We start from the raw sequence: 144,179 nt of genomic DNA on the forward strand, positions 1-144,179 counted from the left end.
AGTTTTGTCATTTATATTGAACTGGTTGTGTGTGCCATCATGTTCGCATGCATTAAAAAAGTTGATAAAAAACTGTAATGTCAAAAAATGCAAACCTGTCTCCTGTGCAACTGAGTTTCCTAATTACTGACAATCTTTGAGAATTCAAGTTTTCCAATTCTTCAGCTGGCAGCAGGGTCAAATAATCGTTACATAAAATGGTCGAAGCCGGCCCCTGAACGGCCAGATTGTTACTGCGCTGATCGACAGGCCCCGGCTCAGAGACACTGGTTCAGTTCAAAGCTGGTTCACACATCAAACAACACTTCTCCAGCGCCTCAGAACGGCCGGACCACCTTGTGCCAATCAGTTTTGCTTTTGACATGATGACATGAATGGCCCCAGTCACAGCTCTACGTCAGTACTGAGAATAATAGGTGAACCCAAGTAGGATTCATATTTGCATGCACCAAAGGAGCTGAGAAATGTGCTATTGTTGTTAATGTGTGACTCACCTCAACAGAATGCTTTACTAGGACATGCTGGTGGGTGCTTTCAACTGGATAGGAAGTGGAACACCAATAGGTCTCATTGAGATCCTGCCTCTGTGACCTCTGATATTTCCTTTGATAACATTGTATGGGCCAAGCCTCTGACACCGATTCTATTGTTTCACAGGACAACATAGACAGGAGACATAGCTGAGAAATCCCCAATGTGCAAATTCAAATAAAACCTTTGTTTTGCTGCTTAGAAAACATTTAAACTCATTTATCCCGGTGACTCCAGAGGCTAATGAACATTATTTACTCATATTTCACAGTGGTGTCACTGATGGTTTACTATATGACAATTGTTCCATTAATCGCACCTGTTTCCTCTGGGTTTGCTAGTCCACACTGAATAAGAAAACAAAGGTGTATAAAAATACATGAAACGAAGGCAGCCTATCAAGGTCACTCTGATGTCTCCAGAAGTAGTGATGTAACTGTGGGAGGTCATAGTTTATTATTACGAAGATACGTTTTGTGTAAAGCAGCTGAAACAATATTGCTGTATGGTGTTGACCTCTTAAGGCCACATACAAAATAATTATAGGACTACAGTTCCCACAGCGCACCAGCCAATTAATTAGAGGTGGGTGTTGGCAATTTGAAGCTGAAGACGAGTGACTGACCTCAGGACAACTTAAGTTTGCTTATGATTTTGAGTTTTGCCTCTTTGCTTTTGATTGTTGTAAAGGCCTATTTTCTTTGTTGAATGTGATTTGGAATCATCTTGATATATTTGTGATTAACAGCGTGAACCATTGAACATCAAGCCATCCGGCCAAGCAAGTCACCACAACTGTGAGTAAAGCAGGTCACACTCGAACACCACAGTTTCTCGCTGGTTGGTTTGGCTCATCTGAGCAGACATATCTGCAGGTAATGTGTGATTATACAAATCCATAGCGCCTTCAGACCACATCTCATCCGTCTGTGTTTTTAAAATGTGTATCGGACAATAATAGAAGATCAAAAGCAATTTTGATCTCAACTGCCGGTCATTGAAAAATGTAAGATCTTAATAAGAAACATTAAGCTTTACAGCTGTAAGAGCTGGAGTCTCTCAGTAAAGTATAACAACAACGTTTGGTAACTATGCTGATGTATATTTTGACAAATCCAGAATCTAAAATAATGTCTTCAAACTGCTTTTTCAGTCTGACCAACACCAACATTCGGGCCGGACGTCCGAAAATGCGGGAACCTCCAAATCTGTCTTTGTTCTTGTCATTATATCTTTTGGTCTTCATAGAAGTAGGGACGCAGCTGTGGATTGACCTTCACCACTTTAGTTAGGTGAATAGACACATTCACTCCCAATGGTCTGAAGTAGAGAGAAGCCTTATGTAGAATTAACAAAAGAAACGTGTCATGAAGCCCACGCTCCACCCTGCCAGCACGATTCTTAAGTTAAAAACCAACGTGCATTCAACCTGAGCCTGTGTGTGCTTTTACAGTACACAGGGAATCAAACCTGCGTCTCTGAGGAGCCATAGGATGTGTTTGTTGGTCATAAAGGCAACAGGTGTTTTTCTGGCATTGTCTCACACACACACACACACACACACGCACACGTGCGCACACACGCACACACACACCCACTGATTACTGACTGTAATCCTGGAAAAAACATGTTTCCCTCTATAAGTATTGGACACATTCTTACTTACTAGTGGTACTTGAGGAGTGTTGACATTTCATGTCCTTCTCTTGTGTAAGTCTTCCACATTGATATCAATGTGTGACATTAACCCACTGGTGGTGAAATTCTTGTTGAAACCATCATTTCAACTGAGAGCAAGACATTGCAGAAGCATTTCAAATGTACTGTTTCATCATCAGATAACCTTTGGGTCCCACACTTTAATGTGTTCATTGCCTCCATTAGCCTAACCTTAGCCAATAACCCAAAAATCATCTTTTTCCCATAGCTTTTGTCCCCAAACCATCCACACACACACACACACACACAAGCGGTATTCCCGTGTTGATCAGTCAGTGAAGGAAGTTTATGTTCAAGAGCTGATCAGGGATTTACATGTCTCCATGTTAACCAAACAAGCCCCCCCACTGACACTTGTGCCACGATAAAGCACTCTGAGAACACTGGCTGACACAACATGAGAGGTTCAGCTGTAGGTTGAAGCAGACTGAGTAAAAGACTGCTGTGACCAGGTTACAACAAGGCTGAGTGTAAACTTTGGAGCATATTTTGTTCCGTTTGTTACTGTGAAAACACAACGCTCGTTCAAACGGACCAAGCCAAAGAGAAGCAATTATTTTCATATCAGCTCAAATTCCACAGACGTCTACGACCAAAGGCATTGCATTCTAATCAGGGAACACACACAAACACTCACGCACTGACACACACACACATGGAGGGAGAGGTTGGCGCTCAGTTCGTGCAATCCTTGACCTGCTGTGTGTGGGGGGTCTGAGCTATTAGTCTTAGGATGTGTATATGTGCGCGTGGGCACAATTAATTGCCTGACCAAGAGGTCAATGTTGAGCCAGGGATTTGTTGTTGATGTAACTGAGAGCTGGAGAGACGCAGAGAGAGAGAGAGAGCAACACAAGCTAAACTCCCTACAGCAACATATGACCTACGCTAGTTTACCTTCTCTATGTGTGATATTTTTCCATCAAATGATTACTTTAAGACGCAGAAAGTCAGAATGCACTTCCATAAAGTTGGGCAACATACAATGGTTTGTATGACATCTTACAAAGACGTACTTCATTATTTTTCATGTTTCGCTACGAATGTCCAGCAACAGGAGCGATCGGTGAGCCTCCACGAGTCCCTGCAGCTTTTAGGTAACAAAACTACCGGTACTTGGTTATGTTTAGGAACAGCTCCTGGTTTGGGTTGAAATAAGTACAGAAGTGGAGTTACTTTGTAACAAATAAGTCAACGTTGACTTCTGGTGGGACATGGGACATGAACAGCGGTCAACCTCCTCCCTATGTGGACTTCATCACTCTTTATGCTACATCACCTGTCCTGGTTCATGTTTACATGGATTATATATGAATTATAATGCATTACATTTTCTGGTTATAGTTGTGAACAGCCTGAAGTGGGGATCACAGTTTCCCAAATGAAACTCTAAAAACACTGAATCCTACAATTCCCACAATGCTACCAATAGCGTGTTGCTTTGTAAGATCCTCCCTGATGACATAACCATGGTTATTTTCTCAGACCCAATGTAGCTCAGAGTACTTGACATCATAAACAAATGCATTAAATGAATGCATTAAAACAGTTTTTATTGTACAACTAACATGCAAAATGATGAAGGATATTGTTATTCTTAGTTAAATAAATGGAATGCTCAGCTGAGACTATGAACCTGAAAATAAATAGAGTGGAACGTTTGAAGTTAAAATCTTATACTTTAGTATAGAGTTCAGCATTCCACTCAGCAGGCTGATCAGCAGGAGGGAACATACATGATGAAGCAAGTCAGGAGAGAAATTGCATGTCCAAACTGCAATCCAGGAGTGATTCAGTGAGATTGCCTTAAAAGTGTGAAACACACTGTAGTGCACACACACACACACACACACACACACACACACACACACACACACACACACACACACACACACACACACACACACACACACACACACACACACCCCCCCCCCCCCCCACTGGCAAGAAGGAAAGCATGTTAGTGGAGAGATAAGCCTCCTTTGTTAGCTGGTTGAGACATCATTCATCAGAATGAGCCCAGGGAAATATGACCTAACTAGTGTGTGTGAGTGTGTGAAAGAGAGGATTGTATCTTTTTATTTTTATTTTTTACAAAGTACAACATAATTTCATAAGTATTGGACACATTACTAGTGGCACTACAGATAACGTCAGGGAAAGTCATAAGCATTTAAAGCAGGGGTCTCTCTCCCGCCAAGTCATTTTATGTGGCCCGCGAATCGGCCAGCAAAAAAAAAAAAAAAGTAAAAAAAACCAACTTTTTTTTGTTTTTTTTAAGTTCGACTAATAATAATAAAAATATCCCCATGGTCGAAATTATGAGATAGAAAGTCGAAGTTATTTGATAGAATAGAAAGTCATAACTCTGATAGAAAGTCATAATTCTGAGATAGAAAGTCAAATTTATGAGATTGAAAGTCAAAAACATTAAATTGACAGTCAAAATTCTGAAATAGAAAGTCAAATTATGAGATACTTAAACAGTTAGAAGCAGCTCTTTGACTGGTTACTGTACATTTAACATGGAAATGTATTGTGAGTACATTGAAGACTACTTTAAACTGTGAATGCAGAGAGTTATTTAACAATATGTTACGAGTAGTGACATTTACAACCGGCCCTTTGTGGGCGACCATGATGCTGATGTGGCCCGGAGTTTGAGAGCCCTGATTTAAAGGATGCTTAAATTATCTGGGCATACTTCAATTTATGCATCAGAGTTCTACACTCTAAAAAAACTGACAACCATCCCAAAACATTCAATTAACATGTTCTTGGTATATTAGAGGTACTCCAATGATTTGACTTATGAAATGTTCCCTGATGTCTCAGAGAGTCAGAGCTCCTTCTGCAGTAACATGTTCTCACTCCCAGCCCGTCAAATACCAACGCTGCCCCTCAGCACCCGTTAGCATGCAACGCACCGGGCTTTAACCTGACACCAATGTAAACCCATCCATGTCATTGGATGGTCTGAGCAACTGACCTAGAATAAAGAGAGAGAAAGTCCACAAAGGGAAGAGGTTGTGTGTGTGTGTGTGTGTGTGTGTGTGTGTGTGTGTGTGTGTGTGTATATGTGTGTGTGTAGATGGGTCAAACAAACACAAGACTTCCACTCAGGTGACCACTGTTCATGTTCCATGTAAAACCAAGTCAATGTTGATTTATATTACCTTACTTTTTTACGTGCATAGGTTACATACCATACCATATAGAGTTGTTCCAACACACAATCCCTTGCTAAAGCTGCCGAGTTGTTTTGATGCCTAAACCTACCAAGTGAACCTGACAACTTATTAAACACACTTTGGAAGCATATCTTGAAAAGAGACTGAATGGATGTAACAAGCGGAAACTATGTTGTGCGAACACAGAAGTTTGACATACACACTTCCAGTCTTTTGGAAATGCTCTCAATTGCTCTGTTGTCAACATGATTAGCAGTGTTGTGAAGCTTTGAAATGATTTAAGAAAAACTAAGAAAAGATTGCATTACAACTGCCCTGAGTTTGAGTAACTTAACAGTAGTCCACTGATTTCAATTTGTGTTTGCATATTATGGTAAATGGACTGTACTTGTATAGCACTTTTCTCGTCTGTCGAACCACTCAAAGTGCTTTAACACTACATGTCATCATTCACCCATTCATGGAAGGGGCTACCACACCTGCCCATCAGACTATCTACATTCACACAGGCCCAGCTACGGGAGCAATTTTGGGGTGGCATGACATGGACTAGCGGACTAGCCGGGAATCAAACCGCCGATCCTCTGATTGAAGGGCGACCCTGCTCTCCACTTAGCCACCGTCGCCCATTATTTGCAAAATTTTAACATGAAGCATCAAAGATAATGAAAAATAAACAACATGAAAAATGGCAAGCCATTTACATTCAGACTGTCAAAACACGACACCAATTATAACAGTTTTTCCACATTTTTCATATAGCTGACAGACACCCACACCCTCACAGCCACCCCACATGTAAGGCCGTTTCTATTTGTCTCAGTCAGAAATGATCGAATTAATTTAATAACACACACAAAATAAGTCTGTGTATCTGTAGTGTTTCTGCTGACCTGCTCAGTTTAATCTAAACCGAATATACCCCAAGGAAAAGAGTCCACAGGCTCTGGCTCTTAATCTGTGTGTGTGTGTGTGTGTGTGTGTGTGTGTGTGTGTGTGTGTGTGTGTGTGTGTGTGTGTGTGTGTGTGTGTGTGTGTGTGTGTGTGTGCGTGTGTAATACTTTGGAATGCCGGCCACGCTGAAGGATTTCATATCCCCTAAATATCTGCAGAATGGTGCCACACACACACACACACACACACACACACACACACACACACACACACACACACCTCGCTATAACAGAATCTTAAAGTAGCAAAACTAAACGAGAGAGACCCCCTGCATGGTACAACCTTCCCACCTCGTTAGTGTGTGTGTGTGTGGGTGCAGCCTTCAGCTCAAGGCCCGTTCAATAACTGTGTCGCTTCATGCCAAGTTATTTCAGCTGACCCTGCGCACACTGTGGACTGGGCTCACCTCAACACTTCTATCAGGAATATGAGTGCAGCTGACTTGGTCCACTGTCAGGAGAATGTTGACATAATATCCCTGACATTTTCAGAAAAAACAGCAAGAGACACTATGAAGTGGACTGATTAAATAAAAGGACTGACATTTATTTAAATTGAACAAAAGCCTTGTCTGACTTCTTGGAAACTGACTTCTGACTCCTAAAACATTTGTTAGCTCTCACTTTTTGTTTGTACTCCTCAGTACATGTTTAGGTCAAAGGTGCACCTTTTTGTGAAAAAATAAAAAAAAACTACAGAACTTTCCTTTAAGACACCGGACAGTAAACTCAAGCTGATAGTTGATTGAAAAACCAAGGGCACTGATATGCTTCAATAACAGCCTCCTTTATTTGCTGGTGTGATGATGGTGAGGAGCACTGTCCATCTACTGTGAAGATCACTGTCATACTCATTTAATGAGCCCTTGTGCCCCGTTTATCTCTTTTAAGGAGGTCAGGTGGATGGACAGGTCAAACACACATAGGATTTCAACTAATTGCTTTGTGTTACATTAACATAGGCAATTTGTACCAATTTGATCTTTACAAAGCTAGCTGCCTTGCTAGCTTAACAAAGCTAGATAGCTTGCAAACAATTCAGCATCCCTTGATGCTAATAATGTAATGATGCTTGTGGCAAAACGTTTAGTGGAACGTAGAACTGTCATATTCATTCCTTTTTTTAACTAGCATGATAGGAATTTAAGAGCTCAGATACTGGAGACAAATCTCGGGTATGGCTGCCCGTTTTGTATATATAATATCGAAATATGTGTGCTTGAATTGCCACCATGAACATCCACATGTCCTCGATAGCCTACACAAGAAAACTATTGTCTCTTTCAGAAAATATGAATAAAGCTCATCTTGGTTTACTGATGTCTGCTGTCATTTTTAGTGTGTCTTTACGATTGATGAGGTGCACGGTAATAACCATAGTCTGTATATAAGAAGTGGATGTAGTCATTGTGACTTCACCCATTGGTCGTTTTGAAGCCTCGAGTTCGATAATTTTGCCGTCGCCATCTTGGATTACGGCCGTCGCCATGATGTTTTTTTGAGAGACAGCGAGATCCTTCTTGTGGCACTGGCACCTCTGCGTCACTCAGCGTCAGTCTGCGTCACTCAGCGTCAGTCTGTGTCACTCAGCGTCAGTCTGTGGCACTCAGCGTCAGTCTGTGGCACTCAGCGTCACTCAGCGTCAGTCTGTGTCAGTTCAGCGGAAAGATTCAGCTGTGGCAGGCGAGCATAGTTCGGCAATCGTCAAGAAGCTGCGGAGCTGAGGGGGCGGAGCCACATTTCCTGAGACATTTCCTGAGAACACCCGTTGTTGTTACGACAGATCAGCTTCCATAAATCAGTTTTATGATTTGAGGTGAGTCACCGGAGCCCCCTGTTCTCTGTATGCATCCTTAGAGTAAGTACGTTGTACTTTTTTGTTTCTCATTCATTTTATTTAAGTATGATTTTGCTGGTTTTGCAACAAAATGAAACATAATACACTCTTTCCAAATTATTACTTTTATAGTCATTTACAACAATCGGCTAAAATAATGAAAATAAATCATCCGTTTTATAATCATTTAAAAGTATATATACAAATTAAAATTTAAATTAAAATTAAAAGACATAAAATGTCCAATCCAAAAATACATGTTTGAAAATATCTTCACTCTTCCTCTGCTTATATGTATATGTATGTCAGTAGGTGACACAAGCTGCCAGAGAGTGACGCAGGGTGACGCAGAGTGACACAAGCTGCCAGAGAGTGACGCAGAGTGACACAAGCTGCCAGAGAGTGACGCAGGGTGACGCAGAGTGACACAAGCTGCCAGAGAGTGACGCAGGGTGACGCAGAGTGACACAAGCTGCCAGAGAGTGATGCAGGGTGACGCAGAGTGATTACTTATATGTATATGTATGTCAGTAGTAGGGTTGGATATCATTTGGGTTTTTTTCCGATACCGGTGCTAAAACGATACTTTTAAAACGATACCGGTGCCTGAACGGTGCCTGAACCGATACTTATTTCTTCAAATTGAACAATATATTAACTGTTAAAGTATACTATAAATATAAATAAATACAAAACACTTGGCTTCAAACTACAGCTTCAAACTTTTTAACTATGAACAATATGTTAACTGTTAACAGTTTACAGTGTACTTAAATAAATATAAATAAATACAAAACACACACACACTTTGTACACACACTGCAGCAATTATTTTGCAGAAATATGAGCATATTTTCCCCCTCTGGCAAAATACGACACGTCTCATGACTTATTTTATTTTACCAGTTGGTGGCGGTAATGCGCCAATTCGTCGTTTGCCAACCGCAAGTACACCTCAAAGGAGGAGAAGAAGAAGCTTTCGCGTGCTTGTGTTGTTGTGCTCATGAGCGACAGCGCTACGTACCCCGTTGTAATAATACTATGAGTGAGGAGCGGAGGACCGAGTCCTGCTGCCAGGACGGAGTCATCAGAGTAGTGTAAAAAAAGTATTTCAATCGCCGCAGGCACCGAAATGAAGCACCGAAATCTGCGTTACGTTTCGGTCCGGTAGATACCGGACGTATAGGAACCGGTTCCATATGGGCACAGAGTTTCGGTGCCCAACCCTAGTCAGTAGGTGACACAAGCTGCCAGAGAGTGACGCAGGGTGACAGAGGGTGACGCAGAGTGACGCAGAGTGACACAAGCTGCCAGAGAGTGACGCAGGGTGACAGAGGGTGACGCAGAGTGACACAAGCTGCCAGAGAGTGACGCAGGGTGACAGAGGGTGACGCAGAGTGACACAAGCTGCCAGAGAGTGACGCAGGGTGACAGAGGGTGACGCAGAGTGACACAAGCTGCCAGAGAGTGACGCAGGGTGACAGAGGGTGATGCAGAGTGACGCAGAGTGACACAAGCTGCCAGAGAGTGACGCAGGGTGACAGAGGGTGACGCAGAGTGACACAAACTGCCAGAGAGTGACGCAGGGTGACAGAGGGTGACGCAGAGTGACACAAGCTGCCAGAGAGTGACGCAGGGTGACAGAGGGTGACGCAGAGTGACACAAGCTGCCAGAGAGTGACGCAGGGTGACACAAGCTGCGTCACTCCCTGGCAGCTTGTGTCACCCTGCGTCACTCTCTGGCAGCTTGTGTCACTCTGCGTCACCCTGCGTCACTCTCTGGCAGCTTGTGTCACTCTGCGTCACCCTGCGTCACTCTCTGGCAGCTTGTGTCACCTACTGACATACATATACATATAAGCAGAGGAAGAGTGAAGATATTTTCAAACATGTATTTTTGGATTGGACATTTTATGTCTTTTAATTTTTATTTAAATTTTTATTTGTATATATACTTTTAAATGATTATAAAACGGATGATTTATTTTCATTATTTTAGCCGATTGTTGTAAATGACTGTAAAAGTAATAATTTGGAAAGAGTGTATTATGTTACATTTTGTTGCAAAACCAGCAAAATCATACTTAAATAAAATGAATGAGAAACAAAAAAGTACAACGTACTTACTCTAAGGATGCATACAGAGAACAGGGGGCTCCGGTGACTCAACTCAAATCATAAAACTGATTTATGGAAGCTGATCTGTCGTAACAACAACGGGTGTTCTCAGGAAATGTCTCAGGAAATGTGGCTCCGCCCCCTCAGCTCCGCAGCTTCTTGACGATTGCCGAACTATGCTCGCCTGCCACAGCTGAATCTTTCCGCTGAACTGACACAGACTGCCACTGAGTGACGCTGAGTGCCACAGACTGACGCTGAGTGACACAGACTGACGCTGAGTGACGCAGAGGTGCCAGTGCCACAAGAAGGATCTCGGCCTTGCACGTTTTTTTTGCAACCAATGAACGGAAGTGACCATATTTGGAATGCGGAGGAGTAACGCAGAGACGCCAAATAGGCACTGGTAGAGAGAGACCTGTCTGTCATAGCATACTCTGCTTTATGGTCTGTTTGACTCTAAATGGACCATCATTTACTAAATGAACATCATGCTGTATTGAAGAAGACTTGAAACTGGAGATTGAGACCATAAACTCATGTTTACAATGTTTACTGAGGTAAAATAAATAAATAAAATAAATAAATCAAGAGAGAAGTAGAGTCATTGTCTCATAGACTTACATACAATCGGACTTCTTTTAACAATCAGAGGAGACGCCCCCTACTGGTCAGTAAATATAATGCATTGGCTTCACTTGGCAGAACCAGAGGTTGCTGCCTGGTAATAACTTAATTAACAGTCAGACACAGCTGTGCATTGAGAAAGTAGAGAAGAAGAAAATGTGGGAGTTCCTTTACAGCACGTCCTGTCCACAGCTGACACCAAAAGTGGTCAGTTGCAGGCTTTTACTTTGAAGGCAGATCGTGCGCCTTCCTGTAATTTTGCGCATTAACGGTCCTCATTGACGCGTCAGGCTGGGACCCACCGGATTGATCTGTTTCCATATGACCGGGCTTTCATTCACAGGGGGTCCCTACACATCCTGCAGTATCTCTGTGGAACAAGTACTGGACCTTGACAGAGAGACAAAGAAGAGAAAGAAAAAAGAAAAGAGAGAGAGACAGAGAGAGAGAGAGGGATAGTGAGACACAGAGAGAGAGAGAGAGAGAGAGAGAGAGAGAGAGGGGTGAGATAGAGAGAGAGAGAGAGAGAGAGAGAGAGAGAGAGAGAGGGGGGGGGTGAGATACAGAGAGAGAGAGAGAGAGTGAGAGCGAGAGAGAGAGAGACAGAGAGAGAGAGAGGGGCCAAATGAAAGAGAGTTATCAGCGGCAGAAGGAGAGGGGAGCGCAGACACAGGGGCAGGATTTTTTAAATGTCCTTTTTATGCTTCTTGGATCATAAACGCGTGAGGACTTTATAAACATGCACCTACTGGGAATATCTCTTTTACTGGCATATCTTCTCTACACTAACCTCGCCAGCGACTTCAGCCACAGCGACTACGATGATTACTACGAGCAGGAGCAGATGGACGAGCCGGTAAGTCTGAGAGCATGGAGGAGGTGGGGTGAAGTGGAGCTTGCTATCTGAACGCTCACAGCACCAACATGTGAGGGACCACCAGGGTCCATCATGTGGCTTCAGAAAGGTTCGGGACCACATAGTGTAAAATAAGTTACCTTAACGCAGGTTGTTGTTGGAGTAATGCAATATGAGGAACAGCTGATTACTGTCTGGTAGCGGCATTGAGGGACTCTTGATGGAGGTATTTCATGTTGTACAGGTCTTTCTCTTAGATTAGACTCGTGTGTCTGTGTGTGCATCTCAATGGAATGCCAGGGATCTGGTATGGAGTCCATCACAGCAAGGTGAAGTAAAAGTGAAGCTGTGGGTGAAGGAGAGCCCTTTATCCCGTTACAGAGGACTGATGAGGGATATTCTGCAGACAGTTTTCACCTTGCTGTTTAACCCACCTAACTTAACCCACCTTTACAGACTGTATTTAATTCTAAAATACAGACATTCACTGATCACTTTGTTAAACGTATTGAAGTTCAGATCACAGGGGATGTGAAGCTGTTATCAACAGAGCGTGTGCACACTGGAGGTGTGTGTCTTAAACAGGTGCCCCGTGCTTATAGAAGTGCACTAAAAAATCACTGCACTACACCTACAGACACACACCTGTGTGTCATCAGTGTGTAAACTCTGCAGCTGCTGGGAATACACCATTTGTACGCATCCACATGGTCTAGACCTGCTCCATATGAAAAGTGCCCTGATGTAACTTCTGTTATGATTTGTAGCAATACAAATACAATGTTTTACCAAAAAATATCCCTTTATCCCGAGTAAATGTGCCCATACCACTGTGCCGTGTACTTTTACCTTTGAAGAACAACCAATATGACCACAAAGGTTCACTTTATCTGTAGCCTACCTACACAATCTGCCTGTTGACCCAGATAATGCAGAATAATAACCCACATGCCCTGTGAAAGGAAATTTACATGAACCAAATGGCGCTAAATGGCTAAAACATGGCTATGCTATTTACAGGCTTTTCTGGAATGGTAATTTTCCATCTGTCAAGTCTTATAATACCAGTTGGATTGATGCACCATTGAAACTGCTTTTCTTTAATGTCATGCCAGCACAGCAGATTTACTATAGAATGAGAGAGGAAGGGAAACGGGGGGGGGGATTAGGAAAGAGTGTTTTCAAATTAGCCAGAGCAAAGAGCCAATAAAGGCAGGTGACAGGGGTCAAGTGTGTGTGTGTGTGTGTGTGTGTGTGTGTGTGTGTGTGTGTGTGTTTGCGTATGTGCTGGGGGGGGGGGATAAGTGTTGAGCAGTAACATGCAGCCATTTGATCACAGTAGACTCTTAATTGGGATGATGAGTTTTCTTTCCCTCTGCTCCTGTCCTCCACCTCTAAAGCCCTCACTGTGAGGAGTTCAAGTAACAAGGGATAGAAGCTTTGGAGATCATGCAGTGGTAGGAATGAGGCTTTCAAAAAACGTTTAATTGGCTTCCCACACTTGAATTGATGGTTTCATGCTGAAAATTAGTGGTTCAGTCGGTTTTCTTCAGCTCAGTACAGAAAAACTCTCAGCCATCTCTAGCCTTCTGCTCAGCCTTCCTTTCCGATTGATCATCCAATTAAAAGCAGGAATTGACAAGTGATGCTTGACAGCACATGATTTAGCATATTAGCCATTTTATTGCTGCTAAATATATTCTCTGTACTATTTAAGGTTAATGATCTCGAGCAGAGGTAGCCAACACGGTGGCCGCGGGCGCCTGGTCGCCCGCGAGGACCATGCGAGTCGCCCGCGAGGCATGTTCTAAAAATAGCACCAGTCACCATGAAGCTCCATCTAAAAAAATGTAGTCACTGTTCTTTTTTAAATCAAAAGCGCTTGCATTAATGTAATTAATGTAATATGATAATATTTAATATAACATTTTAAAAACTAAAATGTTTTATGGATATATGAACTCTGACCTTGTCTGAAGTCAAAGTTCAATATTGTGCGCATGTCAAATCGCCATCTCACTCTTTGCTGAGACAAGGAAGTGGGCGCAGCGACGATGGGAAGCTACGAAGCTAGATGTGGTTCTTACCCCCCAAACTAAAGAAAACATGTATTATTATTATTAAAAGGTGATCTGTGCAATTTTGTTATTCAGGACGTTTGTATCAAACAAGTAGCCCTTCGTACTGCTCAGTACCCTTAAAGTAGCTCTCGGCTTCAAAAAGGTTGGTGACCCCTGATCTAGAGCTTAATCTCCTTCATTCGTTATTGTTTATGATTTAATTGAATGGGTTGAAGACAGTTTTGAGTATTGAAACAGACAAAGTTTAAAGGGGAACAACACCAATTTTACACATCAGTCTGTTTCCAGGTGTTTGGAAGTGTGATTGCATTTACACCAAGTAGTATAAAGCAGGTGTCTTCAACGTTTTTCACGCCAAGGACCCCCAAACTGATAGAGAGATTGAGCAGGGACCCCCGACTATATATATATTGTGTAAAATTGTGTTTTATATTAAATGGGCCTAGTACCGTGTATACCTCTTTATTGTGCATTCAATCCTAAGCTACTCAAATAATACACAGGTTCATATATTCATGTTTTTATTTTAAACATGTGCAAGGTACAGTGAGTGGCCGTGCCACTGACATTTATAAACATACCTTGTCAGCTGATACCAATGCCAATATCAACATTGTCTGTCAATTGCATGATATTCAGGCATACAAGTAGGGCTGGGCGATATGGCCTAAAAAAAAAATCTCCGATTTTTTTACAAAAAATCCGATTCACGATTTAAATCGATTTTTTTCCCCCAAAATTTTTTGCAGATGACAGAAGCTGTTGAAAACAATTTTTTCTTTTATTTTGTGATGATTTTCCCAAGTAGGTTGATAAAAATAAAGTGCAAACAAAACCTGAACATTGTAGAAAGGTGCCTGTAGTATACAAAAAGTATTTGGTCACTCTTTTGTTTGCCTGAATCATTTAAATATAAAATTAAATTAAACATAACATTAAATGGCATTAAATAGTAGCCTTCCATTGTAAACAACTGTGCAAATGTAACTTTTTACAGTAAGCTTTTCTAACTGAATACACTGATACAAACACAGCATGAAATAAAATGTATATGACCCTTTAACATTCACATTTTCAAAAGTGCAACATCTGATCTAACATCAACATAACATATTTTGCACAGTAAATAAGTGCATGTAAACAAAATCAAGTGCATTCACAACATAACCAACAGTATTAAACAGTAGTGCATGTTTTTTCTAAATATTTTTTGCCAGGAAGACAAGCCTGTCTACTACCTCTGGCTTCAGGCATGCACGGTGGCATGTAACAATGCCCCCCCCACACACTGAAAAGCCTCTCAGAGGGGGCACTTGTAGCTGGCACAGAGAGGTATTTCTTTGCTAAAGTACTTAGCCTTGGAAAGTTAAGTTGGTGACGCTTCCACCAGTCAAGTGGATCGGTGTCTGGGTCAACCTGCTGGACCACAGGTCAGTTGTTGCGGAGTAGAATGACATCCCCTCCAGCTCCGCAGAGATCCTTTGGCGTGTACTATTGTACAGCCGAGGCAAGGCAACGTCAGAAAAATGTTTACGGCTTGGTAGCACGTACCTGGGGTCCAAAGCTTTGAGACGGTGAATAAACCCCGGCTTTTCCACGGTGTATATGGGCACCATATCTTTTGCGATATACATCGCGACTGCATCCGTGATGGCTTTCCACCGGGCACTCTTCTTCTCATGCGGAGTACAGTTGGTGAATGTCTCCAAAATGCTGGGTTGTTTTTGTGAGGTGGCGGCGGCAGCAGTGAAGCTGCTGGCCGCCATTGTTTTAGTTTGTAAACAATGCGCGCGCACTCTACTACGGGAAAAAGGGGTGGGGGCGATTTTCTCGATTTTCAATAAAACACATCGCCTTAAAGCACACATTCGAATTAATCGATTAAATCGATTTATCGCCCAGCCCTACATACAAGCTATTCAAATTGATGTTTTCATTTTAAACATAAATGTGGAAACTAAAATGAGCGATAGCCTATTAGTGCCACTGCCATGCATAAAGATACCTGTTATCTTGCATACAATACTGAACTATTCAAATAATGGACACATTCATGTTTAGAGAAAAACCTTCTTTTTTTTTTTAAATTGTCGAATCAACCAAAAATTTTGCGGACCCCCTGCAGTATCTCCGCGGATCCCCTCTTGAAGACCTCTAGTATAAAGCCTTTAGTGGCTCCAGAGGGAGCTGTGTGAAGTCTGATAAAGGTCTTCAAGTGATGTCACTTGAGTCAGCGTTGTTTTGGGGTTGAGGCTACAAGTTCTAAAGGTAAAGAAACATGGAGCTAATCACTGCTCCAGGCTAGAGGCTCCAGGCTACATTAGCTGTTACCACTGACTATAAGAAGTGGACGTAGTCATCGTGACGTCACCATTTGGTTTGTGGACTGACGTTTTGAAGACTTGTGTTTGGCGATTTTGCCATCGCCATCTTGGATTATGGCTGTCACCATGTTGTTGTTTTTTGCAACCTATGAACAGAAGTTACCATATTTGGAATGCCAGTGGTTAAGTTGCATTGTGGGTAATGTAGGCCACTATGGGTTGATAGTATAAATAAGCTGCAGTGAACTCTGAGAGGAGATGGGAGGAGCTCTGTGTGTGGCTGCCCTGTCATTGAAATATGTGGTCAGTTTGTAGCCAACGAGGATTTTCCTTCTTAACGAGTATGAATATTGACACATTTTACTTGTATGATACTCATGCTCGGAAACTAATAATAGTTTCTTATTATAATATCTGCGCTGGATAATCCTTTCATTCGAGTTTTCAGCTCAACTCTACTAACAGCCTTTCAAAACCTTTATATTGTGTAATGGATATTACAGCCTCTAGGGGCTGCTTTTGTCAAATGTTTATTTATTGCAAAATGAATCAGGGCTACACTGGGTGTTCATGTGCAGTTTACAATCCTCAAGAAATCACAGTAACTTGACTCCAAAAATGTCTGTATGAGTTCAGGCTTGGAAGTACCCATGTTCGTGTTGGCACTGAAGGTACTGTATGTATTATGTTACACATCAGTGCATACAATACACTACAGATCTGCATGGTTCAGCCTAGATCCTCCTTGACTCCTTTGACTTACTACACTTGGCTTGTTATGGAGGAAAAACAACCTCCCCAATGAAACTAGTTCAGTGCCATTTGTCTTCATAACGTCCTTGGTTGCTCTTTGTCTTTTACCTTTTCCTCAATGTTTTTATTGGCTTTCCATCTCTAGTTTTCCTGTTGCGCTGCGGGATCTGTTCCAGAACATTTTTTGCCTCATTGCTTTGGCGTTTCTGAGAGTAAGGCCTATCGACCTAACGATCTCGCAACAAATAGTATTTTGAAATTTCTGTTGGAAATAATAGTACTTTCTGGAAATTCCTGCCTCCAGTACCAGATTACTGGGTATTTACCACACATGGCAATACAATGAATGCCTAAAACTTTAGGCAAACACAACAAAGTACTTAAGTACTAAAGAGGACTGGCACTGGTAAGGCATCTGCAAAATCTTCACTGCCAACGTTTTTCATTTATTTTCATTGTCCACACCGGATACTACAGCAATGTTGAAGTTATGGTTCTGTTTAGGTAAATCACATGGTACAAGGTCAGACAAAGATTGTGCTTGGCAAAACATTGAAAAGTCAAAGTTGACTTGAAGCGGAAGTGTTTTTTACACTTAACCATTCACCCCAACATCCTCTGTAGGGTTCAACTACAACCTGCATTGGGATAAAATGTAGCTTGTTAATCATATCGGGACATCGTTTGTAGGAGTCAACGTGTTATATTGTTGTGTTTTAACTTGCAGTAATATATTTTTGGCCAGGTGGTGGCAGCTAACAAGCAATATGTTTATGTTCAACAGCTAGTCACTACATCCGTTTGGTCTTCTGTGGAGGACAGATAGCGGACGGTGGCATTATACAAGCTTTGTATGAGAGTAGTGAGACTGAATCAAACAGTTAATCTGTCGGCAGAACTACCAAACAATGAGCTGAAAGATAGAACTGAGAGGAAGTGTAGCGTAAGATGATAGTTCTGTGTGGTTTTTTTCACAAACACATTGTCTGATGTATCGTTCATATGAAATATTGATTCGAGTAGCTTTGATTTTGCTCCACAATGTATGAGCACACATAAATTAATTGTACATGAATGTATTTCCTGCTGAGCTCATTTAAAAACCACCCTGGTACTCTTGTTTACACACATACAGACTGAGTGTTAGACTTTCCATCTCAGTGCACAGAAACAGCGTGTTATGTTTCAGGGATGAACCGTTATAGTATACAATGTACTCAGGCCAAGCTGGGATGAAAAACCTCCCTCCAAATCCAATACAACTGTTATGTTTGAGATTTAATGATGGTTTAAAGCAGGGGTCTCAAACTCACGGCCCGCAGGCCGAATCCGGCCCGCCACGTCATTTTATGTGGCCCACGAATCCGCCAGCAAAAAAAAACAAAGTAAAAAAAAAAAAAACTTTTTTTTATTTTTTTAAGTTAGACTAACAATAATAAAAATATCCCCATAGTCGAAATTATGAGATAGAAAGTCGAACTTATTAGATAGAAATACATAACTATGATAGAAAGTCATAATTCTGAGATAGAAAGTCAAAAAGATGAGATTGAAAGTCAAAATTATGAAATAGAAAGTCAAATGATGAGATACTTAGAAGCAGCTCTTTGACTGGTTACTGTACATTTAACATGGAAATGTATTGTGAGTACATTGAAGACTACTTTAAACTGTGAATGCAGAGAGTTATTTAACAATATGTTACGAGTAGTGACATTTACAACCGGCCCTTTGCGGGCGACCATGATGCTGATGTGGCCCGGCGTGAAAATGAGTTTGACACCCCTGGTTTAAAGTGATGCCGACCTTCATGTAATATGTAGATGACCCTTAACTCTAGACAGATGGATGTGGTTAAATACCCGTCACGATGCTAGCATATCGCTCTCGCTCTCTGTGGGCTGATGTTGCTCCATCGCTCTTACTTCATCATGATGAAGATGACTAGGAATAGAGCAACTCCCTCTCTCTCTCTTTGGCCTTTATCCTGACCCAGCCAGCACATAATCTCTCATCTCAGTTTCTATTTATTCTCTACCCAACTCCTTCCCCCCTGTCTCTCTCTCTCTCTCTCTCGCCCATATTTCACAACCCCCTGGAGTCTGCAGAAGAATGTAGTGTGTAATTAGCAATCATTCCAATGGAATTTTCTGTGATTTCTCTGTGGACCGTCCAGCTCAGTCTCACTGTTCCGCCTGAGTGTTGAGATACGTGTCCATCTGCTCTAAATACCGACCATGTTAACTATAAATATCACAAAGTCCCTCCAGATTCAAAAACGGGGAGACACAGTGAGCTTCTGTGGAGCATCTGTTTGCCCTCCTTATAGTTGCTAGTTCAAAAGAAAATCTAAAAGATCCAGGTAGCTATTCAAGAAGCCTTTAAAGCAGAGGTCTTCAACAGGGGGTCTGCGAAATTGTTTGGTTGATTTGACAATAAAACAAAAAAGTATTTTTTTTTTCTCTAAACATGAATCTGTTCATTATTTTAATAGTTCAGTATTGTATGAAAGATAACAGGTATGGTTTTGCATGGCAGTGGCACTAATAGGCCATCACTCATTTTTCATTTCAACATTTATATTTAAAATAAAACATTTGAATAGCTTGTATGCATGATTATCATGCAATTGACAGACAATGTTGATATCGGTATCAGCTGACAATGTATGTTTATAAATGGCAGTGGCACGGCCGCCCTGCTCACTGTACCTTGCACATGTTTAAAATAAAAACATTAATATATGAACCTGTGAATGCACAATAAAGAGGTATACACGGTACTAGGCCCATTTAATAGAAAACACAATTGTCACGGGAGTTCACAGTTAGGACCCAATAGCAAGACCACAGGAGACAGAAGTTGGTATAAACAGGTTTTATTTAGCCTGAATAAGCACAGGACAGGAAGGCGTGATGTCCCGTAGCTCGACACCAGAGAGTAGGCAGATCGACGGTGTGAGTCCCGTGGCTCGACACCGGAGGGCTGGCAGCTTGACGGCGTGTGTAGGCCGTAAACACCACAGAGTGCAGAGCGGCGGTGTGTAATCCGTTTACGACAAGGAGGGCAGAAGATGCTACGGGGTTGAAGCGGGTGAAAGACAAACTGCAGGACCAGAGTTTATATAGTGTCAGGGGAATCATTAGTGGGACCTGAGTCTGGTGTGTCAGGCTGCAGGAGGTGATCGGCTGGAGTGTCCTCAGCTGTGCACAATCAAGGGTGTGGCCATGGGAGGTGTCTGGAGGCAGACAAACAGAGCACATGGCACACAATAACAAACAGGGGAATGACAGAAATAGGAGAGGAGATCAGGGGAAACACACAACGGGTCAGACAGGGATCCTGGATCCTGACAACAATTTTATACAATATATATAGTCGGGGGTCCCTGCTCCATCTCTTTATCAGTTTGGGGGTCCTTGGCCTGAAAAACGTTGAAGACCCCTGCTTTAAAGAGATGGACTTGTATAGTGAGAGGTAAAGGCTTTGGTTTGGGCAGTTTTAATGAAATATAAAGAATGTCAGAGAAAGAAATAAACAGAACATTGAATACAGAACGTTTACACTTTCTAGAATACGCTCATGTTTGTATCCAGTGTCACATTTAAAGGATGAGCATCTTCACCACCCAATATAAACACAACATTGACACATTATCACTTTAAGTTGCTCCAATGTGTTCACCAGCCCTCACATCTCTAACTGTACCTTCCATTTGGTGCCAGGCAGGGAGCAAACATCTGACTTTTTTCAGTGAAAACAGCTGCCAGCTGCAGCAGGTAATGGTGGAAATGTTTGATGAGTGCTGCAGCCTCTGTTATGGAAGGTAGCATGGACGGACATTAGCTGACACCAGAATCAGTAATGATCTTTTATACTCAGTGCAGGTACAGCATGGTTTCAGCATGGTGTCTGCTCATCCACGTCAGTGTAGCAGGAACCCGCCGCAAAGGACCCCTGTGAAGGTGTGTGTCTGGTGGTGTCACTGCTATCATTACATTACATTACATTAGAGTCATTTAGCAGACGCTTTTATCCAAAGGCAAGGCAAGTTTATTTGTACAGCACATTTCAACAACAAGGTAATTCAAAGTGCTTCACATAAAACCATTAAAAGTATCAAAACATAAGGCAAAAGAAAAGGAGATTTAAAAACAATTAAGAACATTCATTGCATTAAAACATTTTTAAAAAAAACAGTAAGAAATAAAATACAGTAGTAAAATGCAGAAATGCAGGAAATTGATTAATATATTAATTGAATGTGGTTCAATTAAAGGCAGCAGCAAACAGAAAAGTCTTCAATCTTGATTTAAATGAGCTGAGGGTCTCAGCAGAAAAACTGAACGCTGCTTCTCCATGTTTAGTTCTGACTCTGGGAACAGAAAGTAGACCGGTCCCAGACGACCTCAGGGGTCGGGATGGTTCATAAGGTAGCAGCAGATCAGAGATGTATTTTGGCCCTAAACCATTCAGTGCTTTGTAAACCAACAGCAGGATTTTAAAGTCAATTCTTTGTTGGACAGGAAGCCAGTGCAAAGACATCAGAACTGGGGTGATGTGATCCACCCTCCTGGTCTTAGTGAGGACTCGAGCTGCAGCGTTCTGAATCAGCTGCAGCTTTCTGATGGACTTTTTACAGAGACCTGTAAATTAATGAATGAATGAATGAATTTTATTTATATAGCGCTTTTCACAGACAGTGGTATCATAAAGTGCTTAACAGAGCAGACATTTAAAAGCATAAAAACACAATGTGACCCAAGGGTCAATAAATGATCTACACAGAGAAAAATTCAAAAATTTTAAATAATAAAAAATAAAATAAAAATGTAAAACATATTTTAAGAGCAGGTCTAGGACATGGGTTTACTTTTACACAAACGCCAGCCTAAACAGGTGGGTTTTGAGCTGGCTTTTAAAAGTATTCACAGTATCTGCGAGGCGCAGCGTGGTAGGCAGAGCATTCCAGAGCCTCGGGGCCACTGCCTCAAAGGCTCAGTCACCATGGGTCTTAAATCGTGTGCGTGAGACTGACAGAAGACCTAGAGCGTTTGACCTGAGAGTGCGGGCGGGTGAATAGGGGCGAAGTAGATCAGCTACATAAGCCGGAGCCTGACTGTGAAGTGCTCTGTAAGTGATGGTGAGAATTTTAAAGTGTATCCTAGATGATACAGGGAGCCAGTGGAGAGATCGGAGTACGGGGGTGATGTGAGACCGTTGATTTGTCCTGGTGAGTAATTTGGCGGCAGCGTTTTGGATGACCTGCAGACGGTTAAGAGCAGATACACTGAGTGATGTGAAAAGTGAGTTGCAGTAGTCAATGCGTGAAGAGATAAATGTGTGTATGATCATTTCTAATTCAGGTGTTGATACTACAGATCTCAGTTTACTGATATTTCTTAGATGGAAGAAACATGACCTGGACAGCTGCTTAACATGAGGGTCAAATGACATGGATCGATCAAAGAAAATCCCTAGATTGCGCAGGTTGCAATGGGCAGCAGAGGAGAGTGGACTAATAATCTGCCTGATCATGGGGACAAACTCCTCTGGAGCAATAACTAGGACCTCCGTCTTAGAGTCGTTGAGTTGCAAGCAGTTTTCTGCCGTCCAGTCTCTGATAGCATTGACACAGTCCAGGAGCCTAGTTAATGTGAATGCCTCGCTGGGTTTAAATGACAGATGGAGTTGGATATCGTCTGCATATAAGTGATAGGACACATTATAGCTTTTTATGATCGGTCCCAAAGGTAACAGATAAAGGGAAAATAACAGAGGCCCCAGAACCGAGCCCTGCGGTACACCACAAGACAGTGGAGAGGTAACAGACACAAAATCACCCACAGAGACATTGAAACTTCTGTCATTGAGGTAAGATGTAAACCAGTCTAATGCTATGCCAGATATGCCCACCCAATCACGTAGCCTCTTAATCAGGATGTCATGGTGTACAGTGTCAAATGCAGAACTGAGGTCCAGAAGAACTAACACAGAGCAGTCACCTGCATCAGCACACATGAGAATGTCATTTGAAACCCTCAGGAGAGCGGTTTCAGTAGAGTGTTGCTTACGAAACCCAGACTGGAACTTGTCGTACATGTTGTGCCTCTCCAGTGCAGCAGTATGTTGTTTGGCCACCACTTCTCTAAAATTTTGGACAAGAAAGGCAGTTTTGATATGGGCCTGTAGTTCATGGGCAAAGCTGGATCAAAGTTAGGTTTCTTTAATAAGGGCTGGATGGTGGCATGTTTGAAATAGGAAGGGACAATTCCTGAAGACAATGAGGTATTGACAATAGATGTTACTGCAGGGCCAATAGTTAGCAGAACTTTCTTAAATAGAGAGGATGGAATTATATCCAGAAGGCACACCGTTACGTTACAGTAGTCCAGTCTGCTGAAGATAAATGCGTGGACAAGTTTTTCCAAATCCTGTTGAAACATAAGTCCTCTAATCCTTGATATATTCTTCAGGTGATAGTAGGCTGATTTTGTAATTGTCTTGATATGGCTGTTCAGGTTGAGGTCTGAATCCATAACTACACCTAGATTTCTGGCTTGGTTTGTGGGTTTTAACATCAGTGATTGAAGCTGAGCGGTGATTTTCAATTGTTCGTCCTTGGTACCAAAAACAATTACTTCTGTTTTATCTTTGTTTAATTGAAGAAAATTCTGGCACATCCAGTTGTTGATTTTTTCAATGCAGTTACCCAGCCCTTGTATGGGATTATAGTCCCCTGGTGACATAGTTATGTAGATTTGTGTGTCGTCTGCATAATTATGATAACACACTTTGTTGTTTTCCATAATCTGAGCTCGTGGAAGCATGTAGATGTTGAACAGAAGAGGCCCCAGTATTGAACCTTGGGGAACACCACATGTCATTTTAGTCAGCTCTGATGTGTAATCAGCTACAGACACAAAGTATTCGCGGGCCTTCAAGTAGGATTCAAACCAGTTAAGTGCTGTGCCAGAGAGTCTCACCCAGATTTTTAGTCTTTCAAAGCGACTTACAATTCAGATTCTATCACATTCATACACCGTAGGCACAGCTACGGGAGCAATTTTCATGTGAGCGAGCTGAGACCGAGCAGCTGGTAGGCGGGGTTGAAGGGAACGCGAGTGCTCTATGGGTCCCATGGATGTGGAAGATCTGCTTAATTTTGAACTGGCTGTCAAACTTTGTTGGCTTCATGCGCCACTGAGCAACTTTCATGGGATAGAACTCTTTCAAAGTGTTGTGTTAGCCAATGAAATATGCAGGTTAACTTGGTGGTAGATTGGTTTGAATGGCGAAAGATTGTCACCCTGGTAGCTTTCGAGAGTTGTAAAATCCTGTCTCATAGTATTTATAAACAGTTGTTTTGGCATCTGATCATTTATTGCTATCTAAGGCGAAGCTTTGACCTTTGCCATGGTAATCAACGTCCAAATCAGTGTTCAATGCATCGTTTTTTTATTATTATATTTACAATATCCCAAAAATCCCAATAGCCCATGAAATAATAAATAGTAATCCAACAATATTCATTATGCATCATCCTATTTTCAGACAAATAGTGCTCAGGTCTTTTATTTTATATGTTGGCATCATTTACTTTACCACATATGAGCAAACTACTTTTTATGGGCTATTGCTTTCATTTATTTAATGCGTTTTTGTTCAATAAAAAGGAAACCATTGGAGTCAGATTGCTGTCTTATTATCCCTTAATAACAAAGTGAAGTACATTCAGTGGAGTGGGCTTCAGTCTCTAAGATATGGATGTAAGTACCTTCTTGTCCTCACTGTCACAGGAGAGATCAGAGAAGCTTGACTTCATTTATTTTAGTAATAAAAGCTTCTTTACACATTTGTCTTTCAACATTTCAAAAGAACATTACTTCCTTGATTTTCTTAAATTGTGACCAAATCTCAAAATGAATGTCCAGATCACTGTTGGTGGTTTAACACTCCCCTCATTGTGTTCACATGTTGACTACTGTATTGTTCCTGCAGTCCATCTCTATTAGGATCACTTCCTCACGCTACACCCATTTGCTGTAACAATACATGTCCTACCTGGATGGAAATGTTTTCTCTTGGGCAGTTTGGGAGATTGTGTATCTGTCCAGTTACAATGTGTGTGAGTTTTCTTCCCATAGCCTCACAGCCGTTACATTCTAAAGCACAAATGTCAATAAAGCACTCAACAGATTATTCACTGCGGAGACAGACGCTGCATTTCATTCGTTACATCGTGCAGCAGTACATGTCACAGTGGGACAAAACAAAGGTTTATCTTTAGTTTTTTCAACATGTTTGTCAGGTGAAAGTGACAGGTACACTGAACTGCATGCTGCAATGAGTTAACCACTGTGACCACCAGCAGCCCTCGTCCCATGTCCTGTTGTTTTTTCACTAATCTGCCTAATCTTCGCATGTCTTTAGAGCGCTATGGAAACGCAAACAATGGGCTGAAGGAACCTTTTAGTTCCTCTAAAAGTAGTCATGGGACTCAAGTTACCAGGACATTCTTGGTAGAAATGCGGTTGAAGTGCATATCTGAGTTTTTGCACACAAAAAGATGAATTTCCTGTCATGAGTTTGGTCATGAACACCAACACAGTCCTATTTCTTCATTTGTCTATATAGTCCTCAATAGGTCCAGGACATTGTTACCTGCTACTTCGCTATTCCCCTCTTCATTTTGTTCTCAAAGTCTACCAGATTGATGCATTTCACTTTAGAATGTACACAATTTAAGGTGGAAATATACATCATAGAAATAAAAATATTGAAGTTTTTTCAATTATGGTGCAGCCCTAATTCTCACTATGCATTCAGAAAGCACAACAAAATTACAAACTCTCTGTATAGTGAGTGGTTCGGACACAGCCATGGTCTGACCTCTACAGAAGTGTGTGTGTGTGTGTGTGTGTGTGTTCATCTGTAATCACTGGAGATAGAAACCAGGTGCATGAGATTACTCACGTGTGCTGGTTATGTCCAGACCTCACACACACACACACACACACACACACACACACACACACACACACACACACACACACACACACACACACACACACACACACACACACACAATGTAGCTCTATACACTTGATTATCAATCATCCTTCATGATTTAATCCTCATTTTGAAGCTGTCAGGACTCCTGCGCTTTCTGTGTTCTGAGCCAAAAACAACCCGAGTGACTCTCAGCAGCTAATCAGTCAGAGAGGGATGGTAATGGTTTCGACCGAGATAAAGGAAGAGCAAAGCCTCAGTAATACAGCAGAAAGATTCGATTAGACTTTACAGGTCTACCTTATAAAGTGTCATGCTGAGCTATTAATGAATGATTATTAACTACAAATATATCAGTAAGCCGAGTTGATATTTGATGTCTATCCTCCGACCTCATCATTCTCTGCAATAACTTTCCCATAGCGTCTCATTCTGCTGTTGGTGTTTTCTATTCTGTGGGTCTAATTTTAGATCGGTTCTTACTGTCCTCATGTCCACATCACTTCAGATCTCTCTTTTTCATAATGAAGTCCTCTTTCAGATCGGGTCTAACATTTTGGACCTGTGCAGACCTTTAGTCAAGGTGTGCCTCTCCATCCTAAGCTGGGTAGCTGCATGCTACTGGCTCTCTCTGAAGCCACCTCAGAGTTCTGTTTCAAGGACTGGAGCATATCGATGGCCAAATCGCAAAACCTCCTATCTGCCTATTTTCTAAGAAGAAAACCTCCAATCTGCACTTTGAGAGACACTAATACCTAGTCGGTATTGTTAACACAGCACTGTTAGCGCTGTTAGCACCGTAAGCTGCAAGCCGCTGGCTCAGCAGTCGCCAAGTTGAGAGCCGTGTGGAGGCATTGGATATGCTGTGAATTTCACAGTTAGCACCTTTAAGAGTCCACTACTTTTTCGGCTGATACCACGTCCATCAGCAGTGCTGTTTGTGTAGAGGACAGAATGAAAATGTCGTCAGAGCAGACCAGATGAGTCAGGTCTCTGTCAGGATGAAGACCTTGGGATTGTTCCATTTCTTTTGGATAATCCCAAAACAAATGAAACAATGTTCCGAATGTAATCTTAACATCTGTCATGGGATTGACACATTGATGAAACCAAATCAAGCTGATGAAACCTGATAGTCATCCTCCTTCTCCCGCCCTTCTCTCTTTCTTTCCCATTCTGTCCTCTCCTCCCTTCCTGACCTCCCTCCATCTGTCTGCATCTAAAAAACATGTTGTTATAAAGGAATAAAACATTTCAGTGGGGAATGTTCTGTTTTATTTAAACCTATCCGGACCTTATGTATGTAAAAAGTAGAAATATATATTCCTAGTTGTACTCCTCCATCAATGCACAGAATTTGCCAAAGTGTATTATATTGCGATACAGACTCTTCTTAAAGCAACCTTTAACACCTTCTGTCTGAATCAGTGCTCTGACCTCGTTTTAACGCAGGGCTTTTTGACTCTTGATGCTCTTTGAACTTAAAGTATGTGAGCACTCATTCAGGGCTGTGACATCTGAAGGTTAACCTGGTGCTGTCGGACCCTCGCAGAGTGACCTGCAGACCTCACCAGTTGACACTGTGTTTAGGCTGCATGGGTCTCACTGGGAGGGGGTTGGATGGGAGCGTGAATGGGAGTGAATTGAAGGTGAAAGCGGGTCAATGAGGGTAGAATGCATAATGAAGTGAGATCGTCACAGCTGAGAGGCCAAGAAGCTTTCTTCTGAAAACATGCAGTCTAGCAATTTGTTCTACTGAGGACACGGCACACTATCCAGCTCTGCAGATCCCTTACAAATACCTTGAGCTTATATATATTTACATAAATATATTATTATCTGTCATGGTGACCCTCACAGGAGGTCATACAAGTTAAGATTGATGTATGGGCCACAGATTTTACAAGTCAGGTCTGCTCCTGTCATGTGGTCCGCAGGATATGTATATTATATATATATAAAACCCTCCATACAAGCACAGAGGATCACTTTGTCGTGTAAGCTCTGACTTTGCCACTGATGAAACATTTAGGTACTCTTTTTTTGTTTCATTGGTTTTGCAACACATGCAATGTGGCCTTTCACTTCTATGAACCAGTAAGATGGAGGCAGAACCAGGTAGTGAAGTGTTGTCTATTACATGGCTGGGATTAGCACAGGAATCTAGACTGCCACGAACATGGTTGCATATGCCATCATTTTTGTGATTGTGCAAGCAAGCCACTGTCCTGCTGTAAAATTTCACATGGTCACATTCATGCGAGTGAATGATGATGATAATCATTGCTGTCCCCTCTGGAGTGGAGACATCCCGACACTGTCTGTAACATCCTCAACAAGTCTCAGAAGTCAGCAGTGTTCTCTGCACTCGTATCATGTGGTACTTTTGTGCACAGGTTTTGGACAACGAGAGGTTCTGACTCACTGATGATGAGGCGGAGAGACCGACTGAGCCAGTGCCATTGATTTATACCGTGCTGTACCAACAAAAGAGTGCGACCACAGAATGTGCTGGTGCACATCAAGATGCTTGAATAATGAACTACTTAGAGAGCTTTCACTGTGACGTCCACGGTTCGATTCCACCTTTGTCCCTCTCTTCCCCTTGTGTCTGCCTCTCATTCAAAGGTTAAATGCCCCAAAAAATAAATCTTAAAAAAGCTAAATTAGAAATGTGTGCCAATGGTTATATATATCTAAGCCAGGACATTTTTTGTAAAAGGTGTGCTAGGCTTTTGCCAGGAAAGAGGAGGAAGCCATTTTTTGTAAATTATTCCAAATGCCAGATCTAGTTTTAAAAATCTTCAAGAAGTTTCTGTGGCAGCAAGCAGCAGAAGTGCCGCTATTGTGGTGACATTGTAGGTGAACTACACCTGTAAACCGCTGCTGGGATGAGTGTTTGTGATGCCAGCATGAACAATACTAGAGCCTCAACACTGGGACACATAAATGGAATGCAGCCATTGTTAAAATGGCCCCTCCTCTCCGAGAGAGTCTCATAGCGGTTGCATTCTAAAGCACTAGTACAAACTCCCACACCTCCCTTGCCTGCAGGATGGTGCCATGTTGCTTGATTTTGAGTGAATGAAGCGCACCCTTCCTCCTGTCCGCTGTGTCTAATTGACACACTGATAACAGCACACAGCAGAGGAGAGAGACCAAGAGCAGGGGAAACACTGAAGCACATGAAAACACACCGCGATGGAACAACCTGTTGTCCCCTTTGTATCATACAGACGCTCCTCGGTGTCAGAGGTCAAGGGCTGTGACTATGACTGTCAATAAGAAGTGGTAGTCATTGTGACGTCACCAATTGGTTTGGACTGCCGTTATGAAGAACTTGAATTCGGTGATTTCGCTCTCGCCATCTTGGAATACGGCCGTCGCCATCTTGAATGCGGAGGAGTGACATAGAGGTGGCGTATACAGCTGTATACGATATTATATCACAATGAGTACATTTTAAGTCTTGAATCTCTTAAGATTAATGCTGAATATGTGTTTTGTAAATTAGCGCTGTGTCTGCTTTCACAACTTGAAACAGCAAACGCTGTGAATTTAATTAAGAACTTTTTATTTATTAAGCGTATCTTAAAGCAACTTTAAGATACGCTATTGGAGCTGGAATTACCGCGGCTGCTGGCACCAGACTTGCCCTATGTGACCTGTCAATCACAGTAGCCCCGCCCTAAAGCATACCCTGCTTTTTGGTCTGTCTGACTCTAAATGAACCATAATTTACGAAATGAACACCATGCTGTATTGAAGAAGACTTGGAACTAGAGATTGAGACCATAAAGTCATGTTTACAATGTTTACTGAGGCAATAAATCAAGAGAGAAGTAGAGTCATTTTCTCATAGACTTCTATACAACCAGAGGAGTCGCCCCCTGATGGACAGTAGAGAGAATGAATTGTAAGACACTTCCACATTGGCTTCAGTCTACAGAACCGAAGGAATGAGAAGGGGCTGCACATCCTGCTTATTGGCCGGGGGTTACGCCCCCACATGGGGCCCAAAGGCTCTCTGCTCACACCCAGAAATGCCCCGAACAGCCAAAGAAGAAGAAGAGAGAAACTCCAGGCAGAGGGCAGGCTCTCTGCAGACACAGACACCTCCACACACTTCTAGTGGGTCAAATGTGATGACTGAGAGATTATTCTGTATGAGTCTATACATTGTTTTTAAAGAAAATGCTGCATACAGTATCACACCTTTAATGTAACTAGCTCCACCTGTGTTTGAGAAGTCAAAATTGCATCCATGAGAAGGGTGTATTCTCTTTTCTGTCTTTATCTTCCCTCTCTAGTCCCTCTCATTTCAGACAAGAGGAAGAGATACATGATGGAGGACTCAAGGAAATATGATTTAGTAAAATGAGATGTCAGATGTCAGTTCATGGTGATGGTGGCACAGCTGGATCAGCTGTCAGCAACCTGCTGTAGCAGCTTACTGCCTTGTTCTCCTATAAGACAAAAACACAATATGACATATCGCCCTTTTACTAACCCTTCAACATAACTGTTTGACAAGCAGCCAGATGTGCAGCAAACCTCTTTTGTGCACAGATCAGTCAAACTTGAATGATTTAGTAGTGTGTACACATGCTCACATAACCCATCTCTGAGGCACTGCAAGTCATCACGGACCATGTCAATGAGTGGGATTTACTGAAGTTTGAGAACATTAAAGTTATCAGCTTTCGTAGGATGAGGCCATGAAATGGTCAAATCATCTCACAAACACCAGCAACACAATGCTGTTTTTCATTCCTTTGAAAACTCGGTTTAAAAAAATCTTTACCTTATTTTGACTTCTTTCTATGTTCAGAATATCTGTTACCACTTCAAGTAAAACATGTCCTTCTCTTCTTGTTTGCAATTCTACTGCTTTTCTTGTTATAGAGCATTATTTATCAACCTGTTAGTCTGTGTGAGCTGCACCGGGCTTTCAACTAACTCCCGTGTGATGAGAAACATGTGAGCCGGTGGCTGAGCGAGTCAGGTGACTGGGACAGGTGTGAAAGTCTGAGGACATCTGGTGGATCAGGTGGTGTGTGTGTTATATGCCCTCATAAACAGCTGGTTAAACACTCAGATTCTGCCTCACAAAAAAAGGTTTGAATCAATAGGCAGTTCAAATTTAAATGTGATTAAAACTGAGTGTTGCCATGGCACATGTGTGTGTGTGTGTGTGTGTATATGGATGTGTGGATATATATTGTAAGCCCATACCGCGACACTTAAACCTGCATCTGTGTGTGTCTGTGTGGATGTATTTGATCAGACATCTTTCTTGTCTCAGTCAGAGTCCTCTCACTGACCAGCTACCAGCAACTGTCTTCTAATCACCTGCTTTGGGGGATGTACTCAGGAAGTCTAATGCAGCCATTGCCAGTGAGATACTCTGTGGGCTACAGCTTATTTTTCTTTAGCCTATAATTGTTCTGTGGCAGTTAGTTACTTGTTCAGTCTTACTCTATGAACATCTATGGCATCATTAAAATAATAATCTGACCATATTAGATGATGTGGTGACGTGACGGTGGTGCGATATGAAAGATCAGATTAGAGATCATCACAATCACCATGTCTCATGAATGAATGAATTTTGAATGAATTTTATTTATAGAGCGCTTTTCACAGACATAACATCAAAGTGCTGAACAGAGCAGACATTTAAAAGCATAAAAAACACAATGTGACCCTAGGGTCAATAAATTACATACACAGAGAAAAATAAAAAATAAAATAAAAATGTGTAAACATATTTTAAGAGCAGGTCTAGGACATGGGTTTACTTTTTACACAAACGCCAGCCTAAAAAGGTGGGTTTTGAGCTGGTTCTTAAAAGTATTCACAGTATCTGCGAGGCGTAGAGTTGCAGGCAGAGCATTCCAGAGCCTCGGGGCCACTGCCTCAAAGGCTCGGTCACCACGGGTCTTAAATTGTGTGCATGGGACTGACAGAAGACCAAGAGCGTTTGACCTGAGAGTGCGGGCGGGTGAATAGGGGCGAAGTAGATCAGCAACATAAGTCAGAGCCTGACCGTGAAGTGCTCTCATCCAATGATCACGACGCTTATTCACACAAACTTCCTCGAAATGCAGCCATTATCTTTCTCGTAATGTGAGAGAAGGGAGGAGAACTATTTCCAGGCTCCATAATCACTTGTGACTGATGGCCCTGTGTCCATGTGAGTCACTAACTGTTTCCTGTTGTAAAGCATTTATAGTCCGAAGCTGTTTCGTGCTGTAAACATCTCATGCAGCAGTGAATGACATCAGCGGTTGTTGCTGCTCTACATAACATGCTGCGGTTACACATTGGCAAGCCCGGTGTAAACTGTCTGTGTGTGTGTGTGTGTGTTTGTGAGCCGGAGCAGACACACGATCAAACACTCGATTGTTAAACAAACACACAGCCATGATGAATTTTTAACTCGAAAAAACACACACACAGAAAGGGAAGGAAAACACAAACTACTGACTCTTCGTGGGACCACCAAGCTAGTGGTTTGTTTGACAAAGAATATCTGTGGTTACACACACACACATATAAGTATATCCATGAGCATCAAACCTAATGTCTTATGCTACGGTCTTTGTATCTGAGAGACTTTTTCCGTTTGTTTTTCTGTTTCTGTTATTTTCACGCATGAAACTGACATATTTAAAGAACTGATCTGAACAAAGTATCAGCAGCATCAAGCCAAGAACATCGGTGCTGCTTATATCTAGTTCTAACTGTATCTGTCAGACCATAAAGATTCCAACAAGTTTATTAATGGAAGGTCCCCAGTATAAAACCACAGACCAGTTTGGAATATGGGGGTTGGGGAACTACCACAGTGAAGCTGTTTAGCCTCCAGATGAGGACCTGCAGAGATTCAGGACGTCGAGCTGTCAACACGACATTAGCATATTGTCACTGTATGAAGTTAAAGTGAACATGTTAGCAAACAGTTGTCTAGCTACATGTGAATCAGACACGGAGCAACACGATCATTCCATAGAAGCCATGTTTGTGTCCACATGATGAACGTCAGTCTAATATTCACTCTTCTTTTACCTCTGGTTTGGTCTCCACCAACTCTCTTTAGCTGCTCAGCAATGCTCCATCATGTTCACCGGCTGCTCTCTAACTGTGTGTCTGCTGCTTATTGCTGAGCAGGTGGTGTACAGAGGGTTGTTTGCTGTTGCTGGAAACAAGGTTAATGAGAGCAGCATTGACACACGAAATAGACTCAAAAGCTTTGTGGAGTCAAGATGAACTTTATAGTTGGTGATAATTCTCAGTGAAGACGATTATGAGATATCGGTGTTATTTCGATGGGCTCTCACAGTTTCAGCAGTTTGGTTGCATTCCGTATTCCTCCCCTGCTGTTAGTTGGCGTTTTTATAACTGATGACTGTGAATTTAGATTGTATGGACCCAGTAGTAGAGGTGAAATGCTGTTTGGAGCATGAGGTCGGATCTTACACATTGCACCTTTAACAGAAAGTAGTAGTAGTAATGAATGTACAGGGAGCCTTCATGGTCCACAGTACAAACCTGATTTTACCAGGAGTTACAGCGCCCCCTGTTGGATTATTTATCATAATAAATGCATGTGGTTGAAATAAGTGTCATCCTCACATTTTGTCAAAATGATAAAACATGGCACAGGATAGAGGAACAATCAACATACCAAAAATCAGTTTTAGACCTATGAACAAGACAATCACACAATGAAGGCAAAATGGACACAACAATACATACAAATATACAATTATGGGGTAATGAGTTTGTGCCATTCTGCCTATTTAAACAGCTTGGCTTTAAAACATGTTCTCATGGCCTATAACCACTTCTCTCCTTTTGCGTCGCTGTCTCCATGTTGAGCTCTATCTCTTGATCAAGGCGACAGTATCAGCTGGGCAAAGTGGCAAACTTACTCCTGTAATGGATGAAAATGAGGGAAAGGCTAAGAGGCTCGAAGGAAAATAACAGCATATCATAGATACATTTTAGTTGATTGTCATTTCATCATGTCACTATCAGTTAGTATCTTACCATAATATAATATTATGTAATGTAATATAATGCCACATAGTCTTTTGTCTCAATAATAAAATGTGCTCGTTAACGACACCAGTGGACAGAATCATAGACAGCTGTGAGCTGCATAAAGAACATTACATATATTTTATTAGTGTCCTGGATGGAGAATATAATGTCTTAAAGAGCACGTTGGACTTCCTGTCTTTGATGTGCTGTGTGTTTGAGTATCTGACAGGTCTTTTCCATGTCTGCTGTGTCTGAGTGGTTTACCATCTGTGTTCAGAGTTCCCCTCTAGCAATATTTCACTGGCTCGGCTTCCTCTTCGGAAAATTCAGTTTGCTGGCTTTTTGTGATAGTCCTCAATTTTTCTGCTAAAAGTGAATATGTTTTCTTAGTTTTAAACATTTTTCTGCACGTGTTTGTGTAGACGTGGTCCCCAATCAGGAGGCTTCATTACACAAAACTCTTTCTACAAACAAGTGAGGAATGAGCACCATTGTCTTGATATGAGCGCACCAGTCTGCCCTTTCTTCTGACAGAAACGTGTCAGAAACACAACATATGAGCAGGAGTTCCTTCTTGATCCTGGAAATAGACAAAGAAGCACAATTTTGCAAGGTCCACTTTTCCCCAAAAGATTGTCGTATCAGTTGGACCTCATCAGCAGATGAAAATTGCAACTTCTATCTTCTGATTAAGACTGATGCAGTTAAAAGTGCAGGAAAAGCTAGACTTTAGTTTGTAATGCTAAATATTGTTGAAAGTGATTCAAATCTTTCATTGAAAAAGTGTTGCAACCGTCACAAATTTACTACGCTGCTGGTGTGAATAGTTTTGATGCAAAATATTTGCAGTATTCAAGATTTATGCATTTATTAGTGATGATTGTCAAGAAGAGTTGAGCTAGACTTTAGTTTGTAATGCTAAATATATGTTACTTTTAAACAATTGTTTCAATAAAATTAGCTTTTTATAGGAGATGTTTTTGCAGTGCAGAGTGACAATAAGGTTTGTCTGAATTATAAGACCATTTACACCTCAAGATGTATCTGGATATTTAACTTAAATAAGTCACCACTAACGTACAGTATCTTTTTTATTTAGACAGCTTAACGGTTCAGTCTAGATTCATCAGCAGCAACAAATCTTTACATCAACGAGACAGCAGAGAGACAACTCCCTCACAGTGAGATAAAAAGCTCAGAGCTCAGGCGTAGAGCCCCCAGAGCAGGGGTCTCAAACTCCCGGCCCGCCACGTCATTTTATGTGGCCCGCGAATCCGCCAGCAAAAATGTTGAAAGTGATTCAAATCTTTCATTGAAAAAGTGTTGCAACCGTCACAAATTTACTACGCTGCTGGTGTGAATAGTTTTGATGCAAAATATTTGCAGTATTCAAGATTTATGCATTTGTGACATTTATTAGTGATGATTGTCAAGAAGAGTTGAGCTCACAGAGAAAGCCGCCTTGGATACATGCATACACGTTCAGGGGAAGGACAGGATATAACTCCAGAACCAGAAGAAGATGACGATGCAGCAAGCATCACGGGTGTGGAACACCGAGACGTGGGCATCCAGACGGAGACCGCAGGAATAATACCAAATCTGATGGGGATGTGGGGATACGACGAGGAATGCGGAGAGCTGGTGGAGGTTATCCCTGAGGGATTAGCGGGATATCGCGAGGCCGAAGAATCAACCAGCTCAGTCCCTACCCCAGCTTCCCTCTCCCCAAACAGCATTCTGGACCAGAATGTGATGGCCCTAGCACTAAGCCTGGACGAGCAGCTGAGGGACGCTAAAGATGACGACCCCTTCCTGGATTTCCAGCCACCAGGGCTGGATGGCCTGGTGGTGATCGACAGCTGGGAGCAAGGATCAGAGCCATCATCACCGGAGGACGACGTTCTCGTCATCACCGCCGAGGACAACGATGAGTTCCTTGAGGACTACTTGGAGCACAACACGGCAGCCTGAGACCTCAAGAAGGGGGTGTCAAGAAGAGTTGCGCTCACAGAGAAAGCCGCCTTGGATACATGCATACACGTTCAGGGGAAGGACAGGATATAAAAGCACGAAGCATATACTCAGAAATCAATAGTTAAAGTGTATTCGAAAGATAAGGTTTATGATCATTATATAACAAATGTTTAATGCATAGAGTGATTTAACAAATGTAAAAACTGATTATAATAATGTTCTGTGTACCGGAGCTGAGATGTGGAAAAAGTGTCATAGGGTGTGTCAGCAGACCGAGTGAGTCAGGAACAGATGTTTTTGGGCGTAACTTAGGAAAACAGTCATGGGACATGGAATTATGTTGCAAGAGATGACTCATAGAAGCAAAACTAACAGTCTGGTGCTTTCCGGAGACAAACGCACACACAAAAAGGTGGGGTGAAAATCATGTGTTCAGGATAGGTGGGGGGGAGAACAGATAGCCCAAATCAAGGATAAAAGGAGACGCTTGCAAGCCCCAAACTGGGATTTCTACACGGGAGCCGTCCAAATGCTCTGAGAAGAAGATACGGACGATTGCAACTGAAGTATTCGAGGACTTCGTCTCTGTTCACGGAAAGAAGACCGCTGTTCGTGGACAAAGGATGAAAGACGGAGATTTTCCTCTCCCCACTGCTCGACTCTAACAACTTAACAACGGAGAAAACGCAGCAGCCCTAGAGAAACTTTGTACTGATTTTTGAGGACTGTTGAACGGACTCCGCTGCAGAGCAGGAGGAGCCCGAGGGTCCGGCCGGACCATCGCTCCTAACAACTCCAAAAGAACCTTTTCATTGCACCTTTGGAAATCCAGCTCCAACCGAGCCGTCTCGGCATCTAAAAACGAATGAGTATAACCTGAGAAGAAAATTAAAGTAACGAATCAAGTGTAGTGACATTTTATGTGAGCTGTAGCTTAACCCTTGCAAACTAACTAAATATAACCTGCAATAAATATCTAATCTGCATTTAAAGTAAATTTCTCAAGTGCATTTATTTGCTCAGGTAGTAAAAAGTTCCTCGTGGCAGTAAAATGTTAAATCCATTGTATGTCTAACAACTGAGTTCTGTAAGGTTATCCTAGAAGACCGAATCCACTTAACAATCCCTTACCGTTTTAGAAGTAATCCTAGCCGTTAAAACCTAAACCTGGCATTTACCAAGAGCACGGATCCAGAAGAGGGAAGCTGCCATAACCGACGCGACTGGTAGGAGCGCCCGGGGTCAGGGTGGCCCCTCGACCGAGTGCACTCAGACCAGAGGAAGCAGGGTAGATGTCGGGAGTAACGGCAGTTAGAAGAGCCAGGCAAGTTCCCTCGCAAGAACACCAGCTCGACAATCTTTTAATAGAGAGCTGAGTCAGTAAGTAGCCCCGTATCGGGCCAGAAGTACCCCAGGATCTAACATGTGTAAATAATACAGTGTGTGCTCCGTTTTGTCTGTGTGTGTGTTCTGGCAAGAACAATGAAAGCATAATTCTGATGAGAATTTTCATGCAATTTCCTCAAAGACATTGAAGCTCCTACCTTGGGACAAAAGTAATTTTGCTGTTGACTGTCAATTATGCCACCTGGATTTGTGTGTTGCAGTTGAATGTTGATCAAATCCAAGCAAAGAAGATCTGTCTCTGTCCCGAGTGAAATCCAATACACACACACACACACACACACAAAGAGGGAGAGAGACAGACAGCAGTTTAATACTCTGAAATAAATAACTCAATACTTTATTGAAGCAGGAGTCATTTCCTTTACTGATCATATTACTCATATCTTCACTCTTCTATTCTGCAAATAATCACAAAGCAGAGTGCCACAAGCTTGTATCAGCACACTACTGCCATCGTGCTGTCGGTTCAGCTAAGCGTACTCGGTATCCTTTTTATTAGTCATGCTAGCAGCATGTATTCCCTGATAGTAGGTCAGTCAGTCTGTCCAGTGGTTAGTCGTTCGGTCTGTCTATCACTTTGGTTCAGACTGAAACATCTCAACAACTATAGGATGAACTGACATGAAAGTTGTTTCAGATATTTATGGTCCCCAGTGGATGAACCTTAATCACTCTGGTGATCCCCTGACTTCTCTTGTGCCACCAGCAGGCCACAGTTTTCACTTGTCCTCTGAAATATCTCAACAAGATGGATTAAAGTGAGTTTCCAACATGCATGGTTCCCACAGAATTAATCCATCATGACTTTGGTGATCCCCTGACTTTTCCTCCACTAGCTCATTCATCAGTTGCTTAGCTACAAGCTGACTGGTAGCATCATATTCATACATATCTCCTCTCTGGCTGCCCTGCTGGTAACATCAGGCTTCATGCTGGACATTTTTAGGGTATGAAATAAAGACCTATCCTGAAATATCAAGGAAATAAACCGCAAATGCACCCATAAAATGTTTTTCTATTTTTTTTAAATACATTTTATGGAAAATAGATCCCACCTCTGATCACTCAAGTTTGAACGCAAGACTTTCACTGAAGAAATCTCCAGACAATTTCAACTACACACAGTTCAGGATAGGTGATGATATTGATTTTCTAAAGCAAACTCAATGTTCAGCAGTACTACAGAAGAATAAGTACTATTACCTTTTACTTATTTATTAAGCCATCCTATTTATTCATAGGATTTTGCATCTTTTAGTGCACTGACCCCACAAACTGTTAATATTACTGAAGGTCATCTTGTAAAGTGAAGGAACACTCACACAGATTCATGTGTCAAAGAATTGTAATAATAAGTTGACTGCTGAAGACAGAATCTGGTCCATGGGAGTGAATGCTTATTATCTTTGCTACATGCAATGACATATGATGCAAACATAACATAGGTGATACATGAATATAACAATGTTCAGGAGGACTGTGCCCTAGCTACATGAACCTGTAGACATGCAGACACGATATCACGGGGTGTGGTGGAGGACTCAAATGCAGGTCAGACAGAGTAGTGTGAAGTAGGTATTTAATGAAATTAAATCAACACAGGAAACTTACAGGACACAACGGGGGATCCGTGGACAAGACAAGAGACAAAGGGGATTCCAGCAGAATGAGGCAGGGCAGGCAGACGGGAAACCCGGGAACAAGACGAGCCAAATGGGCGGGTAGACATGAAAATGATCTGGCAGTGAGTGTGCATGTGTGACTGGGGTTTAAATAGTGGCTGCAGTGAAGTGAGCAGGTGCGATAAATGAACTGACGAGGTGGGAGTGACTGGCAGGTGCGCTGAATAAACTGATTAGGTGAGAGATGGAAAAAACAGGACAATGTTGGCAGAGCTGTGACACACAACTCATGACATGTTTACAGTTGAGGTCACCTTTGCTTTCACTAGCAAGGACCACACCATCCACAAGATGCATTTAAGCTATTTTAATAATGAAAGATGATTGTGTGCGAGGCTTGGAACTTGCTTGTTTGCTGGCTGCGTTTAGGGGAGGCTTCGGTAGGTACAGCAGACCCCGTCAGGACGAGAGAGAGGAAGAAGAGGAAGAGGGAAACAGGGTGGGAGAGAGGGGTGCAGTAAGCGAGAGACAAAGAGGGCGGAACGGTTACTGGCACAGTTGAGGTGTGGTCCTGCTTCTAAAACGCTATGAGATAGCTTCAATGAAAATAAATTATTTAAATTAGAACCGTAGACAGCTTCAGGAAGGAGAGAGACAGACAGAGAGAGGGAGAAAGAGAGAGAGAGCGGTGACACGGCTATCACTGCCTCTTACTAATAGCCTACCGTTAATAACGAGAGAAAAATAATCTCACCACTTTTTCCTTCATAACTCTCTGTTGTAGCCAAGACATCACTTTTCAGAACTGTATTGCGGCCTGATCTCCTAATCACTGATATTGTCTTTGTGTATGGAAGCAACTCAAGGCCACGATACATAAAATCACATGAAAAAATCACTGCAATGTCTCGATAAATCACCTATTACCTACCACGTATTGCTTATCACCTATCCCCTATCACCTATTGCCTATCACCTATTTCATTCATTCATAACAAAACTGAGAGAAAACAGACAAAGTGTATTTCTGTTTGTTACGTTTGTTTAAATTAACCTGTAATCTGCCAGAGTCAGCAGATTTAGCTGATGCTAATAAGTTGAAATAAGGTCAGAGAAACACTGGAGTAAAATACCATTTCACAGTTGTAAACATTAACATTCGAAGAAAACACTTTTTATCCAACTAATAATCAATTAATTGATATAGTTGATAGTTGCAGCCTTAGTACACACACTAGGTGTCCACAGCAGTACATTGCTCTGGGGGCGTGCTGACCATCATACTGTAGGTACTTCAGAACACACGACAAACAAAAACTATCCCTTTAACCATGAACTTTGTGTCTGTTGACATCCTCCTGTGTTCAGTTACCTCAGTTTTTAGTTATTGCTTTTGTCTCCAACAATTAATGTTCTGTAGTAGTTAGCAATAATCTACTGAGTTCTACTCTTTGTATTGGTTTACCGAATTAAATCTAATTTGATTTTCTGTTCTTTTTTTTAAAGCTGGTTCGTATATACCGGCAGTAGTTGTTTGTAATTGTTAATTAAAAAATAGTTTTTTTTAGAAATTCTTGAACATAAAAATAGATACATATTGTATATCAACACAAGGCTTGAAAAAGGGTTTGACCCTTTGACCGCTGCTGTTTTTGGATTAGGTTTGATGTTTACTTAGCAACCTATGCTGTTCTGTTGATGTTTTGATTGGTCCAAAACTGTTTCAAACCTTACAATGACCTTGAAACATCAGGACCAAAATGTGGTCACTCCGGTTGTAAAGTGATGATAAAACTGATCTTGTGTCAGTCAGTCCACTGAGTCCCCTCTCAGCTTTGCAAAGCCTGCTCTGGTCTTTCTAACAGGAAGATGTAGTTCCTCTGTCAGGTGACAGCACAATTCTATTTAGAGCTGCTGTGTTCTCAACACCATTCCAAACACACAAGCAGAAATACAGAATCAGGGGAAACGGAGACAGGACACATACAGAAAGACAAACATACAGAAGGACAGAGGAAACCCACACAGGACATATTCATGTGGAACAAATTGGTGCCAACAGAAGCACATACACAAAACATGCATATGCATATAGAAACACATAAATAAACACATTGTTTCTAGTAGGAAATAGTGTGTGTGTGTGTGTGTTATCTCTGCCATGGCTGTAAACAGACTTACAGAGGCCCTTAAACACAATGGACTGCTTGACACTGTCTGTTTGACTGGCCTCAAATACAAAGGCCAGGCTGTGTGTGTGTGTGTGTGTGTGATGGCCTTGCTTGCAGCGAGCAGTCATATTGTTTCAGTCAGAGTGATTGTGTGGATATTAATTACTGTTTATAAATAGTACAATGGCATTTATCTTATTGCATTGAAGGACAGGAAGTGAGATAATATTAACATACAGTACATTTGTCGCAGAAGAAGAATGAATCCAACCATTGGACAGTAGTGCAGTTCTAAATGTCATCTGTCTGCCACAGACTGTCTCTGTGTGTGCAGTACATGTACACGTTACCATGGTGGCCAACTTACTTTCATAAATACATGTTGCCTATACAGAGCACAGGTAGGTCACTACCTCGCCAGTTCACAATCAGCAGGTGGATTTAAAAGTAGTTTAGCTTGCTACCATCTCATATCTACTATCACGTAATCATGCGTTTGGTCCATTTGATTTAAGAGCATACAGAACAGCTCAGGTGAAAGTTTTCTCACTAAAGTAACATCAGGTGGTTGTGGTGACGGAGAAGAAGACACTGTAGCTGACACAGTAGAACAGCTTATCAGGCACTAAATGTAGCGGTGACCCGAGGACGTGGAGAGGAGGGGGAGGATCACTTTCTGGTGCGAGACAGTTAACGAGTGGGATGTCATCACTGCACCAAACGGGTTGTAGAGGCGGAGAGAGAGCTTTTTACCACCCTTCACTACGAACATCCGGGTGGGGGTCAGGCTACGGTTGTCAGCGGGGCCCAGTGTTGGTCCCATTTTAGAAAAATAGTTGGTCCCTTCAGCTTTCTTTGCAATTCAGAAATTGGGTAAAGGAGCGATAAGCAAGAGAATGTGGAGTTTTTCTGATTTGACTTCCCATTTCCACCGATAGGGCTCAGCTACTGAAGTAGATACTGGTCAGAGGAGAAGAAAGAGAGTCATACAGAGCTCTAATGAGTTTGCTCCAGTCCGGCCTGGTCCAGGTGTTTTCTCAGCTGTGACATGTCTGATCCAGACCCGCCTGTTTCACGGTGTAGTTATGGCGCCTGGAGAACATGTGCTTTCACTGCCTGATCTTTCTCCATCTGGTCCGAGAGAGGAATGGGTGAAGACCCAAAGGGCTGATTCGCATTGTGTGATGAGACTTTGCCTGTTCAAATATTAAGAGAAGTCGATCATGATGGCTACTTTGTCCACGAGGATTTGTTGGTGAGAAATTTGGGAAGTGAGTTTTTTAGGTTGTTTTGTCGAGTAACTTTCATCCCCCCGCCCCTCTCTCAGTCTCTCTCTCCCTCTTTTTCCTTTTCTCGCTCTTTCTCTCCCCAGGATCCAGTAGCTGAGGTGTGAGGAGGGTTAATGTGGGGATTTCCTTGTCCTGGTTATAGTTAACTGTTGTTGACTATTCATGTGTTGGCCCTAAGGGCCCAGTGTTCTCTCCCTTTGTCCCTTCTAACTACAGTCACCTGTTTTTTGCTGTCTTAGGTCTATTCTCATGCCTTGTTTTGCACCCTACAACAACCATGCACACATATTCATCCCTCATGCGCACTTACACCACAAATTAGATAAACTATCTTTTGTTCAATGTTCTTCGTGGTGTGTCTCCTGATGGTTGTGGCATAAGAGCTTGGTTGACAGCTGAATAGGAAATCAAATCAAATATAAAAGCAATATTCCACATCTTTCGGGACTAATTCAAATTATACATAAATCTGGATAACACTTTTATGGATTCTATTATTTTATTCCATCAGCGGGATGCCAGCTTAGAGTATAATGTGACATTATTTCAACAACACTTAGAACAGACTATGTTCTGGAAGCACAGAAGAGACTCCTGCAGCACAAGGGCTTAAGTTCTAGCTAACTTCTAACCTCCATGCCATTAAACTGTCACATTCATTTCTGACAAACTTCAGCTCATGAACATTTATTGTTACATTCACAACTTACTAATAACCGGACTTCGCTCAGACTATCAGAACAGCTGTTTGTCCTGAGTGCACTGAGTACACTCGCCACCCACAAGGAAAAGTGAAAAGCTTCTTTTGAGGCTACACACCCTATTCTGGAAGTATTTATATTTAGCTTCGGTTTATCCTCTATTGTGTTGACTGAACCTCATGTATTTAGGCCTGTGGAGACAGATTATTTGTTGTACTTATGTGTAGTGGGCAGCCTGTATGATGAAATGGATTTACTGAACATATTGATATGACTAACGCAAGGGCAGTTCTAGACCCTACTAGATGTAGAAAATGCTTGAAACGCATGGAATCAATTTGGAAAAGGTGCCGATTCCGTGACTTGGATCAGATTATCAAATGTAGTTATGAAGTTTATTTGAGAGCAATAAATACACATTTTGAAAAGTTATCAGTATTTCTTTAAATTTACTTTATTGTTTTTAGAAATTAAAGTGCCATCAATTTGGTTAAGGCACATAATGACTTGTTTAAGACTTGAAACAGATAGTTTAGGACTAGATTTCGGACTTGTTGGTCTTAACTCCAGACTTTACTTGGGACTTGCTGGTCATGACCCCAGACTTGGTCTTCATTCAAGATTTGATTTGGGATTTGTTGATCTTCAACAACAGACTTGACTCGGGACTTGTTGGTCTTATCTCCAGACTTGATTCGGAACATGATTTAGGCTTAAATTATTTTGAACCTGGAAAAGGATTGGTTTGGGATGTGTTCCTCAGGTGCAACAGAGTGTTTCTTGGTCAGTCAGTAGTTGAGTATTCAAGTTGTGTACTGATAAAGAATACCAGCAGTATTCTCAGTGAAGGTGTCTCTTATCTCTTTCAGGACTCTTCACCAAAGCCAGACATGGAGGAGAAATTGCGTTCAGCTTCCAGTGTCGATGAACTGATGAGTCTTATTTATCCGTCATACTGGGCCGCTCTGAAGTGCAGATCCAAACTATCTGCTGCCCCTCCAGCCTCCAAGCTCCAGCCTCGCCGACTGAGGCCGCTGGCTGATACAGAAGAGCCAATATTCGCTGCTGCCTACCTCAACTTGGATGTCCTGAAAAGTAAGTTTTCACTTTGGTTTAATATTATTTATTTCAGACTTCTAAGCAGCTCCCATCAAGGAAACGTACTGCATCGAGTGCCTTTCATACAATTAGCTAATGAAGACTGACCTACAAGTGTCATTATGTATATTCAGTTGTACTATATTAAAGGTTTCTTACAAAATGTTTGTTTCTGCATCAGTAGGCAGGCAGACAGGCTATATAGACGGTATTTCATTTGACAGTGGACATGAGCTTGAGGTCCAATTCTTAGCTCTCCACAAAGTGTAATCATATTTACTATACACAGTGTGCTGGGAGAGTACACTTTTGATAGCCGATCACATTGGCTCCACCTTGATGTTGACAGTTTGGTGATGACCCACGTTGGACACTTGGATTAAAAATATGAAATTCCTGTTGACTACAGTCCTGACTTGGCAACATTGGAATATACAAATGTAGAGACCACATGTTTGTGTATGAGTGTATTATATATGTGTGCCTTTGTGCACTGCCATCCATGTGTACAGCAGATGACAGAAAAATAGACGTGTTGCATGTCTGTGGTGGTCTGACCTTCTGTGTGTGTGCAGGTATAGAGTCGGAGTGGAGGAAGACTCAGTGCATGCCCAGGGAAGTGTGTGTCGACGTGGGCAGGGAGTTCGGGGCTCCCACCAACATCTTCTATAAACCACCCTGTGTGTCCGTCTACAGATGTGGGGGATGCTGCCACTCTGAAGACAAACAATGCAGGAATATCTCCACTGGTTACCTCAGCAAAACTGTAAGCACAGTCTTCTTCTTCTTCTTTTCATTATGTGCTCAAATATGGATCAGCGTGTATGTGATCTTTGATGATTGATGATTTCATAAGAAAAGGTCTGGCTCAAAGGTTTGTCATTATTTATGGCCTGGTCATTCCAGTCTTGCTCATGAATGAGTGAGAGAGCCACTGTTGCCAAAACTAGCAGAGGTGTAATAATTAACCGATAAAATGGTGATATCCATGGCCATGCAATTACCAAAGAGTGTGTCTGGCACGCCTCTGACGTGCTGAACATTTGATTCAACTTATAATTGAACTGGACTGTGATCTGCGCTGCATCAGAGGGGAGGTCATGAAATCATTAAATTAAAAGCAGTCTTTCCTAGTGGTATACGGATCCCTCTTCACGGTTCAGCACACGTGAATAATTACACAGTTTACCTTAACCATCAAAGTGTGAAATAAAGACATCGTTATCTGCCAATATTCAGTCAAATATGTGATCAGGACATCATTGATGTTGTTCTAGTCTCTGATGTCTGATAATGTTACATTGTGAACAACTAATCAATGTTCAAATTGACAGAAGGAGAGCTGCAGGCTCACACCTATTGTGCAGCTGGATACAGGTTGGGACCAGATAGAATGCATTGCTTGCATTAGAACTCTATGTGTACTCTATCTATAACGCACACATCTCTTCTGTCTGTCATGCTGTTAAGTAGTTTGATAATGGGACTGAGGAAAATGTATTCCTTCTACTAACAGTTTGGTAACCTGCACCTTTGATTTTCAGCTTCACTATCTGTGTCAGCCACCTACGTACAAAACCATTATAAAAGAAAACATAAATCCTTCTTCAGTGAATTAGTGCTTAAATCTACAAAAGTAAGGTTTCCCATTGCAGCTCCAAGACAGCGCACTGACTGCCTATGGCATTTTACACTGTATAAATTAGCTTAGCAGCTTGCAGACTTTTCATTTTACACAGCTCTTCCACTCTTACTTGGTTTAAGTCACTGCATCTCCCGACAGAACACCACCACATTTGAATTTCAGCCTGCATGCATGTTTTTTTTTCCAGCTAAACAAACAGTAGTATTGGTAGCGAGAGCAACAAGTTAGTGGACTGCTGGACTCTGGCGGACAATAACAAAGAGAAAGACAACAGAGAGAAACTAATGCGACATGACAGCAAAACGCAGGAAAGACACTGAGCTGAAATGAAACCATCACTGTCACTTCATCGATACAGAATCGTCCATGGCCCACATGTTGATGCAAAATATACGCACCTCTAATGTACACATTAAATTGCACACAACAATAATCACAACCTCAACCTTGGCAGAGTGGGTGAAATGGGTTTCTTTGGAGCCCAGGAAAGTGCAAACAAATGCACTTGCACCCACTTGGCACATAGCCAGTGTAACCACCAGCTCCTTGTGATACAATGTACTCTTGAGGTATTTCCACCACTCAGCTGTGCCTTGAAACAGAGGCCAGGTTCTTTCAACTGGTTAGTTCATTTCCAGGTATAGCTGCTGTTAATGGACTGGCTCATGAGTGATAGCCTATTGTTTCAGCTCAGCCGCTCTTTTCAGTTCCCATAAGTGTTCTAGCGGCCACGGTCTGGGCTGATAGCTCTTTTGTTAGATGTAATTTGATTTCAATCAGAGCAGGAAGTCTGCTTGGGCGAGATGTTTGGCTGCATATGTGTGTTTGTAGACCTACATGTGCAAATGCGTGTGTGTTTGTGTGTAAGTGTAAAATGTGTGCGTAGGCAGCAGAATGGAGGAAACTAAGGAGAGAAGAGGATCCATGCTCGTGCTTTGGTATGCACTAAGCTGTGTGACAATACTGGCATATAAACCTGTGTTAATCAACAGTTGACATTGATTAGATTGAATCAACTATTAGTGGGAGCTATTTCTACCTGTATGTGTCTGATACACCCAGTGTATGCTACCTACACAGCACCAAATGGCAGACAGAAAAAGGTACCAGCTAAGAAAACCAGATACCTAGATACAGCTAAAGAGCCATAGCTTCTCACAATGAAAATTATATTGGACTGAGGTTCATCATGTGAACACAAACACAATTTTAAGTGAACATGTCAACGCCTAAGTTGGTGATATGATTGGGCGCTGTGGTTCTGTCAGCTTGTCTTTGTGATTTCCTGCCCATTGGTGGCCAGACATTGGCTCATGAAGCTTGACAGGTCTACTCTTGCTCAAAGATCTGCAGTTCAATCAAGAGAGACAAGTCAGGTAAAGAAAAGATAATTATGTATATGCTGACACAGCTATTCTTAACCACTGGGCCATGGCCACACGTGATGAGTAAGACATGCTAACACTGACGTGTGCGAGGATATACATGTATAAAAAGGGCACCATTTTCACAGAATGATTTATCTCACTCACTATTACTTGATATACGGTTCATTCTAACACTAAAATTCAATCTGTAGAGTAATAGCAGGGCATCATTCCTCTGTTGAGCAGGAGGGTCATCAATCTACTTGAAGTCTACTTTTAAGTGCCCCCATACATATTGTTCTATTTATTAGTTTATTAGTTATCAAATTAGTACTGTGCGTGTGACACTCTGAACAGAGATGCGAAGGAAGAGCACTCTTTAGCTACTGCCATCATCAGCTCTGAAATTTAATGGAATAAAATAAATTACTTTTACCACTTGGCCAATCGGGCAAGTGAGTTACTAGATTTACCGTACTTTTCGGACTATAGAGCGCACCGGTATATAGGCCGCACCAGCTGATTAAAAAAAAAAGAGAAAAAAGAATTTGTACATAGATAAGCCACAGGTGCCACAGTACTAAAGTTGTCTTCTTCTCTGAACATCATAACATGTCGCTAGCTTCTAAGCTAATTTTAACATTACGGCCAATGGGGAAATGCTAACCGTGATTAGCATTAGCGAATATAATATATATTCGTACATCTTTTCATGCAGACATACTTACAGACTAAGGTCTCTCAAGGCTACCAAACGGAAGAAGTAAAATTAAGCAGCGTGTCTTCTCATTAGAATCTAAAAGCAACGTAGCCGTAAATGCTACTCAGAGCTACGAGCTACGTGGACACGCTGCTTCGTTTTTCTTCTCCCGTATGGTAGCCTTGAAAGACCTTAGTCTGTAATGTAAGTGTGTCTGTATTATGGATTTTACAGATTCTGTACCCTCGTGGGGTGGGGTCTGTTTAGCTTTTATTTTAATCAAATCAAAGAGGCTACAGATCTGAGTAGAACACCACCTGAACAAACAACGAATGGCTGAGATAATGCAGACTATGAAAACACACATATTACTCGCAGGCTGAACCTTTTTTCTTAACAGTCCCAGTGAGAGGTAGGTCAAAGGTACTTCATCCATATTGTAGCGACCCTGTCAGTAACAGCTGGTAGCAACTGTTCTGTGTCGGGAGCTCGTAAATGTTGTGTTAGACCGGAACCGGAAGTTGCGGTTGTTGTTGTGGCAGAGAAAAGCTACGGAAAAATCCGTATATAAATCGCACCGGACTATAAGCCGAGGCCTCAGAGCGTGGGGGTAAAAAGTAGCGGCTTATAGTCCGAAAAGTACGGTACTATCACAAAGTGGCATTTTACTTTCTCCGGGCAATTAGGCAAACCTTATTTGTTGGGCCCTGTATAGTGTGACTAACATATGGATTACATTTGTATGTTTGTTGGAATGCTGTTAAGCATTCCAACTGTTCTTCGAATCTTTATTCAACTTCTTCTATTTCTTCCATCCCACCTCTTCTTCTCCTTCATTTTTTAAGCTACAGAAACCATTCAACTATCAAAATGTTAAGCTCTTTCACCAGAGGGGTGCTATGACTTTTCATATTTCTAACCTTTAAACTTTTTGAATTATTAAGCTTTTTATTTTCAATGGGATCTCTGTGGAGAATATTTTCAAATCCTCTTAAACTTCTTCAAATTTCAAATCCTTCAACTTCCTCATACTTTCAGCTACAGACACCATTTCAACTTTCAAATGTTGAGAAAACCCTTAACTATTGCCACATGATTCAGTTTTTTGATATCTTCTAAACTTTTTGAACTGCAGCAATTTTACTTTTATGATTTTTCAGCCCTTTTCTGACTTTATAATGGGTGTGTATTGCGCAGCTTAGAGTGCGTGATTTCACCGCTAGAGTGAACAGCTTGAGATTCTTGTGAAAAAAACATTTGTATTTTACCACTGTGTCCACAATCTTCACTCTTCATGCATAATTTCTGGATGTAGAAGTAGCTAATATTGTCCTTGTCGTAGAAAAATTACTGTGGAATCCCACATATTTCCACATTTGACACGGAAGCCGTTAATTGAGAGGAAAACCAACTTTCTGCTCCATAGAGACCAATGTTAAATTTTGCTTCAAAAACATCTTCCACAGAACACGGTACTCCATTTCTAGATCGCCAATTAAGCCACATTTTTTACACTACAGACTTCAACTCATCCTTCCTCGCACTTATTAATATCGGAGCAATAGGAGGTACGGTTATGGGAGTTTTGATAATTTGTTTGAGAGGTGTTTCCCTGTTTTATCTCCATGAATATCTCCTTTAAACTTTTTGAATTATTAAGCTTTTTATTTTTTCAATAGGATCTCTATGGAGAATATTTTCAAATGGCTTCAGGCACACAGGTGTTTGCGATTGAGCCAATTAGTGATGTTGATAAACACACAGACTCACAGACACACATGCACTCCTCTCTCTCTCTCTCTCTCTCTCTCTCTCTCTCTCTCTCTCTCTCTCTCTCTCTCTCTCTCTCTCTCTCTCTTAGATGACCCCCCCCACACACACACACCCCATTTTAAAATAAAAGCCGCACACACATGATTTGTTACAGCTGTTACGTGTTGCAGCTCGGCCAATCAGATATGAGTGTTCTGATAAGTTTCCTGATTCGAGTGACATTTACACACACACAAGAGGGAGAGACGAGGAAAGACATGGCAGAGCAGGACAATAGTCATGTAAGCTGTAAAAGATAAAACATAGTACAATCTCCAAATGAGAAAGTTTGTCAGAGATATCGGAGTCTCTCTCTCTCTCACTCACTAATTCTTTCTTCTCTCTCTCTCGCACTCACTAATTCTTTCCTCTCTCTCTCTCTCCCTGTCTGTGTCTCTCTCTCATACAGTCATTCAGGTCTTAGAGACTTTTAGAGGACCCCACACACACACACACACACACCCCATTTCAAAATAAAAGCCCCAAAGAGTGAATTCTAATTGAAATGAGGTTATCAAATAAAAGGCATTAATAACCTCTGTTTATGTGTGTTAGACATTATGATTTTGTCTCCTCTCCCCCTCTCCCCCTCACCTAGCACCACCCTTTCAAAATAAAAGCCCCATGGATTAACTGTATTTAAACAAGCTCAAAATTAGGCTTTTTTGTTAAAAAAAATTAATGCTCTTACTAATACTGCGACAACTACTACTGCTGCTGCTAATGTAGTATTACCACTACTGCTACTACTACTTCCACTATAACTTTTGCTGTTGCTACTATTACTACTACTGCTACCAACAATATTATTACTACCACTACTACTATTACTTATATGACAACTGCTACTACTACTGCTATTCATGCTACTAAAAGTAGGAATACTACTACAGCTATTAGTATGACTGCTATTAGTACTACTACTACTGCTACTTCTTCTACTGCCATTACTATTACTATTACTACTACTACTACTGCTACTGTGATATTAAATACTACGACCAATACTACAGCTATTACTATGACTGCTGATACTACGTCTTCTACTACTTCTTCTAATTACTAATACTTCGACGACTAATAATACTTCTACTACTACTACAAATATCACTGCTACTACTAGTAGTAGTTATTCTAATACTACTAATACTTCTACTAATAATACTTCGACTACAACTTATACTACTACAAATATCACCACTGATGAATTTTTTTAAGCCACAGAAACTGTTCAAACATCAAAATGTTCAGCTCTTTCAGGAGAGGTGTGATATGACTTTTCATATTTGTAATCTTTAAACTTTTTGAATTATTAAGCTTTTTGCAATTTGTTTTTGAATTGGATATCTATTTTCAGCAATGTTTTGCGATTAATTTGAGTTTTCAGCATTCCAACGCATTTTCAGCAGGAAATGCTTTTTCTAGTTTAGCTTAGTTTGCTTTAAAAAAGTACGCTCCAGCTGTGGGGGGAGACTCAACCTGCAGAGCGCACTGGACCGCCGTGACCGGAACAGCGCTTTAACCTCTTGGTTAGTTATGGCAGCATGCACCCCCCTCTGTCACATACTCAAAGGCTACCTTCCCCCGCACATGTTTCTTACAAAACGAGTCGTGATGTTTTGACCCCTCTTGTGGACGGTGCACACACACACCTCTGTCTGCCCTCAGCATCCCCTCTCCTCATCCCTCTGTGTGTGTGAGCGTGTAGACGTACCTCAAAGTCACGTTTGCCCTCTCCCACAGAACAGTGGTGTCTTGAGGCTGATGTCTCCGGGCATTACGCACCGCCTCTCCAGCAGAGCCCGACTGCAAGCCCCTGCATGATGCAGCCTCTGGAGGCTTCCCCTCAGCTCTTTTTTGGTTTAATTTAAGTCATTCATTATTTAAGGATCTGTTATTCTAAAGTATTGTTGTCTGTATTGTTGATTTGTATTGAATAAGACACATTTTCCAAAAGGTTTGGTGTGTTTTATGTATTATGTTAATGTCCCAAATTAAAAACTGAATACCCACAAATTGTGGTTGAATATTTGGGGTCCAGCCCTATTCACTGGTAAGTTGGTGGCTGAAATTGATTTTGTATTGTTGTTTTGTCCCCTGCAGAAGGAGCATAGCATTGTCATTGGAAAAGCAAACATCTTCAAAGAGTCAGTTAAATAGCAGACTAAAAAGTCAGCCTTGTAGCACATTTAGAAAATTGGACAAAGGTGTTTGAATGATTCTTGGACTAAAGGTTTAAGAAACTTTGTGCAGCATGCCGCCCTTTACTTTAGGCAAGAAAAAATGACGCCAAGCTTGAGGCCTGGCAGCAGTAACAAAGCTGGGAGTCTACTTGAGGTTTCACAACACATTATTTTACTCTGCCGGTTTTTCCAAACTGCTATTTTTGGCTGCAATCTCAGACTGGCACGAGTTTGAGATTTACATAGGCTTTATAGTACGTCATTCGAATGATGGTAGACTAGATTGACAATTTACAGTTTAACTGAATGGTAATGACTTCTTGAATATGATTATCTCAAAATGGATGTAAGGAGAGGTGAAGAGTCAAACGTGGCTGTTTCTTTAAAGAGCGTTCTGTGGTTTGTTTCGTCATCCTGTTTCGTCATCGTGCTGATTTACTTTGGCAGTTCCTTGAAGCAGCTGGCAATCGTTGAGTTTCTGACACTTAGCAGGTAATAGAAGTTTGCTAAACTCTATAATTTACAATTTGACTGACTGTAAGTATCTTTAGGCGTTTATGTCTGTCTGGTCTCTGCATAAGGGTTTAGCTCAATACCTGCGCTGTCATCCATTTTCACTCTAAAGTGTAAAACGTTTTCTTTAACCCTCTGGTTTGTTCCATCTTTCCCTCTTCTATATTGTGATTTATGTGTTCTGGTGTTATCATAGTTGGCTGTGTTGCCTTTAATACCTCACATGCTATATTAGAGATATTTTATTTTTTGCTTCATGGGGCCCGACAATGGTAATGTCAGCTGGCCTGTCCCTCCTTCCAACGTTCCGGTCCAGAGCAAGATATCTTTACAACAAATTTCCAGATGGCAATGAAATTAGCTTTACATATTCATGGTCCTCAGACACCGAATGCTGATGTTTTCAATGGCCTTCTAACCATTCCTTCAGCACCATCATCCGGCCAGGTTTTCAATATACACCAACAATATCAGGCAACCTGGCATGGAATTCAGTGACCACGTTCATGCTCCTCAGAGGAATAACCCTTTCCATTTTTGCCACTTTATTAAACCACCCACAGCCAAAATGTAACTTTACACATTAGATACACAACAAACAAAACAAATCTATCAGGGAAGATAAAGTAAAAGATTCAGGAGAAAACAAGATTAGCTAAATTGGCAGGCTAGAGTTTGAAGAATATCTCTGGCAGAGGTCGATGAGGTAGTCAAACAGCTCCTCTGCACTCCCGTGCCATGCAGTATTACAGCAACATGCTAATACCACATCAAGGATCAATAAAGTTTCATGTTTTCTTTTCTTCTGCCTACTTGAAGAGGATAAAACAATGGCAACACTGCAGTTTGTGTCGGGACTTTTGTGACGGGAATTTTTTGATTTATTAAAAGACACTTGAGCAGTGTGGAGGAGTTCCATCCTCTGCAGGAGATTGCCTCAAAACACCAGAGCCTTGGTTCTAGTCAAAGAGAGGAAGTATGAAGAATTTTAGAGACTTTCAAGCCAACTACAAATTTAAGAAATGTGTCCAGGCGAACTTTTCAACCCAGTGGTGGTCATGGTGATCTCAAAGATTTATTTTATGCGTGTGTGTTCTGTAACCATGGTGAGCTCTCTACCAGGTCAAAAAGACTGAGTTCAGCTTTAATGATATCCTCATTAGGATGAGAGGGAGAGAGACAGTTTAAGGTGCTTAAGAGGCTTGAATAGGAGTCATTGAGACTAATTAGTTTCTATTCATGCTGTTCAACTCCACGATTGAAAGAATGAAGTGGCTCTCAGGGTTTCTCTTCTATTCTGTACAGCAGCCTGTAAGTATCTTCATCAGTGCCATGTGAAATAACCAAGCCCAGCTCCTTTTTACACTTTCGGTTCTTCAAGTGGTAATCCTTCACATTCTCGCTTATTGTATTCATTGTATTCATTTTGAAATGTGCTCATTTTCCCAGTGATTCCAGCGTCAGGTTGAGCTCCAAGTTGAAGGCTCCTTGTTGAAGGGTCCTTGTTGAAAGAATGTGTGAAATAGTGCCTTTTTGTGACTACCTTTATTGACTGAATTCAAAGTCGAGTCCAGTAGAATGGGATGAAGTGGCATCCACAACTTTCACAAAAGGAATTTTAAATGTATTTAGTCATGACATGCATGTGCCACAGACATATCACCTCATCAAGGTTTTATATCCAGCTGACATGGAGAATATTATCATTGGACTAGAGTCCTGGTGAAGAAAGTTAAACATCTAGACTGCTGTTTGTGTCCCGTGTGAAACCAAAATTCAACCATGATTTATCTTAATTTTTGTTATGTTACTTATGTACTTAACTAACAACAGCTACGAAACAAAGATATTTATTTTACGCAACAAACTTGATTATTTTAACCCAAACCACAGTATTTTCCTAAACATAAACAAGTACTTTTATTGCTTAAATAAACCTAAAAACTAAGTGAACCTATGTTGGTAGTTTATTTTGCGAAGGCACTATGCATGCAGAGGGGGAACTGACATGTTGTCCCTCACTCGTCCAGAAGTGACACTAGATGGGAACCTGAAGCGTCATAGTTTGAATCGTAGGGTCATTGACCAAGCTGCCATATATGACGAGATGGGAGTGAGACTGTGTTGTTCTGCTTCACTTTTATTATACATTCTTCAACCTGTAGGCAACACTTTATCCACAGCTAAGTAAAGTTTGGTTCAGAATACGGCAACATGATTAATGTCGGATGTACAATGGTGGGACAGAAAACAAGAATTTCTGATCATGAAAAGTCCACACTTATGTTGTATGGTGAACTGGATTATTTTAGGAACTTGTGGAGCCCTAAGAGACAACCTGTCCTGCTCAACTTGCGAAACATACAAAAAGTGCACGATCTTCCTCTGACTCTTCTCTCTTTTGCTCTTTCTGCAGCTGTTTGAGATCACAGTGCCGATCACCCAAGGCACCAAGCCGGTGACCATCAGTGTGGCTAACCACACGCAGTGCAGCTGTCTGTCCAAACTGGACATCTACAAACAAGTTCACAGCATCATCAGGAGATCCCTGCCTGAGTAAGCGCTCATACTCACTGCATCATTCTGTCTCTGTGGATCTCTCTCTCTCTCTCTCACACTCTCACACACACACGCACGCACACACACACACACACACACACACACACACACACACACACACACACACACACACACACACACACACACACACAGTGTGTTCTGTCAGCTTTGCACACAGTATTCAGACCCAAAGGAGACCTCTATCTGATGCCTGTCTCAGAGCTCTGTGTGTGTGTGTGTACATTAAGAGTGTATGAATCTATTGTTACGCTGCTTCCTGTGCTGAGTGTGTATACAGGGGGTGTTACTTTAGGAAACACTTTTCAGAATGTCTCTTGTTAAACTTCACAGAGCCATGACATGGGTGTATGTTCCTGAGTGCATACCTGCATGAAGCTCGCTGTGAGTTATGATCTCTCCAGAACACCTTCTGACAGTCAGGATCCCGTGAGGAAGTGGTTCATGTTCTCCTTTTTGCCATGTGTCCTGAAAACAGAAGGATGCAAATATATTATAGTTGGTTTGAATGTTCTAGTCCATTCATTAACAATTAAGCCTGGTTGACGTAACCGCTAACAATTGGCCTCATATCATACATTTTCATATAAAGAGAGTTCTCAGCACAAGTTTGCCCATGCTGTCCCTTGTCTCCTGTTCAGTTTGTGATCTTTGTGAACAGGATGTGTAGCTCAGTGCAGATTGTCCAGTTTGGTGACCCCAGGATTGTGTCTGAGGTAGTCCTGCTTCATTGGCGGTTTGCAGCTGAACGTGAAGCAGCTTAGGTCATGATACTCCGCCGGAAAAAGGTGGAGGGCGACCCTTCAGGTTGGGAACGAGTTTCTGTTTCCGAGTTTAAATATCTCTAGAAAAAAATGTTCGCATTGTAAGTTTCTGCAAACTACGAGATTCGTTGAATGGCGAACAAAATGTTTCATACACGAAACACTGAATGCCACATGGTTAACGTTGCGAATCGATTGGTTAGCTTTACGAAAATGTGAAATAGCACACAACAAGATGATGTCTTATTGCGCCAGTCAAACCTCAAATGGTGGAAAACAATGTCGAAAACATGATGGAAGTATGTCATTTCTGTTTATTGCATGCATTCATTTGAGGAACGTTACATTCTCCATCGCTCCACACAGATCGGATGTTTTCGTTCGCCAACACGTTTCATCTCTTTGACCTGTTCAATATGGAATGTGCACTTATATGTGCCATATAACTTCACAATAAAGCTAAACCAAGGAACGACATGACGCGTTAGTCAATGAAGGGTGTGTGTTTGCCAGACATACACTGGAATTTAACCTGTAGGATGGTAGCTGCTGTAATATGACTCATGTTCTGCTAATGACATGGAAATCAATTCAAATGGACTCCTTTGACAGATGGATTATATGTAAGCATTCCTTAAATATCTACAGTTTCATTCTTCTCTCTATTTTTCTCTCTGAATGTTGTAGTGGCTCACACAGTCCACTTCATTGATGTGTGTGTGTGAGTGTGTGTGAGAGACAGACACAGACCACTTGTGACTTTAGAGGAATGTTGATATGTGCTGGTATTAAACAATATATACAAGCACTCACGCACTCACAAAACGGTGGTGTTCAACACTGCGTGTCAGATTAGAAAAGAAAACGCATTGTAGAGATTTTCACACCCACAAATCATCCAACATGTAAGAATACACATGTAAGCATGAAGCACTCGTATGCTTCACATTAGGTGAACCTGTGAGAACCGCAGCAGTAGCACAGAAGCTTTTTCCCCCAAAATCTCTCTGCCTTTCCTCCCTCCCATCTTTTTCCTTCACTTTCCTTTGTCGTTAGTGAGCATGTCCCTTTATTTGTCTATGCCGTTGCAGAACTAATTAAAACCACACCGCGTCTCTTGTCATCAGACTCTTTCACAACTTCAAAACAATGTGTGTGTGTGTGCAAACACAGCCTGCCGTCTGTCTCTGTGTCCAAGTCAACGGTTCCCTCAGTGTTGTATTCATTTTGTATAATAGACTGTGTGTGTGTGTGTCGTGATAAAGGTGATCTCTGGCCATGTGCATAGGACAACAGTTCTATCTCTGTATCAGGGCTTTTATTTTCATCATCACAGGCCACACTTGTCTTTTCAATGTGACTATTGTCAGATGATCATACCAGGACGCATTAAATATCAGGTCTGTACACTCAGAGACCAGATCTTGCTCGCATTGAGATCCGATCAGCCAGACCACATGCCGAGGTGGCCTGGCTCACATTGAGTTCTGATCTCAGGGAGGTGGGGACAGCATGTGGACAATTTCTCAAATGTATGTCTCCATCATCTTCCCCCCACACGAGTAGGGCAGAAGGCTGCTGATGAAAATACAGCATTTCCTGATTTTGCTGCTTCAAAACTGTCGAGAAGAGTTGAGATCACAGAGAAAGCCGCCTTGGATACATGCTACACGATCAAGGGAAAGTCAGGATATAAAGGCACGAAGCATATACTCAGAAATCAATAGTTAAAGTGTAATCGAAAGATAAGGTTTATGATCATTATATAATGAATGTGTAAACATATAGAGTGATTTAACAAATGTAAAGCTGATTATAATGATGATCTGTGCAACAGAGTTGAGACGGGAAAAGTGTGTGTATGAAAGAAGGTTTAGAGAAGTGGGGGCCGAGTGAGTCAGGAACAGATGTTTTGGGCGTGGGTCGGATAAACAGACACGCGACTGCGAAGTCTGTTGCAAGAGATGACTCACGGAGGCAAGAAGGGAAGTCAGGTACTTTCCATACATAAGCACACACACAAAAAGGGTGGGATAAAGATCATGTGTTCAGAATAGGAGGGGGGAGAACAGACAGCCCAAATCAAGGATAAAAGGAGATGCTTGCGATACGCAGGCTGGGATTTCTACACGAGCCGTCCAGACGCTCTGAGAAGAAGATACGGACGATCGTAACTGAAGTATTCGAGGACTTCTTCTCTTTTCACGGAAAGAAGACCGCCGTTCGTGGACAAAGATTGAAAGACGGAGATTTTCCTCTCCCCACTGCTCGACTTTAACAACTGAACAACGGAGGAACACGGCAGTCCTAGAAAGACTTTGTACTGAGCCTTGAGGACTGTTGAACGAACTCCGCTGCGGGAGCAGGAGGACCGAGGGTCTGGCCAGACCTTCGCTCCTAACACCTCCAAAAGAACCTGTTCATCGCACCTTTGAAATCCAGCTCCCACCTAGCCGTCTCGGCATCTAAAACGAATGAGCATAATCAAAGAAGAAAATTAAAGTAACGAATAAAGTGTAGTAACATTTTATGTGAGCTGTAGCTTAACCCTTGCTAACTAACTAAATATAACCTGCAATAAATATCTAATCTGCATTTAAAGAAAATTTCTCAAGTGCATTTATTTGCTCAAGTAGTAAAAGTTCCTCGTGGCAGTAAAAAGTTAAATCTATTGTATGTCTAACAACTGAGTTCTGTAAGGTTATCCTAGAGACCGAATCCACTTAACAATCCCTTATGGTTTTAGAAGTAATCCTAGACGTTAAAACCTAACCTGGCATTTACCAAGAGCACGGATCCAGACGAGGGAAGCTGCCATAACTGACGCGACTGGTAGGAGTGCCCGGGGTCAGGGTGGCCTCTCGGCCGAGTGCACTCAGCCCGGAGGAAGCAGGGTAGACGTCGGGAGTAACGGCAGTTAGCAGAGCCAGGCGAGTTCCCTCGCAAGAACACCAGCTCGACAATCTTTTAATAGAGAGCTGAGTCAGTAAGTAGCCCCGTATCGGGCCAGAAGTACCCCAGGATCTAACAAAACAAAAGCTTTTATTGTGAAGAATTTATCATAAAATATGTTCATCACCAAATTACTGAGGTGGGTCACACAGATACTGGTAGTGAAAAAATGACACTTGTATTCAGATTTTTGAAAAGCACTCTCTAAATAATGTATTGCATTAATTCTTGTTTGTTGAAGTTGTTCCAAGAGTCTTGTCTTTGATATAGATTTTTCTTCACCTACAATCTGCTTCCTTCCAGAATCTACAAAAATATTTTATAGCGCGTTTGATCCATTAAAATGTCATGCAAATGGTAGAGACTTTGGAATTGTAGGTTTCTCTCTGTCCATCTCCCAGGAGACAGAATGTTGATATCAGACGATTCCTGTGGCTGCGTCCAAAATCGCATACTCTACACTCCATACTCAATATATTGTTGAACATACCTTTGTGTGAATAAATAGTACACGATAAAAACGCAGATCGGCAGAGATCTTTTCCAGACGTGGTTTGTGTGCGAGTAATTGCAGAATTGCGGCAGTGTATGGTTGATTGCGTGCAGCGTAATGTCTCAGGGAGACATCGATTATTGTTTCAATGTATGTTTTAAATCTCCTTTACTTTTGCCTTTATGCTTTTAATGGTTTCATGTGAAGCACTTTGAATTACCTTGTTGTTGAAATGTGCTATACAAATAAACTTGCCTTGCCTATGCATCTTTTCGGATGCACTGAGCAGTAATTACCACGTAACTGTAAGGCTTTTGCAGAAAATAAAGGGCTGGACCCAAATGCAGGGAGACACGGGAAACGGAAGGTTGGATAACTGTGGGTTTAATTGTAACAAAAAAGTATTCAACACAAAAACATGTGAATCACAAGTCCATGAAAATAAAACATCCAAAGAAACAGGGAACACGGCAAAGGGGAGCAGACACAAAATGTAGGAAATGGCAGGCAGACGACAGACGGACCAGGTTACACCAAAGACGAACAAACACTGAGCCAAGGGACACACAGGGTTTAAATACACTGGGAAGGTGCAGGTGAATAGACAGCAGGTTTCAATATAGGGCGGGGCAAACAATCACAGGGGTAAGACACAGACAAAGGCAGGAAATAAAGTGCAAGACACAGGGAACATCTCAATAAAACAGAATAAATAACTAAATCAAAACATAAATCGTGACAACAACTTCCCGAGAGCCTCCTTGCTGGTTGGAGTGACCAAACGATGATTTTTGAGTTCTGTACTAAATGAAAAAATAATATTAGACCTAGCAAAGTGAAATCTTGTGCTTAAACTTCAATTGAAGTATTATTGGCATTACAGAGCTATCACATTGCATTGTGGGATATTTATGTTTTCACACTGTAAAATTTGATCAGAAATAGTTTGCGTACTATTGGTTTCATACATGGTTTCGGACATGCTTAAAAATCAAGCGTACTAAGTAGCATGTTAGTATGGAAGTTCTGACGCAGCCTATGTCTAGTGAAGACATTTTAGACTGTTCACTGCCAACATTTTTCAAATGCTTATTCATACATTCTGAATCTGCACCTGTCAACTACAGTATGTCTGTACAGTATGAAGGTGTACCCTGTTGTACTAAAGGGACTTGAGTAAGGTTAGAGAATGATCGTGGTCATTGTGATTATTAAAGCAACCTGATGTTGACTGTTTGTAGGAAATGAGGAGCAATAAACCCCGACCTTCAGTTTAAACCTGTCCACCACTCTGACCATCAAACCTTTCCTTATTGTCGTGCTGTAAAAACATCACACTCACTGAAAGTTTCCATTGGTTGTGAGGACGTCTGAAGATGCTGATATAGAAGCTATTTAAACCAGAGACGGCCTTTACAGCCATGCTCGTGGCTCTGTGAGGCTGTACTTAGGCACAGTGGTGCTGTGAGCTAAATGCTAAAGTCAGCATGCTAACAAGCTCACAATGACAATGTTAACATGCTGATGTTATGTAGGTACAATATTTGTTCATGATCTTAGCTGAGCTTGTTGCCCTTCAAGGAGAAGTGTTTGAGAAAATGACACATTGTCTGAGCTGTTGGTTCACTATGTGAGAGAAAGTACAGCCATAGTCTTTTCATTTAGTTCTGCTAAACATTTTTAGCATATCTGATTCCAAACGGTGACAGTAGGCAGTAGAAATCCCAGAGCGTCTCATCAAAAATAATCCTCTGATACTTCCCTCTCCCTCCTGACCATCTCGATTGAAGCCGGCCCAGGAAATCTTCCTTTGATCAAATCAAATGGTTTATTAATCTACAATTCCTCAAATGGCTTCCCGTGGGCAGTGGGTTGAAAGAATATTCACAGGCATACAGATCTGAGGTATCCCTTTTCTTGAACCAACTGCGGGTCCAGTTTCCGGACCAGGCAACTTTGGAAGATCAGATAGAAAGAGTTGATAACTTTTTTTGGCGGAGTTGGTCCTCGTTTTAGTACTAATCGGACAATAACTAACCCTAAAATGATAGATGTAAGGTGTGGACTCAAACATTGTGAGCAATGTGAGATTCGGGCATTAAAACAGAAATAAATATCAATAGTAAATGCAAGTAGTTATAATTATCAACCTTGTAGTATATCAACTTATCAAGCTCTTATGTTTCCCACTTGCACATTCTGCAGCAGAACAACATGGGGTTGCCTCTGTAGTGCAGCCCATCTGTTGAATGTAAGTCCAAAAAATATCAGACTGGATTTGGTCCCATTATAGTCAAGAGAATTTATGTCTTCGGTCGATCCAAAACTAGGTAGCTTTTGTTGGGCTTTACTGTCCATTCAAGTGGTTATTGTCATTGGGAGGTAGCAATATAATATGGAGGCGTTAAGTACTGGAAGCTTGTGATTCAGCCATTACAATTTCAGAAATATCTGCACAATATATACAGATAGGATCTGATAAACCAACATATGAATGATGTGTGATTTGTTTTTATTGTATACAGTCAGGAAGCCACCTCTGGGGATGTGAGGGTTAACAAGTTTCATGTGTCTTTAAATCTTTCCATCTCTGTCTCGCTCTGTTGAAGGTGTCCAATAGCCAACAGGACGTGTCCTCCTGGTCAGTCATGGAGCAGCAGGCAGTGTCGGTGTGTCGGCCTGAGCGCCAATGTGCACCACAACCGCCCTCCTCCACCACTGCCCCCTCCCAGGCCCTCCCAACAGCACCTTGGTGAGAGTTTGCACATTTGCACACAAAGCAGATTGATGTTGTATCCCTGGTCATTATTTCATAAAACATTGTAGAGGAAATTGTGTTTGCTTATTTTTCCTGCAGTAGCCAAGAAAAAAACAATGACAGCTGCTGATAGGTATACAGTAGGACTAATAGCAGAAATAACCCTCTGCTGCCAACAAAGACTGAAGTAATGAGGAGAGTAGACGGCAGAGCTATTGGAAGCTGTGTGTGGTCATGTGAATGCATCTTTATTTTTGTGAAACCTGCATAGAAGTAAACGATGTAGACAGGAAAACACTATTATGAATCAGCTGCTGTTTACACAGCACCGGCTGCATTCCTTAAATCCACCTCTGTCGGCTCAATGCACGACAAATAATGGGAGCTGTCATGTGGGAAATCTTTGACCAGCATTCTCTTTTAAAATAACTTATACACAAGAGAACATTGCAAGTACATTCTCACTCCATATTTATCCAGGTCACTATCCAAAGGAAATATTGTCGGTAGCAGTGGAAAATCTGAAACAATTGAGTCTATGGAGCAGAGACGGATAGCTGTCGGAGCTGGCCGATGCTACACTGTAATTGACCAGTCTGGGTCACTTAATAATCACATTACAATAGCGATATAAGTATCGGCCAAAATAATTGACAGCTGTATACTAGTTTCAAATTTTTCAATACCATTACACTTCTAATTTCCAAACTGTACAGCTGCTTTAAGCTCTGCAGTTATGAAGTTTTACTCTTGGATAACATTTTTGTAAATTAAACTTATCCTCAAATGGTTGTTCACACCGCCTCATTAACAGGTGGCATTAGTTGAAACGTGCAGATGACAGCTAGTTTGTTGAGTTAAAAGCATCTCTTGAGTCTCTTGAACTCGGGAACAAGCGTACAAGCAAGCTTCACTGAAAGAAGACAGAGGTTGAGGGTCAGATTACAAAACTGAAGCCAGAAAAGCCAATACTACAGATCAACCCAGATATTACAGTACAGTTCAAGTAAATACAGTAGCTGCCAATAGATATGACTGATCAGTGTGGCCTGTTGCTGCGTGATGACGTGTCCCTAAGGCCTGTGAGCACACACACACACACACCAAACACTGAAGCAAACACACTGTTAGTAGAGCCATCCTTCTCTATGTTAGTCTTTGTGACAGGAGAATGTTCATGTGTTCACTGAGGAGTATTTATGACTGCAATGTGTTTGTTGAGAGCCTGTGTGTGTGTGTGTGTGTGTGTGTGTGTGTGAGAAAGTTCCTCAGTGTGTGTTTGGCTATGATACAACTCTGGACTCTGTGTAAACAAATGAGAAACAGCAGAATGCCAAAAGTATCAAGTAGCAGATTCCACAGCTGTTTGTATTACACGGCTGAAAAATTAATTATCTGTGAAAAAAAGAAATGCTGCAAAATCCTCTACGGTGGCCTAATAGGCCAGAGAATGGGATGAAGTGCCCTCCAGAGTGACCTTCCAGAGAAGATGTGAGGCAGGTCTATAAAGGAACATTTAGAGAGAAAATAAAATTGGATAACATTTTTTTAAAGGGGCATGTCAGAGCAACCCGCCGTTCTTATTTTAATGTACACCAGCGTTTTAATTTTGTTCAGCCGTCTCAGACTGAGAGTTGAGAAGTTTCAGCATTTCTTTGAGCTCTGTTTAAGACGTTAAATCTGTTTAACACAGAAAAACTGAGAAACTCTGACTTACTATGTTACGATGACAACCAGCAGCCATGAGTTGTCAGCTGCGGCATAACCTTTTTCAACATAACGTGTTTGAAAACAACATAAAAGAATAGTTATTATAAATGTCAAAGATTTTTTTAATGTGGTGAAACATTATAAAATAAACTACAATAGATTAACAATGATGTGATGAAAGTTGTGGCACCCCTGGCCTATCATCAAGGAACCCCAGGGTTCTGCGGCACCCACTTTGGGAGCCATTGCATTTAGAACATTTTGTGTGGTGGATGGTTCTGTGCAGTATATCTATGACATATAACTCTGTGTTGCTCGATGGATCTGTCCACGGTCTCCCCCTAAATGACTCTGAATCTGTTGTGCCATCTTTCATTTCAGTTGTAGTGAGCAGCAGGCATCACAATGCAGACATCATGATGGAGAGTGAACCCAAAGTCACACCGCAAAGATTGGAACACAAAACCAAAATTTGGCACCTAGGTTTTACAAACCATGGCAAGAGCCAAGTGGAACATACCTCGATATTAGGAACTATTACACAAATAATTCTGTGTGACAGAGCTCCCCAAAACATGTAACAATAGATTTGAAAAGGCTAAAAATGACCTTTACATACAGAGTGAGCATGTCGGGATTGTGTTTGTGTGAGGAGGTAGAGATGAAGATGGATGATCATATTGTCGTGTTGAATATGTGGGAATACAGACTATGGGAGAGTCACTTTGAAACTAACAACTTTGACCTCTGACTACAGTAACATGGACAACAAGTAGTCATTGCACTATAAGGAAAATCTGACAACGTTAGGCAGGTAGAGTCCACACATTCACTAGATGAAGAACATGTAACAGTGAGGAGCTTTGTGCAAATTCCAGGTGTCCTACCTGAATGTGATGCGAGTGAGTGATTTTGTTCTATTGTAACTGGCTTTGAGCGGCAACACGGCACACCGCTTGAGCCAAACTTTTGTCAGTCGCCATGTTTCCATTTATTTTGGTCTCTAGCTTTTGAAGCACGGCAATGGACGAGGAACGGCTGATTCCTAAAGTTGAAATGAGGAGTTATCTGTGCTAGCTATGTCAGAAAAGCCATATCAAGGTAGCCTAAATGGCTGAATACAGGCTTGAAGGTATGTTTTCTGTTTAAAAACTAAACGAAAGACAGCAACAAATCTCCCGTCTTTTTAGTGGTTACGTCTCCAGTCCACACTATTCACAAGACATTGCCAGTCTTTTGGTGGTTTTAACCTGAAGAAGTCCAGAGTTCGGTCAATGTATGTTGATCCAGAATTTTGTCATCTTGAGTAATTCTGTGCTTATGGAGAAGTCATTTCAGGGCAAAGTGTATTCACAATAGTGTTGAGGAGACTGAGACAGCTTCATAAATCGTATTGTGTCGTATAGTTTTTATTCTTAGCTTGAAAACTGTCCTCAGCAGCAAATGAAGTTCCATTGAAGCTCATGATTGAGGTTGTTAAAGTCTGTGTAAGCACATGGAGTACACACAGCTTGTATTTTGTCAGCAGTAAACTGTGTATCTTTGTCATCTTTGTTTGTTCATCTGTTCACACAGAGTATGCGTGTATGTTTGCCAGCCCTTCCGTTGCTTTCCCTCCATCTCTCCCTGCGTTTCACAGCTAAAAGATGATTTACCAGTACTGCAAGAGAACCATCTGTGATATCCCTGAGGAGAGAGAAAAACATTGCTAGTTTATTTCAGGAATGTGTCAATGTCATAGTTTATCAGTGTCATCAAACAACTGTCACACAGTTTTTACATGAATGAATGAAATTGAATGAAATTTATTTATAGAGCGCTTTTCACAGACATAACATCACAAAGTGCTTAACAGAGCAGAAATTTAAAAACATAAAAAACACAATGTGACCCTAGGGTCAATAAATTACATGCACAGAGAAAAATAAAAAATATATAAATAAAAAATAATAAAAAATAAAATAAAAATTTAAAACATATTTTAAGAGCAGGTCTAGGACATGGGTTCTTACTCCAACGCCAGCCTAAAAAGGTGGGTTTTGAGCTGTTTTTTAAAAGTATTCACAGTATCTGCGAGGCGTAGAGTCGCAGGCAGAGCATTCCAGAGCCTCTGGGCCACTGCCTCAAAGGCTCGGTCACCACGGGTCTTAAATCGTGTGCGTGGGACTGACAGAAGACCTAGAGCGTTTGACCTGAGAGTGCGGGCGGGTGAATATGGGTGAAGTAGATCAGCTACATAAGTAGGAGCCTGACCGTGAAGTGCTCTGTAAGTGATGGTGAGAATTTTGAAGTGTATCCTAAATGCTACAGGGAGCCAGTGGATTACATTGTGTTTTCAATAATAGCCAACATGTACAACAGATTACTACATCTGAAACCTTTGCGTTTCAATTAACAATCCTAACTTCATATGAGACTCATAAAACTTACTCTGCTCTATTCTGCAATTCTAAACATTGATACAAGTCCAGATAATATATTTGTATTTAAGTAATTCTTATATATAGGTCATTATCCATCTGCACTGTGAAGCACCGTCCAATCAGGTTTGCAGCATTTCAATCAGGAGAGACTCGTTTTATAATTTAACAATGATTTACTATACATGCATTAAATATGAAAAGTGCAAAGTCTTTGGCGATTGGACTCCATCCTGAAGTAATATCAGCGAGGCTAGGGATACTGAGGTCCAATAGGCCTAATCCCCCCTGGAGTCCAGACACTGGTGGTGGTGGTGAAAGGAGTTGCTGCAAACTGATGATGAATCAGGAGCATGACTGTGATGCTGACTGGAGGTGACTGGGGTGGAGGAGGGTCGCATCTGCTTAAAGCTGAAATGACAACTGACATCAGCAGAGAGGAGAACACTATTTAAAGTTTGACAGCAACGATGTGATTGGCTTAAGGAAACTGTGCAGAATCTGGTTCGTTACTTAACAGTGCACGCCCCCAATCAGCTGATAGAGTACCGGTAATTACAAGGAGAGGAGAGACAGATTATGAATGAGTGTCTTCCTGAATGAACTTGCACTTAAGCTTCATTTGGCTGAATCTGAGCAGATCCTTTAGCCCTAAACACCTCAGAACTCATCCTGCTGCTTCTATCAGCTGTGACATCATCAATGAACACCAGTGACCCAGCTCTATTGGCAGCCATAGATGCCCATGTCATACTGCCTCCACCATGTTAAACAGATGATGTGGAATGTTTCAGATCATGAGCCATTACTTTCCTTCTCCACACTTTTCTCTTCCCATCATTCTGGTACAAGTTCATCTTGGTTTCATCTGTCCAAAGAATCTTGTTCCCAAACTGGTCAGTCTTTTTCAGATGTTTTCTGTTCAAGTCTAATCGGCCTTCCTGTTCTTCAGTGTTACCAGGGGTTTGCACCTTGTTGTAAATCCTCTGTAGGCTAGTTAGATTCATGAAGGTGTCTCTTGATCGTAGACTTTGACCATGATGCGCCTACCTCCTCCAGAGTGTTCTTGACTTCAGTAGATGTTATGAAGGGGTTTTTCTTCACCAAGGAAAGAATTCTGCGATCATCCACTTTAGATGTCTTCCGTGGTCTTCTCGGTTTTTTGGTGTTGGTGAGCTTGCCAGTGAATTCCATCTTTTTAACAATGTACCAAACTGTTTATTTGGCCAAACCTAATGTTTCTGCTATCTTTCTGATAGGTTTGTTAAGTGTTTTCAGTCTAACAATGGCCTCCTTCACTTGCATTGACACCTTTTTGGTCCACATGCTGAGAGTTCCAAGGACCAGCTACCAAATGCTAATTTAACATTTTGAATGTTATTGTCGGCATCATTTGTCATGAAATAGTGACAGAACAGGCCACACCTGGCCATGAAACCGTTTGTCAGACAATTGTCCAATTACTTTTGAGCCTCTGAAAATGTGGGGGACTGTATAAAAAGGGCCATAATTCCATAACGGTTCATGTAATATATTTGTTTTATCCATTGAATTAAAGCTGAAAGGCTACATCAACCACATATTGACTGTTTCCTTTCAAATACATTGGAGTCGTGTAAAGAGGCAAACTTCGAAAAATGTTGTCACAGTCCAAATACTTATGGCCCTGACTGTATATTTTATATATATATATATATATATATATATATCATTAAAAATGTTTTTGTTGTGTTCAACGAATTTTGGAATTTCTGACATCACCTCTAACTGATCAGACATCGTCTTAGGTTGCCCACATGGTGAAGTTACAGTTGTTGATGTTGCAGTACAATGTGGAGCTGATTACACTGATTAAATGAGTTTAATGCTCATTTCATTAAATATTAGCTGAATATTAGTGAATAATATCTCTGCACATTTAAAAATGCCCAAATAATGCAATAATACAACTGTGAAAAGTGAAGTTGAAACAAGAAAATATTTGAAAATGTATAAAAAAAACAACACAGCTAAATCAATAACAATCCACAGCTGTCAATAATATAAAGAAACGGTTCAAATTACCATACAGTATATAACAGAAACATCAACAGGCTTTGCCAAACAAGCGCAGTCCAATGACAACGAACTGTTAAATGCTGCTGTATTGTTATAAGTACACAACCATTTATACAATGAACTAAGACGACATCAGAAAAAAAAATGTGTATGTTCAGTCATTCAGTCTGATTTAGGTGCATCTCCATTTGTTTGCTAAAAGTGTAAGCACTTTTAGATTCCATCCTGTTTGGTGCTCCATTCTGAAGAAACTTGAGACAAACCCCATCTGTGTGTCTCCCTCTCCTTCTATCTCTACAGACATATTGTCAGCGGATGTTTGTGGCTTAGATAAGGAACTGGACGTGGAGACCTGTCAGTGTGCGTGTCGGCTCGGGGATCAAACTCAAGACTGCGGCCCTAACCGACACCTCGACCGCAACACCTGCCAGTGCATCTGCAACATTCCGCCTGCTCCCTTCTGCCTTCAGAACCATGTCTTCAACAAGGACACCTGTCAGTGCACATGTAGCAGGACGTGTCCTCGGCACCAGCCCCTCAATAAAACAAAGTGTTCCTGCGAATGTAACGAGTCGCCCAACAAGTGCTTCCTAAAGGGAAGGAGGTTTCACCAAGCCACATGCAGGTAAGGAGGGATGTGGAGGGTTCCGTAACATCTGCTGACACTTTTAGGCCCGCTAGCTGAACAACGGCACCTACTGTCATGATGAACAGAAATGTACTTCATATTATAAATCAAGAGGCATTATTGTCCATGTCGACACCAATAGTAACTCACCTTGTCCTGCTACACGCTCTCACAGCCAACTCCTCAAAAACCAAAGCTCCAAACTATGACGCCCTTCTAGCGTCTAGTCTTGGACGTGATGTGTCTTTTCAAAATAAAACTCCATCTTCACAGGATGTTACGTTTAGGCAACAAAACTACTAAGGGCTAGGAAAAGATTGTGACTGACGTCATGATGTTGTATGTCACAGTGGTCATGGCGCGGCAATGGACAGCTATCTAACAAGGACCTTTCCTTGTTATATTTTGTGGGTCCATTGGTTGCATCATCCTACAGTAAAGTCAATCCCCGCTCCAACACACACACACATACACATTCACACACAATGTGTTAAGCTGTGTTTAGAGAAAGCACTGGTGGTTGTTGCAGTGAACCCAGTGTGTAATACAAGACCTCACTGTGCTAATGAGTTCTCCTAGCTGTCACTTAACCATTTCCTCTCCCCGCACAGAAGGAAGCACACACACATCCATCCATGCCGTCCAGTCTTGACCCTTTGTGACCTTGTTTGAGAGTGATTTATGAGTATAACACAGCGGTTGGAATCTAGTGTCTGGGATCTGGCCCTGGTGTGTATGTGGCTGTGAGTGTGTGTTTGAAAGAGAGCGTGTGTGTCTATTTGAACTCTGCTGTGTATTTTATCATGGGTTCATAGATCTCTTTAAGTAACCATGACTAAATATTGTGTGACACCCCGCACAGCCAGAAAAGCAGTGGCAATTACACGCCAGTCTCAGAATCTTTGTCGTGTTGACAAAGTGAGTAAGTGCTGCGTAAAACAGGACTCCATCCCTCCAATGCTTCATGTGTTCTTTGGAATTCCATGGCTCCTTGTGTAATCGTTGGGCCTTGACTCTGGGCTGGGGTTAATCAGATATCAGCTTTTGAAGGCCAAAGCTAGTGTTTTTGGGCTTCAAGGTGTTATTTTGTTGCCAATGCTGACTTATGTGACATTCACTTGACAATTTTTATGTCCAGAAAATCCAAGTAGTCACCCTTACTTAACTTGATTTTATTCTTGTTAGGTTACAAATCCCCTAAAACAGGATTTAGACCACACTGTCATGTGACGCCTAAGAACAATAAATGCATCAGATGTGAAACTGTAAAACAGTTTGACATCCTGTTCTGGTAAAAGCACTGGTGTTTCAGGCATGAGCTGTAAATCACAGAGCAGTTCTGAAAGGCTTTCGTTTTTACTGCTTTGAAATCGAAACCTTTGTCGTAACCCTTGACCTTTAGAACACACAAGAAAGTAGTTAGTGTTTGTCTTTGTAAGGCAGCAGTGGTTCTCAATCATTTGCAGCAGTGTTTGGCTGTCCTGAAAAGCTGCAGCCGCCTGGTAAACAGAGGATCATGGATGTAGACGATAAGTGACCAAATTAATTAAGTTACTACGTCACTTTGTCATTCGTTTTCATTCACACCGGCGAGCATTGGAATCAGTTGACAAGATGACCTCTCTCTGTTAACAAACTGTTGCAATTAATGTATCTACAATACATGCACAATTAAACAAATGCCATCGTATGACAGGTGGATTATAATCAAAGAATAATGGGCTCCATTCAGTAACATTACAATTTGTAGTTTGTGACAGAAAAGTAAAACAACAACAAAAGTGAAGTCGAGCCAATGTCAGCATTGATCAGCAGTCAATGGGTTTTGATTAGATGCTCGTTAACAGAAGTTTATGAGATTTTAAAGTTTCGTTCTATGATATCGTGTCATTTAATAACTCTTTCTTGAATTCCGAAGCTTTTTACGTGTGTCTTAAATAAACGTGGTGTAGTTGTTGTATAAACTAACTTTGCTTTTTACTTCTGGCAATAGTATTTATTCTTCAAAAATCAAAAAGGTTCTGTTCATTTGTGAAGATTATTTTGCAGAACAACTTGTTAAAGTATCTTAAACATTTTGTTTGCCTCAAAGCTTATTGTCCCTTGTCAAGGGAACCAGAACTTCTGGATTGGCCCACATAAATATATCATCCCTCCATTAATTTTCTGAAATGTTTTTCATGTTAAGTGCTGTGAAAGGCTAATGATCCCTATTTTCAACATTCCTGCAGTGGTGCCCTAAGGTCACTATTTGAACTTTGCAAACAACGTATCTTATGACCTAGCAGTCTTATTGTAAGAGACCCATGACCAATAAATTAACTGAGCACATTCATGCGCCCTGGAGGATGAATCCTTTCGATTTCTCAACATTTTCCCCACTTCTGGCAAAAATAACTAACTGGTAAATGGTCTTCTACTTGTATAGTGCTTTTCTAGTCCTACGACCACTCAATGCGCTTTAACACCACAAAACTGTTTCCACTTAACAATGTAATCATTTCTGTCATGTTCTGGGCAACAACTACCACTTTCTATCTCTAACCTTTAAAAGAGTCTCCTTTACATTTATAAGTTATGGTGTTATTGCTGTAAATTGCAGGCTTCCATCAACTTATTTATCTACCTATTATTAATCCAGACACAGCAGCATACCCACCTGGGTAAGCCCAAAACTGGTTGATACGCAGTTCATGAATTCATTGCACATGTTTGAGATACACAATCTTGCCAAAGCAATGTGTTTGACCTTATTTTTGCTGCCATGGTATTAGCTTTGAAGCTAAATCCTGCTTTCTTTATTTTTCATTGCAGTTGTCTCAGGCCTCCCTGCGAGGTAAGGAGGCGAAGGTGTGAACCAGGTTTCTCCTTCAGCGAGGAAGTGTGTCGCTGCGTACCGTCCCACTGGAGACGGCTGGACTAACTGCAGGCGAGTAACTCAATAACGAGATGCTAACGAGCAGATAACAAACTTAACAATTCGAATTCATCACCCATCCTGCAGCTGGTCATGAGTATCCCCGTCAGCTGAGATGGCAGCTAAGTGTGCGGACCCTGATGAACGTGGGGAATCCTTAGTGACTGGAGTGCAGATATGGGAAGCTCTGGTGAGAGTGGGAAATGCACTGACTCAGTTTGAGATGTTTTAATGGGAGAGCAGCTGATCGGAGCCCAGAAAAGGAAGGAAGGACCGAGCGAGAGAGAGAGAGAGAGAGAGAGAGAGAGAGAGAGTCAACACTCGACACTTGTTTTAAATACTGTCTAAATATTTTTTTTATATATATATTTGGGGGGTTTTGTATTAATTATGTCTCAGTATTCCTTTGTGAGATATTGATTATATAATTTATTAAATGTTGTTTTTCAACCTCTGTGTATTGCAATTTCAATCTTTTTCCATGAAAATACACTGTGATCATTATTTTTGTATCATATATATGCGTAAAATAAAGTATACTGGATGATGCATTTTGTAAACTTAGTTTGTCTGTTTTGGTTCATATTCTACTGAGGCTATTCTAATCTTCATCCTCCCTATCATCACAAAGAAACACTAAGTGGTTGTAAAGTTTCATAGCAACTAAAGCTAAAGGTCAAATCTGTGTGTGTCTCACAGGGTGAAAAATTGATTTTGAACTTTTAGAGACATCTCCTATTGATTTGAATGTATTTGAAATTGACAGTCAACCCCCAAAAACCTGACTTTTTATACTTGAGAGGTTAAAGAAGGAAATATAAAAGTATTTTTGATACGTGATGTTTGAGTAAAGTCCTCATCTCACCTACATGAATACATCTTGTGTACTTTCTTTCCATGTGTAAATGTCCCCCTTTGGTTATTACGAAATCATAATAATAATACATTTAAAGGGAAACTTTGCTAATTTAAATGTGCAAATATAAACACCACATATGAATAAATATAACTACATATTCAAATGCAAACAAATCAGTGCAAACATATGGCAAACAGCAAACTATGTAAATAAGTTAAGTTTAAGTGTGGAGAGCGTGCCAATACAAACAGGTCCAAAGTACAAGCTATACCTATGAAGCATGTCAAGAGGCGTCTAGTCCACGGGCAGAGGGAACGAGTCACGCTGGCCACTCAGCATCTGCACTAGCTGGCTCAGAGAACCCAGGAAGGCTTGATTGATTGCAGGCTGCAGTTTGAGCTTCCTCCCTCCTTGAGGCAACTTCTAGCTCCTAACTCCCTCACACCGCATCCATGCATGCTCGTCTAAAAAACGTTGCTCTCACTGTGGCCAGTTCATCTGCCGCCTGCCCCTTCCTTAGGACAGTCAGATGCTTCTGTTCTTGTTTTCTTTCACCTGGACAATAATGAAGAAAAAACAAAGGTAGAAATGGGATGTGGTTCAACAAAGAACCTTTTTCAATTATTATTTGGTAAATACCTCAATTTAGAGATTGAGAAAATTCATTTTTTTTAAGCAAAGCAATATGCTGTGCAATGTATATTTTCTACAATAACCACAAGTTCTTAATTTTGGTGTAGAGAATAGATTCAGACTTCTGGCTAGAAGAGTTGAAGCTTTTCTCCTGTTATATTAACTACATTTGAGTTTGGTCTGAGAAGAAACTGCCATTTACCAACCGGGAACTTGGGCTGCCAGGAGAACTGCCTTCGATAAGGTAAGCGGTCATTATTGGACACTTCTCTCTTCTTGAAACACAGTCTTGAACAGATTTACATCTTAATTACTACTGCAACACAATATGAAATAGCAACAACTCTTGAAAAAGTAACATACACAAAGGCACAACAGTAGCAACTGTTATCTGCTGTTGTGTTGGCTAATTAGCTAGATAGCTAGCTAGAAAAATGCAGTCTTCGTTGACAAAAGAATACAATAGGCTTGGTTGTGAGAAGTGAGGTTTCCAATGAAAACAAAGCTCTCAAGCTTAGAGTTCAACTTAAATCCTCCATCATGGACTCCGACAATGCCCAGGCCGAGTGGAGGCCACCCTCTCTCCCATTGCTGGCCAGTCTATGGCCATATATTGTGTCCATCTTTTTGAATCACTTTCAACTCTTTCTGTTCCGTTGTAGTTCTTGATACTTTTGAAGTCACTTTAAAGCTTTTCTTTACTTTCCCTACACTGTTGGAATGTCCTTTGGTAGCCTTGTGCAGTAAACAGTTGAGAAATACCTTCTCTTTGTGCTTTGCTCCATCAATCGGCAACCAAACACAGGAACGAGTGCACTTCGTCAATTGACCACGGCATGGTTTCCGTGCCAGTGAAAAGGAGGCAAAAGACTGTGGCTATTAAACATGACACCAAAGTGGTAATCTAACCTGCTCTTTCCCTCTGAAGAATTTCACTTCTATGTTCTTAATCTGTACGCTATGAACATATCACTGGAGGAATTTGTTCAGTGTTCAAAATAAAATACTTATCACTGTTGCTGAAGGAGATGAAATCAAGACCAGCTAAATTTGAAATACATTGTGTTATTATTATTAATAGACATCTTACATATTCTAAAGAGATGACACTGTTTGTATCTGTTTTAACATCAGAATAGATATTATATACATCAATACATTAGGTCTCCTTTAGAGTTAAAAAATATACCAACTCAACAACTACTGAAGAAATTGAAACCGTCCGAGTAGTCGGGCAGAAAGGTCACACTTTTCCTCGGTGTGTCTATGGGAGTCCCTCCCAAGATGAAAAAAAGAGGCTTGGGCTGGATGGGCTGGAGGAGATGAATGTTGTTTCCCATGAGTTGTGGACTGTGGCTCCGGAAAAATAAATGGTGTGATATTAAGTTGTATGCGTAAAAAAGAATAACAGACCAGAAGAAAAATAAGGAAACAAGTGAAGGAGGACAAGGACAGTCAGAGATGAGAGACTCACCGCAAATATTGGACAAACATCCATTCATTTCATGATTGTATTAGGGCTTTACCGAGTAGTTCAAAGCTTCATTCATAACATTGACATTACATTTTTTATTTACATTTGAATGTTGCGTAGCTTCTTTTTTGCATGTATATTCATTCTGTTAATTCTGTATTTCAGCACAGTTGCAAATAAAGATTGTGCTACACTACTATTATTATTATTATAGCTATTCGTAGGATTATATTTCAGTGGTGGCTACACTGTTTCTATTGTGATCAAAACATTTACAATAACTCCTGAGCATTGTAAAATCCAAAGGTCAAATATCTAACGAAATAATCTGCTACAATCTATATTTGTTGGCATTAAGTTCAGCATTTTGAACCTACTTTAATTGCACCATCAATTATACACAATAACATCAAAACACATTTTTATTTCTTTAGTGTGATGGCATCATACAATATAATGACAGACACTTTGAAGCTTAATTCCAAAAAGCGCAATAGAAACTTAAACTATTTTCCTATAATGACGAGAATTGATGAGGCTGAAAGGGCGTCAATTTCATATTATTTGTCGAGTTTGGCGACCTTTCTCAAAGGTCCAAAACAAAAACTGCAATACATCAAAACATGCAAATACTATTTTCAAATATCACTGTAGATTTCCCATATTCAGAGGATCCTGGAGAGTTGAGTTAAGATTTTTGAGTCTCTCCTGAAGATGTGTTGTCAAAAAACTAAGCATATTATTGTTTCCGCCTCATTTCATTCCTGGACGTTCTCCAGGAATGAGGCGTCCTCCCTGCAGCTACACAGACGGGTGAGAGAACAGAAGGTCAACATCAGGCAAATATGAAAACAACCATCAGCTTTTAAATTGATCTAAGATGTTCTAAGATGGAGACCAAAAGCAGAGCTGAAAGGAGAGTGAATATCAGACTTTACATTCACTGAGCGGCCACAAACACGACTCCAACTGAAAGCTAATGTTGCTGGATATGTAGGTGCCATATATAGCTGTAGAGAGATACAGGTCTAGTGATGGGCAGTGTTAATTAGTTCACTGTCTTTAAATTTACTCGCAGCCAAATCCATTTGTCCCAACAAAACCTATTATGTTTTGATTTTGAGACCAAAGAATATTTGATCCTGAGTTAAAAATGCTCTGGATACACCAGTGCTACTGGGAAATTACCAGAGGCAATTTCTGCTGTTGTCGCGAGGATGACGATGGAGTCTAACTGGCTGGTCATCTTGGGAGCTAGGTTTGTCTCACCCTGGTCTTCACATCTCAAAAAGAGATGGATGAGAATTTTCAAGGGATTATTTTGATAAATTTACCACATTTTTTAAATCAAACATCCCAATGTCGTACTTTTTCTACTTGGGAAAGTACATAGGCAGGAACTGATGACACACACACACACACACACACGTACCCACACATATTTCAAATTCAACTTCAACACAGTACACATTTTGATGATGATTGCCTGTCAAACATGGAAGAGAAAGAAAGATCAGGTTTCTCATCCCTGTCTCCTCTTATTCCGCTATCTGTCTCTGTTCTTCAGCCTGATTCATGCTTCTCACACACACACACACACACACACACACACACGGATGGGCTTCCTTGAGAGACTGATCAGTCCAACATGCCAATCATTCAGGCACCACAGGTGTGTGTGTGTGTGTGTATGTTAGCATTCTTGCCCTGAGCGCAGCAGAGCTTATTGTGTATGTGTGTGTGTGTGTGTGTGTCTACACAGGACATGCTGCTCCAGAGGCTGATATACTTTATAATCCACTCCAGATGAAGAATGTTCGTTGTTGAACCAACATCACCTCTCATGTCTCATGTCAACCCAGATCATTTGTGTGTGTGTGTGTGTGTGTGTGTATTTTAATGTGAGTGTCTTTGCCTTTATTGTTTGTGTCTCACCAGCAGAGTCAGACATCAAAATAAACTAAGATCATGTTTCAAGTATCAAACATGCGCACACACACGTATACATGCACACACATTTTTTTTTATCTTACATGCTTTTTAAAGTGAAAAGTAGCTGGGTGACGGTGGCTAAGAGGAGAGCAGGGCTGCCCTTCAATCGGAGGATCGGCGGGTTCGATCCCCAACTCCGCTAGTCGAATGTCGATGTGTCCATGAGCAAGACAATTAACCCCAAATGTGCTCCCGTAGCTGTGACTACAGCGTGATAGAATCTGAATTGTAAGTCGCTTTGGATAAAAGAGTCTGCTAAATGACTGTAATGTAACTTGTTTCCAAAGAGACTACAAGTTATTTTAGCTGAAGACAATGTCAATTTGATTTAAATTAGATTAGAGGAGAGCTTCAAATGTCAGAACATTTATTCCCTATCAGATGCTTGTTGTAGTTCAGTGTTGTATGAAGTGTCTGGTCCATTGTCAGATCCACACAAATCCACATGGACAATGCATGTTACTCAACGTGCAGTTGTAGAGAATAGCGGAGAGGAGAAAAACTTCAATCTTGAACAAGTCTTAAAGTTCGATTAAACCTGAAGTCCTCAAGTTAAATAGCTTGAAGCTCTAATGGAAATAAATACCTGATATTTCGATACGACTAATATCTATTGTCTCTTTATTTCAACCCATTCTAAAATGATGAATAAGTACCACATTTACAGCTCTAAGTGATACATCCTTTACCAGTGTTGTAGTTGACATTTGAATGTAAAAAAGTATTTCGCTTAATGTAGGACACCAGTGTTCTCACTGCAGTGCTGTATAATCATGTTGAATAAAGACCAGGGAGGTAGTTCTCAGTCCACCCCTGATCTACCAACAGCAGGTAGCACACACTAGTTTATTACTACTATCAAAGGAGCAGGTAATCCATACACGACTAGGGTTGAGGCATGCAGATACCTAATCCATGTTATATTTAATTGGGAAAATTAAGAAATGACAGAAATGATACATATGAGAGAAATAATAATTACAGAAATAATAAACAAAGAAATACTACTAATAATAACAGCAGCAGTGAATATAACAGAATGATAGTTATAATAAAAATAGTAATAGTAGCAATACAAGTAATAGAAATGTGACTAATAATAACAGTTATAGTGACAGTGGGTGTCAGGGAGGGCCACAGCAGCAGGCACAGCTACGGTGCAGGTGTAAAAAAAACATCCATGGAAGCCTGCGAGGCGAGAAAGCACAGACTCCCGGGAAGATGCCGAGTTAGGAACATCCATTAATAGGACATAAAAATGTCCTAGTGTAGTATTCCACAAAAATACAGTCTAGTGTATATGCCATAAAATATCAGATATCATAGTATGTCATTAAAGAGTCATGTCATGAATATTATACGATTCCTTAAATATTCATAAATAATGTCAAAGTATAGGACCTCTTTGAAAATATTATATAAAATATAGTATAGTATCCAGTAAAATGTGATAACTATGTACATTGTGGTGGAGGACTCAAATGCAGATATAACCAGATGCAGAGTAAAACAGGTTTTAATGAGCCAAGAACACGACAGGAAACTTACAGCGACACAGCAGGGAACCCAAGAACAAGACGAGAGGCAAGGCAAGTTTATTTGTATAGCACATTTCAACAACAAGGTAATTCAAAGTGCTTCACATAAAACCATTAAAAGCATCAAAACATAAGGCAAAAGAAAAGGAGATTTAAAAACAATTAAAGAAACAGTGTAAGAAATAAAATTCAGTAGTAAAAAGTAAAGGAGATTTAAAACATACATTGAAACAATAATTGATGTCTCCCTGAGACATTACGCTGCACGCAATCAACCATACACTGCCGCAATTACTCGCACACAAACCACGTCTGGAAAAGATCTCTGCCGATCTGCGTTTTATAGTGTACGCCTGGCACGAACTCGGTCCTGGAGAGGGGAAATCCGGCAGGGCGAGGCGAGGCAGGCCGACTGGGTTGACATGAGGCAGGGGTCTATATAGTGGCTTGATCAGAGGCAGATGAGTGAACAGGTGAGAGGAGTTGTGCTGATGATGAGGGAGTGCTTGATTAGTGATCAGAGGCAGGTGAAGGGAGTTAGGCTTACTAAAAAGTAAATCCTTTGTGGGGTGACCGTGGCTCCCTGGGTTAAGAGGGTTGTCTGGCAACCCCAGGGTCAACGGTCAACACTAACACACTTTACAGCAGCCAATGTTCACACAGACGTGCTTTATTGCAAACAGAACATGTCAACTGTCGTCCACTCTCTCATGCTGCCCAGCTCCTCGAAACGCACGCAGTCCAGCATCCACAATTCAGTCCGCTCCTCATGGGTTGGTGTTCCTCTCTCTGTGTGTCACCGACCACCAGAGCTCCAGCCTGCTACTGCTTAAAAGAATGAGGGATAATTAGCAACAGGTTACAGCTGTGCCAATTAACCCTAGCACCGGTCCCCTGAACCACTCCCACAGATCTCCCCCCTGCAGCTGAGACCAGACCACGCCCACTACCACAATACCCTTCAAAATAAAAGCACAGGCAAAGGCCCCCACTGAAAACGGGGTCGCGACCCACCAGTTGAGAATCACTGTTTTAGAATATCATAAAAACATCTTAGTATCGTCATAATACTGTCATAGTATACATGCAATGCCATTAAAAACATAATTGTGTGGTATGATGTAGGTTCCTTCCTCAAAAACATTTTCAGAAATCTACACAATAATCATGCAAAGACATCACCATTTAGCAACAATAGGAGACAGAGACAGTTTTTCACTATATAGTATTTCATGGGCCAAGGTGCAGTTCTCAGTCTGCAACGAAAGATGTATTGAGTGCCGTCCTGATGTTCACGGGGAGCACAGGTTGCTACAATAATAATAACACCAATGAACATTATTCATTGAGCAGTTTTCTTAACAGCGTAACACAATGCATTTTAGAAAAATCCTAAAGCAACAATGAATAAATTGAAATAAAATGTAAACAATAGTATGATCTCAATAGGGAGAGTTCCACAGTCTGGGGGCTCTGACAACAGCAAGACCGCCTTTTTTTAAACATTTTTAAATATTAAGTTCCGTTAATGTATTTTGTTTGCTTTTGTTTTAGTCTCCAGGAAGTAACGGTGGGACAGTTATAGAGGCTCCAACAAACACACACAAACACCTAAAGTCCCTCCATAATTGGGAAGGAAGGTAACAGAGCTACCCAGGTCTGTCGATGAGAAGATAAGATGTTGGCACACACAATATGTGCGTGTGTGTGAGAGAGAGAGGGAGAGGGAGAGAGAGATGTGAAGATAAAGTTTGGTGGCACAGAAAGCAGTTCACACCATATATTACAGTTTAGTCCAGTATTAACAATCCCACTCCCTTCCTGCCATTCAAACACGTTTTGACTTATGACCTCAGTGTGTACAAGTGTGTGTGAATGTGTGTCTATAAGAGAGGGAGACAGAGAGAGATGGAGGGAGGGAGAGAGAGAGACAGAGAGATGGAGGGAGAGAGGGTTGTGACTATCTAAGAAGGAAATGGAGTTTTGGTGTGTCAGCTGATAACACAATAGGATAAGAAAATGAATGGCCTCTGTAATAAATGTGGACTGGAATGTTCACGCTCATTACAAAGAAATCAGATTTGAAAAAAGTAAAACCCTGCCATACATTCTATTTCAAACAATTGGCACTTGTTCATACAGTGCTTTTTGTTTTACAGAATATACAGAAGTCTTACAATCTGGAGAGGGAATAATAGTCTGTTCTCTGACCTGCAATAATAGATATGTATAAGTTAACACAAAATCACTTTATTGCCTTTGTTAGTTCAAGGAAATAGTGAAACCAATCCTCCATCTGTGACTTTAGAACAACACACTGCAGATTGGATTTAACTACAACCAAAAGTTCAGTCAAAATGGAAAGATGTGGTACTTAAAGTGTCAAATCTTGTTTCAGCAGAAATATTTAGTAGAAACCAAAAGATACGATCAGCTTAGTTGACAGTTGTGCTCACCTTTTTTCAGTGCTTTTAATAAGTACCATGAATCAGACATTGTCATTGAAATCAGAACAGGCAGCCACTTACAATGAATTCTTGTGTTTTTGTCCTGCTAGCAACAGAGATGACGACATTAGCAGGTTAGTCTGGCGGCTAACACTTTGGTGGAGAGCAACAGACATTCTGGTTCAACCCAAGTCTTACTCCCATAAATGTAGTCTGGCATAAGCATACCTATCTCCACAACCAGCCTGGTCTCACAAATATTTGAAAAGACCACAGCTTCTTAACATCGCATTACTAGGTTGTGTTAAAATGACGTGTTGGGACCATGGAAACAATGCCAATGGAAAGTGCATTAATATCCTTTGTTAACCAAAAGTCATCGTTGAGTAGTTTAAATCCATGATCTTTTCTTTTGATAAACCTATTTGAGTAGTTTTTGTTTCTTAAACCAAACGTTAAATTGTGCTCATGGTGGCAGCACATCATTTTACACATTATGTTCCATCACCAGGTAATGCACTAAAAGGTCGTAGTTATTTACTGATATATGTAAGAGAATATACTGTATGTCACATTGCCACAGCTATGTTTTGGCACAAAAGAAGGGTCCGTCTCCTCACGTTATGGTCTGGTATTTTGGTTAAAAAACGCTCTGGCTGTTTGCATTTCTTTAAACCAATAACCATTGTCTTTGGCGGCGCTAAGCACAGGATGCAGCGAGGGTGCCCTTGCAAAATAGATTGTGCAGATAGGGAAGGAGGAGAGTGTGGCAGACTAGAAAGGGTAAACTGTTGTGGGCTGACACTTGCTGTCATATTATTCCTTAAAAATGCTGGCTGATTCTGTGTAGGAATCATGTCTTTACACACCGGTATACATGACTGGGATTCAGACAGCATACTGTGTATGTGAATTGCATTCATGTAGTCTGTAACTGAAACAAAATATGTAATGATTAACTGTGATCTACACCGTAAAAATAGAATGCAATTAGTTTGATTATTTCACACCTATTTCCGTGAAATTTGCAGGTGAAGCATACCTTTTAACTGCTACTGTTCTAGTGTTATATTAATGATGAGGGGACATTATACTAGATATTATACAAAACTAACAGGTTGTGTTTTGTTCTGTTTTCTTTTCTTATGTTGTAAAACATATCTAAACTGCTTCATTAATTTTTATAATTTTGTATTATTATTATTTTTTTTTTTTTAAAACAGACTAAAAAGAAACTAAACGTAATCATGACTTTCCATGAGTTAACATCTTATACTGAGAGTACCTGCACTGCACTTTACCAGTTCTTGAAAGAAACAGATTTATGGACTGAGTGCTTTGACAGTCAGACATGAAGTAGCAACAAAACAGCTGGGTCCAACTACGGAAACATGCAGTAAGCACGGCATTTATTTTAAACTCTTGTGGAACAACAGAGTGAGTGCCGTTCAGAGTTTATAATGATAACTGGATTTACTGTCTGTTCTATCATTTTATAATAGGACATCAGTTAGTGGGGCGACTGTGGCTCAGTGGTAGAGCAGGGTCATCCTTCAATTAGAGCAGGGATTCCCAAAGTGGGGTGCGCGAGCTGCCTCTAGGGGGTGCGCGAGAGGAAAAATGTAATGGCGGTGCAGTCCTGTCTCCTAAAAATTACGTTCCCCCAAAACTAAAATGCATTCTCAATTACGTTTTACCACGAACGTATTTTCTCCCTGATTACGTTTGTGTTTGACGTACAAATACGCTTCTCATCAACATATCTTTGCTGTACTCTAGTCTTTATTATTTTTCCGTGATCTGCCTCGCCTCTACCCCGCCACCCACGAGTTGTTGACCCGCGGCCTGTTCCGAGGGCTGACAGACCTGACGATCGGGTGCCTCACGGCGGGGGCGGCTGGAGACCTCGCGTCCCGGCGCCAACGAGTGAGCGCCGCCACTCGGAACCATAAAACCAAGTCCCGGATTTCACCCGGGGGACATTCTGGAGGTATTGTGACCGGGTGATGTGCCTCGTTGCTGGGGAGGTATGAGCCGAGAGTGGCGGGGTGTTATGGAGGTATATATTACAACTCGGTGTTGTTCCCGTGCGTGGATGAGCGCATTTCTGCCGGAGACAGGCGGCGTGTTGTTGTGATGATACTCGGCTTATCTGTTGTGAAATAGTGGATGTCAAGTAATTTCTTGGTGTAAAATCAGATAAGACTGAGATGCAGTGAAGATGGTTGTGGATTTCAGGAAGAACGTAGCCCCACCAGCCCCTATCACCCTGTGTGACTCCCCCGTCCACACTGTGGAGTCCTTCCGCTTCCTGGGCTCCATCATAACCCAGGACCTCAAGTGGGAGCTGAACATCACCAAGAGCTGAACATCACCAACAGCGCCATCACCAAGAAGGCTCAGCAGAGGATGTACTTCCTGAGGCAGCTGAAGAAATTCAACCTGCCAAAAACAATGATGGTGCATTTCTACACAGCCATCAGTGAGTCCATCCTCTGCTCCTCCTTCACGGTCTGGTACGCTGCAGCCACTGCCAAGGACAAGGGCAGGCTGCAGCGCATCATTCGCTCTGCTGAGAGGGTGGCTGCCTTCTCTCCAGGACATGTTCTCTTCAAGGACCCTGAAGCGAACAAGAAAGATTGTAGCCGACCCCTCTCACCCTGGACACAAACTGTTCGTGTCCCTTCCCTCTCTCAGGAGGATGCGGCCCATCAGGACCAAGACCTCACGACACATGAACAGTTTCTTCCCATCGGCAGTCGGGCTCAACAACAAAGCCCGGCACCCCCACTGACTCTGTCATCCCCAGGACAATTTCTTACCGGTCACTCACCTGCACATCCCTTCTCTGTTTCTTTATTTGAACTTGACACTTTACATTACACTTGTTTATAGTACTGTTATCTGTTTGCTGTGCACTTTATTTTATATTCTTTTATATTCTATTGTCAATTTTAATGTTTCTATTTCTTGCACTGTGTTGATTGTTGTCGATTGTTTAATGTTATGCACCACCCGCCTTGACAAATTCCTTGTATGTGCAACATACATTAGCAATAAACGGTTTCTGATTCTGTCATTGGCTCTGCTCGACATAGACATCAGTTTAATCAAGTAGCAGTACCTCTAGACCAGCGGTTCCCAAACTTTTTAGGCCGCGCACCCCCTTCTACATCCCGACCGGGTTCGCGCACCCCCCCCCCCCCCCCCTTAAAAAAAAAAAAAAAAAAGAAGCAACAGAGCCTTTTAAGCTTTCATAGCCGCATAAGAATCGGACTAACGAGAGAACAGTTTGCTCGCGCGTGGCATTTGTTTACAAGATGTAGTCCGCTGTTAAATGTTGCAGTGTGAACACAAACCGAACAAAGGAGCAACTGCAACAAAGCAAACGAACTGAAGGTGTGAAAACGCCCTGAAACACTGCAACAAAGTTTCAATAACTTTCAGTGACACAAGGCGTCACTTTTAAAGAGCAATACGGATCGCGAGGACACACGCACAGGCTCAGAGGCAGATTATCACATTTAATTTACAATTAATGAGCGACTAATGTAGCCAGGATGTCTTCGGACAAAGCATCGATGCGGCGCGACACAGTGTTGTTGGACACCGGGATCATGTCCAACTTTTTTGCTTCTTTCTCCCCAATCATACATTCCACCATCTCTCTGGCAGCTGGGAAGCTCACGTCTTCAGTGATTGTGTGCGGTAGCCCCTTTCTCGCTATTCTGTAACCAGATATGAAGCCTGTAGTGCGTCATTTATAGACCAACACATGAATGAGACTGCAGTTGTTTTGGCTGTTTTGTAACTCCTCCAATTTCGATATAAACAATGTAAGGGGCTTTTGACTTGCACTGGCATGCTTGGTGTTCAGGTGGCGACGTAAATAAGAGCTTCAGACTGTCAGCCAGAACCTCACTGCACACCACGCACTGTGGCTTTGGGCAATCTGCGTTGCCAATCCAAGTGAAGCCCAGACACAGATACTTTTCATCATATTCCCTCTTTTTTTCCCAGTCTGATGCTCACTCTCGTTTCCTCTTTTTTCACATTGACTCCGCGATGGGCCGATGTGCTCCCGATGTGTCTGTGCTGCACCTCTCCGTTCCCCTCGCCTCCGATTCCTCTCTCTCTCTCTGTCCCTCTCCTCTTTTACGACTGATAGCTTCAGATGTCCCACCTGACAGCTTTTAAATTAAAATTACATTTTTTTTTAATATTTAATATTATTACACCATCAGACCGCCATTACACTTTTCCTCTCGCGCACCCCCTAGAGGCAGCTCGCGCACCCCCAGGGGTGAGCGCACCCCACTTTGGGAATCCCTGCTCTAGACAATTGTGTAATATCTAAAAAGTCAGACAGCCAAGAATCTTCGTGTTTTGTTCACACAATAATTAAATTTACACACAAAACAAATCTCCAATATTGCCTTTATCTATACGCAACAAAGCAAAAATCGTGTTTTTTTTCATCATGGCGGATGCAGAGATCCTGACTCATGCCTTTGTATCATGCAGACTGGATTATTGTAACGTTTTGTTGTCAGGCATGCTATTACTAGAAGTCTTCAAGTGGTTCAGAACGCAGGAGCTGTAATCTTAAATAAATCTAGCAAATTTGACCATATTAATCGCGAGCCATGTCATATGAGACTTTAAGGTGCTTCTGATGACTTACGAAATTGTAAATTGGAACGCACCTTCCTACCTGCCTTATCTCCTTAAACCTCATACAGCCCCAATCCTCTGGAATACCATGGGCCTTTTAATCCAAACTAAAAAATCATCTTTTTGACTTAACTTTCAATGAATTGCTCATCCTTTTTATTATGCAGTTGGCGGGTTTGTCTCAGCCTCAATGTATCTTTTAAGCCTTGTAGTTATAGTCCTTGTTAGTTCTGCCGAGGAGAATAACATTAACGTTTTGAAAGCCACTGCATCTCAATAACCCTCCCTTGGGGCTTCATTCCACATGATGGATCTGGATCTCCATCCTCCAGGAGATTCAGCATCTCCTCTCACCCTATATGTGTATTTTTCATTCTTCTACCTGTTTAAATAGTGTTCTTTGGTTTGGCTTCTGGTACCGTATGTTAAGGTTTGGCAACACCTGGAAGCCCCTTGAAAGCCTTGCTCAGCCATTTTCTTCATGTTTAAAATTTATGAATAGTTTTTGTCATTTGACTGTCTCTATACTGTAGTTTTATTATATTGGTTATTCTCTACACAAGACATCTACTGCATGTCTGTCTGTCTATTTCATGTCTTCTGTTTCTCAGTGTTTTAGTTCCAGTTTTTTGCTAATCTGAATAAAGGGTCAAAGGACAGAGGGTAAACTGTAGATTACAAAGACACTTGAGGCAATCTGTGATTCATGATATAAGGCAAAATAAAACTGTCTTGAGTCTGCAGTCAGTGTTTTAAAATCTTTCAGCTCTTTTTTATGGTTTTGCTTTTTTTCAGCCACAGAAGGCAGCAAGTTGTTGCTTATTAAAGGTGTTGTTTCCTCCTTACAAACTTTGTATTCTACTATTGAAGTTGTTGTACAACAAAAAATAAGCAACTTTAAATGATTACACTCTGTATGCCTGATCTCATTTTAAGAAGGCAACATACAGATAAAACCACTAGTTTTATCATTATTCTAATAAACTATAATTCTGAGCAAGTCTGAATCTGGCTCAGCTTTCTAAAGGTCTCAGTCTGCCTTAAGAAGCTACTGTGGTTTCCACTGTTTTATTGATGGGCTACATGGTGATTTGTTCTACACTGGAAAGAATAAATTTACTTAATTTCGCATAAAAGTGGTCAAATTTTAAAAAGTCCCACTGAACCCGTGTTTACACAGACACACAACCGACACATCAGGTTTTTATTTAACTCATATGAGTGTGTCTCCTGTGGGTCAATAATATTCAAACCGTCTACTAGCTGTGAATAATTGTGAACGAAAGCAGCAGAGATTAAAAACAGCTGTGTTTGTTTTTGTGTGTGTGTGTGTGATTGCTGTGCAATTCTTACTCCTAATCTCGACATCCATAAAATCATGTTAAAGGTGGAACAAGCTGTCTAACAGATGCAGACTGCATGACTATAAAGCCCTTTACACCCATGGTGCAGTTTGTTTTTTCGTGATTAATTTGCATGTAAATATTTGTTTTGAACTGTTGTTTTCGTTATGAGTACTTTCACACACAACACCACTATTATACGGCCAATAATATTTTTGGTAGCAAGGGTCAATTTTTCATATTTGGGGTTTCCTTTATTTTTTTTATATATATCAGATGTTTATTCTGATGAAGCTGGAAATCATCTGAAGGAGCATGTCGACCATCATGGGATGCTAAAATTCTCAAATGAAGCCAAAGATGGAATAATTATGAGTGATGGCATACCTTTATCATGTGGAATATGATCCAGGTGTCAGAGGCTGTTTACACTGATTATTGGCACCATGGCCTCCAGGTTGTACTGTGGAGCCACTTGTGCTCCCTTGCTTATGTGGCTGCAAAATTTGATAAGATTGTGTTGCAAGAAGTGGCTGATAAGCTCGCATGACTTCTCTTACCATTGTTATGCCGATGACACCCAGCTGGTCTTGTTATTTCCCCCCGGTGACAATCAAGTACGCATTGCTGCGTGCTTGGCTGACATCACGAAGTGGATGGCGACACACCACCTGAAGCTCAACCTGGACAAAACCGAGCTACTGTTCCTCCCGGGGAAGGGTTGCCCGCACCGAGACCTGTCCATCACCATTGATGATACCGTGGTGATGCCAACTCTGACTGAGAGGAACCTGGGTGTGACCCTGGATGACCAACTGTCGTTCTCAGCAAACATTGCATCGGTTACACGCTCCTGCAGATTCCTGCTCGCCAACATCAGGAGGATTTGCCCCTTCCTCACTGATGAGATGGCGAAGGTGCTCATCCAGGCTCTTGTCATCTCTCGCCTGGACTACTGCAACTCTCTACTTGCCGGAGCCCCAGCGTCGGCCATCAAACCTCTGGAGCTTGTCCAGAAAGCTGCAGCTCGCCTGGTGTTCAATCGCCCCAAGGTCTCCCACACAACTTGCCTTCTCCGTTCTCTACACTGGCTCCCTGTAAGAGCTTGCATCCAGTTTAAGACTCTGGTGCTAGCCTACAGGGCAGTGAAAGGAACAGCTCCTTCCTATCTCCAGGCCATGGTCAAGCCCTACACCCCCGCCCGACCACTTCGCTCTGCTGCCTCGGGGCGATTGGTTGCCCCGTCGCTCAGAGGTCCCTGTGGCCGATCGACCCGGTTTATGCTCTGGTTTATGCTCTTAGATGCTTGTTTAAAAAAGGAGATGCACTTATGACTTCTGGTGACTAGTAGTTGAATACCTATGTTGAATACACTTATTGTAAGTCGCTTTGGATAAAAGCTTCTACTAAATGACTCTAATGTAATGTAATACATTTGTGATGCTGTAACCTGCAACAAAAGCCTGAAATAAAAGGGATTGAAAAAATCTTGTGTAGATTGTGTGGACACAAAATCTCAGAGCAAAACCAAACCATTTAATATTCCGCTTCAACAGCAGAAATTGTGGACAAAGAGGGTTGAATGAGTGTGTGGTTCAATATGAGTTTGAGTAAAAGGTCAGTATGTGATGTATCCAACCCTGTTACAGTATGCACCTTTGAAACCTCTCCACCATCTGACCTTCCACTAACTCTGAACATGCCACAGCCAAATATGTATTTCATGTAACATCTTTGAAGCACTCGCTGGCTGCAGTGATGGACTGTGTGTGTGTGTGTGAGAGAGAGAGACAGAAACAGAGAGGCAGAGTTACTACTTCTCTCCTCTGGTTATGAAAACACAGTGACCGCCAACACTGGCAGACACTTGGTCTAGCTAATATTAAATCCCTGAAAAACACACATTATTCTATATAAGGTCGTCCATTTTGAGTTCTAAACATGGGAATGAAACAGTCTATCACATGGGACAGAACATATTTAATGAAAATGAACCTATATTTATGGCAGATCACCTCTCACGTTATTGGGAGAATGTTTTCAGTGGGATCTGCTGGAGTCCAGGGGGATGTTCAGGTTCGGGGAGGTTGTCGTATCAAATATTTGACATCTTGATTCACTTTATTAAAGTGCTGTGTGCTTAGTGGAGCATTATAGCTTTCAGCAAAGTATGGGAAATATGCATAAGCTCACAGGCAGAGCAAGACAATGAAGAAATGTATCACGCACTAACTCATTTATTTTCTTTATAGATTATGAACGGCTAAATTACAGTTACAAAACATGCTCCTGAAGGAAACGTCAGGAGCATGCCGCCAACATTTCTTGTTAACTCCAGTTTGTTGGTTATCCTTTTCACTATAAACTGAGATGAAATGCCACAGTTACTCGGACTGCGCGGAATCTGCAGCCTGACCCAAGTTGTAATAACCTGGAACTATCCATCAAACACAATAATGTCTGTTCAACCCATGCTGGGGTCAGTCTGAGGTTTGCCCTGTTATTACTGGAGAGTCCGATGTTTTTAGAGCTATCAGACAGTCATGATTCACCAACACGGGGATTTTAGAAAAGTGTTTTGCTTCCAGAAAGTACGTTTTCCCAAAAAAGAAAAACAATGTAACAAACATTGCTGTCGTACTGCAAAATACAGTGCTGTTATCATTGACCACCATTCACCTTGACTTTTTAGTCTGAACAGCTCCCAGGCCCTGACATCTCCTGAGGGGACGGTCAGTCACTTAATGGTTCCAGATCAATCAGCACCAGCCACAAGCTGTATAGCTTAGAATGCTTAGCAACACGGCTTTAACCCCGACGACAAATACAAGAAAGAGTGAGCTGCTTGAAGTCTAAAGTGCTTCCAGACATCTCAGTGTCACAACTGTTCGTCATACAGAGCTGTGGCCAACAGAGCTTGACTGGTCCTCCTAAAGAATGTAAGCCTTCTCTGACCCAATGACGCAATGAGTCAAAAGTGAACCCTTCCTGCTGAGACGCATATTGTGACATTACTAACAGTTCAACAGTTGAAGGTCAGACATCGTTCATTATGTTTGTGAGCCTTGGATGTTGTAATCTCCAGAACAAAGCAACAGTCAGTGACCGTTGATGTTTGTCTCTCTGCCAATGTGGCTAACTACTGCCACCTGTTGGTCTGAACAAGACAGTGATGATGAATCAAAGTGAATACCGCCTCAGACCACCAGTGGCCTTGAGCTGCACAGTTGCCTGCAAATGCAGCACGAACATCCTTCTGTTAACAACAGCTTAATGCTGCCACCTTGTGGTGTTTCTGAAAAATGTCAATGGAGCAGGATGCTGCTTGTGCATGGACCTCCGCTGGTGATCTTATGTTATTTACATTTACAACATAGGAAATAAGAAGTATCTTTTGAGTCTTGCATGTTGCATGAAGTTAGCTATTAATTTACAATCACTCTGCCATTGAAGTTTACAAGCCTCTTGTGGAGAATGGAGATCCCTAATGATGAACTATATATTTTGGAAGCAACAAATGGCAGGACAGGAATAATTAGTTGGGAGGCTTTAGGCCCCAATTGAGCCCCCAATACATTTCCCTCAACTAATGTTTCCCAGAGTCCCAGAAACTAACCTGTATTGATCAGCTGGAATACTATAGGCCAAGGCTAGTTTGTGAGTTATTAAAGGAAAGCTTGATATCAACCTGAAACATTAAAGGCACTGTACCTAGATTTCGACCCTATAAGACGCAACAAGATAATGCAGGAGACATCCGTTTTTTCCTGTGCTTTTAAGATGAATATTACAAAACACATTTTAAATGAATCCAATTCCCACAAAGTCATTGCCAGACAGACAATCTGTGATGGTTACCTGCAGTTGGTATTCCATTGCTGACTATGTTGTGATTGTATGCCAAATACCAGATCCTGAAGAATGTTATGCTGTCACTGACACAAAGACATTTTGGAGAACTTACCATCCACATCAGCCTGGCAAGACTGACTGCTCTGACATAGATCATTACATCTAACCCTCATCATTAACCTCTTCTGCGGTAGATTTATTGAAGTTAATACGCTGTGGGGGGGCCCAGCCTTCTGGTACAGTATTTGCTGTTAAGCAGCGGGTGGCATCTCAGCATTCAATTTTGGCTAACACTTTTTCATCTGACCTACTGGGTTAATTAGTAGCTGCAAATCATTTTTAGGGAGTTTGTTTTAAGCTACGGGGAGTAAGTGCTGCATGAGAGGGATTTATTGAAGCAGCTAAATTCACATAATGTCAGCTACATTGGCAGTCACACAGAAGCACTCAAGTAACTGCCAAATACTTTCCTATAAAGGTCTTAACAGCATCTGCTCCAAATTGGCTCTTCCTCTATATTACACCAAGCAGAGAGCCCAGAGCCCTGACAACAGGGTCATCCCAAACGCTTCACTCCTGAAGAGGTTACAAAGTGTTTTGCTCAGGGATGATTTACGGTGATGGGAGGCTTTCCTGAAATGGATGGTCAGGCCAAACTACACTGAAAAAACACCTCCTGAAAGGTTCAAAAGCCCTCAGATGTTGCTTCCAGCTGCTCAAAGTGGGAACAAGAAATTGCATTTGTTGTAACTTCTGGAACCAAGATGTGTCATTTCATACTTCTCTTATTTTGTGGAGTACTTGACCGTTGTGCACTCACAAGATTTTTTAACCTTTTTGGATCAAAGCACCCATCACACTCTGCACCTATTTAACAATATATGGAAAAAAGCTTCATACTGCAATATTTCTAAGCCTGCCCACTTTGTAGCGATCTAATCTCTCGTAACTCCGGGATAAACGTAAATATGTCACACTACAGAAGCTAAAGACGCTCTAACTTCCGTTTTACTGAGACTTTAATTGGGCTTTCAGCTGTAAAACATAAAATGGGCAATTCTGATTTTAAATCTTAAAGACTATTACTTTAGAAATAATGTATGGGGTTTCTAAATTGATGTATCTACCTCTAAGTAAATCAAGACTTGGTTAGATTAACCCACTTGAGGGCCAAGGGGCATACATGAGCCGTGGACCCTTGGTCTTTCTACTCTTTGTACATTGTGCATGTTCCACATCACCTTAAAAGTTAGTGTCTTTATATTCTCTTAAGGTTTCCGATGTTTGATAACTCATCCTGCACTCAGGAGTGTTTAAAAAAATAATCCAATCAAATGAGCCACATAGGCGCTAGCTAGCCCCAGCGGTAATATAAAACCGAACTTCACTGTATGTGGATCGTAGTAGCTATTAAAAGTTTTCCTTTCATCTGACCTTGTAGCAGTTAAATAAAACTCATAAAACATTGTTGCCTAATTTTGACGGCCTGTTATAAAATCTAATTTTAAGAACTTCCATGAGTTTATATTAGTTTACATTAATTGATTACCTGCTGCATTTTTGTAAATTAATTCGTGGCCATTCAACTGCCATGGGGGCCGCTAGGTCTGGGGACATGGGGCTGAAAATCTGTATTATGCTGTGACAACGCTATGAACTCAGCTGTCAGGGTTACAATAATAACTACTTCAATTGGTTAGGGAACAACTGCGGTCATTGTTAAAAGAAACCCACACTGACTGGCAATAGGAAAAAGGAAACAAACTGCAGACTCCCATATCAAAGTCACATCCCCTATGCCCACTAGGACACTTTGTCACTCAAAAACAAACATATGTCATTTTACAGAATTTGCTCAATCAACTAATACTGTTGTTTAGTTTGGGAGGACTTTACTCATTCACCAGGGCTGTAATAAAGATCAACTTAATCAAGTCCAATTCAAGTCTAAGCTCAGGTCCAGTCAAGTCTGAGTCAAATCTCGTCCTGTTCAAGACCATAATAGGCAATAGTGTCTTTTCAATGCTGATATAATGATTAAGGAGTTAGGATGGACAGAAGCAACCAATCTATAAACAGTATTGATCTTTATACCTGGGGGAGGGGTTGCCTGTAGCAATAGGAACTTTACAGTGTGTGTTGCATTTGCAACATGGACCAAAGTGGTTGTATCGATGGTGTTGGATATTTGCATGAATCTATGTAGGGAAAAACAGTGAAGACTTGGGAAAACAGGCTAATAAGTGAACACGCGCAAACAACAACATCCACAAACGTTACTACTAAAACCTCATCCTCAGGGAGTCCTCCCTGAGAAAGTTCTTGTAATCAACCAGCATGCTTCTATCAAGATGGCAGCCACAGCTTGTTTCTAACAGGCGGCAACCACCGTTTGTGACGAGTGTGGCCAATGTGGAAGGGCCTTTAAACTTTCATTCTCTCTACTGACCAGCAGGCGACTCCTCTGGTTGCAAAAATAAATGAGATTGTATGTAAGTCTATGAGAAAATGACTCAACTTCTCTCTTGATTGATTATCTCAGTAAACATTGTAAACATGAGTTTATGGTCTCAATCTCTAGTTTCAAGTCTTCTTCAATACAGCATGATGTTCATTTCGTCAATGATGGTCCATTTAGAGTCAAATAGACCATAAAGGCATCTCTATGTCACTCGTCCACAGTCCAAATATGGTAACTTCCATTCTCTGGTTGCAAAAAGCAAAAATGGCGACGATCATAATCCAAGACGGCGCCAAATCGCCGATTTCGAGGCTTTAAAATGGCAGTCCACAAACCAATGGGTCAAGTCATAATGGCTACGTCTACTTCTTATATACAGTCTATGTTTTTTATTCTTTCATATTTATTATATTTCTTAAAGTTTTAACGCATTGATCGGAAGTGATTTTAGAGGTTTTACAAGTCTTTTAGCATTTTATCACAGCTTCGGTGGTTTTACGTGACATCCCTCCTTGCTTCCTATAGATTAGACTTTGCCCATTGTTCTGAACTGCTCGGCTGGGCTCGTTGTAGCCTAGTGGCTAAGGTAACCAAAGCAATTATGTCAAGTATGCGCAGTGAGGACTGTACACTTAGGATACTCAAGAAAGCAAACAAAAACATCGCTGACCTTAGGGATATTCAATGACTTTCTCCATTGACCAGTTTCATGGACACCCAGGACACATCAGCCATCAAGCACACCTACACTTGTCTATGGCTTTCCTCCTGCTCAACACCATCCTAGAAGAGGAGGTTGTCTGCGGTCGCAAAAGAGACTTGGGAAGGGCTGCTTTGCCAAAGCCTCTTGAACCGCAATGCAACGTTGTCTGACGACACTTCACCCAGCTGATGCTCATGCCGTTCAGACTCGTCCCGATCTGGACCCCTCTGTGAAAACAGTGCCTGCCGAGACAACAGCTTACTTGGTGGCCAGCAGTGTTCAGGTGACTTGCTGCACCACTGAAGCCAAAGCAACAGATTCCATGCCAGGCAATGACCCTAGCTGACATCTGTGAGGAATTTAAGTATTAAAAGCATTCTAAGCATGTTTAATAGCACCCCTAGTGGTGGATATTATATGTTACAGTATATTTCCTTATATAAGTGTTAAACCATAAAAGCATAATCATTGAATGTATTAAAATAAAAAGTATAGTCACTGTATGTATTGAACACTGTAAGTATAGTCAATGAACTTGAATTATTGAACTGTGAAAGAGATTAGATTGATGTTAGGTGAGTGAGGGAATTTCAGGTCGCAACCATTCAAGGACATGAGTAGAGTCTGCTGCAACGGGGGATGGCCTGATGCTGGCTGAAGAGGAGGCCAGAAGAATGAGTCATAAGCCAGGAGGAGCTTATTGGATTTCAGCCAATCACTGAGCTGATACGGGACATCTCAGAGACACTCAGGACACAATAGGACAGTGAATGGGGGGACAGCTTCAGATCATCTGGGGGCCATCGGCCAGACAACAGTCTGCCGGGTGGCCCGGATTGTGCCTCAATTTCATGAAATAGTATGTTATTAATAGTGTGATTTGGTTTGTAACTGTTTTTGCGTTTGTGGGATAATAAATCCTTTTGATTCTGACTTGAACCAGCTGTTCTGTTTTGGAGGCGGTTGAGAAGCATGTGGCGAGGGGGAGGGGCGGATTCTCTCTTCGAACAGAAGTTCTGTGTCCTAACACATCTCCTCATCCCCTTTTCTCCCCAACCACAGAGTTGGGAATCTGGAGAACAGAAATATTAATTTCTTTACACTGCCACTCACTGCGTCCTTGGAGTCAGGGTCCAGGTCATCCTAGATAAGACTCGAAGGCCGCGGTTGAGGACTTGCCGCCATGTTCTGTAGCCCAGATTTATGCTACTGTATTTTAATAGCCATGTTGATAATGCTTCTGATACGTTTGCTTCTAGTTTATATGACACCACCGATTCTTTTAATGTCACTCAAGATACATCAGAAGTCACACTCTGGAACTTGTTTTTACTCTTGGTTTAAATATATTATATATTTTACATCACAACTGTGTTCTATTTGACGTGACTTATAAGTCAAGATTTTATCTTGTCGTGAAATTAGCTTTCACAATTTAAACCCTCTCTCGCTGCAGAAAAGTTTTCTGCTTCTTTTTATGTGTAGTGTTTAATTATGTCTTATAGTGATGTGGAATCTCAAGAACAATCTTTGTATGAGCACTGTCTTTCAGTCCTGGATAAAGTTGCTCCTATTAAGACTAGATTTGCTCCTCTGAACAACTCTCGCATGATGAAAGACAATAGTCGCTCTCTTATAATGGATTTAAATTACATGGTAGAGAATACCAGAGCAACCTACGTTTCTAACATTGTATAAAATTGTACCTTGTAAAAAATTTGACACCATCAGTAACAGCTTGACTGCATCACCTACTGTTCCAATTTCTCCAGTTAATGAATGCAACAACTTTCTCTCCTTTGTTGAGAAACCATGCCCCTTCCAGGCCAACAATCCTAGTTTGTCTCCAATTTCTTAAAAAAACTCACAATCTGGTTAGTTGTATGAAAACGTCCTCCAGTCCCCTTGACACTGTCCCCACTTCGTTGTTAAAATTGTTATTGATTTCAGTGATCCTTGTGTGCTCTGTATAATCAATAACTCTTTGACATTTGGCCATGTCCGAGCTTATTTCTAACAAAGCTGCTCTTCAATCACTTCTCAAAGAAACAAATCTTTATCCCTCTTTGCTCCAGAACTACAGGCCTATATAAAACCTTATAGCTAAGGTCTAAGGCAGGGGTGTCAAACTAATTTTCACTCTGGGCCACATCAGCATCACGGTCGCCCTCAAAGGGCCGGTTGTAAATGTAAGTGTTGGGAACGTAAAGGAGTGTGTTTGGGTTATCAGCATTTAAGAAACTGAATTCTTGACATCAATAGAATTATTAATGTATGTAACAATTATTAATGATTATTAATAACAACGGGGCACCACCCTGCGAACAGGGACCAATAACCAAACGATAAAACTAAGTCTCATAACTAGTAGTCACTCATAATGTCAATAGTCTGCGTATGACTATACATTCAGTGACAGTGAAGGTTTTTAAGTTCGAGCACAGGCCACTACATACAGTTTCATCAAATACATATGCACAAGTAATCACAGACGACTGCTCCTTAAAGTATAACAGAGTTTATTAAATCAAAATAATAAATGATCAAATCAATTAATATTGCAACCAACAAACGTTATCATACTATTTTATATGCCTAAACTAAAGAATGAATAAAATGGATGAGGGTGTATGTCTGTGTGTGTGTGGAAAGAAAGGGGAGTCTTAAAGCTACAGCTAAAGACTACTAAGATGGAGGCGTCGAGTGACGCGGGCCAAAAGGGGAGGGGCCTTAAGATACTACAGCTAAACTACCACCAGATGGCGGAGTCGAGTGACTGACAAAATGGCGGTGAGACTGCTGTATGTAATCACGGGTGCCGATGCACACGTGTATTGTGAGGCGATCATTTGAACAGGGTTTCCCCCAGGGGCAGAGATAGGAGTTGTGTGTGTGTGTGTTACGTGAGAGGAGGAAGAAAAGAAAAAAGGAGCGAGAACTCGACGTGAATCACACTTCGGCGTGCGATGTTGTAGGGAGCCTGAGTTTGCTGGTTCTATCACGCATAAGTATACCGCTGTCGTCTTTGAACTGCCGGTAACTTATGCCGTGATAAACCACGCACCTCAGCTCACTCACAGAGTCGAGTTCATGAAGAGAGAACTCCCACACGGAGTGGAATACAATGATTGAAAATAATCCCCAAATAAACAGTCATAGCAGTTAATACACAAATACAGCGGAGCTTCTCTGGTCGGTAATGATTGCGCAATACCTCGATATCACGCCACAGTAACTTAAACACACAAAAACACGGGAATATCAACGTATAAATGAATGGCCTCAATTAAACTTAAGTTAATTTAAGGTAAGCTATGCCCAGATGCAATGAACCTTACTTGTCGATGCTTCGTTGCAACGTTGAAGTGTTCGTGGGGAAGTTGTCCTTTTTCCTCATCAGGAAGGGGGGCAGGGGGAGCTTGTTGGTCGGCGCGGCTTTGCAGCCGGCTTCGGGCCGTCGTGGCGTGAGCTCGCTCTGGAGCGAAACGCAGACGTGATCTATCCTCGCTGCAGGGAGGACAGTTTAACTTCGGCTAAGACGGCGTGGTCCGTCCGTCTTTCCGGTAATCGTCGGAGAAGGAGGGAGGCTTCGTCGTGCTCCGTCGCCGGGTTGTGTGCACAAAAAGAAAAAGAAAAGCAAAAAGCGGAGAACGGATCGCTGAAGCGGATTCGTTATCGCGGGCTGAGTGGGCCTTTATTCAGCGTGGAACACTGTCTGTTTCGTCCAGCGAAATGGCTCGTGACCTGACAGGGTTTGATGAGGGTTTGAGGGCCGCGGCTCCCTCGTGGCCTTCGGTTGCCAGCGTCGCGCTAGAGGTAGGAGGCTGGTGTGTCTTCATATGTCCAAGGACGGGTCCCAGGGCGAAGAGAGCGTTGTGTGCTCCCTGTTCGACGGAGGTCGAAGGGAAAAAAAAGGAGGTGTGATCTGCAGGCAGTTTTGTTGGACAGTGGTTGAACCACAGGGGTCCTGGGGTCTCTTGGCCTTCGGCCAATGAGATTGCAGCGGTGCATTCAGGTGACTTCAGGAACCATAGTTTTTTGGGGGGGGGGGAAATTCACACCCTAGTGTGAAATTCCTTCAGAGGAGGTTTGCTCTCATCAAACTACAAATCAGGATGAAACCTTTGCTTGAAAAAGGAAAGGCCCGATTCTCTTTGTCCACAGCACATGTTGAAGCCATATGGTCAGACCCCAACATAAGACAGTGTAAATGTAACTACTCCTAACATATTTAGTTTAGTTTCCCGGGATATATGACTTCCACAACACCTATTAAGCAGAAATAGAGGTTATTTTTTCTATGGTTAATGGCGGACAGTTGAACAGCTTTCAGGGCGAATCCGCCAGCAAAACAAAAAAGAAATTATGAGATGAGCCATAAGCCCCGCCCCCTCTCCGGCGCGTCCAGTGCGAATGAACACAAATAGCCCCCGGCGAGACCGGCGGCGCAAATGGCTCATCTCATAATTTCAACCATGGGGATATTTTTATTTTCACATCTAACTTTTAATTTTTGTTGCAAAAATAAAAATAATTAAAAAAAATATTTAAAACAATTCTTTTTTTCTTTTGCTGGCGGGATTCGCGGGCCACATAAAATGACGTGGCGGGCCGGATCCGGCCCGCGGGCCGTATGTTTGACACCCCTGGTCTAAGGGATTGCTAAACTAGCTTAGATTACAGCTATTTTAGATGTGCACAACATTTTGAACAAGATTATGCCTGCTTTCTGTCGCTTGCACTCCACTGAAATGGCGCTTCTTAGAGTCTCAAATGATCTTTTAATGCACAGTAATGCAAATTGAATTTTCTATATTTGTACAATTAGACCTCAGTGCCCAGTTGATACTGTGGACCACAGTATCTTGGTTGACTGGAATCCAGCTCTGGAGTGGTCCTCTTCTTACATTTCAGACAGGAGTTTTTCAGTAACTATTTAGAACTACGTCAAATCAACTTCGTCTCTGTTTGAGGTGTTCCTCATGGTTTCGTCCTGGGTCCGATGCTGTTTGCTTTGTACATGCTTCTCCTTGGGTAGATAATAGCTTAATTCTGACAAAACAGAAGTTCTTATTTCTACCCAAGCTGGCCTTGTTCCTAAGGTTATAGAACATCTTGGCTCTCTATCTTCTTCAGTTAAACCTAACTGTTCCATCTAACTCAGCAACAAGTGTATTTCCTAAATGTTGAACTTCCTTCCAAATACTGTTGTGTAATCTCACGTTTTGTTGTAACATGTTTTTAAAGTTAACGCTTGGAGTCAGGAAAAATATTGCCTCTTTCATTATTTACATTTTCACTTGTGTACTGCAATGGAAAATACCAAAGGAAAGGTGATTCCCTATCTGGTGGTGAAAATAAAAAAACAATCAATTAAAGCAATGACTTGACCCTCCTGTGTAAGTATTGGATTTCTGCAGTACGACAGTTTCAAAATGGTTCAAACTGTTATCAATCCAGTAAACTTTAGTTCTAGCAAAGCTACTAGTCATTTGGAGACTGTTTGAGATTCAGCAGTGAACAGTTGTCTTTTTAAAGCAGCAGTGGAGATGGTGTTGCGGATCGATCTGTCTGTCTGTCTGGGTTGGTGTAAACCAGGGAAGCGAGTCATGTTTTCCTGCTTCCTCAACATTCCCATCCCGGAGGTTTTTGATTGATCCCGAGTGCTGTCGGATCGGAAGCTCAGTGTGCAGAAGGGAATGAGAGGCACCTCGTCACGGCCTGTCAATCACAACCCCCCCCCCCCACCACACACACACACGTATGCACCCACTCACATAGACTTACACAGCTTACACACTTCATAGACTTGCCTTCTCCCTACAGGAGAATAACCACAAGAATATTTAGTTCCTGCACATTACCAAGTGCCCACAGACAGACTTTAGCACACACCCACACACAGAGGAAAGCTCAGTCAACTGGCCTCTCTTGCCCCGCCCTCCCTGTCTCTCTCTTTTCTCTTGTGATAAATCTTCCAGGTTTTTGACAGGAACACAAAAAAAATAGTTTCATCACATTGATCATGCTTTGAAAACAGGACGGTACTCCAGCTATCCAAACAGTGACAGAAAGGCCATGACCGTGTCTGAAACTACGACAAAAAAGAGAGAAGACACAATCTATTTAAATGTAGTCTATTTGGGCAGTGAAGACTAAGCATTTTCATCTGCCAGTCACAAAACCAGTTCTTACTTGTTCATCAACATAATTGGCAGTGTATGGCGCAAATGCATTTAGGGTGTTTCTAACTCCACTTTTAAGAATGCACCTTGCACGATAGCCCCTATCATCAGTGTGTGAATGGGTGTGAATGGGTGAACATGTAGTGTAAAGTGCTTTGAGTAGTCAGAAGGCTAGAAAAGAGAAATACAAGTACAGTCCATTCACCATGATAATCTCTGTGCAAAGCAAGGTGCAAGGGGTAAAAGGGTTTATTTAGTCTCTTAATTATTTATAAGTGTATTTTGGGTGTAACATGAATGAAACTAATCAGTGTAATCTCCTTTACTAATTACTAAAAAAAATGAAAAGCAGATTGAAGCAGAATATTTCATGTGATAAAAACATGATGTGAATTTGAACACTTATTTTAACACATATTGGTAATGTTGACATGAGTAGTAAACAATTCTACACAGCCAGCATTGGAATTGAATTATACAAATAGTATAATAAAAATAATATTAATGTAGCCTGATCTTTAACTAAAACTGTGCCGAAACACAGGCTTTAAACACAAAATGCATGAAAAAAAGGAAAGGTCAGCAACATTCAAATGTTAATTTAGAACGAGAAAAAGCATTTCCTGCTGAAAACTGAAATTAATCGCAAAAACATTGCTGAAAATAGATATCCAATTCAAAAACAAATTGCAAAAAGCTTAATAATTCAAAAAGTTTAAAGATTACAAATATGAAAAGTTATATCACACCTCTCCTGAAAGAGCTGAACATTTTGATATTTGATCACTTTCTGTGGCTTAAAAAAATTCATCAGTGGTGATATTTGTAGTAGTATAAGTTGTAGTAGAAGTACTATTAGTAGAAGTATTAGTAGCAGTGATATTTGTAGTAGTAGTAGTATAAGTTGTAGTTGTAGTAGAATTTGTAGTATAAGTATTATTAGTAGTAGAAGTATTAGTAATTAGAAGAAGTAGTAGAAGACATAGTATCAGTAGTCATAGTAATAGCTGCCGTATTGGTCGTAGTATTTAATATCACAGTAGTAGTAGTAGTAGTAGTAATAGTAATGGCAGTAGAAGATGTAGCAGTAGTAGTAGTACTAGTAGCAGGCGTACTAATAGCTGTAGTAGTATTACTGCTTTTAGTAGCATGAATAGCAGTAGTAGTAGTAGCAGTTGTCGTATAAGTAATAGTAGTAGTGGTCGTAATAGCAGTAGTGGTAGTAATAATATTGATGGTAGCAGTAATAGCAGTAGTAGTAATAGTAGCAACAGCAAAAGTTACAGTAGAAGTAGTAGTAGCAGTAGTAGCAATACTATATTAGCAGCAGAGCATTCATTTTTTTTAACAAAAAAGCCTAATTTTGAGCTTGTTTAAATACAGTTAATCCATGGGGCTTTTATTTTGAAATGGGGTGTGGGGTGTGGGGGAGAAGGGGAGACGAGACAGAATCATAATGTTAGATAAACACAAACCGGTTATTAAATGACAGGCTCATCACAAGCATTTCAGTTAGGATTTATTCTGTGGGGGCTTTTATTTTTTAAATGGCGTGTGTGTGTGTGGGGGGGGGGGTGGAGGAGGGGGGAAAGACCTCAAAAGATCCCTAAGACCTGAATGACTGTATGAGAGAGAGACACACAGAGAGATAGAGGGAGAGGAGTGTATGTGCGCGTGTGTCTGTGAGTCTGTGTGTTTATCAACATCACAAATTGGCTCAATCGCGAACACCTGTGTGCCTGAAGCCATTTGAAAATATTCTCCACAGAGATCCCATTCAAAATAAAAAGCTTAATAATTCAAAAAGTTTAAAGGTTAGAAATATGAAAAGTCATAGCACCCCTCTGGTGAAAGAGCTGAACATTTTGATAGTTGAACAGTTTCTGTAGCTTAAAAAATGAAGGAGAAGAAGAGGTGCGACGGAAGAAATAGAAGTTGAATAAAGATTCAAAGAACAATAGTTGGAATGCTTAACAGCATTCCAACAAAAAGGGGGACAGAAGAAATAGTGGAACTAGAAAATGCATTTCCTGCTGAAAATGCGTTGGAATGCTGAAAGCTGAAATGAATCTCAAAAACATTGCTGAAAATAAGATATCCAATTTTTAAAAAATTGCAAAAAGCTTAACAATTCAAAAAGTTGAAAGATTACAAATATGAAGTCATATCACCCCTCTCCTGAAAGAGCTGAACATTTTGATATTCGAACGGTTTCTGTAGCTTAAAAGAATTCCAGCGGTAGTTATATTTGTTGTAGAAGTATTATTAGCAGTATAAGTATTAGTAGCATTTGAATAAGTACTAGCTGTAGCAGTAGTGATATTTGTAGTAGCAGTAGTAGTAGAAGTTGTAGTCGAAGTATTAGTAATTAGAAGAAGTAGTAGAAGTAGTAGTATCAGTCGTCATAGTAATAGCTGTAGTAGTGGTCGTAGTATTTTATATAACAGTAGTAGGAGTATAATAAGTGGTAGTAGTAGTAGTAGTAAAGTCAGTTTTTGAAGTAGCAGTAGTAGTACTAGTAGCAGTCGTACTAATAGCTGTAGTAGTATTAGTACTGGTAGTAGCAGGAATAGCAGTATTAGCAGTTGTGGTATAAGTAATAATAGTAGTGGTAGTAATAGCAGTGGTGGTAGTAATAATATTTATGGTAGCAGTAATAGCAGTAGCAGTAGTAATAGTAGCAACAGCAAAAGTTGTAGTAGTAGTAGTAGTAGTAATACTAGAAATATTAGCAGTAGTAGTAGTTGTCGCAGTATTAGTAAGAGCATTCATTATTTCAACAAAAAAGCCTAATTTTGAGCTAAACGTTTAAATACAGTTAATCCATGAGGCTTTTATTTTGAAAGGGTGGGACTGGGTGGGGGAGGGAGGGGGAGAGGAGACAATCATGTTTGACACACAAACAAAGGTTATTAAATGACAGGCTTCATCACAAGCAGTTCAGTTAGAATTCACTCTCTGGGGCTTTTATTTTGAAATGGGGTGTGGGGTGTGGGGGAGAGGAGACAGAATCATAATGTTGGATAGACACAAACCGGTTATTAAATGACAGGCTCATCACAAGCATTTCAGTTAGGATTCATTCTGTGGGGCTTTTATTTTAAAATGGTGTGTGGGGGGGGGGGGTGGAGGAGGGGGGAAAGACCTCTAAAGATCCCTAAGACCTGAATCAGAGTGCCCTATAAAGCACACGGCCAGAGCCTGCGAGCCACCTTCGCCCAGAGCCTTTCCAAGCCGACCTAGAGCCGGTCGCGGCGCACCGCATGAGAGAGAGACACAGAGAGAGAGAGAGGGAGAGGAGCAGTGGCGGCTGGTCAATAGAGGGCCATGGGGCATGGCCCCACCATGAGCCACACAAAAAAAAAAATTGGGGGCCGGTTTCTGTAGCTTAAAATATGAAGGAGAAGAAGAGGCGCTGGAGAAGAAGAGGTGTTGGAATGCTTAACAGTATTCCAACAATTAGAATGTCAATGTTATGAATGAAGCTTCACAGTTTCAAAACACCTGATATAGCCCTAGAACTGTCATATATTATGTTTCATATTCTGGCCCACAGAGTGCAGTTGAGTCCCAAAAACCTAACCGTAAACTGGTATTTGGAGATTAAAAAGAGATTAAAAAGACACATACATCTTAACTCACCTTGATTCAACTTCTCTGGACTTTAAAGCATGTCTCATGGTGTCCCTCAATTGACCTTGAGTTAAGAACGTTTTATGAAGGCCATTCAACCAACACACGTTTCCACATTTGCACATAACAAAAGCCTATGTGACTGTGTGTTGTGCCAAATTGATAGAACGAAAGGATTTTGTAAACATTTGTAAACAACTTGATCTCACAGAAAGACAAAATGACCATGACCCAGCGCATTATGTGGTGGTGGCGGCATGTGATGTGTTAAAATGACCTGCCAGTACCACGGGTAACAATTTAGATTCAGGCAACAAAACTACTTTATCATGGTTTGGTTCAAAATTACGTGATTTAAACTTTCCAATGTTCCGACAGCCCATTATCACGTAACATGTATTGTTATGCCTTCACCATGAAGGTAAAGTTAAAACCTACCTATTCAGCCAGGCGTGTGATTAAGAATGGTTTATATTTAAAAAATATATTTTATTCACTTATTTTATTGTATTCAAGTTGTATTATATTATTGTATTTTATTTATCTATTTTTTTTATTTCATGCTGTTTTACTACTTTTACTGTTATTATAGCTTTTAATTATATTTAATTATATTTTTCATAATTTTGTTGTCTGTGTGCATTGGGCTGAAATTGTCAAATTGTTGAGCAGCTTTTGCAGTTTCTGTTGTTTTCACGGTCCACACTTATTTTTAGCTTGTCAGTCATCCGTGAAGTCAACGACATCCCAACTCCGGAAACGGGATCATCTGAGGAGCACGTAAATGCCCCATTAACCTGCTGTGCCATCTGTCTCGACTTGAGTTTAATTGAATCCATTCACTGCCCGTTCATTAACTGTCATTGCATAGCCTTAAGTAATACAATCAAAGTGTAGTTGAAATGCTCTGCACAATAACATACAACGCATCTTTGTAACTTCCACCTTATTACCAAACTCAAAGCTCAGTAACTTACCAAAGTCAAAATGACATCCAAACTATGAAAATTGTAAATAAAATATATTCATTCACTGTTAAATAATATGCGCTATACTTGTAAAGCTTATATTGCAGAGTTGTGAGGTCACTGTAATTAGGTCAAAAACGCCGAATGGGGCATTCCGTCACCCGTTCGTACGATAGAAACAGATACAGTGGCCCTGAAAGTAACACTTGCTTAAACCACCAGATTAGGGCGGAAAACTGCCATCTTAGAGTAGGAGAAGAGCTATTTTTATCTATTCACACAGAGACTTCGAAATAGTTTAGAACTGCACCCTTTTTCTGCACCTTAAGTGTTAACAATATGCTGTACATCAACATTTCACACACACTGACGTTCCAGAGAAGGCGGGTTCCGGACGTGAGCCATTGTGGGTGACATTGCCCAGTGCTCCATCAGGCCATTTGAATGCTAGAAACAAATCCGCCTCTGCTTTGATTTTGACCAATGGCTCCACAAGGAGAACCAGATGACACGCCTGCGCTGGCACACTCTGTATAAGCGCTCTTAGGTTTCACTTTTGCTAGGGGTCCGTGCACGTTTAACTGCTGGACATAATACTTCTGTCACAAATAAATGTTATTGCTTGAATTGAGCTAAACGCCTCGATCTCAGTCTGTTCACTCGATCTTCATTCATAACAAAATGGAACCATTAATCTACCATGACGTCCGTCTTGAATTGACTACATTTCAATAGTTCCTCACTTGTTCAATTTGTGTCATTGCTGCACTATGTAACGTACATATGTATACAACTAATCTACGTAATTAGGCTACCCAAGCCGAAACAACGATACAGAAACTTATTACGATTGCAGCAATTCCTGGTAATCCCTGGACAAATAGCAGATGTCCTCATTCCAACCCTGTATCCTAAAAATTACGTTCTCCCGAAACTAAAATGCATTCTCAATTACGTTTGACGTATTACAAAATACGTTTCAAATCAACATTTTAACACAAACCTTTTTTTCCCCCTCCACCACCGCCGCTCCTCCCTATTATGCGGTCAGAATACTACCGCAACACGCCGCCTGTCTCTGGCAGAAATGCGCTGATCCACGCATGGGGGGATGTGGTTATGGTTAGGGTAAGAGTAAGGACAGGGTTAGGGTTAGTAAATAAAGGCAAGGCAGATCACAGAAAAATAATAAAGAGTAGAGTATGGCAAAGATATGTTGATTAGAAATGTATTTGTAATACGTCAAACACAAACGTAATCAGGGAGAAAATATGTTTCAGGGAGAACGTATTTTAGTTTCGGGGGAATGTAATTTTTAGGAGATAGGGCTCCCTCATTCATGAGAACCGCTCATTCAGTCTTGTTCAGCGAGCGTAGCTACGAAGCTTGTCTTTACGACACTCGTCAGTGTCTCCATCCTGCCAGAACCGGCATTAGAACCTTAATGTCCGCCACCTACTTTCAACAACCACAGCAAGTTGTCCTAGCCGAGGCACCTGGCAGCAGGTGCCAGTGCCCCCCTGCTGCCTACTTCCAGCAACCACAGCAGCTTACTCTAGCCGGGGCTTCTGGCCCCGAGATGCCAGGTTCCTCCCTCACCAGTCCTTACATCTCATTTCAGCCAGAGCCACTGGCACTGGGATGCCATCACCCAGCTCTCCTCCACAGCCCTCACAGCAACCAGTTGCTCCCAAACCTAACTCTGGCCTCCCCTCTCATCCCATCTTATCCCAGCGGGTTACCATCAACATTATCTCGAAAACCTCAAGTTCTCCCCTTCCCAGGCCACCTCAACTTTGCCCTACACATCATTCCCCAGGCCTTTATTTCTCCCCTGCATCACTTCTTCCTACACATTACTCACACATACTAATCTCACCGGATAGTGCAAGCCGCACTGAACTCCGTCTCTGTCTCAACCTTCTTGCTAACAGGAACGTCTCCAGAGATAATCAACCGACAGACCAACACATTTGGTCCGTACAGTGATGCCGCTCCCTCTGCCCGTTTTGGGGGTTTCCATGATGGAAGATGGTTTGCGGTAATAATAACTATACATTTCATTTGTATAGTGCTTTAAAAAGGTACACTTTACATGGTAAAAACAGAAATAATAAAAGCAATTACAATACAAACACAATTATGACATAACACTCAGGAACAGCACAAAAACTTACACAACTGACTTCGCAGGTTAAAACCATATTTAAATAGGTGAGTTTTAAGTCCAGTTTTGAATGTGGCGCGTGACGGAGAATGTCTGAGGTGTTGGGGGAGGGAGTTCCAGAGGGAGGGGGCAGCAATTTAGGAGGCCCTGTGCCCCCAGGTCCGATGCTTGGAAAGAGTAGGGGAGGGTAAGGAGGTTGGCATCGGTGGATCTGAGGTTGCGGTTGGGAGCGTGTCGTTGCAGGAGGTCCGAAAGGTATGAAGGGGCGAGGTTATGAAGGGTTTTATATGTGATGAGAAGAATCTTGAACTGAATTGTTTGCTGTATGGGGAGCCAGTAGAGGGTTTGAAGGACTAGGGCAGGGGTCGGCAACCTTTTCTATCCAAAGAGCCATTTTGCTCTATTTTCCACCAAATAAAATTTGTCTGGAGCCGCAAAAGCTGTTTGATATCACAGCTTATAAAGTTTTACATATATTTACAATATTATATGTACAAAAAATATAGTTTGTCGTATTTATGAAAATATCGAACAAGAAAAAAGACCATTGACATTTTTTTGCAATTTTACCTGTTATAACAATATCAAACTCTTATGACGAGGAGAGTTTGCTGCGCATCTGTGAAACTTTTAGTTTTTTGGATTTATCCATTGATAGTTTACTGAGGGCGGGGGTCTGAAAATCATGATTAGCCACCTGCAGGGAAAAGCGCTTGACAGGGGTAGAGGATTTAACTGCCTGTGGGAATAATTAACATATAAGATTCTGTTCATTCTTGCTTATAAATTATATTCTATCTGACCATGTTTCTCTTTTTGGAGAGAGTCATGTGAGATAAGCCTTATCGGTGGTGACCGAGCCTTTGAGGCAGTGGCCCCGAGGCTCTGGAATGCTCTGCCTGCAACTCTACGCCTCGCAGATACTGTGAATACTTTTAAGAACCAGCTCAAAACCCACCTTTTTAGGCTGGCGTTTGTGTAAAAAGTGAACCCATGTCCTAGACAAAATATGTTTTACATTTTTATTTTATTTTTTATTATTATTTTATTTTTTATTTTTCTCTGTGTATATAATGTATTGATCCTAGGGTCACATTGTGTTTTTTATGCTTTTAAATGTCTGCTCTGTTCAGCACTTTGTGATAATATGTCTGTGAAAAGCCCTATATAAATAAAATTCATTCATTCATAACTTCTTCGATTAGCGCAATTTCCCTGCTCTTCTTTCTATTTCCTCATCTCAGCCCCGTGTGTCACGGTGTGTGTAAACCTCGCTCGAGTCAAGAAACTTGTCAGAAAACCCATATTTGATTGGCTGAGCTGCATCACGTGATGTGATTTGCAATGCATTGGTCGGTGTGTTTCCTGCACCGCCGAACAAGTGCCGTAATGGCTGAATAAGAGGCGCCGGTTAAAATTGAATCTCTGTGCCCAATATGTATAATTCCAAATTATCTATCGGTTTTTAGTTTCTGGGTCCGGATCCGGTGCGCCAGTTGGGGACCTCAGGGAGCCGCATGCGGCTCGTGAGCCACAGGTTGCCGACCCCTGGCCTAGGGTAATGTGATCTCTGGTGTGGGAAATCCAGAAAGGGGCAGGCAAAATCCAAGGTTGAAACAACAGGCAGGCAGGGTCAGAACAGGCAGATCGGGAACAATGCGTTGATAACGCTGGAGAGCTTGGCAATGACACACAAGACAATCTGCCAGGGAACATGTGCAAGTGAGGGGACCTAAATAGTGAGGGACTAACGAAGGAATGGGATGTAGGTGAGATGGGCGTGGAAGAACAGTTGAGGAGAATGAGTGAAGATAGGGTGTGAATGGTAGGACATGAAATGATATGAGAGTTAAATTAACAGGCAGATAGGATGAAAACAATCTAATATTAACTATAATTCGTGACAAGTGGACCTTGAACTGAGACCCTGAATGGTCTAAGCTCTGACAGGTCTCTGCACAGCAGACAACAGTAGTGTTGGTTTGTTTTCACTTCTCATTGTCAGCTCCCCAGACAACAGACTAAACTTGTTAGATTTACTCTGAGGCGGAGGAAGGTCAGAAGCGTGATTAAGTCTGTCACTGCAGAAAACTTCAAAAAGCACTTCAAATGACTTGCACTTAACTGCCTCCTGACTGTTTCTTTTTTCACTCCTTTAAAATCTTATTAGACATCACATCAGAGACTCAGGACTTATTCAGCTGTGTCACTCCCACTAGGATAGCCACTTATCTTGTCAACCCAACCCCCCCTACCCACCGGACATGGCAGGACCCTTATTACTGTAACAGGCAAAGCTCCAGTGGGTCGTACCAAAACCCCCATGGGGGGGGGGGTCATCAACATTGTGCTGCTGCGCTGCTGAGTGACAGCTAAACGGCTTAAAATGTCACTTTGAATAAGAAGCAGGCCCACACACAGGGTGTCACACACTTACACACAAATGCACATATCCCAGATTGTAGTGTTTCTCTTTGGTTTTCTTTTTTGTGGGGGACCTTTGTCTTTCTGTAGGGGGTGCCCTTTTCTCTGTTCAGTCCATGGAGTTCCTCATTTATTCATTGTAAATGAAACAAAACATTTGTGTTTAACGAAAGTAGGTAGAGAAGATTGTCTTGAGACATGTGTGATAAAAGCTAACAGCAAACCAGACCTCTATGCTTTGTTTCTACGTCCCAAGACACTGTTTCACATGAATAAAAAACACCATTTAACTAAAGAACAGAACAAATCCACCATCATCCCTGTCCCTAAAAAACCAAGGATCACAGGACTCAATGACTACAGGCCCGTCGCCCTGACAAACAGTTTCTTCCCGTCGGCAGCCCGGGTCCCCCACTGACTCTGGCATCCCCAGGACATTTCCTTCTGGTCTCTCCCCTGCACATCCCTGTCTCTACTTAAACACACTCGTCACTTTTAACATTCATACACTTCACTTGGTTTACAGTCCTGTTATCTGTTTTTGTGTGCACTTTATTTCATATCCTATATTCCATATCTTATTGTATATTTCAAATATGTTTCTATTTCCTGCACTGTGCTGACTGTTTTTGATAGTTAAATGTTATGACAGTTTATGTTATTTTGATAGTTAAATGTTATTGTTTGTTATGCACCTTCCGCCACGACAAATTCCTTGCAAGTGAAAACTTGCTTGCCAATAAACGGTTCTGATTCTGATTCTGAAATCCTACAAACAAATATATCAGACATTACAAATAAATGGCTGCAGTGTTATCAATAAAACCACTTCCTTTTACACTTAGTGACCTACAGATTCACAACAATTAAACTGTCATTTTAAAATACAAGTCTGTCCGCTCTTGTAGGAGTATGGGTTGTGCAGGCGTGTTACCCTTAAGACTACAGAGCGTCCAGTGACAATGTATCAAAGAGCACACAATCAGAAAGTTGGCCCAATGCAACAATGTTGGACCAATGTTGCATTTGAATTATATATGTGTAGGCATGGGAATTCTGGTATGACACCAGGATCAAAATTATAATCAGGGATCTTTATTTCTCGACTACTCTTGAAAGGACAGAGTAGTGTTCAATTTGTGTTAGGCTTAACAAAGATTTTCCTGTACATTCAAAGTTATACTGTAAACCCCAAATCTCATTTCAAAACGTTTCATACATCTTGGTCACGAAGCTATGTAGTGCATCAGCCAATCTGATAAAAGTACTTGAATCCTAAGCTAACTTAAAGAGCCTTGAAACTGTGTAGCTCAGTACAAACAATCAGTGCATCAATATAGTGCAGGAAGCAGCTGTTATTGGAGCGATTAGCGAGCGCCTTGTCCAGCGGCGTTATCAGCTTTACGGAGCAGACGTTTAAAGGGTCACGGTTTAAGGCTTTGAGGAGGACGACGGACACAAAACGGATGACCTTCCTGTCCCTATTAATGCTTATTTTGTTCTGCACAACTATTGTGAAGTCCACACAGAAACTGTAAAGGAACAAAAGCATTAATTGCTCTCCAGTACCACAGAGACTTTAGCCACCAGCAGAGTGAGAACAAACAACAACGAAACCGAGAGGAAACGAGTGAGCGACTTGTGTTGACCAAATTTATTGACCCATAATCTAGTTAAGTTTGATTTGTAAGTGTTCATTTTGAAGTAAATTTGATGCGTGTGTGAGAGAGAGATGGATCAAGAGCTGCAGCCTTGTAACTAAGTTTAACAAATAAAACTCCATGAAATGTGTTTGAGTTTATCGAGGAAGATTTTAGGCGAAGATCTTAAGTATCAAGCACTACCTTTTATTATTAGATAAAGTATGATAATCTGTCGTATTTTCTTCAACTAAGCAACACACCTACTTCCTGTTTACACCGGCGCCTGGTTTTATTACTGGTCTGAAAATCGACAGTGTCACTTTAAAGCAAACCTGTTAAGAGTCACCTATTCACACTAACATACTGTGACAGCCCCCGGGGTGGCAAGGGGGTTTCACGACAACACGGACCAATAAACACAACCAGTCGGTAGATAAATGGTGCAAGTGAGGTTTTTACTGAATATAGAGAGTGGATAGAGGTAGGATAGACACTCAACAATACACTGTCCGCTTTCCAGAGGGATGGTCGGTGTTCACTTCCACGGTTCGGTGCACAACGGGTATTCCTCATACGGTCCAGGGCGCGGGCAGGAGCAGGGTAGTCGTACAGGCAGGGGTCGGGAGCCGGGCGGGTAGTCAGACGTTCCAGGGTGATCAAGGGGTAAGGCAGTTGTCTCCAATGGGTTTGCTTTTTCTCCGTCTCCTTCCACTCCTACTCTCTCCTAGTTTCCTGTGTCCGGGGCCCTTTTATAGTCCCCTCCTCCTCCTCTGATAGGGTGTGGTCGCTCCCTCGTCTCTCCTCCTCAGGTGTTGCTTGTTGGGCTGATGGTGGTTTGGCGCTCTTTTCCACTCCCTGACATGGGGGCTCCGCCTCCATGTCAGGCAATATCGTCCCTCTACCACTTCTCCTCTGAGGTTGCCCCTCCGGCTGCCACATACCCCCCCCCTTAAATCCGACCTGGGGGGAGGACTGCTCCAGGAACCTAGGGCGTCCCGTCTTGACAGGGCGTCCGCGTTTCCATGAGCGGCCCCGGATCTGTGGACAACAGAGAAAGCATACGGTTGAAGGGATAAAAACCAGCGGGTGACCCGGGCGTTATTGTCTTTTGAACGGGACATCCATACCAGGGGGGCGTGGTCCGTGACCAGGGTAAAGTGTCGTCCCAGCAGATAATATCTCAACTCCCCCAGAGCCCATTTGATGGCCAAACATTCCTTCTCGACCGTGGCGTATCTCGTTTCTCTCGGTAATAATTTTCTGCTTACGTATGTGATCGGGTGCTCCTCTCCATCCCTCAGCTGGGACAGGACGGCACCCACCCCGGTCTCGGAGGCATCCGTCTGTACCACCAACGGTTGCGTAAAGTCCGGGGTCACCAGCACTGGTTCAGAACAGAGTACTTCCTTCAGCTTCTCGAAGGCGTCCTCGGTCTCTGCCGTCCATACGATCCGATCTGGCAGCCGGTTTTTTGTTAGGTCCGTCAGGGGTGCTGCAAGAGCAGAGAACTGGGGAACAAATCGTCGATAGTAGCTAGCTAGCCCAATGAATGCTCGTACCTGTTTCTTTGTGCGGGGGCGGGGCCATTCCCGGATCGCCTCGACTTTCCCTACCTGGGGCTTGACGCAGCCGCGGCCGATGGTGTACCCCAGGTAGTCAGCTTCCCGGAGGCCGAGGCGACATTTCTTGGGGTTGGCTGTCAGCCCCGCCCCTCGCAGAGCTTTCAGGACGGCTTCCAGTCTTTGGAGGTGAGCCCCCCATTCCTCCCCGTGCACGACGATGTCGTCCAGATAGGCTGCCGCGTATTCTCGATGGGGACGTAGTACCTGGTCCATCAGTCTCTGGTACGTGGGGGGGGCTCCGTGGAGACCGAACGGCAGCCTCTTATAGTGGTACAGTCCCATGGGAGTAGTGAAGGCCGTTTTTTCCCTGTCTTCGGGGGCTACTGCCACTTGCCAGTAGCCTTTAGTCAAGTCGAGGGTGGTTATGTATCTGGCCCTCCCGATGCGCTCTATCATCTCGTCCACCCGGGGCATCGGGTAGGCATCGAATTTTGAGATGGCGTTGAGCTGCCTAAAGTCATTGCAGAACCTGACTGAGCCATCGGGTTTCGGAACCAACACTATAGGGCTGCACCACTCGCTCGTCGAGGGTTCGATGATGTCGGCCTCCAGCATACTCTGTACCTCCCTCTCTATCGCCCCCCGGCGGGCTTCGGGGATGCGGTACGGCCTTAGCTTCACCTTCTTCCCGGGCTCGGTGATTATCCGGTGTTGCACCAGTGTGGTGTATCCGGGGTCCGGGGAGAACACGTCCCGGAACCGATCCACCATTTCCCGGACGTCCTGCTTCTGCCGGGGGGTCAACTCTTCTCCCACGGGTACCTCGACTGGCTCCGTTTTTCCTGGGAGGGTAGAGAGAGAGAAACAGAGCATGGCATCCCTACGCACCCATTTCTTGAGCAGGTTCACATGATAAACCTTCGTCGGGTGCCTCCGACCTGGTTGCCGGACTCGGTAGTTTACCGGCCCCAATTTCTCCATCACTTCATACGGCCCCCTCCATCGGGCTAGAAACTTACATTCCGCCGTGGGTACCAGGACCAACACCCGATCCCCTGGGTTAAACACTCGGGGTTGGGTTCCCCGGTTGTACACGCGGGCTTGGGCCGCCTGTGCCTCGGCCATGTGTTCTCGGACGATGGGCCAGAGGGATGCCATCCTCACCCTCATCTCCTCGACGTGGTCCACCATGGTGCGGTAGGGGGAGGGTTGGTGTTCCCAGGCTTCTTTGGCCAGGTCGAGTAGCCCCCGGGGTCGTCGACCGTACAGGAGCTCGAAGGGCGAGAATCCGGTAGATGCCTGGGGCACCTCTCTGATGGAGAACATCAGGAAGGGTAGCAGTTGGTCCCAATTCTTCCCGTCCTGGTCCATGGTTTTTTTCAACATTTTTTTCAGTGTCTGGTTGAATCGTTCTACTAGTCCGTCCGTTTGGGGGTGATACACCGACGTCCTCAGTTGGGTCACCTTCAGCATGCCACACAGATCCTTCATGATCCTAGACATGAACGGGGTTCCTTGGTCGGTGAGAATCTCCTCCGGTATTCCGACCCTGGAAAACAACATCACCAGCTCCCTTGCAATGCCCTTGGTGGCCATAGAGCGTAGGGGAATGGCTTCGGGATACCGGGTGGCGTAATCCACTATCACCAGGATGTACCTGTGTCCCCGGTTGGTCTTGGGTAGTGGCCCCACTAGGTCCATCCCGATCCTGCTGAAGGGGACGGTGATGATCGGCAGGGGCACCAGCGGGTTTCTGTGATGGGGTTGTGGGGCCACTTGTTGACATTCGGGGCAGCTCCGGCAGTAATCCTCCACGGCCTTTTTTATTCCGGGCCAGTGGAACCTGGCCCTCACCCTTTCCAGGGTTTTCTCCACTCCTAGATGGGCACCTAGGATATGGGAGTGGGCTAACTGGAGGACAGAGGGTATGAAAGGACGGGGTACCAGTAACAACCTGAGGGGGGCCCCGTCCCTTATTACTACCTGGTAGAGGAGCCCGTTATAAATGGAGAAATGTGTGGGAGGGAGGTCTCTTACCCCGTCCAGTGGTCGTCCGTCTACGGCGGCCACCTGCCGAAGGGCGTGGGCTAGGTTGGGGTCCTCCAACTGGGCCGTCCCAAACCTCCCTGTGAGGGGCCCGGGTAAGATGGGCTCCTCCGGGTCCTGGGGAAACAGCCCGGCCAGCTCCTCTTCTTCGAGGGAGGGGGTATCTGCCTCCTCGGGGATGGGCGGCGCCTCTCCTTCGGGCTCACTGGGGCTGGAGGGTCCGTCGTTCTCGACGGCTGTGGCATATACGTCCTCGGGGTTGGGTTGGGTGGCCTCCACCAACGCCCGGGCCACGGCACTGGCGACTCCTTCCGATAGGGGATCGGTGGAGATCTCCTCCCCCAGCCCACAGATGGCTTTCTTCTTGTACTTTCGGTGAGGGGTCGTACCTGGTTTCACCACCAGGCTGCGCCACAGCTCCTGGAACACGGGCAGGTCTCGGCCGACCAGCACCTCTACGGGGAGTCCTTCCACTACTCCTGCAGTGCCGACGTATCTACCCCTCGTCGTGTATATCTCGAGGGCGGTGGTGGGGTATTCGCGGGTCTCCCCATGGATGCACGTGACCGCTCGGGTGCCGGTTAGGAGCGGGTACTGAGCAAACGTAGGTCTCACCAAGGTAATAGCGCTCCCGGAGTCCACCATCGCGGAGGCGTCGCGGCCGTTTACTTTGACCGGGGTGAGGGGCATGTGGTCCTCGTGAGTGGCCCAGCATCCGGTAATCAGTCCGCATGGGCGACTCCCCTCACTGGCCGTGGGCATGGGTGCGTCCTGGCGGTGAGGACATTCCCAGGCGATGTGCCCGATCTCGCCGCAGTGGTAGCACCTCCTCCCTTCCGGTCCAAACGCCGGCCGACGTCGGGGAAAGCCTGGGGGAAAGGAGGGAGACACATAGGTAGTTTCCTCCGTTCTCATCTTTTCTTTGCGGGTGGACCCCTCCACTTTCGGGTTTCTTCCCCCACGCACTAACGCTTGTGCTGCGTGGTAACCCTCCATGATCTCTACCAGTTCCTCGAGGTTGCGGGGGTTTCTCTGGCCGGCCAATTTTTTTGCCTCATACGGGAGGGATCTAAGGAATTTGTCCATGACGACACGATCGGTGGGCGACACCTCGGTTGGCTCTGCGTGCAGCCAGGCCGTCGTAATCCTCTTGATCTCATGCATCTGGGCTCGCGGAGAAAGGGAGGTGTCATATGTCCATTCATGAAATCGTTGTGCCTTTATTAACAGCGTGACCCCGCATCGCTGTAACGCTTCCGCTTTCAACACCCGGAAGTCAACTTTTCCAGCGCGCTCTAAGTCCTGATACGTTACTTGCGTTTCGTTGATCAAAAAGGGGGCTATCAACTCAGCCCAGTGCTCTTCTGGCCATTTTTCCCGGAGTGCCGTTGTCTGGAATATCTGAAAAAACACTTCAACATCGTCAGCTGCCGTCTGCTTGAGAAGGAAGCGCGCTGGGTTGGCTTTCTCCACGGTACGTTGCTCCTGTTGTGTCTGTAACATGCCCTTGATTTCGCTTTGCATCGCCTCCGCGCGTTCGGTTTGTACCTCCATATACTTCTCCATGTGTACTTGCTGTTGGTATTGTTGTTGCTGCTGTGCTTGGAGGATTTGCATTTGTACTTGCATGGCTTGTTCGTGGCGTTTTTGGGTTTCCTGGTTGCTAGCGATTAGCCCCGCTAGCAGCTCTTGAAATGGCACCGGGGTGGCCATGCTTACTGGGTCGGTCGGTCTATCGGTCAGTGTTGCCAGAACCGGACTGTGCCCACGTTCTCCACCAAATTGTGACAGCCCCCGGGGTGGCAAGGGGGTTTCACGACAACACGGACCAATAAACACAACCAGTCGGTAGATAAATGGTGCAAGTGAGGTTTTTACTGAATATAGAGAGTGGATAGAGGTAGGATAGACACTCAACAATACACTGTCCGCTTTCCAGAGGGATGGTCGGTGTTCACTTCCACGGTTCGGTGCACAACGGGTATTCCTCATACGGTCCAGGGCGCGGGCAGGAGCAGGGTAGTCGTACAGGCAGGGGTCGGGAGCCGGGCGGGTAGTCAGACGTTCCAGGGTGATCAAGGGGTAAGGCAGTTGTCTCCAATGGGTTTGCTTTTTCTCCGTCTCCTTCCACTCCTACTCTCTCCTAGTTTCCTGTGTCCGGGGCCCTTTTATAGTCCCCTCCTCCTCCTCTGATAGGGTGTGGTCGCTCCCTCGTCTCTCCTCCTCAGGTGTTGCTTGTTGGGCTGATGGTGGTTTGGCGCTCTTTTCCACTCCCTGACATGGGGGCTCCGCCTCCATGTCAGGCAATATCGTCCCTCTACCACTTCTCCTCTGAGGTTGCCCCTCCGGCTGCCACAATACATATTAATACAGACCAACGTTATCATTCATTTCAGCTGTATCTGTGTCCACCGATTGAATGTAGGTCTTAAGTTCACTCTCTTACAGCTCTGTTTTTGGTTGACTTTGTTTTGTGGATTTAAAAAAATATGAGTAGACTCTCCGCGATTGATCATTTGTTGGCAAGTCACTTTCTCACTCTGAATGATGTCTGATGTTTCTCACTCTGAATGATGTCTGATGTTTCTCACTCTGAATGATGTCTGATGTGCCTAACCCTCACTCTGAAGAGTCAGCCTTGCATGGATGTCCCAGGTCAAGGTGTATGTGTAAGTTTAATGGACAGTTGTTCTGTCTGCCTCAATCTTGTGGTTAAACAACAGCAATTCTGTAGCAGTTGTTAGGGCCTACATTAATTACATTCTCTTTTGACCATGTCCTTGAGGCATTAAATTAACTTCTGTTAATTAGAAGCCTTGTGTACGTGTGTGTTTGCATTTGTGTCCATCAGGGCTGTGCTTATAATTATAGAGCATTTATCATTATTGCTGTGTCTGTAGAGCAGCTCTCAGCATTTCTCCCTGTGTTGATTAGAAAGCCTTGCCTGCAGTCAGCCCCAGGGCTGCATCTAGAAAGCTCTGTTAAAGCCTCTACAGCAGGGGTGTCAAACTCATCTCCACTCTGGGCCACATCAGCATCACGGTCGCCCTCAAAGGGCCGGTTGTAACTGTAAGACTGTATAACTAACTTCTCCTAACATATTGTTAAATAACTCTCTACATTTTATTATTGTTTATTCAATTGTAAAAATATTGTACATGCAGTTATACAAATGAAAAATTATATTTAAACACATTTCTGTTATTATAACATAAATCATTTTAATTGAGGGTTAAGAAACCCACATTACTCTATCAAAGATCAAACAATTAAAGAAAATAACAAAGACAAATATCAAACACAAGTTATTACATTAACGTTGTTCAAAGCTATTTTTGTCACCTCTCTGCATCACTAATGTTCCTCCCTGTCGTCGTCCTGTGCATGGCAGCTACATCCAAGAGCTCCTCACTGAGAGTCAGGTCTTATGAACATGGATAGATGCTCTGTATCTGTGTTGTCTGTGCTTTCATCAACAGTTAATTAACAATACAAGTACCTGCTCGTCTCTTAGCGAGCTGTGTTGTTAGATTGCTGCTAGTTCATGAACTCGGTCTGCGTCATGAACTCTGTCTGCGATGGTGTTTCTTCACAAACTGACATTTGTAAAAGTCTGTATCTGGTCGGAGCACTGCTCACATACCTTTAGCATGCACTGGGCTGTAGCTTGTGTAAATATATTCTGCTGTGATTGCAGTCTGCCTTTTAATTCTTGGACAATTTGATGTTTTTCTTGGAGGCTAAATTTAGCTCCGTGTTTGGTGTCAAAATGCCGACGTGAATTGTATCCTTCATCACCGACATTGCCTCATAACACAGAAGAGAGACACGTTTTTCTCCTTTAAGCACAACCATGTATTCGCTTTCCCATCTTTCATTACATTTTCTTCCCTCGGCATCAATCTTTCTCTTTGTGGACATTTTGGGATTATTTGTCGATCTTTTTCAATCGTTGGAAAACTGCTTTTCGGGCTGTTGCCTCTCTTGTCCATCTGTTGTGATAGTTTTAATGTCGGTACACAGACAACATGCTACTTTTAATTATCAAGTCTAACTTTTAATTATTTTTCCAAAAAAATAAAAAATCAATTTTTTCTTTCTTTTTTCTGATGCTGATTCAGATAAAGACCGTGGCTCACTGGATTAAGAGGGCCGTCTGGGAACCGGAAGGTCAACGGTTCGATCCCCGACTGGGACGTGTCACGTGTCGAAGTGTACCTGAGCAATACACTGAACCCCCGGCTCCCCGGGTGCTGATCAATGGCAGCCTACTGCTCCCTATATACAGGGATGGGTCAAATGCAGGAGTCAAATTTCGTGTATATGACAATAAAAATGGTTTCTTCTTCTTAAATTACGATAAAAAACTGAGATTTCATAAACCTGTTTACAGTAATATGCAACTTAACGGTAAATTACCGGCAGCTGTGGTTGCCAGAACTTCACCGTAAAAAATATAGTGACATGACATGAGTAAGACATCACGGTACAAAAATACGGTACAACGTAATACAATTAGTTGGCATAGATTTCAGTCAATTTCTGATTATTGTAAATTACAAAGGAAAGGTACAGACCATCATTGATAAACCTTAAGAAACTAACATTCTCTGTGAAAAACAGGTTGAACTGATACAATATCTTGTATAATATCCTCACAATGCAGTGTTGAAATCTTGAAGAAACAGCATGTGTCCATATATATGAAGGATAATCCATGAATAAACATGAAAAGATGAGCCACTTGCCTTGAATTGATCAGGAGTAATGAGTCACTGAGTCCAGACTTGACTGAAGAGGGCACTCAACACGGTGGAGTCTCACATGGATATGAAGTTCAGGAAGCTGGAACTTGAAGCATGTATTTACCAGTTCTACTTGAGGACTCGTTTATTGACCATCAGGTATTCATTGTGGACTGGAATGATCCTTTCTGCACCCAAAAACAGAAACAAAGGCAAAGTTAGATTGATGCAGTGCTTCAACATGATGCCTACACGGAGAAACATGTACTGCCTTCTGCTGTTAAACGGAGCTCCAATGACCTAGAAGAAACCAGCACTTTGGAAAATAATTTTGTAAGTCACCTTTATACTAAATACAAAATAATAACTATCAGGTTGAATGGTAAAAAATGTCACATTTCAGCACTAAGGCATCATCAGCATTTCTGTCAACAGGCAGCCTAAATACACAGATGCCTCCAAGCAATAAACAAGGGAGATGGGAACATTTTTCATTTAGTTGCATAATAATTGTGCACACCAATAGTTGCCCAATAATTGTGCACACATAGATATTCTCCTAAGAAAGCCAAAACCTCACTTTTACTTTCTTAAATATTCAGGTTTGAGATTTATTAACATTTTGGATTGACCGAGAGCACTGTAGTTGTTCAATAAAATGAATCCTCAAAAATACACCTTGCCTACTAATTGTGCACACAGTGTAAAGACAATCATCATGTTTGATACAACCAGGGTATCTGCACATCTTATTAATTCCATCAATTCTACATTTTTTGTTTTTATTTTTTAAATTAAATTCAATGACTTTTAAGAACTTTGAAATATCTCTAAAAGCAATTACATTACTGATGCAAAAATAAATAGAGAAACTAGAATACAGTAACTTGTATCCTGTATTGCATTTGAATAACTGAACTATTCAGTGTACAATAGCTAATATAACTGCCTTCTCATTAACAAAAATCAAACTGTATGGCGGAGACCCAGTTCAATAGGAAACAATGACCCCCAGCATTTACCATCAAATAAACATAAGAGTGCACTGTAGGGCCCACTTGGGTGCAAAGACATGGGTGCAAACCCCCTTTGGGTGGATTTTGGAAAGATAGTACTGTTATGGAAGACTTCTATGTTAATCGGGAGAAGAGAGTTTTGTTCACAAATCAATAATAAAGTATTCAGAAGATTTAAAGTTGTCTTTGTTTATTCGCTTGCAAGGGAAAAATGCACAACAGATACGTATTCAGTCGTCTGTGGTGGAAGCTTCAAAGTGTGTATTACACAAGCTCAGTTGAGTAGGGAGGAGGGTTGCGGAGGTGATGTGCATGTAACAAAATAAAAGATAAAGCAACGAGAAATGAAAAAACAAATATAACACATAATGTCCATGGATTCCATGGACGATTTAATTCAGGCATGAAGTGGTGAAACAGCCAACCAGTTTGTATGGAGTACACCTGAGCAACTGGTCCGTATGATCAGTTTTGTTTGTGTTAACACCGCAAGGTTTCCACAAAGCTGTCAGAGACACTGTTCGTACCACTCTTTTAATTCTGGTTCCTGGTGTGTTGCTCCCTCGAGGGTGACTACGTCACTGGTAGATCCCGCGGTGGTGACACAGAGAACTTCGTCTGTCGGTCACGTGCAGATGTGGTGACACAGAAGCTACAAAGTATGTATCACACAAGCTCAATTGAGTAGGGAGGAGGTTTGCGAAGGTGATGTGCATGTAACAAAATAAAAGGTAAAACAATGAGAAATTAACTAACAAATATAACACATAATGTCACACGAGCAACTGGTCTGTATGATCAGTTTTGTTTGTATTGACACCGTAAGAAAGAAACTACGTCTGTCGGTCACTTACTGTTCCCACGATGGTGACACAGAGAACGTCGTCTGTCGGTCACGGAGTGTCCCCCGTCCCTGACAGACGGGATGGTGGCTCTTCATATGTGTGGACATGCCCGATGTTTTGCCGTTGTCGTGCGTCTCTCTTTAAATAACGCCTACATACCGTAATGCTTTGTCCACCACCCTCATCCGTCATTATACGTTACAGGGAAGACAACATTTTCCCAAACTTGCGACTTAAATGACGTCGCGGCTTCTGACGTTCCTCCGCTCGACATGCCTTCACCGTTAAATGCTTCAAACCTGCTCCGTTCACGTGAACACACTACTGCTTTATATCTGTTCACTAACACTCTGCATTGATATTCGGGGACTTGTTACTTGAAAAGGAACAGCAGCAGTAGAACTTTATTACACACGATGATGTAAAAAATAAAAGAAAAAAAAAATACTCTATTGATCCGCGGTTCACGAGTGATCCGAACCGTGAGGGGTGATCCGAATGGATCACGGATCGATCCGTGATCTGTGACACCACTAGCTAAGACATACAAAACTGTTAAAACTGACATCAACAGCTTTGCAAAGTAAAGCTAGGTGTATGGACGTTAATGCAGATTGCAACTTGGACGGCGCATTTGCCAAAACCCAATAAACCGCTGTTATTTAGTTTTTTTCTGGAGGTTCCTAGTGGGTTACACACCTCAAAGTCATCAACATAAAGTATTATAGAGAGCCTTGTTTCTTCTCCGGCATAGAAGTCATTTTGCTTGAAGAATTTGCCATCAAAAATTGACTTAATATATCCAGTACTGTTTGAATGTCTAGATAAGATCCCCTCTGCTTTGTCTTTATTCTTCAAGATTTTCTGCAAAGTCTCAAGAATAGGCACATATTGAAAGGTCTTGTTCTTTTGAGAAACAGGATCAACACACTCGAAATGCACCTTAAAATACCTTCTTCTCTTAAAAGCCGAACCAAGTGGACCACCTGCTTCAAGTGCGGTACTAAAGGGATGGAGGTTGCACAACTGTTCTGCCAAGTCAGATATGATGGCCTGGTCAACAATGCATTCATTAAACTTCAATGTTGAATCAAGTATGTTTCTAACAACAGCAACAGATGCTGAAGATGAGATGAAGTGATGGTCTTCAACCAAGGCATCAATGCACTTCACTGAGGCATTATAGATGCTTTCTAGCTTTAGCAGAAGTAAGCCAATTCTTTGAAGAACTAAGTCAGAGGCACTTTCCTGATCACAAGCTACACTAGTGCCTTCACCATCACTGGCCTCTGATAAATCAGATTGGTCAACAGCCTGACTTGGGTGAGTCCCATACACACTGTGCTTAAAATCCCTAAACGAACAGGATTTGTTCTTTAGATGATTTACTTTTAGTTTTTTTTTCTTTTTTTTCCCTAAATTTTTTATTGTAAGACACGAGACAATACTAAGACAATACACAGACATAACAACAAGAGGATGACAAGAACAGTGGGATAAAAGCCAGCAAATATCATATAGTCAGTGTGCGTGTGTGTGAGAATGTCCTTGAGTCTTTTGAGATGGAGGGAAAAAATATATAAATAATAATAATAATTTAAAAAAAATGAATAAAAAAAAAATGAAAAAATGAAAAACAGGTAAGTATGTGTGCATATGGATGTTCATGTATGCATGTACGTGGGTTTCAATTGGTTGTCCGGCAAGAAAAACAAAACAGAAATCAATAATAGTAAAAAATACACAAAAAAAAAATAAATGTAATATATATATATATATCTATATATACATATACATATATATATACACACATACATACATACACACACACACACACACACACACACACACACACCGGTATATATACACTATACATATTTCAACATTAATAGAATGGGTGGTGTCACGTTTGCAGAAACATAGTGAGGGATGACCAGGTGGAATGGTGTTCTGTTGTATTGTATATGATGGATGAGGTTAGATTTTCCATTGAAATATACTCCATCATTAAGTTTCTCCAGTGTGCGATGTGTGTATTATTCCTTGATTTCCAGTTCATGAGGATAGTTTTCTTGGCGATAGTTAGGGCCACAAGGAGTAATTTGCGGTTTGTTTTACTCAGATGTATTGTTGAGATGTCTCCTAGTAAGCACAGTGAAGGGGATAAAGGGATGAGGCAGCCCAGGAAGACAGACAGTGACTCAGTTATTTCTTCCCAAAAGTGATTAACTGGTGTGCAGTGCCAGGTGGCGTGAACATAGCTATCCGGGCTGTTTTGAGTGCAATGTGGACAGATATCTGACGTGAATCCCATTTGAAACATTTTTTGTCCGGTGTAATGAATTCTGTGAAGTATTTTATGCTGTATTTTATACTGTTGTCTTTCAAAAACAAAGTGCGTTATCATAATTATGCAGACGACACACAAATCTACATAACTATGTCACCAGGGGACTATAATCCCATACAAGGGCTGGGTAACTGCATTGAACAAATCAACAACTGGATGTGCCAGAATTTTCTTAAATTAAACAAAGATAAAACAGAAGTAATTGTTTTTGGTACCAAGGATGAACAATTGAAAATCACCGCTCAGCTTCAATCACTGATGTTAAAACCCACAAACCAAGCCAGAAATCTAGGTGTAGTTATGGATTCAGACCTCAACCTGAACAGCCATATCAAGACCATTACAAAATCAGCCTACTATCACCTGAAGAATATATCAAGGATTAGAGGACTTATGTCTCAACAGGATTTGGAAAAACTTGTCCACGCATTTATCTTCAGCAGACTGGACTACTGTAACAAGGAGTGTAACAAGGAACAAGGAGATATTTGGGGGAAATTGATTTATATTTACTGAATATTTGGGTGAAATTGATTTATGTTTACTGAATATTTGGGTGAAATTGATTTACATTTGTTAATTATCTGGGTTAAATTGAGTTGGATTCACAAAATAAATTATATCAATTAACATTTTAGCACATTGTTACTGAATTCAACACATTCCCACTGCTATTCTAACTTCAAGTCTATTCAATGATGTTGATTGTCACTTTGTTGCCATCATTTTTCTATGTCTAATTCACTCAATACTATGCCATCTTGGTGCCAAAGTAAACATAGCTTGGGCAAACAGATCACCATGCATATACAGTACAGCAGGTAAACATTTATTTGTGCAAATTAGTTTAAACATGCTTATCGAACATTTTTTCCATGTGCAAAATGTCAAACAAATAAAGAAAATAGAGAAAAGGGCTATAAGAAAAACTAGAAAAAGCATTTCCTGCTGAAAATGCATTGGAATGCTGAAAGCTGAAATTAATTGGGAAAAAATTGCTGAAAATTGAGAAATGGGAGACTGTCTGAAAAATGTTGAAGCCCGAAAGCATTTAAACTGCACTGCTGAAAAACCTTCTTGTTGAAATGTCTAACTATGGTGTCTGTAGCTGAAAGTATGAGGAAGAAGAAGGCTTTGAAAGTTGAACAGGATTTGAAGATTTTCTCCATAGAGATCCCATTCAAAAGAAAATTGCAAAAAGCTTAATGCAAAAAGTTTAAAGATTACAAATATGAAAAGTCAAAGCACCCCGCTCCTGAAAGAGCTGAACATTTTGATATTTGAACAATTTCTGTAGCTTAAACAAATTTCAGAAGTAGTGATATTTGTAGTAATAGCAGTATAAGTATTAGTAGCATTAGAATAAGTCGTAGTAGTAGCAGTAGTGATATTTGTAATAGTAGTAGTATAAGTCGTAGTTGTAGTAGAAGTATCATTAGTAGTAGAAGTATTAGTATGAAGAAGAAGTATTGGTATTGAGAAGAAGTAGTAGCCTAGTGTCAGTAGTAGTAGTAATAGCTGTAGTAGTGGTCGTAGTATTTAATATAACAGTAGTAGTAGTAAAAGTAATGGCAGTATTTGAAGTAGCAGTAGTAGTAGTACTAGTAGCAGTCGTACTAATAACTGTCGTAGTATTAGTACTGGTAGTAGCATGAATAGCAGTAGTAGCAGTTGTAGTATAAGTAATAGTCGTAGTGGTAGTAATAGCAGTAGTGGTAGTGATAATATTGATGGTAGCAGTAATAGCACTAGTAATAGTAGCAACAGCTGGAGTAGAGTAAAGTTGGAGTAGAAGTAGTAGCAGCAGTAGTCGTAGTAATACTAGAAATATTAGCAGCAGTAGTAGTTGTCGCAGTATTAGTAAGAGAATTCATTATTTCAACAAAAAAGCTGAATTTTGAGCTTAATGTTTACATACAGTTAATCCATGGGTCTTTTATTTTGAAAGGGTGGGGCTGGGTGGGGGAGGGAGGGGGAGAGGAGACATAATCATAATGTTTGACACACATAAACAGAGGTTATTAAATGACAGGCTTCATCACAAGCAGTTCAGTTAGAATTCACTCTCTGGGGCTTTTATTTTGAAATGGGGTGTGGGGGAGAAGGGGAGAGGAGACAGAATCATAATGTTCGATAAACACAAACCGGTTATTAAATGACAGGCTCATCACAAGCATTTTAGGTAGGATTCATTCTGTGGGGCTTTTATTTTAAAATGGTGTGTGTGTGTGGGGGGGGGGGGAGATATAGAAATGGGGTACCGTGTTCTGTGGAAGATGTTTTTGAAGCAAAATTTAACATTGGTCTCTATGGAGCAGAAAGTTGGTTTTCCTCTCAATTAACGGCTTCCGTGTCAAATGTGGAAATCTGTGGGATTCCACAGTCATTTTTCTACGACAAGGACAATATTAGCTACTTTTACATCCAGAAATGATGCATGAAGAGTGAAGATTGTGGACACAGTGGCAAAACACAAATGTTTTTTTCACAAGACTCTCAAGCTGCTCTTCACTCGAGCGGTGACATCACGCACTCTAAGTTGTGCAATACACACCCATTATAAAGTCAGAAAAGGGCTGAAAAATCATGAAAGTTAAATTGCTGCAGTTCAAAAAGTTTAAAAGATATCGGAAAGCTCAATTACGCGGCAACATTTTAAAGTTGAAATGGTGTCTGTAGCTGAAAGTATGAGGAAGTTGAAGGATTTGAAAGTTGAAGAAGTTTAAGAGGATTTGAAAATCTTCTCCATAGAAACCCATTCAAAACCCATTCACAGCCATACGTGCGTGCACACACACACACACAAAAGTGCTGCTAAGTAGTTGAGACACTTGGAGGCGATAGGAAGCCAGGTGTTTAGACAATGAGCAGTGCCCCTCAGAGGCAGGACGAGGAAAAATGTGCTGGAGCTTTTCTAACACCGAGGAAACAGATTTGTCATTCGGCTCCCTGTCATACAAGCAGGGATATGAGCCCAGCAATTACTGTGACAATGCTGTACACACACACACACACAGATTTGTATGACTTCACCTTTGACGGCATGTGCACACTGAGGAAGCTGAGTAGCAGTGAATGGCATGGAAAATGAATCAATTAAAACACAGATGTTTTGACAAAGAGTAAGAAAGCAATGGGGGGGGTTTTACATTGTAAAAGAAATGGCAATTACGGAAAATATTACAATACATATAAGTGCTGTCATTTCAAAATAATAGACCAGGGGAAGCTGACTCATTCATACCAGCAACATACAGCGGAGTACTGACTGATATTCCACCATAGTAGTGAGCAGTGTTTAGAGCCTTACAAATATTCACGTCCCAAATACATGATAACTCCACTGCTCAACATGAGAACATCTTACCATTTTTTAATTACAAAGTTCACAATATCATCACTTACTACATTGTAGTGCTGTGAGTGCTGCTGTTAAAAATCACACTCTGGACCAAATCCACTGAACCCTAATGCATTCACTTGAGAAAAAAACAAACTGCCCTGTATTCTCAGAAATACGAGATACCTCAAAAACCTGCAGAAGCTCTCATTTCCATGAGAGCTTGATGTCATGGAAGCAAACCTCTCCGCTCTGTTTAGTTGAATCCAGCATTGAGAAACTAATGAAATGAAGAATGACGTGAGTGCTACTGAGTTTTTCTCGAGTCACCTCATTCAGTCTGAATGCATTTCTGATGCATCATCTTCTATCTGTGAAGCAGGCCATGTTGGTTCAACTGATTCAGGAGAAACAACCTAACGTCCATCAGATCAGAACCACAGACTGTAAGAACAAGAAAGTCCTGAGGTCCTGCACAAAGTCGACAAACTAATAACAATACCATCTATATTACTTATTTTACAGTATCTCCAGACGTCTCAAACCCACACCAAAATAAAACCAGATTAAACTGACGGGAGAAGTTTGCTTCCTCTTATGATCTCTCATGGAAATTATCTTGTCATTTCAAAAATATAGAGTAATGTGTTTTCCATGAAAACATATTCATCATTTTTATTATGTGTAAAGATTGTAAAGCCCTGTGAGGCAAATCTGTGAGTTTGGGCAATACAAACACACATTTAATTGATTTGAATAATTCTGAGATAATAATCTCAATAAAAAATAAAAAAGCAGAATGTTTCCTATAAAAATGTTCTCATATTTCTGAGAAAATAATCTTTGTTTTCTTCTTGTTAATTGATTTTTTTTTTTTACAGCTTTAGTTGCCCTTGTGCTTCAAGGGCTTCAGAAATCTTTGAAGCCATTTTTTTCCTCAGGCTACTTTATGGCTTGGTTGCTGTGTCCAGAATGCGTCAGGTCCCCCCCCCCCCCCACACAAGGCTGTGTTACTGCTGATCTAATTGGCTTAACACATGTGTTGCTTTGCTGGTGACAAGAAAGTGAGCTGTGGCTTCTAACTCAGGGGCCTCCAATCTTTTTTCCTCTGAGAGTTAATTTGACAAAGTGAAGGTGGCTGAGAGCCCCTCATAGCAGACACAAACTCTGTCTTGCTTTTACAGTCCTTTAATACAGTTTTAGCCACTGTTCTTCACCTCTATTACAATCCCAGCATAGGCCAAGGGCTTTTTTGGGATCCGTAGAATGTGCGCCACTAAATGAAGCCTCTGTTGCTGCTTACGCCGTTTTATCAGTTTGGTAAACAGAGACTTTGGTCTTTTAAGTGTTCATCTCTTTTATCTTCTCTGTTCGTAAACTGCTACCAGCCAGAAAGTCCCCTGAAGAGTTGTTGTGGACTTTGGTGAAGTGGCGCTAGATGTTTTATCTTTTAGCAACTCCTCAAAAGAGATGCACACATTTATCATTCACATTCAGAAAAAAAACATTCAACAGTCAAACAGTCAAATAGTAAATCTTTTTCCTTTTATTGGCCTGCATGTTTTCTGCAGTCACTGTCAAATTTGGTGTGTGCTTGCTAGTGTGCTAACATCGCCTAACGTTACTGCGTCTCTGATGTAAACCGACGTGAAAGCAACGTAACTCATTTAATTTACACATGATTGGAAAATCAGACATGCAGTTAATGTCGTTGAACCCAAAGGCAAACCTCGGAAAAGATCAGGTAACAGTTTAATGGGTAGTACATTCAGACTGGTCAGAGTGGAGGTAGCGAGGAAAGGTAGCCTTGTTCTGCCAAGGCGTGAGGACCACGTTGACGAACTGAACAAACTGAGCAGAGACTGTTAAAATGGGGTAGATACACTGCAGGAGCTTGTTGAATGGATGGCTCTCAGGTGTGCAAATTGATTAGCAGCAGGTGTGAATGGAGTGACACAAATTCCGTTTCAGATGCACCATTTTCAGTGTACCTTCATACAAACTTGTTTTATGGGCGGTTAACCAATCTTTTTGTGTTAATTTACATCAGTTAAATGTATTTTATCAAAGACAATGGAAACAATAAGAAGTACAAATTACATGCAATCAAAACTGAATTAATTGTTCCATCAAATTCAAATAAAATTCTCCCACTGGTATCAACAGTAAAAGCATGTGTATTATTGTACTGACAATGTGCGTAATTGACCTTTAGTCGTGGACTAAGGGGTCTTTTCATTTTCCTCCGTGTCATTTAAAGCTCAAGGTGTTACAGGAATGCTGGCGAGTGGCATTTAGAGACATTTACACGATGGCATTTTATAGATCAGATAATTAATGTCACAACTTTTAACTTTAAAGAAGTTAAACGTTATATCGACACAGTAAGATTTAGCTCTCAGCAATATGAAAGCAGCAGCAGAGCACATGATGGAGATGATTGAGTTTAATCTGTGGAATCACTCGCCCTGACATATGATCAAATGTTCCTCAATAAATGACTGTGGCACTAATTCATCTCATAACGTGCACAAAGAGCACCACCGTCATACACACACATTTGTGATACAGATTGTGACAACACAGCACAGTTTGTGCATTACATTGGGAACCATCCCACATATAAATGAAGAGCAGAAATTATTCGTCATGTGCATTTCACTACAATTCAGCGAGGTTTACAAAAAGCATGCAATGGGACACAGGATGAGGAACACCACATGAAGGAACCCTGAATGCACAAACAAGCACGGTAGTGTGGCAATGTGTTACATACGAGTGGGGTGTGTACGGGGGCCCAGATGTATGTGTTCACTGTGGAGAGCTGAGGGCAACCGCAAATTTACTGCTGGTTCATCACCTTAATTATTGGAATGCTGTTCAGCATTCCAACTATTGTTATCCTGTTTCTTTATTGTTGGAATGCTGTTAAGCATTCCAACAATAAAGAAACAGGATAACAACTATTGTTCTTCGAATCTTTATTCAACTTCTTCTATTTCTTCCGTCGCACCGCTTCTCCTCCTTCATTTTTTAAGCGACAGAAACCGTTCAACTATTAAAATGTTCAGCTCTTTCACCAGAGGGGTGCTGTGCCTTTTTATATTTCTAACCTTTAAACTTTTTGAATTATTAAGCTTTTTATTTTTTCAATAGGATCTCTATGGAGAATATTTTCAAATGGCTTCAGGCACACAGGTGTTCGCAATTAAGCCAATTAGTGATGTTGATAAACACACAGACTCACAGACACACGCGCACATACACTCCTCTCCCTCTCTCTCTGTGTCTCTCTCTCATACAGTCATTCAGGTCTTAGGAATCTTTAGAGGTCTTTCCCCCCCCCCCCCCACACACACACACACACGCCATTTTAAAAATAAAAGCCCCACAGAATGAATCCTAACTGAAATGCTTGTGATGAGCCTGTCATTTAATAACCGGTTTGTGTTTATCTAACATTATGATTCTGTCTCCTCTCCCCTTCTCCCCCACACCCCATTTCAAAATAAAAGCCCCAGAGAGTGAATTCTAATTGAAATGCTTGTGATGAAGCCAGGCATTTAATAACCTGTTTATGTGTGTCAGACATTATGATTATGTCTCCTCTCCCCCTCTCCCCCCCACCCAGCACCACCCTTTCAAAATAAAAGCCCCATGGATTAACTGTATTTAAACAAGCTCATAATTAGGCTTTTTTGTTAAAAAAATGAATGCTCTTACTAATACTGCGACAACTACTATTGCTGCTGCTAATATAGTATTACTACTACTGCTACTACTACTTCTACTATAACTTTTGCTGTTGCTACTATTACTACTACTGCTACTACTGCTACCATCAATATTATTGCTACCACTACTGCTATTACTACCACTACTACTATTACTTTTACAACAACAACTACTACTGCTATTCATGCTACTAAAAGTAGTAATACTACTACAGCTATTAGTACGACTGCTACTAGTACTACTACTACTGCTACATCTTCTACTGCCATTACTACTACTACTACCACTGTGATATTAAATACTATGACCAATACTACAGCTATTACTATGACTACTGATACTACATCTTCTACTACTTCTAATTACTAATACTTCTACTGCTAATAATACTTCTACTACAACTTCTACTACTACTACTACAAATATCACTACTACTAGTACTTATTCTAATGCTACTAATACTAATAATACTAATAATAATACTAATACTACTTCTACTACAACTTATACTACTACAAATATCACCACTGATGAATTTTTTTAAGCCAGAGAAACTGTTCAAATATCAAAATGTTCAGCTCTGGAAATTAGCAGGAAATAATGAATGCTCTTACTAATACTGCGACAACTACTACTACTGTTAATATTTCTACTACTACTACTACCACTTCAACTTTTGCTGTTGCTACTATTATTACTACTGCTATTACTGCTACCATAAATATTATTACTACCACTACTGCTATTACTACCACTACCACTACTATTATTACTTATACCACAACTGCTAATACTGGTATTCCTGCTACTACCAGTACTAATAACCAGTACTAATACTACTACAGCTATTAGTACGACTGCTACTAGTACTACTACTACTGCTACTTATTATACTACTACTACTGTTATATAAAATACTCCGAGCACTACTACAGCTATTACTACGACTACTGATACTACTACTTCTACTACTTCTTCTAATTACTAATACTTCGACTACAACTTCTACTACTACTGCTACTACAAATATCACTACTGCTACAGCTGGTACTTGTTCAAATGCTACTAATACTTATACTGCTAATAATACTTCTACTACTACTACAACAAATATCACTACCGCTGGAATTATTTTAAGCTACAAAAACCGTTCGAATATCAAAATGTTCAGCTCTTTCAGGAGAGGGGTGATATGACTTCATATTTGTAATCTTTCAACTTTTTGAATTATTAAGCTTTTTGCAATTTAAAAAAAATTGGATATCTATTTTCAGCAATGTTTTTGAGATTCATTTCACCGTTCAGCATTCCAACGCATTTTCAGCAGGAAATGCATTTTCTAGTTTCAATTTGTGTTCTGCAGAAAAAGAACAGCTGCTCCGGACAATCAATTAAAAACCTGAAAATACTTAAATTTTTAACATCAATGGGTTTCCACGTTTTAAAAAAAGCAGTTACCGTTCTTCTCTTCATTCATTTTGTCTATTTGTCTTGTTTTTGTGTGACCAGCTGATGCACACCCACCCACACACCTATACCCACACACACACATATGTACAAATATGTCCGAGCATGGACATATTATTGTCCCTTGAGACTCCTTGTCCAAAACAACTCAACCATCGGAGACAAATTGAATGCTGTGTGTGTGTGTTTGGTTCGTGTTATTGTAGTTCTTGTATGTGGTGTTGTGTGGTTGAGGGAATGTGTGTTCATATGTGTGTGGGTGTGTGTGTGAGAGAGATAGGTGAGTGTGTGTGAATAATAACAATGTGTTTTTCTCCTGAGGGGCTCCACCAAGCCTGAAGAAATTAAATATTAATGATCAATCACTGCTTTGGGACCGCAGACAGACACACACAGACAGACAGACAGACTTGGTATTGTTACAGTATATTTGGGAAGTGTCCCCTGACGATAGTCCCTCCCTAACCAGCTATAAGCAGATGCTGGTAGTCTGGATGTTGAAGAAGCAGGGTGGTGAGTCAGTGCAAACCCAATACTGCGCTGTCCTTGAGCAAGGCAGTGAGAGTGATTTACTGGTCATGAGCGTTAAGTATCTGTTTTAGAGACCATGGTTTGGTCTCTGCATCACCTGTAATATTTCTTTGTCTTGACTTCTTTGGTCCACAGTGAAGTTGGGTAGCCGCTGTGCTGTGTGTATTAATACTGTACATTGTGTTAACTTTCACTGTACTTTTTAATCAGCTTTTCTGGACGACTAGAACCTGTGGCTTTCATGCTCACACTGTACGGATCGACCAACTGGCCATGATGTGGCAGCTCACTTTGAACGTATAAGCACAGAAACCGCTGACAGTTTTATCCATTCACAATTATAATAAAGTTTTTTCAAACAAGACGACAGGCATCCTCAACAATGTTAACACAAAGAGAGAAGGCAATATTACTTTTTGCAAATTGTTTGTTAAAATTTAGGTTTGAATCGGGCTCAATCATTACAGTGTCTTTCCAGTGCAAGATGTCTCAACAACTACTCGACGATTTACAAAAAAAATGCTCGTTGGATATTAACGGTTTCCATGGGATGAATCCTAATGTTTGGCTGTCCTTTCAATTATTCTACTTCCATCTGTCCAGACAAAATAACATACATCATGTAATAGTACACATTCATGCTCTCTTCATACATTTTTTTGTTTTGGACAAGCACACCTGGAGATTAGTTGTATCTCAGTACAGCGCTAGAAAGTTAAACACACAAGGTATCACACAATCAAATATGGAAACGATGTCTTCTAAACAAACTGTTTTTGTTATATTTTTGAGGTTCGATTAAGTCACAGATTCAACAATTTAGTAATTATTGACACTCTTCTGTGGTTCAGGACACCTAGTTTCTCCATTCATGCTTGTTTCCTCCTATTATCAGCATTATGGACGACTACTGTAATCACTATCATCAACCTAATTGTTCAGTATAATTCTCACGAGGGTAAGCCAAGGCCCTTAGACCCGCATACACACACACACACACACACACACACACACACACACACACACACAGTAAAGAAACACAGAGTGGAGCTCACCTACCACTACCATTATTACCCCTTGCTGGCTGTCCCCTTTGGGGAATGGACTGGTCCCTTGTCACCGACTGACATCCCTCCCATAGGTCTCTAATGGTCCACACACACACACACACACCACACACACCTGGATCCCAAAAGTCAATTCCCAGGGAGCTGTCAGACTATCCCTGGCCAAAGACCAGTGAGTGGTAATGTGTGCATGTATATGTATGTGTGTGTGTCTAAATGTTGTCCAAATATGAGACAACGCCAGTTGTGACTTTTCTTGATCCCTCTGACACATTCTTAGGGGCAGTGGACAGTTATTTTTTTGTAAAAATTTAAATATATAAAAAGAAAACACATTTTCTATAGTCCTTTGGCCTGCTGCTGGTGTGATTGGCAGAACTCCTCAGGGGCAGAGAAATAGTCACACCTAGACACGTGTTGGGGCTTGGTGAGTGTGTCTATGATGGACATATGATGGACACATTTCCTCAAGGCATTATTGACAGATATTGTTATAATTGTATGAATTTGACAAAATGAGAAGGAATGTTTTTACCCTTATGCCAACTAAATTATTTTGTCAAATTCACCAACGGTTCTATGGAGCTAACTTTCTGTCCTTGTGTCCGAATGAAGTTTTAGTTTTTTTACTTCCTAGCTGCAGCTTTAAAATCTTTTTCTTGAAGCTGAGTAATAATTGTATGAAAAAGATATTTCATAATAACGAGAGCTTGAACCTGAAATAATGTGATCTCATAATTTAAAGATATAGAGATAATTTCATAATTACCATATCACATCTCTATTATATTCAGGTTTCATGATTAATTGATTCAAAACTGTAAATAAGATATGATAATTACTGAAATATATCTGAAGTCTGGTCATTACAAATACAGATAAAGTCAATATAAGACATGACAGAGTATATATAATATATATATATATATAATTACAAGAAACAAATCTCACGATTACAAGATATGAATCTCATCAGACATAATAAATATGAGATACAATTACCATAGTTACAGATATTACTTTCCCAATGATATTTGACAAGAATTATGAACTGAGTGACAAATCTCATAACTACAATACATAGCTCATGATTACAAGACAAATCTTATAATTACCAGGTTTGGATTTCATCATAAAACAAATAAATAAAACTTCAAATGTCATGATTACAAAACGCAAAACTCATTATCACATACATAATTACAAGATAAAAATCTAATAAATATGAGATTCAAATGTATAAATTACATATAAAAAAACTCCTAATCACAAAATGTCATAATTACCAACACAAATCCAATTCATTCAAAATACAGACTTTGAAATTATGTGATATGGTCCTCAAAATTAAAATGATCAAATTTGTAGCAATGCAATACAGAATTCATTATATCTGATGTGGATAACATTATTAGGATTATGATATCAATTTAAGACTTACAAGATTTACAAATTTCATCATCACAATATACAGATTTACATAATTACAATATTGATCTCATAATATGTAAATACAAATCTCATAACTACAATATACAAATATCATTATATAATAGAAAGAATTACAAGACCTGCATCTCATGATTGAAAGATACATATTAATTGTACAATTCAAATCTCATAATTGCAAATACAAATCTCATGACGACAAAATATAAATCTCATGATTACAAGATCAAATTACAAGACTCAAATCTCATTATTAAAAGATATACATCTCATGACTGCGAGATACAAATTCAAATTCTTACACTACGGATCTCTTGTTTTCAAAATACAAATTTCATAGTTACAAGATATAAATCTTATTGCAAGATACTAGTTTTACAATAAAGAGAGACAGATCTCATTATTACAAAATACAGATTTTATAATCATGGGATTCAGATTTCATGAAATACTGTTTTTACAGCAAATCAATACAAAACTCAAGCTTTTGAAATACAATTCTCAGATACACACAATTACGAGATACAAGATACAGATCTAATAATTAGATGATGCAAAAAATGATGCAATAAAAATCTCAAGATATAATTTTTTCATTACGAGTAAAGGATCTCATGATAACATACAGATCTGTCATCATCATGATCACAATATTCAAATCTGATTATTACAAGATACAGATTACAGATTCCATACTTACACATGTCATTATTACTAGATACAGCTTCCATAACTAGAATATCTCATAACTGTGGTATAAATTTGTAACTGTACCACCAGTACTTTTGATACTATTTATGGTATGCATGAATTATGGCGTCAGTCAAGATGTTTTTACCAAGTGTTTTTATTGCTCTTTAGGCGTGAAGAACAAGATTTTAGCTTTTATTTTTTTTTAATTCAGCTTTTTGAAAGACATTTTGACATGTCCACTCAGGTGGACAGCATGCATTTTTATTTTCAACTGAAGAAATATATATTTAACAAACAAATGAATAAAATAATATATAAAGATGTGAAAACTATAAAATAACACATGTATATACAAAGAAAATGTGCAGACTATCTTTTATGCTAATTGGCAAAGCCACCAGACACTGCATGCAGATGTACTTGGTTCTTCGTATGCCTGCAGCATGTGTTTGCATTTTTTGCTTGAGTGAGCTGGGGCCAGTGGTTTCCAGAGCCAAACCTGATGTCAGGGGGTGCCTTTGGCACTGCTCTGCGCTTCGAAGGAGGTGGGGTGGCACTGGGTCTTCCACGTGTCTTGATGGATCCTGCATTTAGGAGCGCACAAGCTACAGATGCCTTGAAGTGCAGAAGATCCTTCTGTTCCAGGCCAGACATTTTGTTCACAGTGGTCACGTCCAAGAAGTGGAAGAACTCTCTGATGTACCACCGTTTGTTTTTGCTTCTGTGGGGATACATTGCGACACATTGATCCATGAGATCTACTCCTCCCATATGCTGATTGTACAGCTTCACAGAAAATGGCCTTTGGATGTTGAGCATCTTATTTTCTTTCTTGTTCCATCTCAGGGCCACATCTGGTGGGGACTGGCCAGTGCAGGAAGAGTCCATGTGGATCACTGAACTATCTAATCAACGTGTGACAGTGATGTTTTGAGCATTGCTGACAACAGAGCAAGCTCCTCTTCCTTCTTTCTTGAGTTGCTTTTCACTCTTCAGTTTCAGTTGTGCTCCATGGAGCCTGTTGATTCTGCATGTACCAGTGCCATAGATGCCCTGGTGTTTCAATGCCCGAAGGAGTAGAATGGTAGTAAAGAAATTGTCAAAAAACACCTTGTGATGTTTTTGCTGTAATGCGTCACAGAGACGCATGACTACGTCTGCAGGCATTCCCAATTGACTGTTCTGACCACGCTCAGCTGAACCCTACTGGACTTCAAATCTGTACATGTATCCAGAGGATCCTGCTCTCACCCACAGTTTCACACCCCAGGGTTTGGGTTTTTTGGGGATGTACTGCTTAATAGACAGGAATGTTTTAATTTCCTCTGATGTCACGGCCAGATTTGCCTTTCCTTTTTGGAGTGCATACACATTTGTATTATGCACTATTTCATTCATCAGCTCTTCGTGAAATAGATGCATAAAGAAATGTATTGGTTCTGTTCCCTCAACATTCACCTTCCACGCTCCTAAAAAAGAGGCAAGTCTCCCTTTCAAGATACAATCACAACAGCAGGTACAATCAACGCCTATGTCAGACCACCAACAAACAAAATTGAGGCAACTCACCAATGAAGCCTCATAGTATTCCACCCATCGATAATATTCTTGTTACATTGCCAAAGGTCCAGACGATCCAATCCAGTAAAATATTTAGTCCAAAACACATTATTACATCAATAAATACCTACGGACTGCTGTTGCATCATTTCAAATTATCCGGCAGATATGCCTAATTATTTTTCAACGTAACTCCCGTTCGCATTTAAAAATTGCCGGTATCTGAGTCTCAAAATGGCGGCTGCACTCTGACCTTTCATTTGACACCTCACTTGACCCAATAGGAGCTTCCATGTCCACAGCCTACAATAGCCAACGAGAGTCCGCGTTGAAGGAAAGTGCCTGCCCCTCTTCTTTCGTGCATTTCAACAACAACGTAATTCCAAGTGCTTCACATAAAAGCATCAAAACATAAGGCAAAAGAAAAGGAGATTTAAAACAATGAAGAACATTCATTGCATTAAAACATAAAAAAAACAGTGTAAGAAATAAAATACAGTAGTAAAATGCAGAAATGCAGGAAATTGATTAATATATTAATTGAATGTGGTTCAATTAAAGGCAGCAGCAAACAGAAAAGTCTTCAATCTTGATTTAAATGAGCTGAGGGTCTCAGCAGACCTGCAGCTTTCTGGGACTTAGTTCCAGATATGTGGAGCAGAAAAACTGAACGCTGCTTCTCCATGTTTAGTTCTGACTCTGGGAACAGAAAGTAGACCGGTCCCAGATGACCTAAAGGGTCGGGATGGTTCATAAGGTAGCACCAGATCAGAGATGTATTTTGGCCCTAAACCATTCAGTGCTTTGTAAACCAACAGCAGGATTTTAAAGTCAATTCTTTGTTGGACAGGAAGCCAGTGCAAAGACATCAGAACTGGGGTGATGTGGGTAGATTTAGAGCCACAACACGGAAGTCACTGCGTAACCACGAGTCTGCTCCCTGGGTCCGGTAAATAAGCTTCAGTTTGAATTATGAATACACATTTTTACACAGCCTAGGTATGTGACCATGGTTACCATGGGTCTCCAAATGACCTTTTTTGGAAAACGCCAAATTTTCTCTGGTATTGTTATCAAATTTGAACTTGGACTAGGTAAAGCTTCAGGCTATGGTCCCAGCTAATGAGTCCCAGGTATCTGTTTGCAAAACAATATTCGGGTGGAAATAAAAACCTTCTACTTCAGTGTGTTCAAACTTCTATTACTCAATGCCAGTAGCACCTACAGTGATTCTGACTGTTGGGGAAAAAACTTCAGAGTGTTGCCTTTCAAAAGAGACCAAAACCATGCATGTACTCCAAATGGTTCAAGAACAGCTTTCAATTTACTTTGGGCATGCCTTGGATTGGCATTTTATGCTAATTGTAAGTGGTAACAGGTTAATAGAGCTCCATTTGAGGTAAAAATCCTAAAATGAGGCAAGTCCCACCTCCTGGAAGCATGCAAGAAACAAAGACAGGATCTTTTCACACTTCACACATCAGTTTTACAAGCAACTGCTGTGTAAACAGGGTTCATAGAGTCAAATGCCGTTTTTTCCTATGAACTCCAGGCAGTATCTAAAGAAACAGTTCCGGAAATTGACCTTTTCACACATGTAGCCCACAGCAAGAAATTGTCAATGTCAGTCGCACATTCTCATCAACGACAAATACTGGTTGGTTCAAGCAATGCAAAGGCAGCACATGATACAGATTACACCGCAGTCATGAAGCAGGTTCCTAATGTGGTTCTGAGTCTTGCTCTTAGTTGAATTTGCAACCCAGTTGCAAGAAGAAATGCTATAATGTTGACGTTTCTAAAACAATTGTCTTTACTTTTTATTTAATTTTGTGTCTCATATAAGCTTACTATCAGGCTTGCAGAAACGCACAATGCTACATGTTTAACGATGAAAATGGTTGGTTAGGTTTTGGCAACAAAGCTACTTTGAAAAAAGATCATGGTTTAATAATAATGCAACAACGTAACGCAACAACGCAACACTGTCACCTAACAAGCGTAACTTAACAAACGTAACTACCACGAATAAATAATCACTCAGTGGACTTTCTTGCACAATGTTACCGGACAAGTGTTTAGTCAACGTTTACTTTTGGTATCATACAGGACATGAAATGCTGTCTCCTTGGTGAAAGTCTGTTTGACCTATCCACTTTCCTGCGATTTATGGACTTCATTGCTTGTGTTACTCATTATTATTCCATGTTTCTTTTGCTGCCCAGAACTTTCACTGTCAATTACTTGTTATACTATGCTGCTCTGACTGCAAAAACATCGCCATTCAAAGTATCCATGGTTGGCAAAAACTTATAGTGCCAACATTTTTATACTGGTGACTGGGCTGGAATTTGTGTGAGAATTTTGATCTCGGCCCTTCCCGTCAGAAGTTCCTGAATCTCAGCGTCTCTCTTTATACATTTACGTGGGCATCTTTGTGTAAATTGCCCTTTTCCTTCACCCTCAGATGTTTGTTTTCTTCCAGTTTCAACATGCCCACTCTCTCGCAAAGAATTCTGCAGACAATCACTGGTTGTGTTCACATATGGGCTCAATCTGACATTACACAGATTTTGTACTCAGGAGCTGGTGGGGTGAAGTCCGAATGATTCGGACATTATCGTTCTCACACACACAGTTCCTCCAGGTAATGTCTGGATACATTCAGGTTTGCGGCACATGTATGAAAGGGGCTAAAGTCAGTTGGTTAAATAAAGCACGCTTCAGTGTGAACAATTCAACACTAAGCAATCAATGAGGTAAACACACACACAGACAAACAAACAAGTTTTGAAAGTGCCTGTATCTAATCCTTGTTTCAGACAGGTTGTGTTTGCTGAGGATGAGGCAGTCTGTTGGCTGGCCTGTGGGATGTTGATACCGGCCCAAATGCATTCGCCGGTTCCCCTTCTCTTTCTCCGTCTCTCCCTGTCTCTCTCTACCATTCTGACTACTCTTTCTCTCTGTGTTGCTCTGTCTACACACCTCACCATGAAGAAGTGAGAAAGGGAGATAACATGGGAGGAAAAAGCAACAAATGATAAAACAGGAGGATAGACATGGGATGGTTTCTGTTATTTGTCTTTGTTGCCATTATTTGTCTCACTTGCTGCTTATGGTTGTTGATGCCATGCTTTATGCTGGCAGAATTAAAATGGACAGTGTTGTTGTGCTTTTTAGCCTGGAGGTACCTAGTGTTTCTACTCAGACTTTTCCTCAAAAATGGACAGGTTCATTAAGCTTACACTGAAATAAAGTACGGTGGGTTATGATGTAGGTTCATTATGTATGGTCATTCCAATCTGCAAGCAAAAATTTTGGCATTGGACATTTCCATAAACCATGGAATGTCTTTGTCGAAAAAGACATATCATGAATATGTTTCATATCAGCCTTGCAGGAAGGCACACCGCCACAAGTTTAACATTGTGAAAAAACACTTAAAGTTAAAGATCATGGTTTTGTGTGAAAATAATAACTTAACATAATCTAGCTATCACAGGAAGCTGGTCCATAGGGGCAGAGGAGGTTGCTCCTCATATATTTTTGAAGGGCAACAGGAAGATCAAGATATCAAAAAGCCATTGGTTGAAAGAACCATTACCAAATCTTACAATATTTTTCTCTCTTCTTTGGAAAAACACCTCGCTTGAAATGCTGATTAAAATGCTTCAAGAGCAACACCTGCATAGGTGGTGTGAGGCAGAAGAGGATGAGCTCCTGCTGTCCTCCCTAAGGGCAGGACCTCCTCATCTCCTCATGCGCATCTGATTAATGACGCAAAACATGTAAAATAATGTTCCATGGGAGGATGTCAGATTTATGTTCCCCTTATCTTATCGAGCAGTAGCTAGCTACTTGCGTTAGCCAACACAGCAGTCAGCTGTATAGCAGCTCAGAAGGACCTGTGCAGCAGTCTTTCACCCAGATCTGCATCCAGTCTCGGGTGAGCAGAGTACAGCAGCTTGTCGGGCCACTGTAGTCCCGCCCTGGGTCCAGCCTTGACGGGCAGTTTACTCACTGGCTTCCAGTGACACATTACACACACTAGGTTCATTCTCATCCAGAGCATGCACTTATTGTTTTTAATCACAAATTGCATTCACTAAAAGAGGCTTAAATAGAAAACAGTATTTAATCGTTAATTTGCTAATGCATTGGCCGACTGTGTTAAATATCGATGAAATTGACGGCCTTTCAATCTCATCAACCATTGTCATAATTGGAATGTAAAATATATTATGAAGCTTCTATTGGAGTTCATGAATGAAGCTTTGAATGTTGTCATATTTTATGACGGCATCACTAGAGAAAAGAAAAATATGATTTGATATTATTATGGTTATATAAATGTTATTTATGGCACTGTAGGATAGAGGGTGCCGGCAAGCGGGAGAGCAAATATATTTTTGACCGCAGTGTAAATGTGAAAAGCTAAATGCCAACAAATATGGGTTGAAGCAGAATATTTCGTGAGAAAAAAATGGTGTAAATTTTGGAAATGTTTATTTCTTTAAATACATTTTTACCTCTGGACTTTACAATGCTCTGCGGTTTTTGGAAAGGTTTGGATCATACGAGTCAGAAACAACACCGCCACCACTGAAATCTCATTCTACAAATAGTATATACTAATAATATTAGTGTAGCCTGATCTTCAACTGCAAATTTGTAGAAATACAGAATTAACAGAATAGACATCTACAAAAAAAGAACAAAGGCTGTGAAATAAAATTCAAAGGTTTCGAACTATTCGGTACAGCTCTAACACAAATATGAAACACCTGTGGCTGAAGGTCTTTGCTGGATGTCATCACTTTCACCCTCATTTCTTGGACATATTCCACTTACAGATGTCAGCCGGCGAGTCTCATCTCTGATTACTGATCAGGTGGTCCTTGTCCTCCTCCACCTGTTTCCTTATTTTACTTCTGGTCTATTATTCATTTTCTGCATAAAATTGAATATCAAACCATTTTATTGTTTTACCTGAGTCAGTATCTCAGGAGACACAATATGCACGGTCTCTGTGTTTGCAGACCAAGCCCCCCCTTTTTCATTATAACAAAAGAGTGTGCCTCTTCTGCCTTCCACTTTGTCTCAATTTCTCAATTTTAGGGGCTTCTCTCTTTTACAATAACTTCACCACTTATTCTTGTGATAAACCTTTAGACAAATGTATGAACCTATCTGGAGAAAAAGGGGGGGTAGTGGTGGCAGTATGCGGATTGCAAATAATGGTAAGCGCCTGTCAATTTAGAATGATTCTGGTTTACTAACATACACACGGTGCACATGTCATGAATCTAAAGGTATTTTTGCATGTGCACTTATTTTCTGCTCAAAGTAAGAAGATTTCTACACACGCATTCGTGTATTAGGCCCAATAATACTAAGTGACTTTATAAAATTGTTAAACATAGCTGTAATCGTGTACTCACACAGTTTGTTATTATAAGCTGTTAACACACATGTAAAATCATTCACAAGTGGGTTTAAAACTGTTAATAGATATGTTCAAAGCAATAACAAATAAAAGCTCCAACTGTATTAACTAGTTCAGCTCTTAGACACCTTCCTCACAAATGCATATTTGGTCATACTGTTTGGAAAAGCCCAGAAGTCAATTCTAAACAACATAAAGTGAGATCACTATGTTTTGTCCTCAGTCCTCCATTACTCACTACACATTACTAGATATTAAGATGTCGGATCACCTGCAGTTTGACATTTCTAACAGTATTTGAAGATACACAAAAACAGTTTTGACAGACTAGCTCTCCTTAGCTCTTGACAAAAATAGTATCAGGTGGGTCAAGTCCAATTCTTTTATTTACAATGCATGTTTAACAAACCAAAGCTTTTTACCAGTGTATTTTAGGAGGTTCAGATTTTCTGCGGGGCACAAAAGAGGGCTCCACACTGTTAGGCTCCGAGTAAATGCTTTGCCTGAGGAAGATCTTGTAGATCAAAATGTTGTCCTGAACAGAATAAAAGAGAAATAGACCATTTATTTGGTGCCTGACAGTGTGCAGATCACTTTCATGCCCTTCAGTTAAGTATCTTTTCCTGAATGTTCTAAGAACCACAAAAGCCTTAGAAAATAACTTGTCCATAAGATGTGTTACAGACTCCTCTTTCAATGCACTTTATGGAGATTTTAAAGTAAGGTGCTCCAGGCAGTATAAACAGTGTGGGAAAGCAGGGTTTCAGATACACAGGCATGAATGTAAAATGTGTTGTTTACTTGGCTAAAGTGAATTGGAATGGTGGGCCCACTGTGCAGCCATCACTTCAGGCAGAAGGTGTAAGGCAGACAAGGAATTAGGCAGTGGACAACTGTATCTTGTTGGACAGTTGCTGCCAAAAAACAGTGGAGGCTAGAAAGTGCCGCAAGCTAAAAGATTTAGTAGACTAAAAGCTTAAAGTTTATTCTATTTTGTGCACCTTCTACCAATGTTTTCATAATTTCTTTCTACCATGCTACCGCATATAACAGATAAGGCCTTACCTGCCTGGTTACTGTAAATTGTTCTTTACATTGTTCCTTTAATTTTTGGTTTGTCAGTGAAAAGATGAAAAGATGTATGCTGACATATTTTGGGTGCAAAATTAACTGTGGCAAATGACATTTATATTTATATATAATACTCTGTGAGCACCGGAGGAGGTGCAACAGGCAGTGATGCCCATCAGGATAAACCAGCTAACTGTACATGTACTACAATAAACAGGGACACCACTTTTCAAAGTGTATCACAAGAAAGTTAAACTGAGAAAGTTAAACTTACATCCCATATTGAGAAATTTAAAATCTTTCAAATGTAGCAGGTGATACATCCTATTAAAACGGTCACCTGATTATTGTATGAACAGAATGTTTTGCTAGACATTTTGTAATAATAACCTGTCAGGTCAAATTTGGTTGGTATAGCTGAGCAGTGGGCACTCGTTGTTTTTGCCG

At 41.4% G+C, this 144,179-nt stretch overlaps 1 protein-coding gene across 1 annotated transcript; it reads left to right on the top strand.

Annotated features, from left to right (window-relative positions):
• The first annotated feature begins 11,644 nt into the window (after nt 1-11,644).
• On the top strand, nt 11,645-72,323 carry vegfc (vascular endothelial growth factor c). The gene is made up of 7 exons (XM_079278867.1): nt 11,645-11,832; nt 44,088-44,313; nt 44,892-45,082; nt 54,953-55,092; nt 61,932-62,074; nt 68,569-68,893; nt 71,711-72,323. Exons 1-7 carry the CDS (start codon nt 11,716-11,718, stop codon nt 71,817-71,819), a joined length of 1,251 nt encoding a protein of 416 aa, XP_079134993.1. The 5' UTR covers nt 11,645-11,715; the 3' UTR covers nt 71,820-72,323.
• The last annotated feature ends 71,856 nt before the right edge of the window (nt 72,324-144,179 follow it).

The sequence above is a fragment of the Melanostigma gelatinosum genome, assembly GCF_949748355.1.
Source record: "Melanostigma gelatinosum genome assembly, chromosome: 11".
Taxonomy (NCBI): Eukaryota; Metazoa; Chordata; class Actinopteri; order Perciformes; family Zoarcidae; genus Melanostigma; species Melanostigma gelatinosum.

Bases quoted from the DNA above. Each gene is read 5' to 3' on its own strand.
- vegfc (XM_079278867.1), top strand. From the start codon at position 11,716: ATGCACCTACTGGGAATATCTCTTTTACTGGCATATCTTCTCTACACT. The intron at 11,833-44,087 runs GTAAGTCTGAGA...TATCTCTTTCAG, and splicing joins AGGAGCAGATGGACGAGCCG to GACTCTTCACCAAAGCCAGA. The intron at 44,314-44,891 runs GTAAGTTTTCAC...GTGTGTGTGCAG, and splicing joins CAACTTGGATGTCCTGAAAA to GTATAGAGTCGGAGTGGAGG.